Below are 144,179 nucleotides of genomic sequence, written 5' to 3'. Positions count from 1 at the left end.
TGATATCCTGTTGTTCTAGAAGGGGCTCAGTTTTGGGCAATTCTGATTTGGTAACTTCATGAACCCTGACGGGGTGGGAGTGGTCCTGAGTTCTTGTCCTTGTCACTCCCCGTTATGCATGGCGATGTGCATGCTGGAACCCCTGCCCCGCATTCTGTGGGGACGACATGGGAGATGACACAGATGGGACAGAACCTTCTTCTCTTCAGAATCCATTGCCAGACACCACCATCTGTCATCATCATGGTGGCTGTCTCAAATACAGAAGCCCATTTTCCTTTGGAAACCAGGCTCAGTATCCCGATCCTCACATTTCTGAGCTCTTGTCGGTGGGGGAGGGGGTGGGGGGGTGGTAGTGCAGGGAGAGGAACTGAGTGAAGCACCGGGGCCACTCCGTGCTGATCTGGCTCTGGATGCATGCCTTGCTCTCCCCCTGCAGACGGTGGTCCTTCAGGGCTCCAAATGAGCAAGTTATGCTGAGTTTGGCCAATGGGGTCGCCAGCAGGAGACTGGATGGTGGGAGGGAGGAAAGGACAAGCCTTGGTATTTCATCGTCTCTTTATCTCCTCTGGCAGCTCTGCGGTGGCCATGTCTCCTCTGTGGCTCAGATCCCGTGGGACAGGCCCAGCTTTTGCTCTGGGCTCCAGTAACCCCCGTTGTCCCTTTGTCCCTTGTCCTAGGTGTTGTAGTAGATTCTTGCTGTCTACTCCTCTCTGGCAGGAGACCAGGGCTAGGATGAAACCAGTGAGGCTGAGTTACATATATGTGGGGCCGGATCCTGTCTTTATTTTAAAAACTGATTTTTTTCATCACGTATTTTTTTTTTTTCTGCATCAATCTAGGCCTTTCAAGGTATTACATTAAGGTAGGATTGCCTCAATGTCTCGTTTGGCATCTTGGTCCTTTGCTGTCTGTAGAGCCAATTCCCTGCAATGAAATCCTGCTGTTTGAAGTACTCACAGTGTTTGTCTTCCTGCTTCGGTACTGACAGCGAGCGCCTCCCACAGGTTCTGCTTTACATATCTCTGTGAGGTAGGGATTACTATCCCGTTCATTTTATATATGAGGAAAGATGCCCAGAAACCTTCACTAACTGACCAGTGTCCTTGAGCTCTGATGGGACAGAAATAGATCTTGAACCCAGGTCTTTGGGACTACAGAGTCTTCACTCTTTTTTTTTTTTTTTTAAAGATTTTATTTATTTGACAGAGAGAGAGAGAAGGAACACAAGCAGGGGGAGTGGGAGGAGAAGCAGGCTTCCTGCGGAGCAGGGAGCCCGATGCAGGGCTTGATCCCAGGACCCTGGGATCATGACCTGAGCCGAAGGCAGACGCTTAACGACTGAGCCACCTAGGCGCCCCCAGAGTCTTCACTCTTAACCATTAAGCTCTGAGGTTTTATTATATATAATTTCAAAGGACTCATCTAAGAACAGAAATCCCTTTTGATACGGAGGAAACCTTTTGATTATGGAGACGTCTCTTAAGAAAGGAGTCTATCTGGGCTCTTTCAAACTTGAAATTTATATGCGGAGAATGTAAGCATGTGAGGATGGCTGATATTGGGATGAAGCTGGGCAGGTTTATATTCTTCTCTGAGCTGATTTGTCTCTGGAAATCCCCAGAAATGATCACTTGTCTCATTTTCCTTCAATCCTTTTGTCTGAGTTTGAGCTGAGAAGGTTTTTTTTTTTTTTTTTCCTTTGTAAATTCTCTTGATTTTGGTTATATAACAGGGCCAGGCAATTGCCTTTGCTGAACAAAAGTCTCAAATGAATAGATATCAACGGTAATACCAGTAATTAACAGTTTCTCTCGGCACTGCATGTCTGAAACTACTTTTATTGATTTATTTTGACTCTGTTCCATATAGGACAATTTTTCAGCTCACACAAACATATGCTTATCTCCTTCTGGTTTTGCGCATTCTGGGCCCTGTTTCCAGAGACTCTTAATTCCTCAGGACAGCTTCGACCAGGGAGCAAATAAAACAGGGCTAAGGCACCTCAGTTGTAACCCTGAAGGGGTATCAGTGAGAGCAAAGGATGGAGGACCTCTTAGCTTTGGGGTTTGACTTTCTGTATTTCCCTTCTGATCTGATTTCATTGGAACTTGGAATTTGTGGAATTGTGTGTGGGGAGAGGAAAGGAGAATGGGAGGGGCATCATCCAGGCAAAAAAGATAAGAGAGAAAGAAAAGTGGAAGAGGGACAACTTGTCACCAAGTTTTCCCTGACTCCGTAGCTCTGCTTCCCTGCGATCAGTCCCACTGATGGAATTTTCTTTTCCTCAATGAAGGGAAAAAATGCAGAGTATTAAAAGGGCAAGTTGTTTGGAAAGTCGAAGGGATTTCCACCCGAGGATTGAGCCCTTTTATTCTTTTTTTTTTTTTTAAAGATTTTATTTATTTATTTGAGAGAGAGAGAATGAGAGACAGAGAGCATGAGAGGGAGGAGGGTCAGAGGGAGAAGCAGACTCCCCGCCGAGCAGGGAGCCCGACGCGGGACTCGATCCCGGGACTCCAGGATCATGACCTGAGCCGAGGGCAGTCGCTTAACCAGCTGAGCCACCCAGGCGCCCCCTTTTATTCTTTGATAAAGAAACCTCAGATGAGGGGCACCTGGGTGGCGCAGTTGGTTAAGGTCCCACTCTTGATTTTGGCTCAGGTTGTGACCTCAGGGTCGTGAGATCGAGCCCCACTTCTATTAGCACAGAGTCTGCTTGGGACTCTCTCCCTCTCCCTCTGCCCTTCCCCACCACTCCCCTCAAATAAATAAATAAATCTTAAAAAACAAAAAGAAACCTCAGATGATACACACAGAAGCAAAGAAGGAAGAGGAAGTTGGGGAGGAAACTCATTTTATGTATTTCCAAACATTCTGGTGCTGTGTGCAGACACATCCCCACCCCCTCTGTTTTGCACATACACATATGTGCGGGCATGCACACGCATACACACACACACACACTATAGTTGAGATCCCATGGAACCTACCTACTAAACATATTATTCTGTGTCTTGTTTTTCAGATTAGTGTTGTATCGTGAACCCATTTGCATGTCAATAATTATACCTATGTACCACCATTTTTCATGGCCAAATAATATTCCACTGGATGGCTGTATACAATGTATTTAGCCAGTCACCTAGTGTTGGATATTTAATTTGTTTCTTTTCTTTGCTGGTCTGTTTGACTTTGCAGATCTCCTTCTCTCCCTCCCCCTTTTTTCCTTCCTCCCTCTCTCCATCCTTCCTGTATAACCATTATGAAATAAATGCCCTTGATCTTTTTGTGTTAATCTGAAGCATTTGCTTAGGACAGATTCTTAGTGGTTGATCATTGGGTCAGAGGATGACCCTCTTTTTAGGCTTCTGATATGTTCACTACTCTGTCCTCTGAGAAGATGGTACTGGTGCATACAAGAAAGATTGCAGTCTGAGCCCCAGGACTGTACCATCCAGTAAGGCCTTTTTGTAGTGTTTGCACTAAGAACTCTAGGGTGGATATAAGTTAATAAGGCAAGGGTGAGGGATGGTGGTAATGGTGGTAGACATTGCTGGCTGTGGAACCCACCTGAGCAAAGAGCACTTGGCGAAAGAGAGTAAGAGACCTTCAAAGAAGCCAAGTGAGTACAAAGAATGAGAAGGGGTATATTATTCAAGGTTCTCCAGAGAAACAGAACCACGAGTCTATCTATGTCTACCTGTATCTATATGAATCTGTCTAGAGAGACTGATTATAAGGAATTGGCTCATGCAGTTATAGAGACTTGCCAGTCCCAAGATGGCAGTCAATAAGCTGGAGACCCAGGAGAGCCAGTTTCAGTCCAGGTTCAGAGGTAGGAAACTAAACTTATGTCCTAGCCCGAGTAAGCCAGGCAGGAGGAGTTCCTCCTTACTCAGGGGCAGGTCAGCCTTTTTATTCTATTCAGGTCTTCAAGTGATTAGATGAGGCCCGCCCACAGTAGGGAGAGCGATTTGCGGGACTCAGTCTACAAATTCATATATTAATCTCATTCAAAAAACACTCTCACAGACACACCCAGAATACTATTTGACCAAATATCTGGGCATATTGTGGCCCACTCAAGTTGACCCATAAAATCGACCCTCTCAGGGGGAGAGGAGGTTTGAGAAGTGAGCAGTGGGGGAGGACACGTGGGTGGAAGGAGAAAGGGACCATATGAGGCCTTGTGGACCACATACAGGGTTTTGGTTTTAATCTTAAGAGGGTCTTCCCCCCCCCCCCCCCCGAGAGGGTTTACTGAGACCACTTCCCAGATAAAGAACTTACACTTAACTCCTGTCTTGGAATCTGCTTGGCGGTGGCGAAGGTGGGGGGTGGGGGGGCACCCAGCCTAAGGCAGGGGTGCTCCTGGCTCCTTCCATCAGATTCCTGCACAGTTTTACTGCTGCTTTTGGAGCTTAGCAGCCACTGAGGCTCTGCCGTTGGAGGTTTTTGTGATGAACTTGGGGCTAAGGCTCTCACCATCCATTTCCTGCTCCCACTCACAACCACAGAGCCGGGGTCCGGGCAGGGCCTCCGTGGGCAGGGTGCATAAGCCTCGCCTGTGATGTATTTCTGCTCGAGGCAGGATTTGATGGTGGTACTCACCAGCATGCCGGCCACAGTGCCCATACCACGCGTGGGGCTGAAGGTTTAATCGCTAGCCCCTGCCTGCCATCTCCTCGCCTCCGTCACCTCTGCTACCCTGTGGATCCCCATGGCAGCATCAATAATTCATATGATAACCAACAGCACCAGGATTCTGGCGTGCTTTCCAACAATCAGCCGGATTCTGGCTTCCTTCCTGCCTTCTGGGTCAGGGATGGTGTTCTGTTTTCCTGAACCGCAGGTGGCGTCAGGTGAAGAATTACCCTCCGGCTGGACACTTGCTGTCGTTTCCCAAGGACGTAGTGCTGGGGATGTGAATTAAATGCTCATAATTAGAAGGCGCCTTTCTGCCAGGTTTCTTTAGAGAAAATTTCCTCCTCGCTCTCTCTGATATTCCCATGGTGACGAGGAGGGGGAAATTCATATCTGGCAGCAGGCAGTGGTATCAGAAATAATGGCTTGAGGCACCAGGAAAATGTAATCAATATTTACCTGCTGAGAGGTCCCATGATGGGAAAGAAATTATCTCTCGTCCCCACTGCATACGTCCCATTTTGGTGTCCTGCTTTCTTTGTGTATTTGGCAGAAGGGAATATCTTGGTTTTTCAGGGAGAGAGAGAGAAAAACAAAACAAAACAAAACAAACCCATGAAGCCATTACATCATCAGCCTATATAAGATAATCCATTACTGAGGGACAGGGAACTTCAAATACCCAAGCAGGTCTGCTGGTTATCTGCCTGGCTTCTAGCATTTGTGTGCAAACAGTTCTGTATGGATTTACTTTTTCTTCCTCCCTTCGACCCCTTCCTTGCCCACAACAAATAACAATTGATGACAATTTTTTCATTATCTGTGTCACCTCCCTGGAGGTGTCCTGGAGGAAAAAGAAAACATAGGTGGATTGATAATGTTTCCCTGGACTGTTTTATCATAGATCTGGAGGTGTGAGCATCGAGCTCTCCCGACAACCCCAGTGAGTAGCATCTACGTGATTTTATTTTTCCTGGGGCAGAAGTGCACTGGTCTGAGTTTCTGGTTGCAAATAAAACAAGAGAATGGATGCTAGTGAAATTAAGTAGAAATGGATCTGTGTTTTGAAAGATAAATTGGAAGCAAGGAAACAAGGCTTGGCCTCAGGACCAGCCAGCCTGGGGTGTCCCCGCTGATGTGGTTGCCCCTGGTTACGTCATTCTGTAACAGCACTACAAAACCGGCCTCAGCTACATGAGTGTCTCTGAAGATCGATGGCTTTGCACCCTCTGGTCAGAGTCATGTTCCGGAGGGGGCACCTACCAGCTGAGCTTCATCATGCCGGCTACCCAGCTGGGTAGTGTATCAGGAACAAGTACACCATCCCTTTCACCTCTGTAGGGGAGTCTCTGAAAGGACAACCTTTTCTGTTACTCACCTCTTCTCCTTCCTCCCAGCACTCCCTCCCCTTCTCCCCCTTAATTTTCTTCCATAGCTTTTGTACCATCCAACATACAATTTACTTATAGAGTGTTTATTGTCTGCTAGAATCTGAGCTCCTACTAGAATCTAGGGCTAGAGTCCGAGCTCCTCGAGAGCAGGGATTTCGGTCTCCTTTGTTCATTGCTAAATCTACAGTTCCTGGAATAGTGCCTGACATACGATAGCCACTTAATAAATGTAAGATGAATGAATGAATGAATGAATGAATGAAATGGGAGGGATGGTTTGAATGCTGGACTGCTCCAGAGGATAAACATCCGTCACAAGAAATATTTTGCATTCACAATAAGAGAAATGATCCCTTTCCAGAAAGTAGCTCTTTGTTTTTAGCAAGATGAGGTAGTGTACAACTCATGCACTGTGGAGAAAAGTGTGCATTTTTCCCCTTTAGATTTTCTGCTATGCAAAGTTGAGATTTTTAGCCAGGGTCCATTGACCTCTGTTTGTCTCTAAAGTGAGTCGTAGAAGCCTCAGCAAGGATCCTGGAGCAGGGCAGAGTTACAGACAGGCTTTCTTCTTACCCTGGGCAGAGAGTAAATGGGGAGTCTAGTCCCTCCGCTAAAATCTTTGGAGAGATGGCACCACTTGGCATGGGGCCTTCAAGATGGCAGCATCATGGGAGAGGAAGTGCAGGCCCAGCTGTCCAAGCTTCCCAGCCCTGATGACCTGCTTACAGAAGGACATTTATTGAGCACCTCCTGGGTACTGGCCACTCGTCTAAGCACCATGCATGTTCTGACCCCTGAATCCCCCATACCATTAGCCCCATATAGCGGCTGGGAGACTGGAGCACATTTGAGATGCATGTGAGCTGTGCCGCATCGCAGGGACCTCCTCCCCTCCCACTTTCAGAGTCCTGGAGAGGAACCCGGCTGCAACACTGCACCAGGCTAACCTCTCCTGAGGACAAGGAAGGAAATGTCTGTCTGAGAAGGCCCCTTTTCCCTGCACTCATCTGCCCTGAGGAGGTTGTGCTGACAGGGATTTGGCCCAATGGACTATCTGCGTTTGATGGTGTGGGGCATGCAATCATAAGATGTACAGAAGAGAGCAAGTTGTGTTAGAAGGTTCTAGAACTGTCTATGACCACCCTATAGAGATAATTTTTCCCTGCATTTACACAGGGGCTATTGAAGTTCATACCCTGCTTCTGCCCCTTGTTTGCTGCCACAAAGGAAGCACCTCAAACATTGGCTACTGTTGTCTTTAACACATGGGATTTTAGGGAAGACGACATTTTTTTCTTGACATGACATGGTGCTAATGAAGCCACAATTGATTTTCTCTACAGTGGCGTAGTCACTGCAATCAAATGAACACAAACTCAAAATGTGCCTTTATTCTGGGACCAAGGAATTAATTAGGTGTGACCTGGAGAAGGATGAAGATATGGGAAGCCAGATAAGGTTCAAGATGCCCAGTTAAATTTGAATTGTAGATAAACAATCAATGAATAATTTTTAAAATATAAGTCTGTCTCATGTACTATTTGGAACATACTTATACTAAGAATTACTCATTGTTTATCTGAAATTAAAATTTTACTGGGTGTCCTGTGCTTTCATTTGCCAATTCTTGCAATCCTAAGAAGGACACGAGTATTTCTTTGTCTCTGGCTCTTCCTGGCTTTAGATTAGCCTCTTTCTCCCTGCGTCCTGCTTAAATGTGAAATCAGAAGTCGTAAGAGCCTCAACAAAATGACAAGAATTTTAAGGGCCTAATGCATTAATTCATCCTTGACAGGAGATCTACTAAATCTACATAGGTTCACTGATTGGAAACAGCAGTATTTTCCTATTTTCTACCCTCACTCCATTCCCCACCAAGAACCAGGATGGACCAGGAAACAATTCTTCCCATTCTTGGGGTGTTTGAGGGAAAATGTCTTCTTTGTGTGAAGGGCGGGGATGTAAGGCCTGAAGGTAGGTGTACAGTGGTTAATTCCAGTCTCCCTGTACTCAGTGCTGATTTCTCATGAACAGACAGGGGTGCCTAGGTGGCGCAGTAGGTTAAACGTGGGACTCTTGATTTCAGCTCAGGTGGTGATCTCAGGGTTGTGAGATCGAGCCCCATGTTCAGCTCCACACTCAGGGGGGAGTGTGCTTGAGATTCTCTCTTTCCCTCTGCCCCTCCCCTGCCACGTGCTCACGCGCTCTCTCTCTCAAAATAAATAAATCTTCAAAAAAAAAAACCAAAACAGTCATGAGCAGACAGGTGCAGCTAACAACATTGAGGAGAGACACGCCCCCAATCTAGGCGATTAAGACACTCTTTCTCATTTCCATGATCTAATTTGAGATGTTCTTGATTTTAATTTCTGCTAATCATCAACTAGCAGCGGTACCAAACATTTTAATGCTTAAAACCTTTGCCCCCACCTCGCAGACTCTCTCAAGGCAGTTTATGGTGTCTCCATATGCCCTTGATCATTGGAAGGGAAATCTCTGTTACAAGAGATCTGCAGTGAATCCTCACACACAAATGGAAATTCCTTTTGTAATGCAAATTGCTCTTCTCCATTTTATCAATTGTGTAAATTTTGCAGCTTTTGTACATGGATTTTTTAATTTTTTATTTATTTTTATTATTATTTTTTAAAGATTTTCTTTATTTGAGAGAGAGTGAGCAAGCGAGTGAGTGTGAAGGGGGGAAAGGGCAGAGAGAGAGAGAGAGGGAGAGAGAGAATCCCAAGCAGACTCTGTGCTGAGCACAGAGCCTGTCGTGGGGCTCCATCTCGTGACCTTGAGATCACATCCCCAGCGGAAATCAAGAGTCAGAGGCTTAATTAACTGAGCCACCCAGGTGCCCCTGTACGTTGATTTTTTTTTTTTTTTTAAAGGGGGATGTTCTTGTACATCACTGTTGTCTTGACCTTGTTTCCTCTTCCTTTCTTCTCTCCTGTCATCGTCCATCTCACCCTTTTTCTCATTTCTGTGTTAGACCCAGTATCAAACATTGTAGCTCAGAGCAGTGGTCTTCAACTCTGGCAACACTTTAGAATTGCAGGGGTGATTAAAAAACATACTGATGCCTGGGGCACCCCTACTGCCCCCCGCTTCCCTGCCAAGAATCTGACTTCAATCGTCTGAGGTAGGGTACTGTCATCGATATTCTTTACAGGCTCTACCAGTCATTCTCATTGCAGCCAGGATTGAGGACCACCAGCCTAGAGGTAACAGAGAACCTGAATTGAGGGGGTCTGGACTCTCATCCTAGTTTTGTCACCTGTGATACAACGTCCTTTGGCAAGTTACCGCTTCTTTGAGGCTCAGCTTCCTCATCCATAAAATGGGATAATAATACCTAATAATAATACCAATTATTAGGTGGTTGTGAGGATTAAATGAGGTAATACATGTCAAGTTCTTAGACCTTAGTGACCCTTTACTAATGTTGGCTGTTATCTGGGCCGAGCGGTCAGCAAAACTATGGCCCACAGACTGAAGTGGCCCACTGCTTATTCTTGTCGATAAAGATTTATTGGACCACTGCCATTCCCATGTATTTACATATTAAATATGTCTCACAGTGACGGCTTCTGTGTGATAGCAGCAGAGTTCAGTAGTGTGATAAGAGACTGTGTGGCCCACAAAGTCTACAATATGTGCTCTGAACCTTTATAGACAAAGATGGTTGTAACTTAGCAGCGTAACATAAACCTATAACATAAACCTTGTTTATGCCCTCGTGGAGTTCAGTGGAATTTATAGTTGCGTGGGTGGAGACACCTTAACCACCTCCCGAAAATTCTAATAGAGAGGCAGTTTGGTATCATGGAAAGACTCTGGGATTAGTTTCTTTTCCCAGATCCTCCCCAAACCAAACATTTGACCATACGTGAACTGCTGCTTTTTTGCTTAGAGCCTCCATTTCCTCATGTCTAAGGTGGAAGGGTGGGGCTACATGAGCTCTAAGGGTTCTTTCAGCTCTGGCATTTTCTGATTCGATCCCTGGTGTTCTGTGGAGCTCTCAAAGCACGGATCTATCTATTCTATGGGAATTGGGCCAACAGAGCTTTCAAATTGGGCGTGATGAAATATCAGGTTTTTCTCCCCTGCACAGGACAGTTGTTTTATAGCAAATCAATACAATTCTGAATTATAGCTAGTCTTCCTTCCCCAGAGGTTCAGAGAAAAGTTCCTAAATCCCTCTGTGGGAGGATGAATAATGGCCCCCAGAGATATCCAGGTCCTCATCCCTGGAACTTGAGACTGTTACCTTATATGGCAGAAGAGATTTTGCAGAAGTGATTAAGAATCTGGAAATAGGAAGCATCCTGAATTACCTACTTGTGCTCTCGAGGCAATCACAAGTGTCTTTACAAGAGGAGGCAGCAGGGAGGAAGATTTTACTACAGAGAAGGTGATACGACAGCCTCAGCTGAGAGATTTGAAGATGCCAAGCTGCTGGCTTTGAAGGTGAAAGAAGGGGCCACGAACCAAGGAATGCAGCTCTAGAAGCTGGAAAGAGCAAGTCAACGGATTCTTCACTTCATAAAGCCTCTGGAGGGAGCACGGCCTTGTCCATACTTTGATTTCATTCCAGTGAAACTGCACTAGGGCTCCTGAACTTCAAACTGTCAGAGGATAAGTGTGGGTTATTTGAAGCTCCCCAATTTGTGGTAGTTTTTGGGGAAGGCAGCCATAGGGAATGAATGCACCCCTCTTACATAGAAAAGTAACCTATGGATCCCAAGGAGAACTAGCACATGCCCTTTAAAATAAGTCTCAAAGCAGACAGAAAATTAGTAGAGTTATTACACTGGAGTAGAGTAGAGAAGGGGAGGAAAATGGAAGGAGAGCTGGATGGGGTAAGAGAGAAAATATGGAAGGCTTGAGTTCTTCCCTTCCTCTTCATTTCCATTCTTTGCCGCATGAGGCAGATGTCTGAGACGGCTCCCATGGCCTCTATCCCCTGGTGTTACACCTCGGTGCAGTCCTGTCCCCTTGAGACCACTTGGGGCCTGTCATTTGCTTCCAACCAATGGAATATGGCAGAAGCGATGGCATGTCACTCACATGATTATATTTCATTACCTAATTCTCCATTTTAACAGACTAGAGAGAGAGAGACTCTCCTCTTGTTCCTGAAGAAGCAAACAGCCATGTCTAGGAGAGGGCCATGGTGTAGGGAACTGTGACAGGTTCTAGGATCTGAGGGCGGCCCCCAGCTTCTGGCCAGTAAGACACCAGGGCTCTTTGTCATACAGCCACGAGGAAAGGAATTCTGCCAACAACCAAAACGAGCTTGGAAATGAATCCTTCTCCAGTGAGCCTTCAAGGTGAGATGGCAGCCCCCCGCCGACACAGCGATTGCCACCTGTAAGACCTGCCGCAGAAGAGCCGCTGAAGCTGTGCTTGAATGACTGACCTGCAGAAACTGAGAGATAATAAATGTGTCTTTTAGCTGCTACATTTGTGGTAATTTATTACCCAGCCATAGAAAATGAATATAATCATTGCCAATAAAACTCGTCTTGGAAGTAGGTGGAGTAGATGACTATCTGTGTGGTTTTGGGCTACCTAAAGTCTTTTATTTTCACAAACATGACCCCCTCTGTGGATACCCACCATGCCCATCCTAGTGACTCTTTATAAGCGAAGATGTCCAAGATCTATTTAAGATGGAAATATTACCAAGGGGTGCAGAACATGGAATAGTCATTCTATTTTTAAATTTAGATTAGTTCAACTATTTGCTAAATTCAGTAGTCAGTAGTATAGAGAACAGTACACAGGATAGTTAATTCTTTTTTTTTTTTTAATAAAGATTTTATTTATTTATTTGAGACAGAGAGAATGAGAAAGAGAGAGCACATGAGAGGGGGGAGGGTCAGAGGCAGAAGCAGGCTCCCTGCCGAGCAGGGAGCCCGATGCGGGACTCGATCCAGGGACTCCAGGATCATGACCTGAGCCGAAGGCAGTCGCTTAACCAACTGAGCCACCCAGGCGCCCAAGATTTTATTTATTTATTTGAGAGAGAGAATGAGAGAGAGAGAGAGCATGAGGGGGGGAGGGTCAGAGGGAGAAGCAGACTCCCTGCCGAGCAGGGAGCCCGATGTGGGACTCGATCCCGGGACTCCAGGATCATGACCTGAGCCGAAGGCAGTCGCTTAACCAACTGAGCCACCCAGGCGCCCCAGGATAGTTAATTCTGATTGGGGCAAAAGGGAAGGCTAGGAGCAATCCTGCTTAAGAATAGCATTTAATATTTATGGAACATTCGCTGTGTGTCAGATGTTATACAGACTACTTTACATATATATCTTATTTAATCATCACATCAACTCTGTGGGGTAGGTACTTTGACTATATCCAGTTTACAGATAAGGAGACAGTGGCACAGAGAGTTTGTGTAATTTGTTCTAAGTCACACAGCAGTAAATGGTGATGTCTGGGAGGGACCATACGTTGGGATCCTTGAGGAGGCAGGGGATTGAAGAATGACCATGGGTATGCAAGAAATGGGAAGGGATCTTGAGGAAGGAGGAAGGTTCTCTGAAGTGGAATGGAATCCAAGGCAGCTCTACCAGAAAGCAAACTGAGAGGCTACTTATGAAAAAGATGGCACCTGGTTTTATTAGTGAGGGATGTCTGAAGGACTTCCTTGGGGATGACTCTGAGACCATGTCCAGGTTCAATGGGAAGGAGTGATTGATGTCTACCTTGGGCTTACAAAGGAGGGAATGAAGACTCATGTGCTGTTGATATTTCATCTTTGACTTAGGCCTTACATAGGAAAGAGCGTCTCCAGATCATTCTTAAGTGATAACATAAAAACACCCTCCCAGGCTAACAGAAAAATTTGGACCACTCCATAGTTGTAAGAGAAGACGTTTCTGCTTCATTCATATAAGTTTGCATAAAGAAACAATAAAAAATTGCATGAATTTAAATATGTACATTTTGGACCTTTTAATGAGGATAGAATAGACAAATATTGGAGTATCTTCTTGGCTCATAACGATTCCCTTTTGTAGTTATATTTGGGCTTGATCCTTGATGGAAGGAGTGCCAACTGCTGACCTCAGAGTGAGTGATGTCCCAAACTAGGCCAGTCATATCTCTCTTTTGCCCAGGCCCCAGTGATTGGTCTGTGGGAAGAGCACATGACAGGAGCTGACCACTCAGAATTATTCTTTTGATTTTTTCAAATTGGAGCTTGGACAGACAAGACTCTTTCTTTTTTGATAACTGAGCTCCTAAGAGGTTATTCCAGAGCAAATCTCCCACATGTACTGTAAGCCAGAGTGAGGCCACCACTTAGGGACACCCAGGCATGAGATGAGCGTTGAGGAACATAAAGTATCATGTTGGTTTTAGAATCTTGGGATTTTTTAAGACTGATTTTATCTGCTCTTTGACTTAGAGCATATGTTTCTGTGATTCAATACCCATGCCTCCCACCTGTGTTTTTGCCCTTGCTTTAATGAACATCTAATAACCTGTACATATTTAAAGGGTACTATTTGATGAATGAGTGTATAATATATAGTGACATCTGTTTATTTTTATTTTATTTTATTTTTTTTAAAGACTTTATTTATTTATTTGAGAGAATGAGACAGAGAGAGCACAAGATGGGGGAGGGTCAGAGGGAGAAGCAGGCTCCCCGCCGAGCAGGGAGCCCGATGTGGGACTCGATCCCGGGACTCCAGGATCATGACCTGAGCCGAAGGCAGTTGCCTAACCAACTGAGCCACCCAGGCACCCAGTGACATCTATTTAAAATAAAAATATTACCAAAGTGGTGTAGAACATGGCATGACTACTAATTTTAAACTTAGATTAGTTCAAGTATTTGATAAATTCAATAGTCAGTATTATAGAGAATGGTACATCTAATACACCTAATAACCTGTATATCTAATATGTACTTTCCTAGGATACACACACACACACACACACACACACCCATTAAGCCATCACCACAATCAAATAATGAATGTATCCACCACACCCCAAAGTTTCCTCAAGATTCTTTGTAATCCTTCCCTCTACCTCCACAACCCCAGGCAGCCACCAATTTGCTGTCATTATAGATTAGTTCTTCTTTTCTAGAATTTTATGTAAATGAAATCATACAATATGTACTCTGTTTTTTGGTCTGGCTTCTTTCACTCAGCATAGTTATTTTGAGATTCTTTCACATTGTGTGGATCAATAAATAGTTCATTCTTTTTTTTCCTTGCTGAGTAGATATTCTATTCTTTATCCATTTAACTACTGATAGGCATTTTTTCTTCCAGTTTTTGATCATTATGAATGATCATGCTATGAATATTTGGGTGCAAGGCTTTGTATGGACATATGATTTCATTTCTCTTGGGTGGATACATACCTAGACATGGAAAGACTGGCTTGTCTGGTAAGTGTATGTTTAACTTTGTAAGAGAACGTAAACCACTTTCCTGACATTTAACAGAGGTTCCAGTTGTTCCACATTTTCACCAACATTTGGTATGGTCAGTCTTCCCTCCTCTGCTTTTGGCCTAGTTAGTTCTAGTTGAGTTTATGTCACTTGGAACCAAAGAATCATGATTAATATGGGGGAGGAGCTCTATTTTGGAGAACTTTATCTATAGGACTTATAAATTTGGATACTGAAACATATTTACTGAGAACAAATAACACCAGTAGAATCTGTCTAAAAGCTTAAAACATGAGTAGCATGACTTAACTGCATGAGCTGAAGACCAGGCATGGCTGAATGATACTGATCCATCAGACCGGGAGAAATTCTAGCCAATAAGTAGTAGTATTTATTGTCCCGATCACATGACTTATTATTTCAGCCATCAAAAGGAACTCAGAGACTAAAAAAGGAGAAATGGTTGATGTGGTTAATTCAAGCAATGCAGTTTAAAAAAAATTCCATAATGAGTTAATAAGAATTTAATAATAGACTTATAATTGTTGCCAGCACACCTGTGATAGGGAGAAATGTTCTGACAATGGCAGAACATTTGAGTCAAGTGTGAAAAGACAGAAGTGGCAGCTTGCCAGTGATTCCCTGGACCTTGCCAAATCTAGAGCCACCTCTGGCTGGACACCGGATGAGGGCACAAGAGCAGAGTCAGTGAATGTGGTGGCTTTTGAATCAGATAGTCTTCTTGCCTCCTGATGCAGCCACACACCGGCTGGGGGCTGGGTAACCTGGGGCAAGTTACTGTACTTAACTCTGCCTTCGTTTCCTCCTCTACAAAATGGAGACTAGAAAGTACCTACAGGGGCACCTGAGTGGCTCAGTTGGTTGAGTGTCCGACTCTTGGTTTTGGCTCAGGTGGTGATCTCATGGGTCATGGGATCAAGCCCTGCATCAAACTCTGCACTCAGTGCAGAGTCTGCTTGAAGATTCTCTCCCTCTGCCCTCCCCCAATGCATGCTCTCTCACTCTCTCTCTAAAATAAATAGATAAATCTTAAAAAAAGAGAAAGTATCTACCCTGTAGGGTTGTGTTATCCCATGTGAAGTGCTCAGAGCAGTAACATTGAGTACACACTCCGTAGATGCTATTAATTATCAGTACTGCTATGTTGATGACAGACAGCTTTTTTTTTTCTTTTCTCTCTCTCCTTTTTTTTTTTGCCACATTCCTGGCAAAGCCAACTGATTTTTCATGTAATTATATCTAGATTTTCCAGGCACTCTGCTTTATAGCAATGCTTTCAGTTCCTCCAATAATTGATCATTATTCCTTCTTTACATGGGAAGTTCCTGGAGCTCAGCCAGATTAAGAAGCTGTCGTTGGTGAAGCCAGCATTCCAACCAGAATGCTGAGATCCTAGCACAGAGACTCAGTCCATAATTTGAGGCTGCTCTCATGAGAAGAGATCATCAGCCCTAGGGTAAGAGATTGGTGCCACCTCAGGGAGAGGAGAGAACGTTGCTTTCTACCCCAGCACATTCTGGCCTCCCAGGAACAGAGCTTTCCTCTTAGTTGTGGGAGGGAAAGTGCCTTCCTTCTTTTCTCTTACTTCTGTGAGGCCCTAGCTCTATATTCCTCATGCCTCCAGCCATAGGCCTCCTAGCATGCTCTATAGGAGGCTGACCAGGTAGAAGGATTGAGAGCTTTTGGTGAAGGAGATCTTGGGTGCTTCTCCTTTCTCTCTTGGAAGCACATTTCCCACTGGGCTTGGGGGCAGGTGATCCCACTATGGACAAAGAGACTGTTTCTTGGGAGAGGGGACAAAAATCCCAAGTAAAACAAGAAGAAAAATTGTGCCTTTCTAAAAAGATAGGAAGTCAATGACATGTATGAGGAACAAGACAGCCATGAAGGGAGAGAGACCAGGAGTGGGGAAGGCTATGAGTACTGCTGTGTGTTTGCTGGAGGAAGATGTATAATGGCCAGGAAGGTGGCCAAATGGGAAATATGATGAACTCTTAAATGCAAGTAAGAGAGATTCAAGTAATGAGAAGCTCAGATAAGACAAACACGAGAAACCCATTTGAAAGCAAGGGTGATGGGCCAAACAGAATGGACAGCCAATGGGGGCATGGTGGGGGAATGTGAAGCATGAAGGAGACAAATTCAAAGAGAAAGAGACGGTCTCAGCTGATATGGCTGTCAAATGGCTTTAACAAGGGAGGCAGAGAGGGACAATGAGGGACTGATGCTGACGGACAAATCCCTCAGCCCTGAGTCACATTGCATTAGAAGGATTTGCTTTGTGGTCCGTGACCGTGGCCGCTCTGGGAGACACATGGGGGCACATTCAGAACCGATGATGCTGGTTCCTTTTCTGTTTGGGATTAACTCTGAGGTGGAAAATTCTAGAAAGCAGCCATAAACTCTCAGAAGTTAATATTCTATTTCCAAACTCAGTCCCCAAAGGGATGGCTCTCTGTTCTAATGTCAAAGCCTATGGCATTTCTCCTCTTAGGGCTGCCCCTTTGGTTTTAAGTCATAGTTCTTTGGTTTTGTCGCAAGACCTCACTGAATACACTGTGGTGTACTGATTATCCCTAGACTGGTTTCAAGTCTGAGCTCTGCCACTTCACTGGCCTCAGCTTTCTCACTTTGGGTGGAGATGATCATAGTCTGGCTGTGGGGCCAAATGAGATGAGGAAAGTTCTCAGCATTGTGGCCAGACTGTGCTAGATGCTGGGATCTAGAGAAACACATAGTTCAGCTCCTTGCAGCCTGATGCCATGAAGTGAGGCAGGCATGCTAACATATGCCTTCATAAAGTATGAGAAATGCAGCCATGGAACCCCCAAGATGGCCTTCAGGAGGGCTATCCTAACTCTCTTGGGGGTGTGGTTGACGCCATGGAGAAACTTTTAATTTGCAGCCTAGAGTTAAGTAGTAGGAGGATATTTCAGGCTCAGGGAACATGGTAAAAAAAGGCATTGAATGGTGACACAGTATGGCAGGTTTGGGAACCTGGCTTTTGGTTTTGTTGCTAAAAGTGCTTTTCACAGAAGGTTAATAGGTATAAAGCAAAGAGAAGGTGCTGTGTTTAAATGAAATTTAAAAATTTCAGGCTAAACAAACTGGTTTCTTTATCAGAAGACTTGTAAGAGTCTTAAATCTCCTTATCAACACAATGCATCTCCAAGAGGGACATATGGGACACAGTGTCTTCCAAACTTATTTGAGCACAGAAACTTTTTTGAAGAGGATCTTGCAAATCTAATATTGTACTCCTCTTCCCCTGATGCATAATAAGATGTAAATTGTGAAAAGAACATTGTATGAAATGCTGACCTCCAGAGTGATGAACATGACTATGAGTGGATTATTTGCTTGCTAGAAAACCAATGTTACAATAACAATAGAAATCGAAGACAAAAAAGTGTCACTACCTTTAGATGACATTAAGCATATTAAGTTGCCTCTATCCAATGAAGGTAGGTAAGCAGCCCTGTACTCCATTGCATCGTGAGATGGATGTTGGCAGGGCACAAAATGGAAGTCACCAGCAAGTCTTCCTTGGCTTCTGTTAATAAATGTCTTACCCTCAGGGAACATAGAGGTGCTATGGAGGAGGCACACAGCAAAGAGAAGGAGATTCATAGATGTAGAGAAGGTGTCTTAGCTATGAAAGAGAGAGTGAGTCTCCCCATGCACAGACTAGAGAATTCCTTGGATGTTGGTAGGAAGAAAAGTCAGTTCTACTTCCTTCCAATGCATGTGGATGGCAGCAAGATGTAGACACGTATGCGTGGCTGACATCTCAATAGACATCTCAATAGAGAGGACGTATTAGTTATCTAGTGCTATGTAACAAACTACCCCAAACATAGTGGTTCAAAACAGCAAACATCTAGCCTGATGTGCAAGTATAAGAGGAAAGAGCTTAGATCAGAGAAAAAAAGGACATCAGAGCAAATGTACACATCTGAGAGAGATACAGTGGTTATTGTGCTTTGTATTTTTATGGGTCCAATAAACCTGTTTGAATGAACGAATGGATAAATGATGGATAGATGATCAGAGGAATATTGCATTGGTGTCAAAGCAGAATGCAAATAAAGAGTTTGGGAAAGAATTTTTAAAAACCAGCAAAACATTTATGACATAACCATTTCTATAGGTCAGGAATCTGGGTGTGCTTGGCAGAATCCTTTGGTTCTGCGTCTCTGAGAAGGCTGTAGGTGTCAGCCGGGGCTGTGGTTATCTTGGGGCTCAACTGCCAGAAGATCTACTTCTGAAATCACTCATGCACTCACGTGGTTGTTGGCAGGATTGAGTTCCTTGTATGCTCTTGGACTGAAGTCCTCAGTTCTTTGCTGGCTATTTGCCAGAAACCACCCTCAGTTCCTTGCTAGATGAGTCTTTCCATAGGGAAGCTTGTAACATGCCACTTGGCCTTAACAGAGTGCATGAAAAGAGCCAGACAGTGCTGGCAAGATAGAAGTCAGTCTTTTGTTACTGGACCTTGGAAGTGACATCCCATCACCTTTGCCGTATTCTGTTTGCTAAAACAAGTCACTAGATCTGGTCTACACTCAAATGAGAGTAGGAAGTGTGACTGTCTAGCCTAGGGGCTGGTAAACCTTTTCTGCATAGGACCAAATAATAAATATTAATATTTTAAATATATATTATCATCAAATAATTAAGTATTAATATATATTATCGATAAAAATATTCTTATGATTAGTTTTATGAATCTCAAAGACAACTCTACCTTATTTAATTAGCTGATTTGAAGAGCGCTGAGGGGATTGCAGGAGGGCATGAATATTAGGAGGTGGGATCTCAGAGGTAGGGACCATTGGAGCCATGTCAGGAGGTGCCCACCACAAAGCACTGCTGTCATTCTTAACAAGAGTTCTATATAAGCCTGGCTTGGAGGAAGTGAAGTTGACTGGGGGTAAGAATAAGGGGGTATCACTGGTAGTCTGTGTGGGTAGTTGACCCATCCCAGAGGAAGCCTACCCTCTCTCTTTACATCAGATCCTAGAATGATGATCCAGCTACAAGGGAGTTATGGGGAAAGTCCAAGAATGGCTAGGTTGAAAGGGAGGCATATTTACACTTTCACAGAATGGCTAGGTTGAAAGAGAGGCATATTTACACTTTTACAGAATGGCTAGGTTGAAAGGGAGGCATATTTACACTTTTAGTAGATACTGGTCAATTGCCATCCAAAAAGGATGTACCAGTTTTCATAGGCAGAATTCACAACCTTTTCTTATTTTCTCTCTTTTCACTGGAAATGTGTTATGCAGCTCTTACTGCTGAGTACAGAGGAGTGGAAGTGATCAGAGTAAAATGTTCATGTTCGGTCCAAGTCAATGAAAGATGAATCATAGACATTACTGAACAGCCAAAGAATAGTTCTGAGATTAGATTTAGTGAAGCTCAAGAGGGAGAGTGACTTGTCAAACAGTAATGAAAGTCAGGTTGGGAAATGTTAGAGAGAAAGGAAGGAAATTGACTAGAGGAAGGATTTGGAATCCAATATGGAGAAAAATTCCAACTCTGAAGCCCAAGCTTATCCAAACATTGGCCTAAACTGTCTATGGGGTCATCTGTTCATAATTTGTCCATTCATCGAATGAATATTTGGTTCACTTGCTACATGATAAGTGTGTTAGGCACTGAGGCTATAATAATGGGCTAAATTAGGGGTCAGAAAACTATGGCCAATGGGCCAACTGTGTCCCACTGATCATGTAAATAAGCTTTATTAGAATGTAGCCACACTCATTAATTTATGAATTGTGTGTGACTCCTTTCACACCACGACAGTGGAGTTGAGTAGTTATAACAAAGACTCCATGACTTGCAATGCCTAAAAGACTTACTCTTTGGTCCTATTCAGAAAAAGTTGGCCAACCCCGAGGCTAGATAGCCATGGTTCCTACCCTTAGGGGGCTAACCATCTACCAGGAAAGATGGACATTAATCACTTTCTTAAATGGATCATTACCAACTTTGAGTAGAGTCCTGGAGAAGTACGTGATGCTGTGATAGAACATGGCATGGGACACTTCTGATAGGGTGGTCAGGGGCTATTTCCCAAGGACCTGGATTTTTTTTTAAGGAAGTTGATGGATAAGAAGGAGCCAGCCTGCAAGTAAGTGGGGAAGAGATTTCCAAACAGAGGGAAGGAAATATGTCAGGAATCTGTGTAGGGAAGAAAGCTCATCCTTCCGAGGAACAGGGTCTAGCATGACTGGAACATGGAGAGCGAGATGAGACTCAGTGGAGATCAGATTGTCAAGGCCTCCCAGGCCAAGGCCAGAGACCTGAATTTTGTTTAAAGTACAATGTGAAGACACTGAAGGTTCTTATGATCGGTTTCATGAGTCTCATGGACCACTGTGTCTTATTCAGTTAGCTGATTTGAAGACAGCTGAGATGGGGAAATGTTCAGTACCCAGACCTCTCTCTTCTCTGTCTTGATGGAACAGTTCAGAATGTGTGGACAGAGAAAGAATGGTTTATTTGCTGATGGTGAAGCATGTCAGTTTAGCCACAAAGACAACAAGCCACGGAAGCTGCCAGAGATGTGGAGCAGAGCAGTCTGGCTCTGGTGGCAATTTTGATAAGTGTATCCTCTAGTGGAGAAGTCGCATAGCCCGTGGAGAGGTCTGACTCACAGGACTGTCCGAGGACATTCTCATCTTAGGACTTTTGCTGTAAAGAAAGCAGCTGATGATTTTTAAAACTACTGAGGCTGTAATTTTTTTTTTAACTTGTAAATGAACGAAGAGTCAAAGACGACTCATAATCTTCATGATAAACCCTCTTTGTCTAACTTTGAAATATCATTTTCATTGGGTGACCTCTCACAGGTGCTGAAGATACCCTTCGTTTGGCCTTGCAGTTGTTGCTGAAATTGTTCAGGCCTGAAAAGAAACAACTAAACAGAAAAACTCCAGGAGCCCCACCTTGACATTGAGCAAGGAATTAATTCATTTTTTGTGGAATTTACCTTATCTTTATGCCTTTTTAATCTTTTAGAAGAAGCATAACAATTTAGTCCTGAGCTTGAAAACTCTTCCCAACACCTTCCCTCAGTAGATGTGTAATCGAATAAGCTTTCAAGGTGTCTCCTAGTTTTCTTTAAAAGCTGGTGTTACAACTATTTAAAATGTTGTTGCTTTTTTTTTTTCATCATCCTGCTGAACAATGAGAAAGCCAAAAAGGCAAGCTGCTTAAGACAAAGTGTTTATTGGTGAACAATACAATTGCTGATGACTTCAAGGTGTGAAATTATCAAAATAAAGCCCTGTATACCCAGATGTAAACATTTCCACCCCCCAGGGTATCATGTTTGATAAAGAAAAATGTAATAGTATAAAAGAGCTGGGATTACCAGGACCTGGGAGCTCAGAGCTGATGTTGGGAATATTCACAGAAACCAGAGATTGGACCAACCCCTGCTGTGGAACCCCTGATACTGATAGAAATAAACCAGAGAGAAGCCCTCTTATCCCTTCCTCCTCTAATATCTCCTATTAGCAGAACCTAAAAGGAAGCCAGCTGTCAAAGGAATCTGTGAAGTTTGGTTTGCAGAGTCCCACTTAGATCACAGACAGAGAACAGAAGGGTGAATGTAGAGCTAAGAGGAAATAAACTGGCACAATAATATTCTTTTGTGTAAATAAAGCATCTTGGATTGGTAGGAGCCCCTTTGGGCTGGGCTAGCATCTGGATCCTCTTGACTTGAATCCATTAAATTATGATAGCTTCCTTTCTTTCTGGCATAAAATATTCCAGGCTCATCTTATACATTTTATGCCACAGACCTCAAGTCAGCTATTTCTGCAAAAAGCCTAGGTTCCTTTTATTTTTTTATTTTTATTTTTATTTTTTTTTTTAAAGATTTTATTTATTTATTTGACAGAGAGAGACACAGTGAGAGAGGGAACACAAGTAGGGGGAGTGGGAGAGGGAGAAGCAGGCTTCCCGCGGAGCAGGGAGCCCGATGTGGGGCTCGATCCCAGGACCTTGGGATCATGACCTGAGCCGAAGGCAGACGCTTAACCGACTGAGCCACCCAGGCGCCCCAAGCCTAGGTTCCTTTTAACAAGAAATGGTATTTAGAGACCAAAATCTGGGCATCATCAGTGTTCCATCTAAAACCCTCATGTTTTAAAAAAGATTTTATTTATTTTTTTGAGGTAGAGAGAGAGAGAGTGCTCTTGAGTGGGGGTAGGGGCAGAGGAAGAGGCAGTTTCCCTGCTGGGCAAGAGACCCTGGGATCATGACTGAGCAGAAGGCAGACGTTTAACCTAGCTCTTCCTTTTCATCCCTTCATGGATGAAAGCAGATCTCTAACCCACAGATGAATGAAAAACCCACTAATGGTGTGGCTGTTTTAAATGTCTTTGCTTTCTCTGATGATAAAGGTATTGCCTTATAGGCTGTTAATTATATTAACTGTTAATTTAGCTCATTCTTGATTATAAAATAACTGTAAGGAATTTTTCTATAACATTTGTTTTTATACTATTATATTTTTTTTTATCAAGGGCCCCTAAACCCTCATTTTAAGTAGCATTTGGCTCAATTTGTATTATATAAGATCTTAATTGTGACCTACCACAGTTCAGGAATGTTGATTGGGAGGGCTATCCTTGTTTTTGCTCTCAATCTCTTTTGGAAAGAAAGGATTCTGAGCTATATTTAAGATTTTCTTCATAGTTGTGCTTATTTTCACTGGTTTCATGCTTAGTCATCAAGCTTCTGGTTTTTTAAAATCTTAAGGCATATTCCAAGTTGACAATATAATTTATAATTTACTATTCTGTGAAAAGGTTTGTGAAGATTGGGGCGCCTGGGCGGCTCAGTCAGTTAAGCATCTGATTCTCGGTTTCAGCTCGGGTCATGATCTCACGGTTGAGGGATCAAGCCCTGAGTTGGGCTCTGTGTTCAGTGCTGAGTCTGCTTCAGATTCTTTCTCTGTCTCTCTCTCCCTCTGCCCCCTCCCACTCCCATTCTCCTTCTCTCTCTTTCTCAAATAATTAAGTAAATAAATAAAAGCTTTTAGAAACGGTACATGAAGATTGACCCTAAAATCAATCAGGCAAAAAAATAAGTTGTGATGTATATGTGTTATCAGGAGCTCACTATTGTGGGAAATGGATGTAAGTTGAGGAAATAAAACATTAAGCAAATCTGTGGCAGGAATCTGAATTGTGAGAGAGCTGTGGATTTTCTGTCTAATTAAATAGTGGAAAAATGGGTATATATAATAAAAACTTCATTGCAAATCTGAGTGTGTAGAGGTACACAGAATCACCCAGGGAAATCCTTGTTTACATTCATCAGAACCTTTGGATCACCATCAGTCATGCTGAAACCCATTTATATTATCCTAAGCTCTGCTCCCCCGTAGACCCTGATCACTTCGATGCATCTTTGGATTATACTCTCATAATTGAAAGACTTAATTATCTGATTGCTTCCCTGCACATAAAAGTTCTATGCTTCATAATTTCAAATATGAAAAACTCCACGAAATTGGTCAACCTGGAAAAATGCTTGGGTATGCCTATGACAAAACCTTTCGAGCTCAAAAATTTGAAAATGCACTTCCCAAATCTTTGAGTACAGCGAGTGTTTTAGGAAGATATGTGATATTTATCTGTGGCTTTAAGAAGCCCTCAAGGGGCGCCTGGGTGGCTCAGTCGGTTGGGCAACTGGCACTTGGCCAAGGGTCCTGCGATCAAGCCCCACTTCAGGCTTTGCACTCAGTGGGGAGTCTGCTCGAGCATTCTCTCTCTCTCTCTCTCCCCCCCTGCCCCTCCCCCTGCTTGCTCTCTCTCTCTCTGAAATAAATAAAGCTTAAAAAAAGAGAAACTCTCAAACCTCACTAAGGTCTCTATTTTGAGGCATATCAGAGGACAGGGATTCTGAATACTGCTCCTGATACTGTCCTGGTTGTAATGAGAGGAGAACAGGTACATGGAGCTGGATGGAAAAATGAGCTATCATACTTATTACTAAAGCCAATCAAGTCCAAAAGCATGGGTAAAGTATGGTAAAACCAGACCAGAGAACACAGCTTGGATTGGTGTCTTCCGTTACCTTCCCCAACATTAGGTCTTAAACCAACATCCACGGATAGCACTTCTGTGTGGCAAAGCAGCTTCTGAATATTCTCATCCAGGTGCTCTGTGGATGATTTCTCTCTGCTTTAACAGCTCAAGGTCTTCATAGGAGGGGGCCAGAGAGAACCAGGGGGGCCTGATCTGGGGATCCTGACTGCAAGGAAACAGAAAGGAATCTGAGAGATCTATGGGTCATTGAAAGGGAGTGGGTGAAGCCCCTTTCCTTGCTTTTGAGGCAAACTGAGCCTTCCCCCGGAAGGCAAATCCTCAAGAATCTCACCAATAAAATTTGTTACTCTCACGGTCAAGGGAGGAGCAAGGAGAAGATGGGGTCAGAGGTTGACACTATCTCATTGGGACCCTCCCCAAGAGGGTGGGCATCTTGGTAGACGTTCTTTCTTCTTTGGAAATATTAGGACAGAGGATTAAGGAATATTCCCCTTTGAGAAGCAGGGACCACAAAATCCAATATAGGAAGGTATTATGAATAAATGAAGGGGGCCAGGTGGGAAACGAGAGAACCAAAGACACATTCGCCCAAAACCCAATAGTGTCTATTCAGGTCCAGTGGATGCTGGTGTATGAGAATATGGGTTCAGAGTTGCCGGACTTTCTAATTTTTCAAGAGAAGCCAGGAATTTGTTTTTTCTTATAAAATTTTTCAATTTAGAAATTTTGGCAAGTAATTCCAGTTAAAAAAGTACCATGCAGGCCAAACAGAACGTTTCTATGGCCCATGGGTCACCAGTCTGTGGCTGGTTTACAGCATTATAAACTGAGACAATGGAACATCATTTTTTTTTTTAAACCTCTAGTTAGGTGTATGAAATGAGCCAGCCCACCAAGGATAAGAATAAGAGAAAGGAGTCTCTTAAACATATTGTGTATTGGTATTTATATTTCCTGGACTGTCTTCCATTTCTCTGCCCTACCTCTCATTCAAGAGAGACCGCTTTGGCCTTTCTTTTTTTTTTTTTTTTAAGATTTTATTTATTTATTTGAGAGAGAGAGCGAGCACAAGCAGCGAGAGTGGCAGGCACTGAGCAGGGAGCCTGACTTGGGGCTCGATCTCAGGACCCTGAGATCATGACCTGAGTCGAAAGCAGACGCTTAACCAACTGAGCCACCCAGGCGCCCCTCTTGGCCTCTTTCTGTTGCTTTGGTATGTCCCTTGGCGGCTTCTTCATTTTAGGTCATGTGGTCCTGGCACCACAGCATCAACACACCAACTCTGGCTGAAGTTTGCTGTCAGTCTGATTAGCACATGGAGGAACTTGGAGCTGCTGTCCTTGACGGCTGAGACATGGAGCCCCATTTTCAGACCAGAAAGGCCAAGCTTTCATCCTGTGTCAGTACAAATGTCATTCTGCATCCTGCAGGGACTGGAGCCAAGTGCATGAGACAGCTTTGGACAGAGCCCATCTTCAGCATGTCAGTGCCTCTTGCAGCTGGTGATGGCCTTGAAATGTTACATGAATTAGAGGGCTCCTCCCTAAGTCCACCTGACAGTTTGCATGTGGCTCATTGCTTTCTGGAGAGCAGACTTCAGAGATTCATTCATCATTCAAGAAACATTTATGAAGTTCCTGCTATTAGTTGGGGAACCTTAAAGGCATTGCATAGTCAGCATTAAATGAGATAAACTTGGTCCCTACCTTCATGGAGTTTACATTGTAGTCATGGGAGACAGGTGAGCAGACACACAAATATAAGATGATTTGTGAAGTTAGTGACTGAGGGCAGGGTCTCCTTTCATTGGTGTGTCTGAGGGGTCTTCTCTAGGCAGATGACATTTGAGCTGATAACTGAATCATGTATACTTTTTAAGTGCTCAGGTATGTTTATTTACTTATTTATTTTTACTAGATCCTTAGTCCAGAGTTAATGAAGAAATAAGATTTCTAAAGATTTATTTAATTATTTTAGAGAGAGAGAGAGAGAAAGAGAGAATGAGCAGGGAGAGGGGCAGAGGGAGAGAGAGAATGTCAAGGAGAATGACTCCCCTGCTGAGTGCAGAGCCAGATGCAGGGCTCGATCTCACAGCCCCGAGATAAGGACCTGAGCCAAAATCAAGAGTCGGATGCTCAACTGACTGAGCCACCCACACTCCCCAAGAAATAGATTCTTAAAGTTAAATATGATGAAGGTCTAGAAATGGCACACACCAAAGTATTAAAAATGGTTATCTCTTAGTAGTGGGATTCACATACTCATTTAACTTAAGAAGCATTTACTGAGTGCCTAATATGAACTTGGTATGGCACTGACTGCTGGAAATGCAGTTGTGAGCAAAACAGATGATTTTATATATGGTAAAAATGTGAAGAGTATTCTGAGGGAAACAGTGTACTGTGGTAAAGAATAAAAAAGAGAAGCACCTAATTTATAATGGTGGGTCAGGGCAACTTGAACTGAGACTGAGCAATGAGAAGGGTTCAGTTGTGTGAAGAATAGTGAGGGTGGGGATTGGGAGGAGTATCCCAGGTGATGAGAGAAGCATGTGCAAAGGCCCTGGGGCTGGCAAGAATTTGTTGTATTTGGAGAACTTCAAGAAAATTTGTTAGGATGGAGCAAAGGGGTCAAGAGATAAAACTGGAGCAATTTTGAGGATCCAGATCAGGCAAACCCTGGAGTCATGAAGAGCAGTTTGAATTTTATGGAAGAGCAATGAGAAACTATTGAGGGGCTGGGGTTTTCAGTTGGAGAGTGTTGTGACTTCATGTACATTTTTGTGAAGATCATTCATGGTTGTTGGTTGGAGAGTGGATTTTTAGGGGCAGAGTAGAAGCAGAGAGGCCTGTTAGGAAGTTGTTGGCATTCATTCTGGTGAGAGATCATGGTAGCTTGGACTAGGGAATCAGAACTGGCCTTTATGGTCCTGTAAGCTGATCATTGCACAACTCCAGGGGTTACTGTTCCTTAGACGACAACATAAACAGTGCTTCCTGGGTAGTCGTAGCAGGAATGGGTGGGGAAGAGGGAGAGCTAGAGAAAGAGGGAGAGAGAAAGAGATGGGGAGGGAAAGAGGGAGAGATGGTTGGATTCAGGATGTGCTACTAGATTAGACTGGCAGGTGTAAAAGGAGGAGAGGAGACTTGTGAATGGCTCCTAGGTTTCTGAGTTGGATAACTTCAGGGATGTTGGTGGCATTTTCTTAAATGGGGAAAGACTGCATATGGAACAGTTTGCAGAAGAAAAAGCAAGAGATTTTTCTTAAATTTGTTAAGTGTAAGATGTTGGGAGCCATCCAAGGGAAGATGTCAAGTAGACAGTTGGATATACAAATCTGGAATTCAGAGTGGAAGTCTAGGCCAGATACAAAACTTTGAAGTCATGAGGATAAAGGTTGCATTTAAAGCTATTGAGTTGGAGAGAGAAGAGATGAGGTCCTGAGTCTATGACTTGAAGAACTTGATAGGTGGGGCAAGATGAAGAGGAAGAATTGATTAAGAAAGTAGAGGAGGTGGGGCACCTGGGTGGCTTAGTCAGTTAAGCGTCGGATTCGTGATTTCAGCTCAGGTCATGGTCTTGGGGTTGTGGGATCGAGCCCCGAGTCAGGCTCCATGCTCAGTGTGGAGACTGCCTGGGATTCTTTCTCTCCCTCTGCCTCTGCCCCTCCCCCTGCACATGCTCTCTCTCTCAATAAATAAATCTTAAAAAAAAAAGAGAGAGAAAAAGAAAGTGGAGGAGGAGACGCTGTGAACTAGGAGCAAATTAGAAGAGCACAGCATCAGAGAAGGACCATGGATGGTTTTTGTCCTTAAGAGTTGTTTTTAATTTAAATAATGAATACAAACATGCATTTTTGTCTCTTCTCTGGTGATGTACATTATTTTTCTGTGCATGATGGGGATTGAGCTGATTTCGTCCCCACAAGGTGACCAGTTGCCCCTGTGATGGGTGGTGAGTATGAATGAGATGTGATTCAGGGGCGTGTGGGACCTGACACTGTCACATTGCTCCCAAGATGTACAATCAGGACAGCTGAAATCTGCTTGTTGTAAGGCAGTGGTCTTACAGGGCAAATAACCCCGGGGGATATTTGACAATGTCTGGAAACATTTTCATTTGTTACAACTGGATTGTAGTGGTGTGTGTGGGGGGGAGGGGTTGCTCCTGGCACCCGGTGGGTGGAAGGAAGCAAGGGATGCTGCTAAACATGCAGCAGAGCACAGGACAGCCCTCGAGAAAAACAACTGTCTGGCCCCAAATACCAGTAGGGCTGAGGTTGAGGAATCCTATTGTAAGTTACTTGTTGAAATTTTGTTGTTCCTTCCTGAGAGTCTTCTGTGGGGGAAGAGAGAAACCTGCCAGAGCAAAGGGTGAGCTGTCCTTATATCCCAGGAGCATCTATGCCCAGGCACGGGGAGTTGATTGAAATGATTTTTTTTGGCGGATGCTTCACACATTGTCATCTCCAGGCTGTCGGAGGGGTAATTTGTAGAATAATATCTGTGGCTCAGAAATGCAGGGTTTCTGTTGGTGGTGGTGTTGGTGTTGGTGTTGGGGTGTGTGTGTGTGTGTGTGTGTGTCCTTCTGGAGAGAGACAGAGATGGAATCTTTTGATTTGGGAGAGAATTAGAAAGACAAAACACCAATGCTGCATTTTGTTTCCATTATTCAAGATTCCTAAAACTTATCCTTTCTCACTCTCAAAAATGGTATTTAGCTTCTATTCTTTTGGGAATCGATTGAATTCTACCTTTTTTTTTTTTTTTTAAGATTTTATTTATTTATTCATGAGAGAGAGAGAGAGAGGCAGAGGGAGAAGCAGTCTCCCAAGGAGCTTGGAGCCCAATGCGGGGCTCGATCCCAGGACCCTGAGATCATGACCTGAGCCGAAGGCAGATGCTTAACCGTCTGAGCCGCCCAGGCGCCCTGAATTCTACCTTTACTGATGTAAAACAAAACAAAACAAAACAAAAAAACACTTGGTGCCTGAAGGAAAATAAAATGACCAAACTAATCTGGTCTCCCGTATGGATTCAAAGGCAATGTGGCATTTCTATATTGCCCAAGATTTTTTCATAATGGAAAGTGTGTCTGTGGGCAGAAGGTAGAAGGTGATGGGAGAGAGAATTATGTAGAACTCAGAATTTTAGGTCCTTAAGGAACTTTACAGATCATTTCATCTGACCTCTTTACAACCAGATACCTTAGGTTTTAAGAGAATCACAACTAGCCTCATTTGCTTCTTCCCCAACTTTGGAAGAGTTCAAAAGATGGCCTGAAAACCTTGAACAATGATACAAAACTGGCCTGGTTTTCGAGGTCTGGAGGAGATCAGCTAATAGGTACTGACTACGGAGGGAAGAGGGGGGAACAGAGTGTGAATTAAGAAGGGCTTGGGTGCAGGTATTAGAGACCATGTTAGCAGTTAGATTCACCCAGGAATTGAGATATATGGGCACGCTGGGGAATTTTGTTCATCACTGCAGACTTAATCCTTTGACAACACCCACAAGTAGTAGTAGGCTCTTGGTAAGTATCTGTTGAATGCATGACTCAAGGAAGTTGGTGCAAAGGGGAATTTGATTGGTGGGGGTTGGGAAGGATAGCACGGTCATTGGGGAAGACATCACCTTTCCTATTCTTTGCCTAATAAGATAATTCAGAGAAATAGATGGTTAAGAGGGATAGTAATAGTAAATATTTGTAGGTATTATAGATAATAGATAGTATTAATAAATGTAAATATTAAAATGTTAAAATACATGCTATGTATAAAAAATTACTATTAATATATATTTATATTAATATTAAAATAGAAAATATGCATGAGTAGATAATATTTGTATTTAGCTTTATGAAAGAGAATACCTAAAAAAACAGTGGCTTACGCAAGGAAAAAGCATATATCCCTCATGTGGTGGAAAGTTTGGAGATATTGAGGAAGTCCAGAGCTGGTGTGGTGACCCAGAGATGCACCTGTGGACCTGGGCTCCTTCTGTCTTTGTTCTTCACCAACCACTTTTGGCATGTGTCCTTGTCCAAATGGACACAATATGGCTGTTCTATGTCCATGTGTTGCGTCCTCCTTCCAACAGGGAAGGGCAAGAGTTGTTGAGTCTACTTCACTTTGATTTATCAGGAAAACAATGGTTTGTCCAGAAGCCCCACCCAGTAGACTTCTACTTACATCTCATTGGCCAAGACTAGGTCACATGCTCATTCCTAACTGCAAGGGAGTCTGAGAAGGATGTTCGTAAGCAATCCTGGACAAAATAGGTGTTTTGTTAGTGAAGGAGAGGTTCTTTTAGGACAGAAGAGCTTGGCACACATCCCTAATCCCACAACTGAAGGGAGCAAGGCTCACATTGGGGAATAGACTTGCCTGGTACATTCCAGTGAATTCGATCAGCATGGAAGCCTCATTCCAGGCTATGGCTTGGCTTCAAATCAGCATGCAGAGCAGCATGGAGCTTCAGTAAAACACAACATCTGTTTGCCACCACCTGGGAACTGGGCTTTGGTCTCTGCGAAAGGTTACATGCTGGGGGCTGGTAAAGTCCTCAGGAGTCTGGGAGATATGAGTGCCAAGCGAGACAAAATTGATACAGTAGTGGGTAGGCTGCCTTTTGTCATCGTGAACCCAGTACTTACTGCAGACATTGCATTCGGCTCAAGGAGAATAAAGCTGGGCATCATGCAGAGCCCAGTGGAGCAATCCCAGACATGACTGGCTTTTTCTAAGTTCTAGAATGCGGCTGACCAAGTGAGAGAAATGGTTTGCACACACCAAGCACTCAGTACATGGTAACTGTGGTTATTCTCACTTGATGGGTAATATCGACCAACAGAGAAATCTGATGCAGTGTAGGATGGAATTACACTAGAGTAACTATGAAGGATGTAAAATCTGCGTGGTTAGGTTGGCTGACATTTATAATTTTCCATGCACGTGGGGAGAATGGAAGGAAGGAGTCAAGGATTTAGGATTCTTTTTCTAAGTGGGGAGGGGAACCACTGGGGTGAGGCCGGGAGGATGTCCAGCAGGGGCAGGATGTGAGCAGATGGATGTTTTGGAAAGATCTCCCTGTCTACTGAGAATGGAGGGTAGGAGTGAGCGTGAAAGCAGGGAGACCGAGGCTGTGTCAGGAGTGTAGGTGAGATATGATGGTGGCTTGGAGCATGATGCTTATGGTGGAAGCAGTGAAGAGTGGTCAGATTTAGGGTATATAATTTGAAGGTAGAACACACAGGACTAACTGATGTATTTCATGTGGGACTCAAGAGAAAAAGAGGAGGCAAACATTACTTTTGAGCAAGTGGCACGGTGGGGTTGCCATTTACTGATGGGGGCGGCTGCAGGAGGAGCAGGTTTGGGGGTAAGCAATGGAATCGATTGTTTTGGCCATGTTCCATTTCATATGCCTCTTAGACACCCAAGTAGAGACTTAACTAGGTAATCGGAAATTTGAATCTGAAGTTCAGAACTGAAGTTAGAGCAGGAGAATTACTTTTTAAAGTCCTTATTATACTGATGGGATTTAAAGCCACTGTGCTGGATGAGGGACTTGAGAGATTAAATGTAAATAGAGGGGAGAAAAGAGTCAAAGTCTCTATCCTGGGATGGTGAGAAGGAACACCAGTGAGGAAGGGGGAAACCAGGTATGATATTTAGGATCAGAGTGGAGGACAAGCCCAGAAAAAGAGGATGCTCCGTGTGTTGGAAGAACCCCGAAAGTTTGAGTGCAGTAGGAGCGGAGGTGATCATTGTGTTGTCATCTTGGAGTCACTGGGGACGATCATAAGAGCAGTTCTCTTGGTGTGCAGGGTGTGCTGGCCTGATTGAAGGGTAGAGCTCCAGTGACTTCTCCAAGGTTCTCTGGGAAGATTCATGACAAGATTTGTTTGCTGTGTAGAGGAGTTTGAGCTTCATCATGAGGCAATACTGTTTTAGCAAGAAGAGTGACACAGCCAGATTTGTATTATATTAATGTCACCCTGGCTGTGGTATGGTCACAGGGAGGTCAGTTGTGGGATGATGGTGGCCAGAGCCAGGCTAGAGGCAGCAGAGGTGAGAGAAGAACTTGATTTAAAAGAGATTAAGGAGGGGCGCCTGGGTGGCTCAGTTGGTTAAGCGGTTAAGCATCTGCCTTTGGCTCAGGCCATGCTCCCAGGGTCCTGGGATCGAGCCCTGCATCAGGCTCCCTTCTCGGCCGGGAGCCTTCTTCTCCCTCTCCCTCTGCCCCCCTCCCCCACCCCACTTGTGATCTCTCTCTCTCTCTTTCTCTCCCCCTCTCTCTCTCTGTGTCAAATAAAATCTTAAAAAAAAAAGAGAGAGATTAAGGAGATGGAACCCATAGAACTTGAGGATGTGTTGGAGGTGGAAGACAAGGAGGTAGGTTCAAACCCTGGCTCTGCCACTTAGTAACTCTGTGACCTTGAGCCAGTCTCTTATTGTCTATGTGTCTCAGTTTAGTCGTCTGTAAAATGAAGCTAATAACAGTATCTGCTGTGTAAGGCTGTTCTTGGATCACACGAGATTAATGTAGGTGAAATATTTGGCACAGGGTCCGGTATGTGGCAGCTCTTGAGAACCATAAGCAGAACCTTTGAACTTTTTAGATGTGCTTAGGCTCTTGCTAAGCATTCTCTTCTTGGAGATTGCTACTTACTTTTTCAGCAGAAAGAGCTGGCTTATCCCCTGTGCAGAAAGACACTATTAACCATTTGTAAGAATTCACGCTAAGGCATCTCTCAAATTTGCTAGGAAGCTGACATGATTCATATTTAATACTAGGTGTCATAGAAACTATACATTATTATTTTATGTCATTAGTGAGACTCAAATATCAAGAATCACTTGGCTAAAAGGATTCACTCAGAAAGAAGAGGATATGATTGGCTATCCCTGTGATTGACATCCAGTGGCAGTAGGGTTTAATGGGACAAAAATTTTACAAGCAGGGTGATTTGCATATATCATGCCTTCAATTTGCCCGCACAGATCGGGCACTTAGGTACACAATTACCCAGTTCGTGGGTGTCATTTTCTAATTGTGGGGGCAAACATGATAATTGAGCCCTGAAATGGCTACATGCTCATAATTTTCTTCCTTTTAGGAAAGGTGGCACATTTGAGTTTTATGGTAGAGTTAAAAGCATCTGATAGCTAAGGATTCTTTTCTTAACTGGATGATAGTGTTCTTCCTGCACAGGCTGAGTGTGGTAGTTAAGAAACTCAGGGAGCCATTAGATCTAGAGTTTTCACATGGCGATTGCTGATGTCTTACTAGACACCATGTTGGAATTCCTTGTTCTGGGATGCACCATTGGACCACCACTGGAATTTTGTCAGTAGGTGCCGAAGTGTCTTCCTCCTTTGGGAATCACCTTTGTCCTGGTGGGGCAGTAACACCTTCCCACTGGCTTGTACTTCTCTACTGAGTGGGATGCCCTTGCCTCAAAAGCAGGGGTCTTCTCTTTATCTATCTGGCATCCCCTTGTGTATCACTCCACTATTTCTTAGTTTTGGATAGATCCAGGGAGGTTTTTGTCTCTTCCAGGCATAAAAGGAGCTCCTTGGTGGGACCAGGATGTAATATTAAACTTGGAAGTTTGAATCTGGTGCCAGGTACAGTTTGGTGGGGAAGCCACTGGAGCTTTTTTGGAGTGGCTTGATGGAAGAACCAATCTTCCTTTCTCTTTTCCTCCCCGCCACCTCCCTCCCTTCCTCCCTCCCTTCCTCCCTCTCTTCCTCCCTTCTTTCCTTCCTTCCTTCCTTCCTTCCTTCCTTCCTTCCTTCCTTCCTTCCTTCCTTCCTTCCTTTCTTTTTGTTTATTAAAAGAAGCCCAATAAAGTTGAGCATAAGACTTAATAGATACTACACAAAGGAAGATACACAAATGGCCATTAAGCATAGGAAAATTCTGAGCATCATTAACCATCAGGTAAATTCAAATAAAAATCATAATGAGGTACCACCATACCCTCTAGAAAGATCAACATCCTCAAATGTTGGTGAGAATATGAGGCAGCTGGAATTCTTCTACATTGCTGGTGTGAGCATCCTAAGGTATATCCACCTTGGAAGATGGTTTGGCAGTGTCTTAAATAATTAAACATACACCTAGCCTATGACCTGGCAATTCCATTTGTAGGTTTTACTCAAGAGAAATGAAAACATATGTCCACAAAAAGGTACATACAAGAATGTTCATGGAAGGGGATGAAGCTGAAAGTTCATGAGTATAAGAAGGTGATGGGGTTGGGCGCCTGGGTGGCTCAGATGGTTAAGCATCTGCCTTCAGCTCAGGTCATGATCCCAGGGTCCTGGGATCGAGTCCCACATCGGGCTCCCTGCTAGGTGGGGAGCCTGCTTCTCCCTCTGCCTCTGACTCTCTCTCTCTCTCTCTCTGACTCTCATGAATAAATAAATAAAACATAAAAAAAAAAAAAAGAAGGCGATGGGGTTGAAAGTACATGAGCAAGGGAGCTTTATGGGGCTGATAGCAATATTCCGTATCTTGCTAGAGATATGGATTGCATGGGTGCGTGTGTTGTTAAAACTGGTTAAAATGTTGAGATATTTGCGTATCACTGTATGCAAATTATACCTCAGTAAAAACAAATATACACCAAAGGGAGTTTTATTGAGCCTATAAAAATAATATGTATGAGTTATTTAAAAGCAAATGTTTTTGAAAAAGGAGATTAAAAAATATTTCTATGGAAACTCATACACAGGGAGGTCTTGATTCAGAAAGATTTGGGCTCAAATTTCAGTTCCACTTCTTGTAAGCTGTATATCCTTAGGTATTGTATTTCACTGCTCAGAATCTCGGTTTTGTTGTATCAAAAATGAGGATAGTAATACCTACTTTACAGGGTTTGAAGGGGGGATTAAATGCAATATAGGAAACATTCAATAATTTTTTAATATGATTTATCTATTTATTAGTATTTATTGAGTGCTAAATATATGTCAAGCACTGGTGATAAAATGATGAGACATCCTGCCTTCATTTAGAGTCTCGTGGGGAAGACAGAAATTAATCAAATAATCACACAAATAAAAATAAAATTATTTTTTGTGTTAAGTGCTAACTAGGAAGAAAACCTAGTGAAAGTTTATCATGATGGGACCTGACTTTATCTGGGTAGTCAGGGAAGGGTCCCCAGAAGATGTGATGTTGAGCTGAGATCCAGAGGATAATTAAGATAATAGTATGGGTGAAGGGTCATGCAGTTAAGCTGGGATTTTGAAGGCACTGATAAAGATGGCAGAAGACCAAGTGAAGAGGACATGGTTAACTACACATGGAATATATTAGACATGATGGAGCAGCATCCTGAGGACAGGAGGGTAAAGAAGAGGGTGATTTGAAAAGTGTGAAAAGCATACAGATTTGTCCTGAATTACCATGGCCAAGCCAGGATCATCATCATGTCTTCAAGTGTTGTCCTCTTTTCTACCAAAGTGTTTTGCTTTTTGTACTAATCAAGATAATATTAACTGTGGTAACTGATATTTCCTGGAATCCCAGTGGCTTCACTCACTAGAAATTTACTTCTTGCTCATAGAAAGACCTTTGTAAATGGACAGCATTCCATGAAGTCACTCAGGGACCCCAGGCTCTTTCCATTTTATAGCTCTGCCCTCTTCTTGGGCGTCAGAGTCCTCTCTAATCTGTTGCTGATGGTGATAATGCGGGTGGAGAAGGCACACCTGCTTCTTATTCACTTTATATTGGAGGAGGTGCACATCACTTCTACTCACACTCAATTGGTGAGAGCAAGTCACATGACCCTGCCTAGCTACAAAGCATGCTGGGACATGTAGTCTTTAGATGGCCAGCTACTTCCCAGCAATAATTCTGCACTCTGCCAGGGAAGAATCTGTCTTCGGTGGCAACTAGCTGTTTCTGTCACAACTCACACCTTTCGGTGAGGAGCACCCTCTCTGCCCCATTTCCCATCCAATTGGACCTCATTTTCAGTATGCTTTATCCGGAGGCTTGCATGCCCAGAAAAAGTTTTGCCAACTGAAACAGAAGTGCTGAGTTCTCCAGCCAGACAAGTTCACCATGGGAAATCTGAGGCTCATAAATTACAATGTAGATGCAGTTCATCATCTGAAAAATGAGGAGGAAGGGCTGCCAGAGCCTACCTCATAAAACAGATGTTCTTTCTGTGGAGAAGAGCAATGGAAGCAAGACTACGAAAATTGAAAACCCAGGAAACTGGTCATCCTATCTTAAATAAAAAAGTAATTCACTTTCTACCTTTTAGTACACCTGCCCGCTGGGGAAAAAAAGTCATTCCCCCCCCCCCCCCCCCGTTTAATTATGTTCCATTTTAACCTGGGGCGGTAGCTGTTTTTCCTGTGTTTGCAAACCCAGAAAGTATGGGCATTAATTGTTGCCAGCGCATGACAAATGCAATGATACCACAGTAACAACCGCAGGTATGATAGGCTTCGTGATACACGCTGTTCCACCAACCATATCATTAAATCCCACTCAGGATAAATAAGCCTCATTTCAGCTGGAGACATTTGTTCTTGTTAGGGTGCCGCCAGCATGGCATGAAATATTAAATGACAAGGGTTAATTCTGTTCTCAGTGAAGAGCTCCTGTCCAATTTCCCATGAGATTGCACATAGGTCACTGTGTCAGGCTTGAAGTAACAACCTATGCTGGCCTTCCCTGGAAGGTTTTGCACCACAGCTGTGTTGATGATTCTGAATTTTGCAGTAGGAAAACAAAGCTGATTCCTGCTGCCCCCAGGAAGGAACGGGAAGCAGGTTGCTCCCAGGCTGTGCTGCCATGGCTTTGAGAATTTGTCTCTAGTGATTGGTGCTTCATCATTTTCTGTGGGCTCCCTTGTGACTAATGGGGATGTCTGGGGTCTCCATCCTTTGGACCCGGGTCTCTCATGCTTGCTTCTTCCTGCTTCTTATTCCGAGATTGTTTGTGTAAAATGAAAGGGTTGTTGCTTGAAATTACACTGATGCTTTATTAATATGTTAAATGATCATACTCAAACTATATTCACTTATTACAGTGCATTATGCAATGTATTAGTAATGAATGGGAGCACTTTACTTAAAGATCTGGCTATAAATCAGTTGAACATGGGGAAAAAGAGTCATTGTTTATTTATGAGGTCTAGGAAAGAAATTATAGAGAGCAAACCTTACATATCCTCCTATCCTAAAAACATTATGAAACATTGATTATATGTTTGCCATTAAGTTTATGCTCCTGTTGCCTTTATGTTCCTGATATATTATTAATCTTCCTTAAGAATCAAACCTCTGAAATCTGCTGTAGATATGAGTGGAAAGCTTCGGAGCTAGGCAGTACAGTTTGCTTGGGCAGAAATTAGGTGTGCTTTCTCCCACCGCGGTGAACATATACAGGAAGAGTCTTCAAGACGTGCTTTCCTGGTGGGAGTGTTTTACCACTGCCCAGGGGCCACTAAAGTTCTGCTTCCCAGTAAATGCAAATTAATAGACATTCCATGGGTGTCTAGTCTTAGAACCAATGATGGGATCAAGGTGCTATTAGAACATATAAAATAAAAGGTATTACAGCCAGGCATTCTGGGACATTCTTCCCTACCCCATAACAGTCCCTCTTCACAAGATTTCAGGAGTGAAATGCTCACATAAAATAATAGCAAACAGGAAACAAGTCACCGTTTCATCATCTGATGAAGGTCCTACTGAAAGCTACTATTTTAAAATTTGTTGGTAAAAGGGATTGAAATATGTGGTCTTGGATAAGAACCTATTGGGACCTCTATTAACTTCTAAACCCCCAAATATTAGTATAGCAATGAGATGAAGTGATGATCATGTCCTAGGATGTGTACAAAGATAAAAGAAAAGGGCTCAAGATGACCAGACTTGCTTCTCCATAGGATCTGGCTACTTGGATGGACCAAGTAGAGGGAGAATGACTTTGTCCACTGGTAACCAGGGCCCCGTCATTGTCCTGGAACCTGGACTACTCTAGGGTTAGTAGTCTCTTCTCTTGAGGATGAGGAAGAGGGGATCAAACAAGAGCTGATCTGAACCCTCTACTCTTCCTGCACCTACTCTGCTGAGTTTGATACTAAGATGATGGACGTACAGAGGTGAATATTAATCAGTCACCATATGTTAAATGCTCACAGTCTTGCAGTAGAAGTGAACTTGTAAACAGTTAAGTTATAACACTTAAGAAGAAGAAAGAGAATAAGAATACCCATAACCTATGGAGTGCTTATAATGCACTGGTACTAAGCTAAGTACTTTATGAGTGTATATGAGTGATAGAAGTAGCTTAGAGAAGGGAATGATTGGCTTTGGCAGGACAGGACTTTGGGAGGAGGTGACATAAGTTGCAATGTAAGAAGAAATAGGAGCTCTCCAAGTGGAAAGGAGGTAAAGGTCATCCTAGACAAGCGAAACAGTGTGTGCATGGAATGACACAGGCCTGAGGCATCCCCTGTACAGGAGAGATCTGTAAGTGTCTTGGGATCTCCAAACATTGGGAGGACAGAGCTGGTGTGAGGTGCATTTGAAAACAGGAAACAGATGCACAGTGAAATTGTACTTTTTATGCAGGGACAAGAAACTTGGATTTTATCCTGCAGCTGGTAGTCAGTTAAGGGCTGTATAAATAAAGGACAGAAAGGACTGAGTGGGGTCTTTGTAGAGATCATTCTGGCTCCTGTTGAGAAGATGGCTAGAGGAAGCGAGGCAAGAGGTAGGAGGCAGACAAGAGTCAATGAGGGTCTGGATGACATAGATGTGATTACTGAGGGTGGAGAATGCTTTGAAAAATATGGGAGAAGTAGAATTGATGACGGGGCCAATTGGATGTGAGGATGGAGGGAGGGCAAGGAGTCACGATGATTTCATGTTTTATTTATTAGGTGGTGGACTGAGCACTATAGGCTGGAGTCAGAAGCAGTAGGCTGTAAGCTGGCCACCAGTTTCTACAAGAGTTCTTTGGTTGGAATCAAATTGAATTGTTCTTCTGAATTATTTTTTTTACATGATAAAATACATAATCACATAAAATGTAGTATCTTCACCATTTTAAGTGTACAGTTAAGTGGACTGTGTACATTTTAAGTGTACTGAGTGGTATTAAGTACATTCATAGTGTTGTGCAACTGTCAGCATTACCCATCTCTAGAGTTCTTTTCCTCTTGTTCAGACTGAATCTCTGTCCCCATTACACACAAACTCTCCATTCACCCAGTCCCTAGTCCCTGGCAACCACCGGTCTACTTCCTGTCTCTACCAGTTTGATGACTCTAAGTACCTCATCTAAGTGGAATCGTACAATATATAGTGTTTGTCTTTTTGTGACCAGCTCCTTTCACTGAGCGTAATGTCCTCAAGATACCCACATTGTAGCAGGTGTTAGAATTTCCTTCCGCTTTAAGACTGAACGATATCCCATTGCCCATACATACCATATTTTGCTTATTCTATTCATTTGTCGACGGACACTTGGATTGCTTCCATTTTGTGACTCTTATGAGTAATGCTGCTCTGAACATGGTTGTATAAATATCTCTCTGAGATCCTGCTTTCAATTCTTTGGGTATATATGCAGGATTGAAATTACTGGATTATACGGTAACTCCATCTTTAATTTTGGCAGAACTGCCATATTGTTTTCCATAGTATCACCAATAGCTTACAGCAGTGCCCAATGAGAATAGCAGGTTTGCAAGGTCTGGAGTCTGGAGTTCACTTTCTCGGTTCCAATCCTGGCCCAGCTGTTTACTAGCTATGTAACTTTGAGCAAATCAGATTACCTGAACTCTCTCATGCAGAATGTGGATTAAAAGTACCCACTGCTGAATTGTTCTGAGAATTAGAGGAACATCTGGCCTGTAGTAAAGGTTCAATTAGTAGTCATTTTTATCTTCTTAAGTTAAACAAATAACATTCCCAGTGGTGGGCCCTCAGAAAGGGAGGTGGGCGAAGATGATTGTGATTTTAAGACCTGACCACCCACTCTGAGATTTTATATTCTGCCATGGTCCCTAACTCAGCTCATGTGATGGTGTCTTAGTTCAGGTTGCTATAACAAAAATACCATACACTGGGTGGCTTAAACAACAAAGATTTATTTCTCACAGTTCGGAGGCTGGAAGTCCAAGATCAAGGTGCCAGCAGATCCATTGTCTGGTGAGGGCCCACTTCCTGACTCCTAGACAACTGTCTCATTGGGTCCTTTAAGGCGGAGAGGGCTCTACACTGTTCATCCCCTTATAAGGCCACAAATCCCATCATGGGGCCTCCATCCCCATGACCTCATCTCAACCTCATTCCTTCCCAAAGGCCTCACCTCCAAATACCATCACCTTGGACATTAGGCTTCAACACATGAAATGAGGGTCGGGGGGGACATAAGCATTCAGACCACAGCAGATGGCTTCTTTGCTCTGTGCTTTGTCTTCCCTTTCACTGAACCATCAACTAAGAACAAGTGCAAATTCTGATCTTGCATGCAAGGAACACATTTGACATTTTGAACACATTTTTACTTCACCTATTAGGCAGGAGCTTTCATACAGGATAGTTGTTAGTCAGTTGCAAGATGGAGAGATTAGGTTGCAGCCACAGAGGCCATGATAAGAGCAGAATCACCCTGGCTCAGGTGGCCAGAAGCACTTGGCAAAAGAGAAAAATCAGCATTGTGTTAACCTGTGTGCTCTGAGTGATTATCCTTGTGAAACACTTGCAGGGTGCGTAATGAAATGAGTGTTGCAGATACTGTCGAATTCCCCAGGAAGAGGAGAGGGAAAATATTTCTAGCACAGAGATTTTCATTTATTTCCATGTAAAGGGAGATGATATAGGTTCACTTTGTGGGTTGTTTTTTTTTTTTTTCTGACCTCATATAGGACAGTGCTCAGAATACAAATCAGGAAATCTGAACAATTCCTATTCTTTATGTAATTCCACGGGAAGATATTACAGTGATCTGCCATAAATGCTCTGAAAATTGAGTGATGAACTACAAAGATGTTATAAGCATGGTCCTCCTTTGGATGTCCAATGGATTTTGAGAAGCTTAGCTTTTGAAATTGGCACAGTAAGTCCGTGAGATGGCTCCCTTTAGTTGTGTTCTCTGACAATAACACTTATTATAATACTAACTCACCTAGGAATTAAGATTATCTTTTATATTTAGTGGTGAATAGAAGATCATGTTTTGGTTTCTAGTAGGCTTTCCATCTATTTCTATGTAATAGAATCTCTTTGATTCCTACAGTAACCTGAGGGATTTCAGTCTTTCCAAATTTATTTGGGCTTTGGAGTCAGGCAAACTGCATTCGTATCTTGGCTCCATAGTTTATTGGCCAATGTTAACTTTGTCAATAAACTTACCTGGGCCCCAGTTTTCCTACCTATAAAATGGGGATACTATCTATCTCATAAAGATTACATAGGTTAATGTAAATTGCTTGGTACAGTATGTGGCACGTGGTACAGTAATTTGACTCTGATGCTATGCTCTTTAAAAAGGTAAATAGACATATCTGTTGGATGTAGTGGTTAAAGAAGATGTAGTCAAAGAAGGATGCAGTGACACCTACCTTTCCTCTTCACCTCAGTGTTCACCCTTGGTCCTGGGTCAGGGTACTACAGTAGTCTAAGTATTCTTCCTTTAGATGGATGGGGACTATATTGGACCATGGCTTTGACTACTACAAGGCTTGCGTCTTTGGGTGACTTCCCAGAATGGGAGAACCAGGACATCAAGAACCAACTTGAATTTCAATGGACTGTCTGAACAAGTAATAGAGGAGCACCCTTGTGGGCCCATCCAAGACCTTGGCTTAATAAAAAGCATTTCTCCCAGGCTCCTCCCCTCAGAATCCATTCTTCCCACATGCCAATGTCCCCCAAGGTCATTATTGAAGAACTAGGGCTTATATTGTACAAGCTTAATCACTCTAAGACCACTCACTACAGGCTCAATGTCTAATTTTTTGTTGGCTCAGTGGTTTTTTCTTGTTTAGGGACAAAGCTCATTGGCATTTGGAACTAAAGCTGGATTGGCAGTGGCCAGTATGGCATTGTTACTTTTCCATTAACTTTATTGACATAGGGCTTGTAATTAATAATAAAACTTGACTTTTGTTCTTCTATCTTCATCTTCCTTGGTATAATACTTACAAACAGAACTTTTAGAAGTTGCTTCTTTGGGAGATGTTCACACAAAGCTAGAGGACTGTTTTGGAGACCCCAGACTTGTCCTTTTATTTTTTATTTTTTATTTCTTTAAAAGATTTTATTTATTTATTTGAGAGAGAGAGTGAGAGAGAGAGCACAAGAGGGGGGAGCAGGAGAGGGAGAAGCAGACTCCCTGCCGAGCAGGTAGCCCGATGCGGGCTCGATCCCGGGACTCCAGGATCATGACCTGAGCCGAAGGCAGTCGCTTAACCAACTGAGCCACCCAGGCGCCCCAGACTTGTCCTTTTAAAGGCTCCTCCCCTTTTCTTCCAACTATGATGGCCTAATTGGGAGGCTGTGGGATAGGAGGCGGAGTTTGAAAATGAGAAGAAGACATACAAATGGCTAACAGACACATGAAAAAATGTTCATCATCATTAGCCATCAGGGAAATTCAAATCAAAACCACATTGAGATACCATCTTACACCACTTAGAATGGCAAAAATGGACAGGGAAAGAAACAACAAATGTTGGAGAGATTGTGGAGAAAGGGGAACCCTCTTACACTGTTGGTGGGAATGCAAGTTGGTACAGCCACTTTGGAAAACAGTGTGGAGGTTCCTCAAAAAATTAAAAATAGAGCTACCTTATGACCCAGCAATTGCACTCCTGGGTATTTACCCCAAAGACACAGATGTAGTGAAAAGAAGGGCCATATGCACCCCAGTGTTCATAGCAGCAATGTCTGCAATAGCCAAACTGTGGAAAGAGCTGAGATGCCCTTCAACAGATGAATGGATAAAGAAGATGTGGTCTATATATACAATGGAATATTACTCAGCCATCAGAAAGGATGAATACCCAACTTTTACATCAACATGGATGGGACTGGAGGAAATTATGCTAAGTGAAATAAGTCAAGCAGAGAAAATCAATTATCATATGGTTTCACTTATTTGTGGAACATAAGGAATAGCATGGAGGACATTAGGAGAAGGAAGGGAAAAATGAAGGGGGGGGGAATCAGAGGGAGAGATGAACCATGAGAGACTATGGACTCTGAGAAACAAACAGGGTTTTAGAGGGGAGGAGGGAGGGGGGATTGGTTAGCCTGGTGATGGGTATTAAGGAGGGCACGTACTGGGGCGCCTGAGTGGCTCAGTCATTAAGTGTCTGCCTTCAGCTCAGGTCATGATTCTGGGGTCCTGGGATCGAGCCCCGCATCAGGCTCCCTGTTCAGCGGGAAGCCTGCTTCTCCCTCTCCCACTCCCCTTGCTTGTGTTCCTGCTCTCGCTGCTCTCTAGGGCTTGGTAGGCTCTCAATAGCTCCTGGTTGAACAAGCAAATAAGGCAAGGAGGAAGAGATGGTTTCACTTTTCAGGGTTTGAGAACAGGGCATGAGCTGGTATAACCAGGCCCACACAAAGAAGGCTCTGGCCACTGTTTAGATCTGTTAGCAGCTTGTCTGCTCTGCCCCTTGGTTGGCAGATACTCTGCAACAGGTCCCGCGAGTGCCCCTGCCTTGATTGATTATCTTCCTTGTGATAAACAGGAAGGAATACATTTTGGCACAGGCCTTGTCATTCCACATGCTCTGCCTGTGATGGATGTTCTCCACGTATGAAGTCGTCGGTGGAAACCCAGAGGAAATGACTCTTCTCTAGACCTAACCTGGAGCCAGTTCATCATCAGACAGCTCGCCTAATTTCCACTGCTCGACAGTCATCTTTTTCTCGCAGGGCTGAGGAAGAACAGGGTTTTGACTTAAAGACAGAGACAGCTGCCACCGAATTGCACTTTTTCTCATCTGTACATTGTCGAGAAGACATAGACTACAGGGATCACCATCAAAAGAACAGGCACTTGGAGGTTCAAGAACTTTTAAACGCTTTAGGTGGGAGCATTTGGCATGATTCAGCAAAGTTGGTAATATACATGTTCAAAACCCCCAGCAACTGGAGGCCTAAGTATGTGCCCTGGAGAGCTGAGTGCACTTGTTCATAGGGATACATGTATAGGATCTGCTGTGTTGAGAAAAGACGATTGAGGGGCAGGGTAGAATCAAGGAGACCAGTTAGGAAAGTACAACAACCAATTCCACTGGGAAATGACGGTGGCCTGGCCCAGTATAGGAGCAGTGTGTGTGTGTGTGGGGGTGATTCAGGCCTGCTGTGTACAGTTGAGCAAGTTGGGCATTGTGCACATAGGGGACTCATTCCCATAGCTGTGATGGGAATGACGCCCTTTAGGGTTTTGCAGTGCACAGCTGTATGCAGCAGTCCCATAAGAAGGAGGTGGATTCCACACTGGTAGGGATTTTATTTTGCTCCACTCCATCCCTGGGCCTTAGACAGTGTCTGGCACAGAGTAGGTGCCCAATAAAAATATGTCGCGTGAATGATACGTTTGCTTCCATCTCCCGCATTCTTGGAAACGCGGCTGCAGGTGAAGCGGTGCCAGTTGATGGTGTGTTTTGGCAGATCTTGTCTCCATTTTACTTTGATGGCCACTTGGAGTGCCCTGGGAGGCAAGCCCCTTTGTGCTCCAAAACCCCATCACTTTATGTCATCGGGTGCAAACTGGCTTTTAATGGCATTACTGGACGAAAAGAAGGGAAAAAAAAAACCAACAAACTTTATTATACTTTGTCATCCCCCCCGTGATTCTTCAGGAGGGACCCCCCCCCCCCCCGAAGAATCACATCTGAGTCACCTCTCACTTGCTGATCTGTTCTGGATGCAATTAAAGTTAAATCGCCTTTGGGACCAGAGCAGCCTCATCTTTATTTACAGCACCTGCAGAGGAAGCAGCTCCCTTCTAATTTTAACGGCTCCTCCAGTGGCAAAGATCTCGCTTCCAAAGGAGCAGGTGGAGAAGCGATAAAGAATGGTTACTGAATATTTTCCTCGGGGGACAGAGTGGAGACCGGGCTAGGAGAGGGAGTCAGTGTGTGCTGTGGCAGTGGATCCTGCACACTCTAGGCTCGAGTGCAGGTGCTGCCTTTTCTCTGCCAAATGACCTTGAACGGGTCAGGGAAACTGGCCGAACCTGTCACCTTCTCAATCAATAAGGTGCACAGGGAGAACGATGCCTGGCCGGCCAATCCAAAAGACTGTAAGATCCCAAGGAGATCATGTAGAAGAAAGGTGTTGTATTTTCAGTAGCAGTGAGAAGAAGTGAAGGGTGGGGAAGCCATTTTTTTAAATTTTCAGGCGTCCTGCATTTTGTTTGAGACCCTTCTCATTATGTATCATTGTGCTAAAATGCCTTACTTCCCCATCTGCCTCCTTGTGCCTTCCCCTGCTCCTTTGCCATCAAATTCACCCAGCAAGTCATTGTTAAATGTCTACTATGTGCCAGGCACTGAGTTTCTAGCAGAAACAGGACAGATGTGGTTTCTGCCTGTAGAGCAGCTTACAAGCTAATGGAAGAGAGCCTGGAAAAAGGAGGATCACCTGCATGATTATGTGATTAGCCTTGTGCGGCATCCCCGGAAGGGAAAGCATGGGGAGTTGTGAGAACATGTCAGAGAGGCTAAATCAGACTGAAGAGTGGGGGAAGCCTCCCTGCAGAAGTAGTCCTTATGTGGATACATGAAGGATGGCTGGGAGATAGCCATATGAGAGGAGGGCATAGTCTTCCAGGTAGGTGGGACAGCATGTGCAAAGATCTGGAGGCTGGTGGGCCAGAATAAAGCAAGTGAAGGGAAAGATGAGTCAGGAGGGTGGAAGACTAGGCAGGGGTGAGATCAGGTAGGCAAATTAATGGGTGAGAGTGGCAGCATATTGACAAAGATCTTCCACAGGCGGACACAGTGTCCCGGCAGTGAAGACACAGAACTAAACCCAACCCAAAGAAAACAAGCAAGCAGACCAAACAACGATAAACAACTCCAGTTCTGCTTGACCTGGAGCGTTTGCCATGTTTTCCCTAGAAGGTGCGGACTTGGTGCATTTCTCCAGTCAAATCACCAACCCAGAACTTGGTGTCTGTCCCGGCAGCTCCTTCCGGGCGGCTGGAGATGAAATTATCCTTTGCCCTTCTGGCCCCAGAAGGAAGGTCCAGGGAAGAGGGGAAAGCCAAGACAATTTCTAGGTCAGGGTTGTGTTCAGCTCTTCGTGTGGGGAAACAGAACTCCCAGACACGGAAGCCTGGTGCTATGGTTCAGCCATTTAATGAGGATCTTTGGATGACAGTCCTTTGGAAGTTCCTATCAACCAACCTGTGACAATGTTCTAATAAACACTCTCCCTTCCCCAGCTGGACTCCAGCAGATAGACAGCTTTGCCCCCAGGGGACGGGTGGCCTCCCCGCGTTGCCTCTAAAAGCTCATTATGGAGACCAGGCAATCACAATTACATTGCTAATGGAAGAAGAAAGCCACAGTCAGCACAGAGTGAGAATTATTGGACAATATCAAGGAAAAACTTCCTGAGTGCCCCCTGGGGGTGTTAGTGTCAGCAGCCACCACAGGCCGGCCCCTGTGCCAGATGCTAATAAAAGAGGGGCTTAAAATGGGCACTGCGGAAAATCAGCAGTCTCCAGAGATTCTCAGTGATGGCCTGTGATGTGGAATTTTGAGATATTTCAATGCAGTGGGACTTAATTGAAGTGGAGTGGGGTGGCAAATGGGAGGGCTTTCGTAGGACCAACAAGGATATCTGGCCTGGACTATTTCTGTCATTATTCAAACAGTGGGTCTGGCTCGGGAAAATACCTCTCTTCCCCCTTAGCAGGTTCTGCACCTTCAGTGTGACCATCATTTGACTGGTGACCTGGGAGGGTCGAAATGCTCACATATGTGTCATGAAGGATAACAGAGCAAGGGAACAACAGGTCCTCCCCCGTCCATGAAAGGCACCCTAAAAGGGAAAACCACCTCTCTTTCCCAAAACAACAAACTCTGAGTCTCATATTGGATGTAGGGGATGCAGGTGTTTTTTTATGAGTTCTCCTTGCATTCAGTGAACAGCCTGGTGCAAAGGCTTCAGTGTGGGAGGGTTTGAAAAGTATTAGTTGGTTGCATCGAAGGAGTATGGCCAAACAGGATGAATCCTGCTGTTGAACTTCAGGGGGGAGGATAGAGTTAGCTCAGATAGGACTGCCAGAGAAAGAACTCAGAGTGTGCCTGTAGTCTTCCAGCTCCATTTTAACTTGAGCAATCCCTTTTCATTCTTTTTAAAAAGCTTTTAGTTACAGAAAGTTTCAAACAGAAGCAAAAATATCAAGGAAGTATAACGAAAGCAAGTGATGTCTGCAAGATGGTGGAATAGGAGCTTTCTATAGGAGCCCCCTCCACAGAACATTGACTTTGACAATCACCCACTGAAGAGAGTAGCTTTGTAGGAATCTGGGAGTCCATTGGAGAAGTCCCAGCATATGGCTGATGCAAAAAAAACCCAAGAATAGACACAATGAAGAGGATAAGAACAGTTTCACTCTATCCTCTGCTCCATGGTGCACAGCTCAGTCCCAAGGGAGACCCCTTCAGTACATGAGTTCTCCATTGGGGGAAAGTGAGAGCCTGTGAGTGTGAACCTGGTTTCCCAGCCATGTACGACATTGCCCAAGAGGACTTCTCTCTCCTCCATCCAGAATACTGAGGTGAGCTGTGTGACCAAGGACCAGGGAGAGGCTGGGAATACAGAAACCAGGGCTCAGAATGCACTGAAGACATGCAGATCCTGCTAGCTTCTTTGTGGACTCCATCAGAAAGCCCTTCATGAGCTTCTGGGAATGCCTTGTCTGTGGATCCCCCAAACTGGCCCATGGGCACCCCCAGTGCTTTCCCAAACCCATCTTCCTCCTCTTGTGTCTGGGTTCCTGACAGTGTTCTCATGGATGGAGAGTGTGAGCCTTTGCAGACAGCTAGCGAGCAGGTGCAGAAAGCCTGCCCAACTCTGCAGGATGGGGAAAAAGCACACAATTTCAAGGCACCCACCCAGGGAAAACAGATGGGACACTCTCAGCACTAGACCTGTTTTCCGGGGCTCAAGAGAGGCGTAAGATCTTAAGAATTCTCCTTTCTGCAATTTCCCTAATGCTTTCTGGCTCCCATGGCTCCTTCTTCCCTTCTTGCTCTTTTGATTAGAAATCCGGAGCTTTATTTTCCCCTCCACCGTGCACTTCTCATGACTGCGCCTTACTCTGAGGCCAAGATGTGGGAGGAGAGAGGTAGTAAAAAAACCAGTAGGGATGGAGACGTTTCAGGTCCTTGCTTGGCTGTGGCCACCATGACTGTAGCTACTGCTGTCACAGGATTCGTGGGGGGCTAGGGTGCTGGAAAATGGAAAAAGCATAAAATGAGAAATTGCGCCCCTTCCCAGACCTTTAGGGGCATCCTTCCTCATTAGACTAGAATGAGGGTTCTCTGGGAGTTCTTACTGTCTGCATCCACTGTCTAGTTCTGGGTTTTGGCATGCCTTTGGGTCTAGGCTGGGGATACGAGTGGAGGAAAAAAAATCCCAGATTTTCACTGCTGGATTGGTCCTGCTTTGAGTTCTGTTTGTCCTCCCCCCTCCAGCCCTCCCCAGTCAGCCTGCTACCATTTCCTTTTCAGAGACCTCAGATGCTGTCTCAAGTATTCTTTGCAAGGCTTTTAAGTGCATGGGAGAGACAGGGCAGGCTGTGCTTCCTCCATGGCCCCCATAACTAGAACCCAAATGATTTATATTTTAAACATTTTTTTAAAGATTTTATTTATTTATTTATTTTAGAGAGAGAGAGAGAGAGTGTGAGCCAGGGAAGGGGCAGAGGGAGAGGGAGAGAATCTCAAGCAGACTCCCTGCTGACCATGGAGCCCGATGTGGGGCTTGATTTCACAACCCTGAGATCTTAACCTGAGCCAAAACCAAGAGTCGGACGCTTAAGTGACTGAGCCACCCAGGTGCCCCCCAATGATTCATATTTTAAAACCCTATTATATTTATTGGGCTTTAGTTACGCATCTTAAAAAGTTAGTTTTATTGGAGTATAATTGACATACAACAAAATATACACATATTAAGTATACATTCAATGGATTTTGACAAATCCGTATACCCATATAAACATCACCCTGGTGGAGATGGAGAAGATTCTCATCACCTTAGAAAATCCCCTCATATCCCTGATGCCTAAAAAAAAGTTTGTGAACTTCTGGAACTGAACATACCGTTCGCTCTTGAGTTTTGGAGAGTAAAATCTCCCATTTCCCAGTTGCTCAACTCTACTTTAGTGGACTCCCAAATGGGGCAGCACGTAGGGTAGTTGTGCACAAAGGGCAGAGAAGGTGAGAAGCCAAAAGAACAGCCCATTGTATAAGGAAATGTGCTTCTCTTGGCTTGGGCAGGCAGGCCTCCCGCAGAACCCTGCTGGCCAGTCATCCAGACGGCAACTCCCCAGGAGCCTTGGCATTCTGTGAGCCTGCCAACAAAACAAACACAGTCAGAGACAGCAAGCATATTTCTCAAAAGTCAACTTGATCTACCTCCTGGAGGGGGAGGCTGCGCATCCATGTGCCAGTCACATTAGAGTAGTCAATTTCCTGCCAGCAGTCAGGGGAGGATGAAACCCACGTGGTCTGTGGGGGCACCCGACCTGCATGTTGCCCTGCCTAAAATGCATAGCCCAAATCTTCCTGGAAAACAACCCCGCTCTTACTTACCGAGGACAGATGTGAATTTAGAAGAACATGCTCTTGGCTTAATTCACTTTTATACGGATGGGACTTCTCCAGGGGCAATCAGGTTAGGAACACATGTGTGTGGGCTGGCAGATCTTTGAGATGCATAGGTGGTCTCGTGTGTCTTGGCCGGTTTACAAGCAAATTGTTGCCCCTGGAAACAGCTATCAGGTTAAAAATAGTTAAGTTATGAGTGTCCTCAGTCCTTCTTCATGTTTGAGTTCATGGAAACTGTTACCTTTAATATTGGTAGATAATTCATGGCTGCTCGTACTGAAGGGTGTTAATAAAATCCTATAACTAAACTCTTAAGAGTGGAATGGGGAATCAGGGACAGCCCATTATTAAAGAATTTTAGTATTTACCGGTTACACACATATTATCCAGAAGAAGTTTAAAAAAATATATGCCTTTTTCTGGTCCAGCCCTATATCAAACCATACAGAGGCCATTATCAACTGGTGTGGGTGGGAAGTGGCTCATCCTTTCTACTCTATTTTGTTACCAGCGTCTCAACAGGGATGAATCCATATGTATTGGTTGGAAAAAAAAAAAAAATGCTTTCCCTTCATGGTTACTGTAGACCTTAACTCCCTTCTGCTCCTCTTATAATATCCTGCCTCATCTACTCAATATTTAAAAATAGGATGTCACTCACTCAGCTACATCTGGTTCCACTGAGGATGAGTGCAAGGATGGGGGTCTGGTAGATGGTAACTTTGAACCCTGTGAGGAGAGCATTGACAATCCTGGACCGTTAAAACTACCCCAATGGCCCTCCTCCTGGCTCTGAGTCCTTGGCATTACTATGTTAAAAGAATTTTTATCCCCTCCCCTGCCTGGAATTACATAATCAAATGTGACCTGCCCCCATTTGTTAAATTATCTTTGGAATGTCCAGGCCCCAGGAAAGAGGGTAAGGAAAGAAAAACCATACCCGTGCAAGCTATATTAACATTAGCCAAAAAATAGGAAATAGACTTTTTGGGAAGTGTATCCTTTTTAAAATAACAAAAGCATAAGGACATTGAAATGCAATAATTTCTTGAATAACTCAGAGTCTTTAAAAAAAATATGGATTTAAAGGTGCCTGGCTGGCTCAGTCGGAAGAGAATGTGACTCTTGATCTTGGGGTCCTGAGTTCAAGCCCCACGTTGGGTATAGAGATTACTTAGATAAATAAGCCAAATGATTCCTAAAGGATTCAGGAACCACAGTTTTAGAGAGCTCATCTACTCCCCACATGGGAAAGAAAAGAACAAACAGCTCCATCCAAGGAATGTGTGACTAAGAGGGCATGTGCCTCTTGAGCAACGGATAAGAATAATAATGTCCTCCAAAGACTTGGTGGGAAGTGAGAAGCTGATTGCAATGAGTAAAGTGAAGAATGTGCTGTTAGTGACAACATGTGGATAATTAATTAGTTATTTAAGGAAATTGGATTGTTGAATATTGGATTAAGAATTTTTAGAAAAAAAAAAAAAAGTCCTATTGATTTACAAAATGAAAAGCTAGGGAAACAATATCCATAGCAATGAAGATTCCCCAAGGGAGCAAAAATAAAGAGAAAGATCTACCAAGCTGAAGCATGACATAATATATGTTGTTTTTAGTACCAGGGACACATTTCTGTTGATTTGGAACCTTAATTCTTTCAAACTTTAGGCTCTGTGCAGACTGAAATCTTGGTGATTCTTGCAAGATAAACAGAGATTTCTGATACTCTAGAGCACCAGAGAAGGAAAACCTCTTCCATTGTTCAATCAGTCATCTCTTCCATTGTTCATTGATCATCCAATCAATCAGTCATTCATTTATTCCACAAATACTTACTGAATGCTTACCACATGTTAAGTTTAATGCTATACCTTAGTGACAGACTGATGGACAATCCTAATTATCTGGTGTCTGTGTTTGAAGACTGGCCCCCTGTATTAGTTATCTGCTTCTATGTAACAAATTATCCCCAAACTTAGCTTCAAACCCTGAACATTTATTATCTCACAGTTTCAGTTGGTCAGGAATTCAGGAGCATCGTAGCTGGGTGGGTCAGACTCCGGGTCTTACATGAGATTAAAGTCAAGATGCTGGCTGAGGATATGGTCATCTGAAGGCTTGTCTGGGGTTAGGGGATCCACTTTCAAGATGACTCGCTCACATGGCTGTTAGCAGGATACCTCCCCAGTTCCTTGCCACATGGGCCACTCCATAGCGCAGCTTGAGTGTCCTTACCACGTGGCAGCTGGCTTTCCCCAGACTCAGAGATCCAAGAGATAGCAAGAGGAGGTTTGTTTTTTTCTGACCGAATTTTGGAAATTATATCCTGTGACTTCTGCCGCATTCTGTTCCTTACAAATGAGTGACTAAATATCCATACCCCCCTATCCTTTTAATGGAGGAGAATCAAAGAAGTTGTGGACATCTTTATCATACCTCGCTTTATCTAAAGGACTTTGTTACTTGTGTTATGGCTAGGTTTGAATGCATACTTAAAGGTAGTGTATAAGCAAGCTGACCTAACCATTAAACCACTTTCAGGTACTAACTCTGCAGGGATTGTTGACAGTGGCCATACATTAGAATAACTGGGGAGGATAGCTTTTCAAAAATATCAATACCTGGATTTCACCTCCAGAAATTCTGATCCAAATGACCTGAAATGTGGTCAAGTATTGGCAATTTTTAAAAGCTCCCAGGTGATAAACCACTGCCCCAATAAGCTGAAAAATTGATTGATAAACCTTTAAGCAACTAGCTGGCGAATGCCACCTTAGTGTTTATTTAATTGCTTGATTTGATGAGCTTTCTAAGTGTTTTGACACATAACCTTTGTCACCATGTTCTCCATTCTTATTCGTTTTCTACACATTCTGGTTTGGTTTTCTTATTTATATTGGATTCATTTTCTCAACTATATTAGAGTTTGACATAATGATATTTTCTTACAGCTTCATCATGCATTCACACATCTAAAGGAAAAATCTTAACTCCAGCAAAATTGGCTTGAAGCATGTGTGTGCTATGTAAAAATGTCAGGAATGCTATAATTATATTTTATCAGGTGAAGCTTAACATTTTAATAGGCTGTGTCTAAGTCTGATTTGACAGGGTGTTTTTGGATGGTGAAATGGATGCTCAAAATAAGAAAACACCACTCAGGAACTAAATGAATCACTTCTGCCAGACAAGTAGATCAGTTTATTCTGAAGGGTCTGGATAATTTTTCTGAAGTGCTGTCCTCTTTTAATGTATGTTTATTGAATCTGATTTGGAAGGGTGGGAAAATAACCCTTCTGTGACTTGTTAATCATTAAAGAAGAGTGAACATTGGCAACGTTCCAGGAGAAGCCCTTAGCGGGATATTTATTTCATCTCACCACGGGTATAATTCACCAAAATACCAAGAGTTTAAGCAACTTCATTAGCTACACAGTTCCATCCATTTCTTTGTGTGTCAAGACATAATATCATCAAATTGGAAGAATTGGCCTATTATGGCCACACGATGATTATCATTCTCACATGGGAGTGCATTTAATGTACTTGGGTTATTCTGCTGATGAGTGTGTTGCCTTGGTTTGTTTATAAACAAGACAGTCATGAGTCCCTTGCATTGAGTTAGGTCCTTTATTGGGAGTATAATTTTGCACATTAGCTGGAAAATAGATAAGCTACATATTTTACATAGGAGTGAGGCTTTGCCAGCTCCTCTGTGAAATGTTGGTTTTTATCTCTAAGAAAGATTGTTTTTTTCCCTGGAGTCTAAAAAGATCCCCCTTTGGATAGGTGGGTGATCAGGCTGCAACATCTGTCATCCCAGGACTGCCAGGTTTGACTCAGACAATCTGACTGCCACCTTCCTTCCTTCTTTAGAAGGCATTCTGTGCAGAGTATAGGTTAAGGTATGGGATTGGAAGTTAGACCTGGCTTTGAGTCACATCTTGACAGCTCACGGTATGACCTTGGGCAAACTATTTCTCTACCTTCCACAGAAAGATGTCATGAGGATTCAATCATTGCATAGATTATTCTTATTTCTGTTTGCCTTGCATTATTTCTTCTCTCTCTCTCTTCTACTGGTTATAGTTCCTGTTTCCTTTGGGAAACTTATTCCATAGTGCCCAACCTTATGCAGGACTGGGCATTTGGTCAAAGAAAGCCCAAGCAGAATTTTAGCTATAGAAATTTTTTAGTACTTTAAAGATGTCATTCCATTGTCTTCTGGCTTCCATTGTTACTGCTGAGAAGTCATCTATAATTCTTTGAAGGTAAAGCTGCTTTTTCCTCTGGTTGCTTTTTAAAATTTTCTGATTGCCATTGGATTTTGGAAGTTTTACTATGATGTATCTAGGTTTAGATTACATATATATTTATAGTTATGATGCCTACTTGGGGGTGATAGAGTTTTTTGAAATTGTGGTTTGATGTCTTAAATCATTTTTGGAAAATTCTTTTCAAACTTGCTTCTCCTGCCGTCCACCAGTCTTTCTCTCTTCCCTTACTGGACATCCAATTACATGAATATTAGAGCTTTTCCAGAAGTCTCATAGTCCTCTGATGCTCTGTGTTCCATTCTTGATATGTTCTGTTGATATATCTTCAGATAGACTAATTCTCTGTCATTTTGTGTTTAATCTAATGTTAACTTATCTACTGAATTCTTAATTTTTATTTTTGTATTTTTATTTATTTATTTATTTTTATTAGGTTCAGTTAGCCAGCATGTAGTACATCATAAGTTTTTGTTGTTCAACAATTCATTAGTTGCGTATAATGCCCAGTGCTCATCCCAACATGTGCCCTCCTTAATACCCATCACCCGGTCTAGAAACTCTCTGATTCTTTGATGTAGATTGTAATTCTCTGGTAATTCTCTCCAACTTGCCATTTATTTTCTTGAATATATTAAGGTTATTTTAATTGCTCTATTTGATAATCTAATATCCCATTTTTTCCTCCTCTATATCTCATCACTTCATATTAATGGTATCATTTTATTAAATGCCAGATAAGCAGGGGTGCCTGGGTGGCTCAGTCGTTAAGCATCTGCCTTTGGCTCAAGTCATGATCCCGGGGTCCTGGGATCGAGCCCCGCATCGGGCTCCCTGCTTGGTGGGAGGCCTGCTTTTCCCTCTCCCACTCCCCCTGCTGTGTTCCCTCTCTTGTTGTCTCTCTCTGTCAAATAAATAAATAAAATCTTAAAAAAAATAAAATAAAATAAATGCCAGATAAATGTATGAAACACTGTAGAAACTCTGGATGATGTTATCGGCCTCTAGAAAGGGCACAGTTTTGATTTTGGATAGCAGCTAAAGTAGAGGCAGATGACCTTTATCTAGGATAAGACTGATCTGACACTAAGCTGGGTTTGCCTTTGTATGGGGTGATCTACATTCAGTTTGCCCTTAATTTGAGGGTAGAGGGCTTCAGGGCTCCCAGTGAAAAGCCTTAGGGTGTTTGGTGAAACTTCCTGTGTTTGGCTAATCCTGAACTCCTGTTTTTGTCTCATCACTATTGTGAGACCACTATAAATTCTGCTTAGCCTCCCAGGATTTTAGTTTGTGTTTTCTCTTTGCTTCTCAGCCCCTCAGCCACTGGTTACAAATTTATAAAGGCCTCAACCGGGAATGCAAAAGCCAAATGTCAAGCTTACTTTTATCCTCTCCATGACCTTGGCCCCTCAAGTTATGGCTACTTCAGTCACCATGAATATTACTTTTACTCAGCCCCCCTAAGACTTCCAAAAGAGTTGTTCTTCTTTTTAACCCTCTAGTTATTACTTTCTAACTAGCTTCTCACCTTTAAGCTGCTTCCACATTGGCAAACCTGTTCAGTGGGAAGCTTGGTACAGAATATTGAGCTTTTCTTTACATCCTGGCCACCTTGGTAGCTTTCCAATGACTTCAAACATATTTTAAAAAATTTCCAGGTTTCTAGTCATTCTTGTTGGAACTATTGGTCTGATATAAATGAGACCCTGATAGTTGTAAGCAGCACTCTCTCCTGGAAATTTTAATTTTGGTCTGAGTCAGAAGAAGTGGAAAGGCCAGTGGTAATTTCCAGGGAATCAATTCTCATACTTCTACTGATATGGTCTCTTGTGATGCCCTAGCTATGGCATTTCCCTGAGACTGATTGTTCATCCCTCCCCTCGAATATATTACCCATCTACCATATTTCCAGTAAAAACCCTCTTTTTCTTAACCTAGTGTGAGTTTCTGTATATTCAAATAAACCATAAACATAAAACACATCTGTCAGTTGGCTACTTAGAATAAGAAGACTCATTTGTATTCATGCAAGAGCATAGTTGTGTAATGTTTTTTTTTTTTTGGAGGGGTGGCAAGTAGCCTTGTTTCATTAGGTTTTATATGGTTTCACTTATTTGTGGAACATAAGGAATAGCATGGAGAACATTAGGAGAAGGAAGGGAAAGATGAAGGGGGCGGAGATCGGAGGGGGAGACGAACCATGAGAAACTATGGACTCCGAGAAACAAACTGAGGCTTTTAGAGGGGAGGGGGGTGGGGGGATAGGTTAGCCTGGTGATGGGTATTAAGGAGGGCATGTAATGCATGGAGCACTGGGTGTTATATGAAAACAATGAATCATGGAACACTGCATCAACAACAAATGACATACCGCGTATGGTGACTAACATGACATAATAAAATAAATTAAATTAAAAAAAAAGACAACTCCGTGGGGCGCCTGGGTGGCTCAGTTGATTAAGCGTCTGCTTTTGGCTCAGGTCATGATCCCAGGACTCTGGGCTCTGGCCCTGTATTGGGCTCCCTGCTCAGTGGGGAGTCTGCTTCTCCCTCTCTCTCTGCCCAACCCCCCCCACCCCCGGCCCTGCTCGAGCTCTCTCGCACTCTCTCTCTCTCTCAAATAAAGAAATAAAGTCTTTGAAAAAAAAAAACAAAACAACTCTGTCACTAGACTGCTTGGTGATCTTGGAGAAGTCATCCCCTTGGGTCTCACTTTTCTTATCTGTAAAATTTTGTTTGGACAAGACTACCTCTGAAATTCCTTCAAGCTGAAAATCGTATTTTAATTTGTGACTAATTGGCCCACGTAGGAATTGAATCCACAAACTTGTCCTTTTAAACCCTTGGTCTTATCAATTGATCAGGCTAATATTCTACATACAAGGTTCCTTGTTAAAAAAAAAAAAAAGTCCCCCCCCCCCAAAAAAGGCCAAAAATGCTAGCTATAAAACTTTCTGCTCATGTGAAGTGAGGTACACCTGAATAGGAATAATCTTTGGATAACATTGTGCAAGGGATAGACTTAGTTGGAAAGGTCACTTTGATAGTGAATGGCAATGATTGGTTCTACCTGACTTAGATGTCACTATAACGACAGCTCAAGGTATTCTTTTAACCCGAGCACTTTACAAAGAAAGGTACTAAAAAAATTAATTGGGGAGATCAGTCCTCCCATTTTGGAATAGCTTTATATAGTTACTTCTAATTAACTTAAGCATATATATCCATAACTTTATAGTTATATAAATACATGCAACATATACAGCAGAATCTTTGTCTTTTCTAATGGGATGTGAATTATTAACTGTGCTTCCAGCTCATCGAGAACCTATGCTTGTCACTGTTAGCTCTGTGGATGTCATCATCTCAGTTTTTGAGAAATAGTTTAAATTTGAATCCTAGGCCTCCTTGGAAGCTTAAGTATGAGGCACATTTGTGAGGTATTACCATTCTAGTTTACAGGTCCTCAAAAACTTATGATTTTGTTGAAACCAATTTATTAAAGAGCTGTGTACCTGGCATACTTTCTTTGCCCTTTGGGGAGAATTGCTTTGGCCCTATGATATCCAACTACATCGGATGTGCTCCCTTTCATCCATACTCCCATCATCACCATAAGCTAAAATGCCATCCCTTATCATCTGGATTATTTCAACACCTAACCTGAACTCCCTACCCATTGGTTTTCCCATATTCTCTGTGGGTCCCCTACAATCTGTTCTCCCTTAGATGCCAAGTGATCTTTTTGAAATAAAAGTCTGATTGTGTCATCCACTTGCTAAAAACCCTTTGATAGCTTTCCATTGGTCTCAGGACACATTGCTTCGTTGTCTGTCTCTTGTTTACCTGCTCAACCTCTTACTTTACCAGACTCCAGACCCTCATCTCAGGCATAGTGGCTCAAACTTACCATGACAACCTTCCTCCGTGAGGCAGTTTCATGTGTTATACCTTCTGTTTGGAACAAACACTCTTCTTTCCTCTCTGTGTCCAGGAAAAGCCTACTCAGCCTTCAGATCTGCAGTCATTCCATCTCCTGGTGGAGACTAAATCATCAATCATAATCTTTTATGACTGCATGCATTTCTGCTCAATTGCACTTACACATATTCCTGTATTTTGTTGACTTTTGTCTGAATATCTCTTTGGAAGCTAAGTTCCATGAGAACAGGAATTTTATATCTTTCTATTTACCATTTTTTCCATTTCCCAGAGTACAACAGAGTACCCAGAATATAGTAGATGCTTAATAAATATGTTCAGAATAAATGAGGGAAACAACTAGCTCGCATTCATCATTTCATTTATTGGGAGGATAATTTTAAGGGTGTTTCCATTAAAATCTCCTCTCAGTGAGCACACAGTGTTGAACATTTTCTCTGGTTTCACCACCAGAGATGAGCTACCTCATTAGTAATTGATTATTTTATTTTTTTTCTATTGGGAATTAAGTAACTGGTTGTTTTCCTATTTTGTCTGGGGTTTAAGCAGGTCAGAGTGAAATTTAGCATTGACTTTCAGCTGGTTATGTTCATTAACCATGATCTATTTACTCAGCAAACCTTTACTGAGCACTTGCAGCCTGGAAAACACTGTCCCTGGTGCTAGAGATTATAGGAGTGAGCAAAACCAGCTGAGATCTTCTTTTAAGGGGGCTTGTATTGATTCAGGTAGTGTTAATTAAAGAGTAATACAAATAAGTCTCACAATTGCAATTTTGAGATGTGCTGTAGAAAATAAGCCTATGGGACTATGAGAACTTGGAACAAGAGGTCTTGTTCTGGTCAAAGTAATGTTTGAGGAGATATTGAAGGAGTAGATGTTAATCAGGCAAAGAATGGAAGGAAGAACATTCCAGGGAAAAGCATGAACAAATGTCCTCCAGCAGAAAGAAGGATGGTAAGTGGAAGAGATTGCAATTAGGCCAATGTGTTTGGAATGGAAAGAGTAAGGAGGAATGTGTGCAGGTGAGGTTGGAGGGATATGCAGAAGCCAGATTGGAAAAGTATCTTGTAAAACTTACTAAATACATCTGTCTTTATCTGGAGAACGGTGGAAAATTGTGGAAGGTTTTTAAGGGTGGGAGCATTTTTACTTTCAAAGGAAATAAAATTATTGTTGACTCTAATGTAATGACAGCATATACATGATCTTATAGTCTTAATATTTGGTACAACCTAACTTTTTCTTCTATAATAATTTCTTTGGCCAGACTCCCTAGAAATAGAGCCAAATCAGAAATTCTTGTGCAAGTGGCTTGTTGAAAGAGTGTTCTCTGGAGGAGAGTCAAGGGTAGGGTAAAGAGGTCATCAAGGATGAGTTCCTGATGGAGATGAGCACCAGCCTGATCCCAAGGGGTGCTCTTGGAGCATGTATGGCATCTCAGAGTTGATCCCACCTTGAGGCAAAGGAACCAGCAGGGGTCAACTGTGAATCCAACACTTCAAGCTGCTGAAAGGAGATCTGAGTGGGGCACCAAAAGTGTCTACCAAAGTTTACTTTTCCTTGGTTTGGAAGAAAATTAATTCTTAAAAATGTCATTTCATTAGTAATAAATGCATATGATTTTTTAAAAAGCTAAGGAGATGTATAAAATATCTCTAGTTTTCTTCCCCAGAGGCAACCACTCTTAAGAATTTCTTATATATCCTTTCAAAAGTAGTTTCTACGTATTCCTCTCTCTCATTTTGTAAACCAAATTATAGCATAGCACTCCTCTTTTGCACATTGTTCTCTTCACTTAACAATGAAACTTATAGAGCATTCTGTATCAAAACATAGACGGTTCCATCATCATTTTTAATGGCTGTAGAGCACTGTATTGTATGTATGTACCATAATATATTCACCTTGATTTTTTCCACTTAATATTCCTTATATGGATGTACTATGCATATGTCTATAACTCACCTCAAATATTTGGAATAGATTAGAATGTAAATAACTAAAAATAACATATGGGATCTCATATCTTATGAGATTCACTTGGAAGACCAATTGTAGGACCTGGAAATACTACATTCAGAGAAGGAAACATTTTTTTCTTATATGACCCTATGGTGTCCAATCAGTGATGGATAGTCAATGTATTATGGCTGGAGGACCATGGCTGAAACTCTTGTTATTTCATCTAAACAAGGCAGAAGTCCCAAGCCAGTTTCAGAGCCTATTTAATTGGATTTCAAGGGATCCATTATGACTACCTCCAAAGCTCTCCAAACTTTGGTCCAGACTTTCTTTATTGATTTAATGTAAAGCCTAATAAAATTCTGTGGCTTAAAAATAAAACAGCATGAACTTGATTCAGGCTCAAAGGCAACAGTGATGGTGCCTTTTTCTATATCTTTATCTTTGGGAATTTAATTATCTTACTGAGTCATGGTTTAATGGAGCCCAAGGACTGAAACTGTTCCTGCCTGGTTGTGTTACAAAGTGAACAGCTGACGTTCTTGCAAGATGAAGAGCTGCTTTGAAAGCTAAAGACAGAATCTTGGCTTCTCCCCTGAGATAGCCTGAGTAGCCATGATTCACACTGCAGGTAAAAACATGGAACTGGGCTGGGGTAGGGATGCTGGTGTTTCCTCAAGCAGAGCCTCCCTGGATTCCTTTTTCCATCCTTTCCTAAGGACAGATGCTCCATGGCCAGATGCCATGAGTAAAACGTTTGGCTCCAAATGTAATGCAGCTCTGTGATTCCTGTTTGATTCTGTATGAAGCCATGTGGCTAGAGCTTAGATGTGGGTTTTTTTTTTTTTCCTCAGATGAACATATTTTACCAAGACAACTAATACCTAGAATTACATTTAAAGGGTAGCAATCAGACATAGTATTTTATACTGTCCAGTGTCCAGCTTAAAATGAAGGCACTACGTAAGTCTTGAAATAAGCCCTTTGTTGTCTGAGGATCAATGGATTGAGGTCAGGTGATTGGTACCTTGTATGATATTCACAATGACTTAGATTTGTTTCCTTTCACCTTCTCTTTGGAAGAGAGAGAATTGATGAGCATATGTCAACTACGTTATCCAACACTGCTCAGTGAAGGTGTTGAATAAGATATTCATTATTAGGAAAACTGAATTTTTAAGTTGATACAGTGTCATATTGACGTATTATATATGGAGACGGTCATTTCTCCTTTGGAGTTTATATTATTGATAGCCTACTGGGTCCTGGAATCTATCAAAGACGCAGTGCTTCATAATACTCCGCTAAGCCTCAGATTTCTCATATATAAAACAGTCACAAGATTGTTGTAAGGACTCTGTAAGATAGTTCATGTAAAGCCCTTGGCACAAAGCTGGTGACAAAGTAATCACTCATCCAGTGTATTTTCAATAAACATCTAATGAACGCCTTGCATGAGTCAGGCGCTGTTCAAGCTACCAGAGACCTATATACAGACCAGGACCGTGATGCTTACATTCTAATTTGGTAATATGAATAAGCAAATAATCAAGATATGTCTAGAGAGTAATGAGTGCTATGAAGATAGCTAAACAATATCATGTGATCGAAATCGAGCAATTGAGGAGAGATGGTAAGATGAAATAGGGTAGTGCACCGGTCTTGGGCTCTTTGCTCTCTGATCCATCTTTTACACTTCCCTGTTGTGATCATTATGGTTGTGGTGGTGGTGGTGGGGGGGCTGTAGCATGTGTTTCCCAAGCTCCTAGGTCATCTGGCTTCCAGATGGGTTCAGTCAATGGAAGACACTGGTGGGAAACCAGAGGGCAGGAATGGAAGAAGCCAGGGTATTTCTCCCCCTCTCTCTGTGCTTACCGGGTCCCTAGCAGTGGTTGTGTTTCTTCTGTGGCTCTAACTTCTGCTGGGCCGGTCTAAAACTTCTTCCAGCTTCCACTTGGTGATCCTGGCTTGTGGGATGTAATAATACCACTTCTCTCTCTTGGCCTTCCAGTCTTGGGTGCATTTAGTTTTCCTGCTGTTGCAAATCTTTGGGTAGTCATTTGTTGTGTGGCTCCAAAGCTTACCCATCATGGGTATGACCCATTGCCTATGTTAAATTCTCTCTGTTTAATATACTTAGACGTTTTTCTGCCCTCCTGGTTGGATCCCGACTCCCACAAAGAATTAGAGAAAGTCTTTCTGTTATGCCGTTTGAGGTAAAACCTAAAAGACAGGGAGCTAATCCTGTGTTTTTGAGGAAGAATGTTCCAGGCAGAGGGAACAGCAAGGACAAAGGCATTGAGATTAGGGTGAACTTAGAGCATTTGAGGACGAAAGAAAAAAATAAGCATGATTTCAGCATGGTGAGAGGTATAGAGAAGTATAGAGAATAAGGTGAGACTGGTTGATGGAAGATCTTAGAGGCCACAGTAAAGATTCTGGATTTTATTGTAAGGGGATTGGAAGCCATTGGAATGTTTTATGGTGAAAGAAGGGGCCCATAAGTAATATGATTTGTATTTGAAAGAAATTGCTCTGTCCACTCTGTAAAGAATATTATAGGTTTATAGGAGTCGGACAAAGACCAGTTAAGTGCTTATTGCTTATGATCCAAGCAAGAAATGATGTCAGCTTGGGCTAGTGTGGAAGGACATAAAGGAAATGGGAAAATTCCCGACATGTGTGGAGGAATAGCCCACAGAGTTGACTGATGAGAGCAGTGAGGAGAAAAGAGGAATCAAGAGTGACTCCTAGACTTTTGATCTTGAGATTTTTGTTGATGATATAATTTACCCAGATGAAGACTAAGGGAGTCACAGATTTTTAGGGGAAAGAAAATATTTGATTTTGAATATGTTAGAGATGCTTGTTTGAAGTCTAGATAGAATTATCACGTAGGGAGCTGTAGAACATGTCTGGCGCTCAAGGGAGAAGTCAAGGTTCGAAGTATAGATATGGAAGTCAACAGCACCAGTCCATGGGCATGGATAAATTGCCAAGGCAAAGAATATAGACCTATATCAACCATTATAATTACTGTTTTTGTGGCTACTCTTATTATCTTATCACAAGGTTTCATCCTTCCTCAAAGTTAAAACTTTGACCAGAGCTTGAGACATGCTGAATTGATAGAAGAACATGATGGAGATGTGTATAGTGAGCAGCGAAATGACCAATTTGCCTAGAGTTTGTTAGAATATTCTTATCCTTTTCTCTGCAGACCAGATGGCTAGCTGGGTAAGTAGTAAGTGTGATGGATGGTCTGGGGCTGTGAGATTACCTCCATGTGCAAGTTTTCTGGAGAGAGGCCCAGTCTAGTTCATTATAGAGTAGTGAATAAATCTGCTTCATATTCATATTTGGTATGAATAATTGAATCATCCATACCAAATTCCCTTATATATATGAATGTTTCGTCAAGTATAAGACAAATTGTGATGAGTACATTTGGGTGTATAAAGATTTAGTTTTTTGGGGTTTTAAAAAAGAAATTTGAAACAGTTTGTTTTTAAGGCTAAACCAGCTTTATCCAGAAAATTCTCCAGAATAAGACCAAGGAAATACTTATTTACTTCAAAGCAAGAGTTTAGCAAGGCACAGTGAGTTCATAATAAGACGTCCTTATTCTTAGGTCATTGCTTAGTGAGCCTCCAGGAACCTACCTGACCTGCTGTTGTTGTTCTTCAGTGCCTCTTGGGCATATGTGTGGGGAAACCTTGATAAGAGAAAATGTTTTGAATATTCACAGAAGGTGGAATTAAGAGTGACCTTGGTGTTACCATATGGAAGTCAGATACACCCAAGAATAACACCAACAGCAGAGTCTACAAGATGCTGTTTGTTCACTCTTTATCCAAGCCTTATTTTAATGCAACACAAATGCATAATTAAAAAACTAACTTTTTTGGTTTTCCATTTCCTAAACTGATAGACCATGGTTGGCTCTGTTAATTATAGGCAGGGACACATAGTATGGCCTGATAAATAACAACAAGGAGATAACCCACGGTGATATTTCATCTTCTCCAGTGCCAAATTCAGAGCATGCCAGCCTTGAGGGTGGTTTGGCAATCACCATAATATTGGTGATAAACTAACTTTCCCACATTCCTAAATTAGGCCAATCAAATCTGTCAGAATTCTGAATATCAAGATGTTAATGCTATCAGGAAGTCCTTCTTGCCTTGGACAGTGTCAGATAGAAGCCCAAATAGTAACTTAATTGTTTTTACCCATGAATGCTATTTATCTATGGCTCTCTCGTTTTCTCTCCTGTTTTCATCCCAGTGGACCAATAATACATGATACCATGAATCCATAATAATCGCACATTCATATAGCAGAGGTAAGGATGATGGTAAAGACTACAAATCAACAAATATAAGGCAAACTGCATCTAACAATGGGGCACAAATATCCACCAGTTTTGGTTTTTTGTTTGTTTTGTTTTCTGTTTGTTTTTTGGATACTGGAGATCCTAAAGTAATTTCTCCAGGCAGTTCTCAGCATGGTACTTCTTTTCAGTTTTTAGTGCCGCTCTCATATCTCAAGACTTGTTATAGATCTATAGGAATTAACTCAGTGTGGTCCTGGCATAGGTATAGACAAAGAAACCAATGGAACAGAATAGAGAGCCCATTTATTTATTTATTTTTAAAGATTTTATTTATTCATTTGAGACACAGAGACACACAGAGAGAGAGCATGAGCAGTGGGAGAGGCAGAGGGAGAGGGAGAAGCAGGCTCCTCGCCGAGCCAGGAGCCCGATGCGGGGCTCGATCCCAGGACCCTGGGATCATGACCTGAGCCCAAGGCAGACGCTTAACCATCTGAGCCACCCAGGCGCCCCTAGAGAGCCCATTTAATAGAGGTGGTATTACATATCAGTGGATAAGGCAGATGTTTTAATTAGTGGTGCTGAGATATTTGGTATCTATATGGAAAAACATCGAATTGGACCCGTACTTCACACACTGTGCACAAAAATGAACTCTGAATTAAACACCTAAATGTACGAAGGGAGACAGTAAAGCTTTTTATAAGAAAATAGAGGTGGATGTTTTCATCACCTTCAGATATGGAAGGATTTCTTGAAGATGCAAAAAATGCATAAAGAAGATGATCAGTAAATTTAACCGTGTGAAAACTAAGCATATGCATTCATCAAAAGACATCATATAATGAGTGAAAATTAAAAAGTTGGGCTCCAGTCAGTTAAGCGTCTGCCTTAAGTTCAGGTCATGATCTTGGGGTCCTGGGATCGAGCTCTGCGTCAGGCTCCCTGCTCAGCAGGGAGTTTGCCTCCCCATCCCCTTCTGTGTGCATGCTCGTTCGCGCTCTCTCTCTGTCAAATAAAAAAAAAAAAGTTGGGGCTATCTTCCTTTGATTCTGTTTGGGAAAGTTAGTATATCAAGACAACCCCAAGCTTTAAGAATGTTGAAAGATGTCAAGGCTACTCACGTGACAACTTATGCTGACCTCATCTCTGTTATCCATGATCCTGTCCCTCCTATCAAAGTAATAGAAAGGATAAATTTAGCATAATTGCTGTTTCTTGCTTGTTCTGCAGAGTGTCAAAGTACTTTTGAACTACTTGAGTTAGAAATATGCTCTGTGGCTTCTCTCACTGTTGCTAAAATACACAATTTCTTCATAGAGCTGGAGTTTATAACTCGAAATCATTTGTGTGAGTGTGTGTTTGTGTGTGTGCATGCACGTGTGTTTGAGAAGCTCAAGAGACACCAAAAATGAGTTTCTCCCCCAGAATTCAAATGTAATACATGCTCATTATAGAAAAAAAATTTTAATACAGAAACAAAAGAAAACTTAAATCACTCAATTTTCCTGCCATCCAGAGTCAAATATTATTAACATCTTGGAGTCTATTTTGTTATATGTGTACCACATTGTAGGCACAGTATTGAATTCTGGTCAGTTCACTTAATAATGCAAACTTCCTCTGGGTTGTTACAAACTCAGTAGAAACATTATTTTTAGTGGCAGCCTATGGAAAGTTGCATACCATAAACTCCAGGGCCATACTGCCTAGGTATCAATCCTATATTCACTGCTTATTAGCTGTGTGGTCATGGGCAAGCTACTAAGTGCCTTTTGCCTCAGTTTCCCCATCTGTAAAATGGGCCAATGACCGTATGTACCTCATAGGAAAGGCTGTTGTGAAGATAGAATTTGATACTTATAAAATGTTTAAAACTGTGCTCAGCAGGTAGTAAATGGTAGTTGTTGTAGTTATTGTATGTTTAAAGGACCCTACAGGCCTGCTCAAGTATTTATGCTGGAGATTTCTTGGTATCTTTTCATTACTCTCTTCACATAGAGGACCCTACAGTCTAGCTTAAGGGGCTCATGAGTATCCTAAAATGTATCAGTCCAAATGGGGTAGTTTGGAGGTCTTCAGAGGCTCAGGGCACAGGTGATCTTCCGTTTGCTAGGAAGAAACCATTGGAGACCTGCAGAGAGCCATGGCCAGAAGGCCCCCATTGACATCAGTGAGAACTGCTCGCTGGGGCTCACAACACCTGCCCTGAGATGGGCTTCCTCCAATGGTGAGGTTTGGCTTGTCTCTTGATTCTGACTTTTCTTCATGTGGTCCCCATAGGTCTATTCTCTATTCCCTTAGTCTTAGGTGGCACCCATGCCCCAAGATCATGCCCTATCTCTCCTCCCAATCAGGAAGAGAGATGGGGGGCATGATCACCTACATTTTCCTTTCCAGCTAATTATTGTTGCATAAACTCCATCAGCCAGTTTTCCCCCAAAAGTGATTCCTTGTGACCAGCAAGGCTTATTTTGGAAGTTGTGAAGACTTGGATACATTTCTTTCTTTCCATTCTCACCCTAATAATCCCAATTTCCTTCGAATGCCTCTGGTTAACTAGGAGAAGGGTCATGTATAATGGAGTACAGAGCAACAAAAAAAAGCATAAAGATTAATATTGTAAGATGTTAGGTCATCATAAATGAATGTATCATAATTTGCTTCGTCACGCTCCTATTGCTGGACATTTAGATTATTTCCAATTTTTAGCTATTAAAACGACACTGTGATTAACATTGCTAAAAACCCTTTCATATTTTGGATGACTTAGGATGAATTACCAGAAGTGGTGAATCTGGGTCAAATAATACCCAAATATAATAAATGCTTTAAGAATTTCCTTTCTTGTGTTAGGAGTAGATTACATTGCTTTATCAGGCCGTAGAAAATTAAGCATAGGAACAGATTTTTTTTTTAAATATTGCCATTTAACTGTCTGGATGCCTGTAATATCCATTCTATTAACTAAAAGAACCCACAGCAGCTTGTTGATGTCTGTGTTTCTTTGGCTAATGGCTTTGTTCTCGCTCTATTAGTAGCCTTGGTAATAGTAAAAGTTTAAAACTTTGCACTAAAAGAAAGACTACACTTTACTGGATCTTTAGCCGAGAATCAATCAATTAGTGGAGGTGGCATGGCCAATGGGACAAGGAAGAAGACAGTGCCACCGAGTGTGGTATTGGAGTGGGTTCCTGGAGGTACCAATAACCAAATTATAATCTGCCAGTCTTTAAAGGGAGATGAATAGGAGGGTAAACTGCACGGGGCATTAAGATCACTACTGTGTCCCATTTCCATTATAATATTTTCAAACAGAAACTAGCAGATCACCAAATCAACACCAAGAACAAAAATATCCCCTAATGTTGCTTTTGTAGTGTCCAGTCTCATGGATGGACTAAGCTTTGTCCAGTAAAGGATTCTGCAAGGGGTGTTATCAACCTGACCCTACCATAGACATCAGGATCTTGAATGAGATAGGGTTTGATCTATCTGTAACATAAAACTCTTTAAGGCAAAAGAGTATTCATTGAAAATAAAGGATATTATGGAATATTATAGGCAATGTCATTGTACTTGTGACACAAGCATAATTATAACAAACTAAAAATGTTGTCCAATAGGCTTGTAATTAACATCCTGTTGATCCTCACTAGGAACTGCTGAAAGATTTAGCCAGTGATTTGATTCTCATTTGATCTGGATTTTTCTTTCTTTTATAAACGCTGTAAGATCTGTGAATTATTTTCTGCATATCTCATGCTCTTCTTGCCTTATGTGGACCTCTGCTGGAATGCTTGCTTCCCTGAGTTAGAGAACTTATTACCAAAAAGTACAGGAAATCTTCAGCCTCTGAAAGCGTAAAGGCTCAACATTTAGTTTAAATATGGAGCCATCATCAACTGTGTTGCTATGGAGATCCTTCCTCCCATGTGCTCTGAAACATGTCTGCTGCCAATTATCCAGAAATAACTTCTCTATTTCTATGGAATTTTCTGTGTCTTACCTACTGCTGCTTCTGTATTCTCTGTTTGAGCTCTGGTGGAAGGGAGGGCTTTTCATTTCCATTCCTTGCAGGCAGGAAAGATAATTTTCAATGTGTCCAAGCTGAAAAGGATCCCCAACTGTGTCATTTCCTGTGTAACACTATTAAACATCCCTATTAGCTGCAGTGGATGAAGATTATTTATTTATTTTTATCCATTTCATACATTAAAATAGACTACCATCTTTGTAGCAGTGGTGGGAAAGGTGATCATGGGTCAATTATACATTATCAGTCAATCTTATGCGATAGACTCTCAGGTCTGTTTGTTGCCACCCCCCCCCCCCGCCACCGCCCCAGGGGTTTGATGAGTCACACTATTTTTCCATATGAGCTGCCACTCAGACACTCCAGTGAACAGTTAGGAGTTAAGGATTGGATTTGTCTACTTCTCTGTCTTGATTTGGAACATCCGTGCTTGCTTGGGAACTAAAGAGTCTTCAGTGTCACTTGGGTAGATTTGAAAGCACTCAGTCTATAACCACTGAGCCAGACCCAATTGGTGACTTTACACAGCAGCAGGATTTCAGTTGTGCAAATCCCTATCTTGACTCTCTTTGTAGGTCAGGAGCCTCTGCTGATGCTAAAGGAGCCTTCTTTATCTGCTGCTTCATGCTGAATGCTGGTGGCATCTTTGTGGTTGATCCATTCCTTTCCGTAGGCTTAACCAAGCGGTAATCCAAGAACACCCCAGCTTCACAGAAGACCTCCATTTTATTTTATAGACTTGCTTTCAGAGAGTTATTAAATTAACACAGACCTGTTCTGAAGTCCTAAGTTTCCTGCATTCATAGCAGGGATGGAGAAACTGGGATAGTTCTTTGAACACTTCACCCATCGGAGGCCTATATAAAAAAGGAGATGAAAGGTTTATTTGCCCCCACCCTTTTCCCCATTCTTACCACAAGTCTTGGAGAATATTATGGAACAGATTCAAAAGTGTCACTGGCAGGGTCTGAGATAGAGGTGATAGATAGCAGGGGAGGGGCAGTGGGAGATTGTCCAGTCTCATACTACTTATAGGTCAGTCTACAACTTTCAGGCCGGCAGATTACAAATCTTTCAAACCATTGACACTTTCCTCAGCCAGAATTGCCAGAGAAGCTGCATTTAAGGGGCTGAAGATACAGTCATTGAGCTTCGGTAGATACAATGACTGCCCACACTCAATGGTCGTTTAACATGATAGAAATCACGCCTCTGCAATATATGTTAAGAAAAAAAAAGAAGAAGAAGGTAGCGGGAGGGGAAGAATGAAGCGGGGGAAATTGGAGGGGTAGACGAACCATTGAGAGACGATGGACTCTGAAAAACAAACTGAGGTTTCTAGAGGGGAGGGGGGTGGGAGGATGGGTTAGCCTGGTGGTGGGTATTGAGGAGGGCATGTTCTGCATGGAGCACTGGGTGTTGTGCACAAACAATGAATCATGGAACGCTTCATCTAAAACTAATGATGTAATGTATGGGGATTAACATAAGAATAAAAAAAAAATCACCACGCCTCTTGATAGCATCACCCAAAGAATTTTCTTCTTCCTTTCCAAAACTCTGTACCAAAAGCTGTTATAGAAGAATAGGGGTTGAGGAAGGGAAAACTAGGCAGTGCTGAGGAGATGACAATCTGTTAAAGAGTTGGCTACAATGCACATATGGGCATAGAAAAATTTCCGGACATAGCTACAGACAGTCAGTTTAGAGGGAAGAGATTTTTACTCTCTACTCTGTATGTTACATAAATGCTTCTAGTACTTATAAAGTATTTTTAAAATGCCCTGAAAAATCAACTTTCCATATTTGTTTATTAGTTTGCTTGATTTTACCATCCAAATCATGGGTAAGGGTCAGGTCTACAGCACACTCCGAAGGATGCCCTCAGGGCATGCATAGTTACTAGTTCTCAAGTTAAAGCTCCAATCTCCCGTCCCGTTCGAGAGAGAGTACCCAAAATGACTTGAATCATGGTAATACGATTATGGGGGTAAACTTATACTGCTTTAATTTCCCTTTAAAAGTAAAGGCATCCATAAACTTGATATATGTATGAAAAACAAATCACATGAGACACAATGTGTTGAAACAACACATTTGAGAACTACGTACTGATGGGCAGTTACTGCATTTGGGTGAGATGTGTTAAGGATTACTGTGTGATACCAAGAAGATCAAAGTGCCATCCTTAACCTTAAAGCTGCTTGAAATAGGGAGGCGAAGTCTGTATCACAAGACAGCTCATGATGAGTTCCTGCCCTAATTTGAGTGTCTAGATATTCTGAGGACAACTTCCCCTGGGAGACTGGGGGATGTCTTCATGAAGGAAGTGTCTCCACAACGAGGTATGGTTTAAAGATTTGGAGGTGTGTATAGGTGGGCTGAGGTTGAGGAGGGGTGTAGTAGGCAAAGGTTGTCTTTAGAGGACATTGTGACCCCTATGAAGACAAGGGATTTGTTTCATTTGCCACTCTGTACCTCATGTCTACAGCCAGCCATAGAAAGGGTGCTCAGTACTATTCACTGTGTAAATAACAAGTCAAAGTTATCATCAGTGGTATAAATTGAGCTAGTCTGGGAAACAGCCTATGACTCTCAGTGCCATGTTGGTAAAGTGATAGCTGTTCTACATTTTCCTGATGTGCTGGGTTCTTGGGAGTGCTAACAGATTAAGTCCTTCAACAACAGCCTTGGAAGATTGATTTATTTCTTGGGTCCAGAGCCCCTTACCAGTTGTTGAGCAGAAGACAAAGAAAGAAGACAAGATCTCTGCCAGGAAAACAGCTTACTGATTCCTCTCTGTGACCTGCTTTTAATCAGTTGCCCATTTACATAGCTCCAGACACTTATCTCTGTATTCATGTGACCCTCACCCTTATTCCTGAGTGATGATGGATAGCCTAAATTATTATTCCCCCTTTACAACCACTTTGGGATCCTGAAGTGGAAGGGCTTGTCATTGGTCTCCCTGCTCAGGACTGCAGAACTGGAGAGAAAAATCAATGTCTCTTCACCTTGCTGCGGTTCTTTCTACTTGCACAGGCTGGGACCCTACGAGGCCTCTGTGAGCTGCTTGGTGAGTCTTAGGAGGCACTGTATACTGCTGTAATTAAGATGTAGATAATAGATTTCCACTCCTCCGGGAAAGCGGAACAAAACAAAACAAAGCAAACAAACCAACAAAAAACCTTTGAGGTTTTTCCTCTGCTTGGTGCATTGACTTGAAGGTTTCAAGGTACATGAGGCTTACAGGAGTTAAGGTCCGTGCTTTGTTTGAGTTTCTGGCAATCTGGGAATGAAATTTGCTTTTTTTCCACCCCTGATTGAAATTCTTACCAGATTTCTTCTGTTTAGTTCATCTGCATACAACCCCCTTTAATTTACAGTGAGTAAAACCCATCCTTCCTGTCTATTTCCCCAATATTTCCTTCTCTAAATGGTCCAAGACCTTTGGGCAAATTAGTCATGAGATACATATGCTGAGCTGTACCGGTAGGGCTCACCCTTGGGATAATCATGAAGCATTTGTCCATATTTGGTTTCTTCCTTTCCTTTTTCATGCTCCCCTTCATACCCTCATGTTTTCCCTTTTTTTCACTCCAGGAAAACGTTTTAAAACAATCGGATATTACATTCATCCAACAGTATTGACCACAGGCCTGCTATGTGCCAGGCACCTTGCTATCTGTGTCCGCTTTCTATTGTTGCAAACACATTTGTTAGCTTACACTTTCTGGGTTCAGGAACCCAGGCATGGCCTAGACTTAGATCAGGCTGAAACCTTGGTGTCAGCTGGGGCTGCAGTCTTCAGTGGATGCTTGGTGTGCTCGCCAAGCTCAGGTTGGTAGTAGAATTCATTTCTTGGTGGTGGTATGATGGAGGTCCCCTTTGTTTTTAGCCATTCGCAGAAGACCACTCTCAGCTCCCAGAGGCTATCCTCAGGTCCCTGCTATGTGGCCTTCTTTCATAACATTGGAACTAACTTCTCCAAGACACCAGGCAAGCACCTTGCTTATCTCTCTGACTTCATTTAAAAGACTCACCTGATTAGATCAGCCCACCCGGGAGAATCTCCCTTTTGATTAACTTAAAGCCTATTGATTAGGGACCTTAATTACATCTGGGGAATATCTTCATCTTTCCTGTATAATGTAACCTTGTCATGGGATTGATGTCCGACTGTACTCTTGAGTCTTGCTTACACTCGTCGGGAGGGGACTGATTACACAGAGTGTGTATCTAGGGGGCAGAAATCTTGGGGGCTGCCTTAGAATTTTGTCTACTTAAAGCTATTCAGGGAAGAAACAGCTGTGAGTAAAACAGGCCTCGGTTACACATACATTTCACGGGAGAGCCAGAAAATAATAAATCGGTATTTTTAATTTGTGATATATTCTATGAAAGAAACAGATTGATAAGAAAAATACTATGCATAGGCAGCATTTAGATGGGATAACATTTACACAAAGCCATATGGAATGAAAAGGACCAGTCACATAGAGATCTGGGGAGAGAGCATTCCACGCAGACCCACCAGCGAGTTTGAAAGCAAAGAGGTCAGGAAAACCTGTTCTGTTTTTGAAGAACAGAAAGGAGGCTGGCATGGTGGGAGCAAAGTGAAGGAGGAAATGAGGTCTGATAGGTATGGGCATGGGCCAAGTTAAGCAGGGACTCATAAGCCATGGTAAGATGTTTTGGAGATGGGAAGCTAAAGGTAATTTTAGCCAGGGCACAAGTATGATCCGATTTAAGATCTGTGGTATTGTGATTTATAATAAAAATGTATTTGGTTTTCATTCCATATTTTGGCACAGAGCTTCTAATGCCCTTGTAATTAGCTAAGTGCTGAGAAAGATAAAGCTGTCCATTGTTATGTTAGTAAGGTGACTTTTGATCTTACCTAAGGATGGGGGCTGGTTGCCAGTGGAGCCAATTATTAGAGGGTTGGAACGTTCAGTCCCAGCCTCACTCCCCTCAGCTTCAGGGAGAGGAGAGGGGCTAGAGATTGAGTTCAATTCCAATAGCCAATGATTTAACCAATCATGCCTATGTAATGAAGCCAACACAAAAGCCCCAAAATATGGGATTCAGAGACCTCTGGTGTTGGTGAACATGTGGAGATTTGGAAACAGTGGCGTGTCTGGGGAGGGCATGGAAGCTCTGTGCTCCTTCCCACATACCTTGCCCCACGCATCTCTTCCATCTGGCTGTTCCTAAGTTATATCCATTTATAATAAATCTATGATGTTAGTATGTAAAATGTTTTCCTGAGCTCTGTGAGCCACTCCAGCAAATTAATTCAACCCAGAGAGGGGGTCCGGGGAACCTCCAATCTATACCCAATTGGTCAGAAGCCCAGGCACCTGGGCTTTTAATTGGCTTCTGTGTGTGCGTGTGCGTGTGTGTGTTTGGAGGGCAACCTGTGAAATCTGACATTATGTTCAGGTAGATAGTGTCAGAATTGAGTTGAATTGTAGGACACCCAGCTGGGACTGGAGATTTGCTTGGTGGTGTGGGAGAACCTCCCACATGTTGGAATTGGGTGTGGAATTACAAGATCACTTTATGTGGAAACTGAATCATAGAAGTCCAAGAGAGGAAGCAGGGAAACCAGACTGGAGAGAGTTTTGAGAGTCCAATCAAGAGATGATGGAGGCTGCATTTGAGTGTTGGCCGTGGAGACAGAAAGAAGGAAATGGAGTCAAAACGTATTTTAGAGACATTCAGAAGGACAGGAGTTGCTGATGGATGGGATGTGGCACCCAGCAGGGGCATTTCAATTTTAAAAGGTTAATCACTTTGCTTGAGGTCACACAGTTATTAAGCATCTGCAGTGGATGCAGGTAGTCTAGCTCCAAATCCACTGTCCTCTCTCCATCCCTCTAATTCCTTAGCAGAGCCACACGTGAACCAGGCAGTAGATATCATTAATTGAGATTGCTGAAAATATGCTGCAGATCCACTTTTTCCCCACCTTAAAAAATGTAGGTAGAAATAGTGGGGCATTGCTCAATAAACTCAGCACATCCTCATCTTTACTGCAAACCAGAGCCATGGTCTACAGAGTGGAAGACCCTCTCTGGAATTTCTCCAAAGGAACCTGTCATAGGGTCTTGGACGCTGGTTGGTTACCATTGTGTTGTGAAAACACTTTTGTACAATGAGCAAGGGAAGAAGGCAAAGAGGGAGTAATTGCGCTAGATTTGGTTTATGATTTTGGCTTTTTTATTTGTGAGTCAGGTTTGAAGGCTGAGATGACTTACAGAGGCCCTCAGATGATCATAAAAACAAGCTCTCTCTCACTGCCTGCCCTCCTGACCACCCCGTCCAGAGGTCCAGAGGAAGACAAAAGCATTTGCATAAGCACCAGACTGAATGATTTGGTGTCTATTAATCTACATACTAGAGATAATAGATTTGTTCTTAAAATGGCCATAAATTGTACTAACACAGGGCCAGTGAGAAATGGAGGGTTCTATAATGTTGGATAAGCTAACTTAAATGAGTATTTGTTTTTATCTCAGGATGTCCAAAAGGCTCTTCGTTTCTAATGGAAAACCATGAGATATACCTGTAAGGATGAGATACAGAGGGGGAAGGGGGAAGTATTCCCCTATTCTGAGCAATAGCTGGGCAGGTGCTGTGCAATATGAGTGTCACTGAGAGTGGATGTCAAAGTCCTCCAGGTTCTTAAAGGGCCCAAGAAACAGCCAGGTCTACGAAAGTCAGCAACAGCGCCAGTGTTTTAGAGGTTATTTTATGAATCTGTCAAATTAACACTTGTTGTTAAATCGAGCACAGGGTGCCAGATGATGAGCCAAGTTTCAGAAACAGACCACAAGAGGAATGGAAATAGAGAAGTTTATTACTTCAGGTCCTGGAGGAAGTCCTTGGCATGCCTCGAGGGGCCACATGGGGAGGTCAAGGCAGAGTAAGGGCAGAGAGATGGAACCTGGGACACATGCCTTTGTTAGGGTCTGTGGATGAAGTGCTTTGGGGTTCCTGGGCAAAAGCTGGATTGGTAAATTGAAATCAAAAGAGCAGGATTTTGGTAAGCCCCATAGACGTCTTGTCTAAGAGGTACACAGGGAGAGACTGTTGATCGCAAGGGCAGCTGGGAAGGTCATATCAGGAACTCAATTTGCTCGTGACTCTGCAGGTTGTTGTCTGGGACATGTGCTTATATGAGGGGCTATTATTAATTTAAGGTCTCTGTAGACCCCTTGGCCAAACAAAACAGATGCCAAGGCAGCACCAGCATGGAGCAGCTTAGCTAAACTTTCAACAGCTTATTACTACCTCTATTCATACAATTCAAAACAATAATATATGAGAGCAAACAGTTGTGGAAGACTAATCGTGGTCTAGACTTTATGTTAATTGTTTTACATGACTTATCCCATTTAATTCTTATAATAATCTTGTCTTGCAGATAATAGTATTATCTCGCTTAAAGGGAAGGGAGGCTTAAAGAGATTGAGAAACTTTTCTCAATCTCAGAGCTAGTATTAGAATCTGAAAGTATTACACTCTGGGCTTGTTTTATTTATTTTATTGTATTTTATTTTTATTTTATTTTAGAGAGAGAGTGCAAGCGTGGTGGGGGGAAGGGGCAGAGGAAGAGGGAGAGAGAGAATTTCAAGCAGGCTCCATACCAAGCGGGGAGCCCAGTGCAGGGCTTGATCTCACGACCCTGAGATCATGACTGAGCCAAAATCAAGATCAGACGTTTAACTGACTGAGCCACCCAGGCACCCCTGGGTTTAGTGCTTTTAAATATACAGTACAAAAATAAAATGAGTGCCTTAGATATTGGACCTCCAGAAACTGCCATGACGATTCAGTCCTGCTTCTGTCCCTTCTTCCCATCATTTTATGGGTAAAGATTTACCTGAGGTCACTTACTCATGTGAATGTTTAATGAGCTGGAATTCCAGGGGAGATTTAGTTGGTTAGAAAAAGTTCTGAACATCACTGGCATTCTATTGGTATTATCCATGGGATATTAAAGAATAAAGGGTTTTTGGACACCTGCAAAAGAAAAAGATGTGGAAGGGCTGTAGCTATGTTTGTTTGTGAGGTGACTAGTCTTGATGTGCAGAAAAATCTGCCTCAGTGGAGGAAAACATCCTATTAAATCTAAGGGAAAAAATAAGATTAAACAAAACGGTGAATTAAAATCAATAGCAAATGATTTTTTTAATTGCCTAGTTACACATAGGAGTTTCTCATTTTATAACATTTGAAAATACAATTACAGTAGAGTCTGTTTTTTCTTTTTCAGGAAATATCTCCTGAGACGTTAATTTATAAATGACCCAGATTTGCAAATTCCAACATATCAATTCCCCCCTCCCCCATGATAAAACTTCTAAGTTTTGGCTAAATGTTATCATTCCCTTAGTGTTCTAAGCTTTGTTTGTTGCAGACCAGCATTAGCAATTGGATTTCATGGGAGAAGACTTTTTTTTCTTCAAAGTAACATTTTTTTCTTCAAAGTAACATTTTTCCATAACTCACAGGAATTACTGCATCTTTGATGACTAGTAGACTGCAGTATTTGGTGGTCAACTAGGTCCATTCACTAATTACAACTCACAGAGGCATAATGAGCTTATAGTTGCTCCTTCAAATCATGAATGGATCATTTCAAATGATGGATATCAGGACCAGTTATAAATTGTAAAAATCAAGAAAGATAAATGGCAACATTTCACTGTTTTAGCAAAATTAACTGATATTTCTGCTTTAATTAAGCACACATTGTAAAATTGAGACCATTTGAAAAGATAAACATTCTTTTTAGCTAAGGTACTTAGGGGCATGGGAAGCTTCTCTTTCCAGAGCATGTAGCTATAGTCCTGTCTCCATCCTTCTTCAGCTTGTCAGGAATTTTTAGGTGCAGACCAAGCTCAATGAAAGAAACTGCTTAGAGGTGTCTCGCCTTGCAAATCCATGCATACTGTTTCCCTAACTTCCATGATGATGGGGGTACTTGTTAAGAATAGAGATTTTTTTCTCTTTAGAAATTCTCATCCGGTAGGACTGAGTTGGAGCATAAGAGTCTGCGCTTTTAATAAATACCCCAAGCCATTCTTATCACTGAGGAATTTTAAGAAATACTGTGATGTGAGAGAAATGCCACTTTTTGCCCAGAGTGTGATGATTTCAACAGGGGAAAGGTCCCAGCAGAAATCTAAAAGACCCTCAAGCGAGTTCATCATTGGAGATGGGGAGAATCCTTCTTCCCCTCTGGGCACCTGGTTGGCTTTTAAAATTGTCTGCATTGGCTTAGTCCTCTTATAGATAACACAGTATCTCCTCCCGCCCCCATGTTTATTAGACATAGGGAAGATATATTTAAAGAAAAAAAAATTGAGCTTCTGGAAGTGAATAATGTAATATCTAAGATGAAAAACACAGTGGATGGTATTAACAGCAGATTAGATGTTGCAGAAGAAAAGATGAGTGAACTTGATGATGTAGTAATAGAAACTACCTAAAATGAAATGTATGTAGAAAAACACTGGGGAAAAAAACCAGCATGAGTGAGTTGTGGAAAACTTTAAGGGGTTCAATATATTTGCAATGGCAGAGTAGAAGAAAGGATGGGCAGAAAAAATATTTGAGGAAATAATGGCTGAAAATATTTTAAATTTGATGGAAAGTATAAACCTAGGTCTAAGCAGCTCAGCAAACTGAAAACACAATAAAGAAAATTTATTTTGAGGCATTTATTTTGAGGCATATCATACTGTTTCTATCCTTTGGATAAATACCTAGTAGTGCAATTGCTGGGTGGTAGGGTAGCTCTATTTTTAACTTTCTGAGGAAACTCCATACTATTCCTCAGAGTGGCTGCACCAGTTTGCATTCCCACCAACAGTGCACGAGGGTTCCCCTCTGTCCACATCCTCACCGACACCTATTGTTTCCTGATTCATTGATTTTAGCCATTCTTAAAAATTATGGAAATCCTGCTATTTTCAACAATGTGGATGGAACTTGAAGATACTATACTAAGTGAAATAAGCCACACACAGAAAGATGAATACTGAATGATTGCACTTATATGTGGAATCTTAAAATCAACAAACTCTGAGGCGCCTGGGTGGCTGAGTCTGTTAAGTGCCTAACTCTTGATTTTAGCTCAGGTCGTGATCTTGGGGTTGTGAGATCGAGCCCCTCGTCAGGCTCCATGCTCAGTGAGGAGTCTGCTTCTCTCCATCTCCCTCTTTCCCTCCTCCTGCGTGCACTCTCTCTTTCTCTAAAATAAATAAATAAATCTTTGAAAATAAAATAAAATAATACAATACAATAAAATAAAACAGGCAAACTCTTAAAAACAGAGTGGAAGGGTTATTGCCAGGGGCTGGGGAGAGTGGGAAATGAGGGGGTTAAGGGGCTCACATTTTAATTATGCAAGATACTTAGGTTGTGGAGATCTATATGGCATGGTGCCTATAGCTGACAGTAGTGTACTGTGTATTTAAAATTTGCTAAGAGAGTAGATCTTACATTAAGTGTACTTACTACTACTACTATTACTACTACTAATAGGGTGAGAGAAAACTTTGGGAGGTGATGGATATGTTTATGGTCTTTATGATAGTGATGGTTTCATGAGGATAGGACATACCTATCCCCAAATGCATCAAGTTGTATACATTAAATATGTACAGCTTTTTATATGTCAATTATTCCTCAATTTTTAAAAAAGGACATATATGGAATTTAGGAAACTGAGGGTCTGATTTAGGAAAGCGGCAAAGGGAATTTTCAAGTTAATGGAAGGGATTTTCAGGGTCCTCAAGACCTGTGTAGCCAGTCTTGACAACTCCAGATTATAACTGGAGAAAGAAGGACTCCTAAAGGGTTGTCTTCAATAAAAATAATACAAGGAAATATCTCTTTAAACATTTCTGATTGACACTCGTGCCTGCCCTCTCCCCTCCACCACTGGAAGTGACTAAATTAGTGTAGTTTAGGAATTCTGAAACTGGCTGACATATTTCTACCCATATTATAGATTAGGAAAGCCAGGAAAAAATGTTATTGTTATTTCAAGCTTCTGGTTCCTTGGACTCCAGGTCAACTGCCCACTCCTGAGATCTATAATTAAGACATGATATTAAAATAACTCTTCACTGCTAAACACACAGGAATTAGAAACATCCCATATTCATTTAAAGGTATTATAGAAGATCAAGAAGTCATACTCTTGCGAATAAAATGAGTAGATTTTGGATTATCCTGGATTTAAATCTGAAGGTATAACTCTAACAGAATCGTTTAAAAAAGTAAATCTAATAAATACCACTTAAGATTGAGGACTGGAAGAGAAGAAAACTGAAATATATTGGTCTCCTACTATGTGCCAAGTCTTGCTCAGCACGTAAACGTGACACAGCATTATGATGTTTTGTAGAAGTGATAAAGATTTAGAACGCCTCCCCAGATCCTTGTGTTATTTGGTTCATTTTCCTAGCTGGAGGGATACTAATTCACTCCTTGTTAGGAATTCTGAAACCATGGTAAGTAAGAGCCAAGTCAGAGAGATGGCCAGCTGGAGAGATCATGATTTTCCCTGGAAAGTTGTGGGACGTGGACCTTTTCCTTCGCCTATGATGTTTCTGTGTTTACTCATGAGTTGTTTTCTTCTTCCTCCCACTTTCCTTCCTCCTCCCCCTCCCTCTCCCCTTTCTCCCCCCTCTTCTTCTCCTCCTCCTCCTCCTCTACCTGCTCCTCCTTATCCTTCTTCCTATAGCTGAGAAAACACATCTAGGAGAGTTCACTCACTTACCCAAGTTCATACATGTAGTAAGCTTTAGAACCTACGTTTGATCTTGTCTAAAGGGCCCATACTTTACTCACTGTCATTTGTAATTATATAAAACTTACAACTTCTAAAGGCATTGACCTCTCCATAGTTTCATACTTACTGGCTCTGTTTTCTTGTGAAGCAGAAGCACCATATCAGCCTTGAACTATCAGCCTCTCGACTTTTATATGAGGGAGAAATAGTTATGACTTATTTTAAACTACTGATATTTTGAATTTCTGTTACAGTCAAACCTACTTAAATCAAAAGCAATTTAAGTCCTTTTATTCACAGAATATCCTATTATTTTATTCTTTTAATAAATATTGAGAACCTACCAGATTCTGGTTTCTGGGGATAGAATGATGAGCAATAAGAAACACAAATTTAGTGGAACACCCATTAGGAAATATCAAAGAAAGAAAATTTGCTATTCAAGGTAGTTAGGTCATTATTTTGTTAACTAATATATAAATGTAGATTTAAAAAAATTGTAAAAGCAAAATGAAAGAGCCACTGTGGGAGTGAGATGTAGGGCAGGGAAGAGATTTCAGTGTTGGAGAGCCCTAGACATTTGGGGGGTCAATAACGCCTGGAGCTATAAAGCAAGGTGGAATAGGGTAGTTGATAAGACAAATTGCTTCCTTTCTCATTTTGCCTCATTCTCTGGGTCCACTGACATGGGCTTCCAATGCCAAGTGTGAACTGAGCTTTTGCATTCCACCTGGGTACCATTACCTTTTTCTTTGAGCTTGTCTGAGACATTTTGGGAAGGAAGAGAAGGTTCATTACCTAGGGATCCTTGAACAGCCAGCCTATTACATGGTTCTGGGAGTGCCCATAGAGCTCATCTTTGATTGCTAAATAGATGAGATATCACAGGTTTAAAATAACTTCATACCACCAAGAGTCACTTCAGAAGATGTTCTCAGCTGAGAGTTGCCATTCATCCTATGGTGGAAAAAAATCCACAAAGCTATTAGTAGCACAGGAATAAAGGCAGATGGAGAGAAAGAGCTCAATACCCAGCATCTCTATCTAAAAATATCTACTGTCACGGTGTTGTTCAGATGGCTATCACCTCAGGGAGGGAGGGAAATGGAGTCAGGAGGAAGGTAGGAGGAAAGAACAGGTAACAACACCACGTTCCTCATGTTCTTGTGGAAGCTGATTGATTCTGCAGATATTCATTACCTATTATGTGCTACACACTAGGGAAAAAATGATGAAGAAGACAGACATGGTCCCTGCTCCTATGGATCTCACAAATAAGCAGAATGTGAAATAGACCAGAGCGAGCCTGGGAGAGGGCAGAGAAAGGTAAAGATGAAGGGCATTTTTCAAGTGCTCATGCTCTTCTTAGTTAATCCCCACAAACACTATGAAAGACATTATTATTATCACTGTGTCCATTGTAGAGAAGGAGACCAGGGCTCAGAAAGTTTAGGTAATCGCCCAAAATTGTCTGCTGAGTAGTAAGAAACAAAAACAGAATTTTCACCTGGATCAGTCTGACTCCATTATTTAAGTAATTGGTGCTTAGATGAATGTTGCTTGGTTTATCACCAGCAAGGGTCTGTCTTGGGCTGGCTTTCCTCTGAAGCTCAGCACAAACATTAGCTACACAAGTATTCTGGGAGAATCCATACTAGTTTTATTATTAACTACTATGAATATTATTTTATTATTATTATTTTTAATTTATTTTAGAGAAAGAGAGAGAGTGCAAATGGGGGGAGGAGCAGAGGGAGAGGGAGAGAGAGAATCACAAGCAGACTGGGCTCCATCCCACGACCCTGAGATCCTGACCTGAGCTGAAATCAAGTTGGATGCTCAACCACTGAGCCACCCAAGCACCCTTACAGTGAATATTATTAGGAGGATGAATCTACCACAATATATTAAAAAATGTTAAAAATCAAAGTCAGATAGAAATGGCATTAGAAATGTTTGGGTCATGCTTTTGGTAATTTAATTGGTTGCATTTTATGGCTATTGCGCTGGAGTTGGCAAATGGCTACTAAGAATTTTTACTACTCAGTGTCCATGGTTTGGACCTTTGGATATTTTTTTTCCTAATGGCAAAGTAATGGAACAGATTTTAATAATTCAATCAAATAGACATATCCATGCTATTGGAATATATGGGCATATGAAGTTTTAGCCACTTTCCTAAGGCTTTACATTTATCACCTCATGTAATGCTCTCAACCTCTGAAATAGATCTTACTAGCGGTCATTCCCATCTTACAAATGAAGAGATTCTGCCTCAGCGAGGTTAAGTAATTTCCTCCAGACCACACAGCTGGCAAATGACAGAGCCAGGATTTGAACTTAAGACTTTTTTACACCAGAACTTAGTGTATATTTTTCTCTCTCTCTTTTTTTTCCTACCTTCCTCCAATGGAAAAAGAAAGTCCTCTGCCTTTGATCTAATTATGCTAATCAGGTATTAAACAGTAATTGCAGAATACTATTCTGGGAAGTAGATTTAAAAAAGATTAGGGCATCTAGGTGGCTCAGTCAGTTAAGCGTTTGACTCTTGATCTCGGCTCAGGTTGTGAGATCAAGCCCCGCATGGGGCTCTGAGCTGGGTGTGGAGCCTGCTTAAAGATTTTCTCTCTCTCCATCTGCCCCTCCTCTGGCTCTCTAAAAAAATAAAAGATCAATTTCTCTCTGGTCCTGTTATTCACATCTTCACATTTGAGCATCTCAGTGGGAATTGAGATCACCATCTGGTCGGACTTGGGAATCCATTAGTCCAGGTGACCACAGGACTCCCTGTGGGGTGCCAGGTGATTAGATATTGGCCTTCAGGGTCAGCAGAACTGTGGCTCCCAGAAGGGGACATCTTGGTCGCATCCTATGTCATTGACTACCATCTAGTGCATGGATGGGAACCCAGCTAGCTAACTGCTCCTCAGCCAGGCTGGTAGAATCCATTGTTTTTTCTGTTCCTCTTTCTAATCTATTTTCCCTATATGCCCTGAACAGGTTAAAGCAAAGCTAAGGCATTTCACTTCAACTTGAGCTTCCCCCCAACATGCTTCCCTTGTTGGTTCCCAGGTAACCCCTGAGGAGGTCTGTTGGACAGACGAGGAGCAGGGTTTCATAAACCTCACACACTGGCTATGTGTTAAGTGGTTCAGATTTGCTCCAAATTGGGCAAACTGGGATGTTTTCTGGAGGAAGATTAAGAAAATGAATCTGGACTACGTGGAGAATGAGAGGAGCCACTGCTGGGAAGGGGAAGCTTTTATTCTGAACGGAGGTGTCACTGACAGAAAGAAAAATCTGACCCTTTTCAGACGTTGAATAAGAAATGTGAGCTTTCTGCAGACAAAAAAAAAAAAAAAAAGATGCCTTTGTAGTTTGCTGGGAATATATCTAAAAGATGTGCAGAGGGTACAGAGGGAACAAAGAGAAAGAGAAATATGTGAGATTGAAGTAGAAGAGGGGGGAAGAGGAAGAGAGAGACTATAAATATAAACATGAATGAATATGATAAAACCAGGTCTTACAGAACATACCAGGAGCAATTATTTTATTTCCCCTTTTTCTGCCTCTCCTGTTTTCCCCTGGGCTGCTCAGGGCCATTCACACAAGCATTCCAGCCAGACTTAACCTACTTGGACACCTCCCAGTGTTCCTTATTGCTTTTACCTGTAGTTCCCTCTCTCCGACCATACTAGTAGGTTCTGAATATATTAGAACAAAGGAAAGTGCCTTGGGGGTCAGGGAATGTTGGTGCAAATTTCAATCTGCCGTACCTAGGTTATGTGACCTTGGGCAAGTCACTTCTCTTTACTGGGACTCAGTGTCTCCGTAAATAAAATGAAGGAATGGGATTAAATAAAATCTATCACCCTTTCTTGCTGTGAGATTCTATGGAGCTATTTGGAGGGCCACATAATTCCTTTAGGTCTCTTCTCCCTGGTGGCACCAGTGAACATGCTAGTCTCCCTGGCTTCCTCAAGCATCAGAATCACCTGAAATGTTTGTAAAAGATTAAAACAAAACAAAACAAAACCCAACCCCCGTCCCAATCCACTGCTTCAGAATCTCCAGGGCTGGGTCCTGGGAAGTGGGGAGAGACAAGTGTCCCAAGTGAGTTTTGTTTTCAAGGAAGTTTGGAAAATAAGACGCTAAGCTAATTGGATGTCATGGCTGATACGGTTTGATGTGCTGTTTGTCCTAGTTAAAATATTTCCATTTTAAAAGAGGCCTCAACAGTCTCAACCCAAAGGTTATTAGTGTTAGTGAGAATAACATAGGGTAAGGGGAAAGTGTTTATTGAAAGCCTCCCTAATGCCTGGAAACAGCTAAATGTCTCGTGCTGTCACTAGCTATGTGAACTTGGTCACGCAAATAACTTCACTTCTCTATGACTTGGTTTCCTTATCTGAAATCTGGGTAAAAATAGTACCTACTTGCACTAGAAGAGTGTGTTGGTTGTTGTGATCGTTATATGAGTTCAGCACAGTGACTGGCACATAGTAAGCACTCAACATATATTCTTTCCAGTGGACCCTAGGAGAAATATATTGTTATCACCATTTTACAGATCTGGAAAGTAAACTGATGTGGGTCAAATTCGTCACCAAAATGGAGTTTACGGGCATTTTGTCAGTGATGCAAGTGGATTTGAACCCAGGTCTATGCTGACCCTAAAATTTCTGTTCTTTGGTCTATACCATTCAATCACCTACTATAGCTGAGTGGTGAGCCAGTCCTGGCTGAGTCAGATCACTGGTCAGTTCAGGATTCTATTTGATCAAAGTGGTTGTTGAAGCTAAGGGGATGATCCATTTCTGTTGGTAGAAGAGCACTTTCTTTAGGCTTTCAGGTGGCGAAGGTTCTTCCTTCATTGTCATGGTTTTGCTCAAGAGAGTTGTGCTGACTTGTCTTTTCCCTTGCAGGATTCATAATTCACCATATTCCCCCCTGACCAGCCCAGCTGCATCAGGTTTGATATGCACTTCTAGTTTGATCTCTTATTTATAAGAGGCAGTTTCCACAGACAAGTCAAGAGGCAGAGTTTTCCATCCCAGATGTGCATGTTTGATTTACTTTTTGGGCCTGAAACAGGGGTGGTGGTTTGGCTTCTCTATATCCATGATCCATGGTCACATCCAGATGCAGAATTTGTACATTCTGTGAACATCACACTGGTTCCAGTATCTCACATTGGTGGCAGTGGGTTGGCATACTTGCTGGGCTCAGCTGTGACAATTCACATTTATAAAGTGCTATAGACTGAATGTTTGTGTCCCCCCCCCCAGTTCATATGTTCAAGTCTTAATTCCCAAGATGCTGGTATTTGGAGATGGGGCCACTAGGGAAGTAATTAAGGTTAAAGGAGGTTGTAAGGGTGGAACCCTGACCCCTTATAAGGAGTAGTGTCTTTATAAGAAGGGGAAGAGAATACATATTGCCCAAGAAATGTATATTTCCAAGCGTTAAGTTGGCCATTCCATATCATGTGAAGAACAGCACAGAACTTGCTGTGTTCCGTGCTCTAGAACTCAGGTCTCTAGAACTCTTTTTAGTTGGGGGATCAGAAAAAAGCTTTTGAAAGAGGTACATTTGGTAGCAGCATAGAGCAGAGCAGAAGTCTCAGACTGGGAATTAGGGGGCTGAAATTGTCCACAAAGATGTGTGCTTTGTTTGGCCTGCATGTTGTTCTTTAATTTTTTTGATTGACTAAAAACAAACCCCAAATACTGTTTGACCTTGGGCAATTCACTTCTCTGAGTGTCAGTTTTCTTTCTTTTTTTTTTTTTTAAAGATTTTATTTATTTATTTGAGAGAGAGAGAATGAGAGAGAGCAAGCACATGAGAGGGGGGAGGGTCAGAGGGAGGAGCAGACTCCCCGCCGAGCAGGGAGCCCGATGCGGGACTCGATCCCGGGACTCCAGGATCATGACCTGAGCCGAAGGCAGTCGCTTAACCAACTGAGCCACCCAGGCGCCCTGAGTGTCAGTTTTCTTATGTGTTAAAATACTTGCAAATTTGTTTGAGCACTAAATGAGATCATGTATACAAAGCACACAGCACAAAGCAGGGCACATTCCAGGTGTTTAGGAAAAGGTAGCTTCTATTCATGAACATAGTAAGTACACTAATCCATATGAGATTTCCACCATGGAAAGTGTCAGAGCTTTTTACTTGGCTGATTTATAGGATTTATAGCGAATCATTTTCCAATTTAATCAGTTGAAAAGTGTTGCTGATGGATTATCCAATCCACATAATGGTCAAGTACCAGCCCAGTATGCCCACCCACTAGCTGTCATGAAGGCTTGATATTCTCCAAACATCATTTGGAGAAGCTGTTCCTTCTTTGAGTGGCACCCCGAAAGCTATGATGGCTTGCCCTCAGGAATGTTGGCTTGCCTATTACTCACTGCCTTGGTCCATACTTGGTGTCCAAGACTTGCGTACCTTTGGATTTTAGACAGTATTTCCAAGAATGGTAGGTGTCTCATGGCTGAAATTCTTTGAGAGTGGGAAGGACAATTGGAAGTGGGATCGTGAAAGGAATGAACAGCTTGCCAGAGTCCTCTGTGTGGGAATCATCACTGGCATGCACCTGTTCTTCACTCCTTGAACTTCTGTCCTCCAATGTAAGGTCCTTCAGGTTAGAATCCATGAACTACTCACCTTTGTATCTCTAATTCTAACGCAGGACCTGGCACAGGGGCAGGGCCCAGTAAGAGTACTTGAATGTGCTTATGAATAATGGTTTTTTAATTTATTTTTATTTTTTATTATTTATTTATTTATTTTTAAAAGATTTTATTTATTTATTTGACACAGAGAGAGAGAGACAGCGAGAGAGGGAACACAAGCAGGGGGAGTGGGAGAAGGAGAAGCAGGCTCCCCACCGAGCAGGGAGCCCGATGCAGGGCTTGATCCCAGGACCCCGGGATCATGACCTGAGCTGAAGGCAGATGCTTAATGACTGAGCCACGCAGGTGCCCCTGATTTTTTAATTTTTAAAATCTTTTTATGAAAAATTTCAAACATACACAAAAATAGAGCCACAGTATAATGAACCTCCAGGTACGCATCACCCAGCTACAACAATACTCTGGGTTCAGCTATTCTCCCCAGTTTTATTTTTTTTTTTCTGGAATAGTTTAAAGCAAGCAAGATAATAGCATTTTACCTGTAAATGCTTTAGTATGCATCAGTAACAGATGAAAAACATGACTATAATGTTATCACAGCCAAATTTAATAATTTCTTATGTATTACCTATGATCTGGTTTACATTTAAAATTCTCCATTTGTCTTAAAAATTTTTTCTTTCTTTTTCTTTACTTTTCTTGCCTTTTTCTTTCTTTTTCTTTCTCTCTCTTTCTCCTCCTCCTCCTCCCCCTCCCCCTCCCCCCCTCCCCCCCTCCCCCTCCTCCTCCCCCTCCTCCTCCCCCTCCTCCTCCCCCTCCTCCTCCTCCTCTCCATCCCCCCTTTGTCTTCCTTCTTCTTGGTCATGTTTTGAATGCCTGTTCAGCTTCATCTTAGAATATTCTGCTTATTGACTCATTCATTGGCTCTCAGAGATAGTTTATGACTTAGGCATATGTTGGCTTTGTTCTGTACAATCTGATTTGGGATATTTTAGGACCTCAAAGTTAAGAATCTCATCATAGTACACATTGTATATATATATATATAATGACATGCCTATCGCTCAAGAAATTTCAAGGGTTTGTGCCAGGAGCTGGGGACAAAGACCAGAGACATTTTTTTCCTTTTTTTTTTTTTTTTATTATAGTACCCAGTTTATTCTTGATTGAATGTTATTTTTCCTGGTGAATATTTCTGTTACAATATTGTCTTAATACAGTTGCCTAGTGTAATAGTTTGCCATAAAACATGCTGTATTATTTATCTGTGCTCAGATGAGTCTCAACCTCTTTGGGTCTAAAGAATAAAATGATGCCCATGTTCTTTGTATGTGGGTTTTATACATGTGGGTCTTTCCTCCCACCTTGGTTCTTTTCAGGATTAGGCCAACTCCATTTCTGCTCATATATAAAATACCAGTGTTGCTGTGGTTGGATTTGATAAATGAGTGTTGAGTCAAATTGAAAAGTTTAGGAAAACTCTGAGGATATAAAGGTATGAGGTATTAGGAAAATACTCTAATTTTTTCATTTATTAGTAATTTTAATATGTAGTTTCCCAGAAAAAAAATTTCATTTTTCTTCACATCTGCTATTTTGTTTCTGTCAGTAATTTTCAAGGCTAGTGACATCTTTCAGTCACCTGGGAAGCTCTCAAGAAATTGCCTGGATCCAGGCAAGACACTTTCCCACACTTGCCTGGATTCAAATTTAATTGATTCTAATTGAGTTGATCTGGATTGGGCTTTGGGCATTGATATTTTTAGAAATATGTCCAGGTATTAGTGTGAACTCCTATTTAACTTAATGTAGATGCAGATGGTTACCTTTGGAAATATCTATAGATAAATGTATATATATGATATATATACAATTAGTATATAGTCATATGTTTCCTTCTCTGTTAGGTGACAGGACCTAGAGGCATGACACCCCGGTAGTGATGAGCAATTTTAAAGCTTATATCTTAGCTTCTCATACCATTCTCTAGTAAATACTGTTATCCAATAAAACATATCAGTGTTCCTTGGGGAAATGGTTGATTCTAAGACTGGGGAAGAAACACACAAGATAAGCCCAGAGCAGCTTGGGGTGCCAGAAAGTAAGAAAGGGCTCAGAAAAAAAATCTCACATGATAAGGATATGTCAAGGGCACACAGGAATCAAATGAAAGAGCTCCCCATGACTGAAGCTGGAATGATTTGAGCAACAAAATAATAAAGGAATATGGATTATTACCTGAAGTAAAAAATGAATATTCATCCAGCTGTCCATGCTGAGCTACATAAATAGTTAAATAAATGGGGAGAACAGACATATCTGTCATGCAGAATTCCAAATACTTATGTAGATGTTCCCTCTTCAAGAAGGGTTAGTCTCAGACCCCATTATTTAAGTGGGGGTTTCACATAGTGACTTCCTTCCAAAAAAGACAGTAAGAGAAGGGAGAATACAGTGGCTTTACAGTGGAGAAACCTGGAAAACACTCCTCAGCCAGGTGACCAAGGTTCACATCAAGAGTATCCTTAGGGTGCCTGGGTAGCTCAGTCAGTTAAGCGCCGGACTCTTGGTTTTGGGTCAGGTCATGATCATAGGGTCTTGAGATCAAGCCCCACATCGGACTCCTCACTGAGCATGGAGTCTGCTTAAAATTCTCTCTCCCTCTGTCCCCCCCACCGTTTCCCTCTCTAAAAAAAAGAAAAAAAATAGTATTCTTTAAAGCATGTACCCTTGATATCATGGCACATTACCTCTGTGTTCTTCCTTCTATAAACCCTCATCCCCAGTCTAATGATGAGAAAAAAACATCAGATAAATCCCAATAGAGGGACATTCTACAAAATACTTGACCAGTATTCACACTGTCAAGGTCATCACAAACAAGGTATGTCTGAGAAACTGTCACAGCCAGGAGGAAGTTAAGGAGAAAATGCTAACCAAGTGTCATATGGTATCCTGGAACAGAAGAAAGGACATTGGGTAAAAACCAAAGAAATATGAAGAAACAATGGGCTCTAATTAATAAAAATGCATCAGAATGGGTTCACTAGTTGTGACAAAGGCACCGTATTAATGTAAGATGTTATTAAGGAGGTCCTGGTTGTGGGGATATAGGGACTCTGTACTATATTCACATTTTTTTGGATAAATCCAAAACTATGCTAAAATAAAAAGCTTATTAAAGAAAACCTACCCAATTATTTTCCTTATTCTTCTCCTTTGCAATTCCCCAGACTAAAGGAAAAGAAGAAAATGATCCATTCTACCTATTCAGTAAATCCATTACTAGGCAGGGTGCTGCTCAGGTATAAATTGGATTATCTAACTGTTAAAACTAAGGTGTGACTTTCTAATAAGCTTAACAGTTTCAGGTGGTATTTACATTTTAAAAGAGGCTCTTATTTACTCAAATCTCAAAATATAATACCCAGGAGGGCGCCTAGGTGGCTCAGTCATTAAGCGTCTGCCTTCGGCTCAGGTCATGATCCCAGGGTCCTGGGATCGAGTCCCACATCGGGCTCCCTGCTCGGCAAAGGCTGCTTCTCCCTCTCCCATTCCCCCTGCTTGTGTTCCTGCTCTCGCTGTCTCTCTCTCTGTCAAATAAATAAATAAAATCTTAAAAAAAAAAAAATAATACCCAGGAGATATTTCTGAGCTGAGCCTTTTTGATGCTCTGTATCTATGACTTCCATAAGCCATCCATACAAAGAAGAACAACACAAAACTATATTCCCAGACTTCCCAACAGACTTCTGAAGTCTGCATAGACAAAGTTGATGGCCTTTGATGCCACTACTCAAAATTTCAAAAGGCTAAACCGATAGAGACAAAGCATGGTGCAATGGAAAGATCTTGACCACCCAGAGGGAGCTGCGTTCTGATTCTAATGCCAGTACCTATAACTCTGTGACCTTGTTCATGCTACTTAATTACTCTGAATGCCAATTTCCGTACTTAAATAGAGATAAATAAAGATTGATAGTGGTGCCTAAGTGACATAATACATGTAAAACACCAAGTATGGTGCCTAGCGCATAGGAGATTAAAAAAAAAAAGATTATTATTGTGTGTTGTTATCATCAATCATCATCAACGGTTCCTTTCTTTTCAAGATGAGTAACCTGGAACAAATTAGCCGACATCCATCAGCTTCAGTTCACTTGCATAAAATGGTGGTAAAAACCACATATTCCATATAAAGTTGCTATGAAGATTTAAATGAGGTTAATGCTTTTACTGTGTTTTCGCTTGAGCTACAGCACAGCTGTGTCTGTTTGTATCTGTCTGCCCATCCATCCATCCATCCATCATCCATCCATCCATCCATCCAGTCATCCATCCATCCACTCATCCATCCATCCATCCATCCATCATCCATCCATCCATCCATCCAGTCATCCATCCATCCATCCATCCTCATATCTATCTATTAATCATCTATCTAGCTATCCATCCGTCCATGCATCCATCCGTCTTCATAATTTTTTTTTAAAGATTTTATTTATTTGGGAGAGAGAGAGAGAATGAGAGACAGAGAGCATGGGAGGGAAGAGGGTCAGAGGGAGAAGCTGAGCAGGGAGCCCGATGCGGGACTCAATCCCGGGACTCCAGGATCATGACCTGAGCTGAAGGCAGTCGCTTAACCAACTGAGCCACCCAGGCGCCCCATCCATCTTCATAATTATCCATCTATCTATCGATCGATCTATCTATCATCTACCCATCATCTATCTTTAATGTTTAAATGAACAGACTCCAGATTCACCTAAACATGGTTAACAAAACAAAACGAGAAAATTTCCCGCACAGGAATTTGTAATTGTTTTTAACAGTGGAGAGGAATGAGTTTTGGAAAGGCTCAAAGGCCTTCTTTCGTGTGTTCCAGATAAAATTCTCAAATAATGCATATAAATGAATGAAGCTTTAACCTGCAATAATTAAAGAAAAAAACTATTGGTTTTAAATATATTGAAACTGTGGGTTTATTACATTTCCAGTGCCTTGAGTTTAGAGTATGAAATAAAGCCAAGGCCAGGGAGGCTGCCTCTTTTTAAAGGTTACTCCTAATTAATAATTTGTTGAATTAAAAAATTGTTGGTGCTTTCTTGCTAGTGGCACTGAGGCCAGCTCAAAAATCATTAATAATTCTGGATGCTTTGAAGTCTGAAGCCAGGAATACTTCTCTTATTTTTCAAAGCAGCTGCTCAGATAGCAGCACCCTTGCAAGCAGTCTGTCAGTAAGTATTCAGACTTTATGCTTACACTGTGATAAGAAACACAGTGGTTAAATATCCTTTGTCATCCTGGTCATCCCACTTTCCATTGGCGAAGACTTAAGACCACACACTGTGTCCTCCCTCAGGCAGCACAGAGACCCAGCTTCCTCTCATGGTCAAATTGCCTGGTTGAGTCTGACTCTGAGATCTTTTGGATTAACTGGAAATCCAGCATGGAACATGAAGGGATGGGAAAGAAGAGGAAGGGGGCCCAGTATTGAATCCTGAGCAACGCTGATATTTGGAGTCAAGGAGAGGAAGAAGAGCAAGAGATAGCTTAAAAAGCATGATCAGGAAGAGAGGAGGATAACCGAATGTTCTAGGAACCAACAGAGCCCCAGCGCTTCAAGCCGGTCTCGTCAAGTGCCACTGAGGGACTGAGTAAAATAAAGACCAAAATATGGGCATTGGGTTTGACAACATGATGGGGGTCATCAATAACACTGGCAAAAGAAGTTTCTTTCTTTTTTTTTTTTTTTTTTTAAGATTTTATTTATTTATTTGAGAGAGAGAGAATGAGAGAGAGCATGAGAGGGAGGAGGGTCAGAGGGAGAAGCAGACTCCCTGCTGAGCAGGGATCCTGATGTGGGACTCAATCCCGGGACTCCAGGATCATGACCTGAGCCGAAGGCAGTCGCTTAACCAACTGAGCCACCCAGGCTCCCGCAAAAGAAGTTTCTATGGGGGAGGAGAAGGGGAAGAATCAAAGTTGGAGAAATGAATGGGATGTGAGAATGTGGGGGAACCCCATGCCTTTATTTGTGTTTGAAAAATTTCATAATTAAGAGAAAAGCATTTCTTTTTTTTTCTTTTTTTTATTCTTATGTTAATCCCCATACATTACATCATTAGTTTTAGATGAAGTGTTCCATGATTCATTGTTTGTGCATAACACCCCGTGCTCCATGCAGAATGTGCCCTCCTCAATACCCACCACCAGGCTAACCCATCCTCCCACCCCCTCCCCTCTAGAACCCTCCGTTTGTTTTTCAGAGTCCATCGTCTCTCATGGTTCGTCTCTCCCTCCGATTTCCCCCGCTTCATTCTTCCCCTCCCGCTACCTTCTTCTTCTTCTTCTTTTTTTTCCTTAACATATATTGCATTATTTGTTTCAGAGGTACAGATCTGAGATTCAACAGTCTTGCACAATTCACAGCACTTACCAGAGCACATACCCTCCCCAGTGTCTATCACCCAGTCACCCCATCCCTCCCACCCCACCCCCCACTCCAGCAACCCTCAGTTTGTTTCCTGTGATTAAGAATTCATCATATCAGTGAGATCATATGATGCATGTCTTTCTCTGTTTGACTTATTTCACTCAACATAATACCCTCCAGTTCCATCCACGTCGTTGCAAATGGCAAGATCTCATTCCTTTTGATGGCTGCATAATATTCCATTGTATATACATACCACATCTTCTTTATCCATTCATCTGTCGATGGACATCTTGACTCTTTCCACAGTTTGGCTATTGTGGACATTGCTGCTATAAACATCGGGGTGCATGTACCCTTTCAGATCCCTACTTTTGTATCGAGAAAAGCATTTCTAAAGCTACTCTCAAAAGCTGTACACACACACACACCCTCACATTTCATTTAATGGATGACATAAGATATGAACTCAGATCCATAGGATCTCAATGCTGTCCCACCCTGTCCCACCAACAGAAGGAGAGTAGCAAAGGAACCTGATCACTAAGGCATCTGAAAGGAAAAGTTGTACAGGGGTTACTTTAGGCAGAGCTGTAGCATAGTGCCATGGAAAGGTGGTTTTCGAACTCTTCCTATTTTTCTTAAAGATTTATTTATGTATTTGAGAGAGAGAGAGAGAGAGAGCACAGGGAGGGGCAGAGAGACTCCCAAGCAGATTCCATGCTGAGCCTGGAGCTGACATGAGGCTCGACCTCACAACCCTGAGATCATGACCTGGTCTGAAACCAAGAATTGGATGCTTAACCCATTGAGCCACTCAGGTGTCCCTGGTTTTCAAACTCTTCCATGTAGGAATGAAATCATATGGTATTTATCTTTCTCTGACTAACTTATTTCACTTAGCATTATGCTCTGTAGATGTGCCCATGATGTTGCAAATGGCAAGATCTCGTTCTTTTTTATGGCTGAGTAATATTCCATTGTGTGTGTGTGTGTGTGTGTGTGTGTACCTACACTTCTTCTTTATCCATTTGTCTATCAGTGGACACTTGGTCTGCTTCCCTAATTTGACTATTGTAAATAATGCTGCGATAAACATAGGGTTGTGTATATCTTTTCAAATTAGTGTTTTTGTATTCTTTGGGTAAACACCCAGGAATTACTGGATTATATGGTAATCCTATTTTTAATTTTTTGATTTTGCACAGTGGCCGTACCAGTTTGCATGCCCATCAACAATGCACGAGTGTTCCTTTCTCTCCATGTCCTCACCAACACTTGTTGTGTCTTGTGTTGTTGATTTTAGCCATTCTGAGGTGATATCTCATTGTGGTTTTGATTTGCATTTCCCTGATGATGAGTGATGTTGAGCATCTTTTCATGTGTCTGTTGGCCATCTGGATGTCTTCTTTGGAGAAATGCATGTCTTCTGCCAATTTTTAATTGGATTATTTGGGTATTTTTGGTGTTGAGTTGTGTAAGTTCTTTATATATTTTGGATACTAACTCTTTATCAGATATGTCATTTGCAAATATCTTCTCCCATTCAGTAGGTTGCCTTTTATTTGTTGTTTGTTTCCTTTGCTGTGAAGAAGCTTTTTATTTTGATGTAGTCCCAATAGTTTATTTTTGCTTTTGTTTTCCTTGCCTCCGGAGAGGCAACATCTAGAAAAATGTTGCTACAGCTGATGTCAGAGAAGTTACTGCCTGCACTCTCTTTTAGGATTTTTATGGTTTCAGGTCTCACATTTAGGTCCTTAATCCATTTTGAGTTTATTTTTGTGTGTAGTATAAAGAAGTGGTCCAGTTTCATTCTTTTGCATGTTGCTGTCCAGTTTTCCTAGCACTGTTTGTTGAAGAGACTGTCTTTTTCCCCACTGCGTATTCTTGCCTCCTTTGTCAAAGATTAACTGACCGTATAATTGTGAGTTTATTTTTGGGCTCTCTGCTCTGTTCTACTGACCTATGTTATCTATTTTTTGTGCCAGTTCCATACTGTTTTGATTACTACAGCTTTGTAGTATATCTTGTAATCTGGAATTGTGGTACTTCTGGCTTTATTTTTCTTTTTCAAGTTTGCTTCAGCTATTCTGGGTCTTTTGTGGTTCCATACAAATTTTAGGATTTTTGTTCTAGTTCTGTAAACAATGCTGTTGGTATTTTGATAGGGATTGCATTAAATTTGTACACTGCTTTGGGTAGTATGGACATATTAACAATATTCATTCCTCTAATCCAAGAGAATGGAATATATTTCCATTTCTTTGTATCCGCTTTGATTTCTTTCATTAAGTGTTGTATCGTTTTCAGAGTACAGGTCTTTCATCTCCTTGGTTAAGTTCATTCCCAGGTATTTTATTATTTTTGGTGCAATTGTAAATGAGATCATTTTCTTAATTTCTCTTTCTGCTATTTTGTTATTAGTGTATAGAAATGCAACAGATTTCTGTGTAATGATCCCACGTGACCTCTTGATTCCTTTATTTTTTGCTATTAAGCTATACGCAAACTTAAGAAAACATGCCATATAATATCCAAGTCCTGCTATAACAAATATGCAATTGTCTTTCATAAGTATAATGTTTCCCTCTTTCTCTGCTTTGTCTCTGCCATCTGTTTGTCCATCTTTCTCTGTCTTGTCTGTCTCTCTCTCTCTTATTCTATGCCTCTCTCATACACAAACAAAAATAATACACATGGTGTGTCTGTGTTTACGTGTGTGTGTGTGTCTGTGTTTACGTGTGTGTGTGTCTCTGTGTCTGAGTGTGTGACTGTGTGGCTGTGTGTATGTATCTGCCTGTGTGTGTGTCTGTATATGTGTATGTGTATCTGCACCTGCGTGTGTGTGTCTACATGTCTGTGTTTGGGTGTGTGTCTATTTCTGTGTGCATGTGTGCATTTGTGTCTGCCTGTGTGTGTCTATGTCTGTGTGTGTCTGCATGTGTGTGTCTGTGTGTATTTATGCCTGTGTGTCTGTGTGTGTGCATCTTTGTGTGTCTGCATGTGTGTCTGCATCTTTGTGTGTCTGTGTCTGCATGTCTGTCTGTGTGTGTGCGTTTTTGGGTGTCTGTGTCTACATGTGTTTGTCTGCACGTGTCTGTGTGCATGCACATGTGTGCACACATAAGTATTTTCCCAGACATGACTCTGCTTCTTCCTCTTTCATCTTACAGCATCCCCTCTCTCCCTTCATCACGAGGGGTGCAACTCCTTAGGACATGCCTGCCCACCATCTTCCAGCTGGGCCAGGTGGAGCATGAGGGCCTCTCCAAAAGGCTCCTGTTCTCTAACTCTGCACGGTGAACCTGCCAGTGTTTATTTGGCCACATGGTCCATTTGGGAGGATTTTCCTTGAAGTCCTGCTGAAAATCACCCATTTGTGTTTCAGTCTCTGTCTCTTTCTGCCTCAACCCCACCTGAGGTCAGACACCTTTCTTCTCTGCTTCTCAATGACCTCTGGCGCTTTAATTCCCATCCACAACTTCAGCTGCTACCTAGCAATTTGAATCAGGTTGTTTAGCCTCTGATTTTGGGGAGAAGCACGCCCCTGATAATAAATGTTGGTTCATAGGCCCCATCTTCTGTCTGTGTAGTTTCATGGCAGGAAGAATGAAGGAACAACAGCTAGTCAAATCCAACTACTTTTTTCAGGGAATTCTGTTAATTTTGCCCTGAGCAAAAAACCTGTGGTCTTCCTTTGAAGCAAGGACATTTGAAGCCAGCATTTTTGTCACCTTTGTCCAGGGTCAATGAGAAGTTAATTTTCAAGACATCACAATGATATATAGAAGAACCTGTCACGGTGGGGTTTGTGTTTGGGGTTAAGAAAACAACCCAACAACTTGTTGACCTATGAAATCTGTCTTCAGGAAGTGGTTTCCACATGTGTGACATATTTAGACTGCCTTGGAAAAACACAATTTTTATTTGACAGTTTTAATATTTTGAACACTGCACGTTGACGTTTTTATCAGATGGGTTGTTTTTGTTGGCAGTGGGAGTTTGCAAACTAATGAAGAAAATAAGAAAGGAAATTAGCTTGAAGCTGCTGAGTATTTGCGACCAGAGGGTAAACGAAGGAGGTACCAGTGTCTGGAAATAATTGCCATCACTGCCACAGTCCTCCATTAGCGCTGGCAAAAGACCCAGGGTCTGACAGTTAAATTAAAGCTTGCAACCCAGTGAAAATTTAGCAGCAGAAAGCTTGAATTCTGGTAACATCGCACTGCATGCCATTTACTGTACGGCTTGACAACTTTGCTCCATTCATAATATTCATTGGGGGGTAAGACGGCTTGGGAGCCATAGAAAACAAATTCATCTGTAGCAGGGAGTGTTTACAAAGCAGTAATGCAACCAGTTTGCCATTAAAGTAGAAGCTTGCTCAGAGAAACTCTTCTTCTATTATGTGACACTGGGCAATGATGGGAGTCTGAGCTTTGAGGTCGAACAGACTTGAGTATAAAGCCCAGTTGCAACACTTACTGGCTGTGTGCCCTTGGGCTAGTGACTTAACCTTTCTGATCCTTAGTTTTCTTACCTTCAAAGTGTAGATAAAAAGATGACCTACCTAGGGACACCTGCCTGGGTGCCTCAGTCAGTTGGGCACCCAACTCTTGGTTTCAGCTCAGGTCATGGTCTTGAGGTCCTGGGATTGAGCCCCGTGTTAGGCCCTGTGCTCTGCATGGAGTCTGTTTGAGGATTTTCTCTCTCTCTCTCTCTCTCTCTCTCTTCCCCTGCACCCCCCTCCCTGCCGGCTTAAGTGCGCTCTCTCTCTCCCTCTCTCAAATAAATAGATAAATCTTAAAAAAAAAAAAGACCTACCTAATAAGATTACTGAGAAGTGAATAAGATAATGCATATAAAGTGCATAGCATGATGTCTGGCATATCATAAACAATGGAGTTGTTGTTCTGTTGTTCAAGCAAGTAGTAGAGGAGGAGATTAATTACAATGGAGATATCTGGAGGCTTCATGGAAAAGGGGCAAGTTGAACTTTGTCTTGAACTAGAGGAGGGTTTGACATGGGCATATGGGTTGGGAGAAGAAGGGCAGCCTAAGAAGGGAGAAACCTCAGCAAAACTCTGCAGACACAAGAGCTGATGCCTTATTCAGAGCATAAGAGATGGGCAGGGAGCAGGGAATGACCTTGACCTAATAGTTTCAGGACCACTTTCTCTGTCACTCCTCATGCATAGGAAGTGACCTTTCTGAATAGCCAGGTAACTTGCTTCAAATTAGATTCCCTTGCTCAGTTCTTAAGTACCCAAGACCTAAGGAAGTTCCACCACATAGGTAGTTCATCCTTTCTCCCAAGACCCTTGATGCATTATCCCTTTCCCCCTCACCCTGCTGAGCACCTGTCAATCTGATGGATGAAAAATGGTCTCTCTGGTTGGCTCCTCATTTAGGAAATGGGTATGAAGCTTCAAAACAAATATAATGGAAGTCAATCCAGTGGTATCTGTTAAAATTAGATATATAAATACCTCTTCACCCATGAATCCAATTTTGAGGAATCTATCCTATAGACATAAATGTACCAGTGCATAAAGATAAATGTACTAGCGTGTTTATTGCAATATTATTGAAAATGGCTAGAAAGGGCAGATGCAAATTCAATGTTATCCACTGATGTATAGATGTTCGAATTAATGGGGAAGTTTACTTGCTCTAGGGAATATGATACAGCTTTTATAGGAATTAATTACGTCTCTGTATCAACATCTCTACAAGCAAGCTGCATCCTATAATGAGAATAGTGTGATCCAATTGTTTTAAAAAGTAGGAAAAAAATTTTATGAGCACGGTATATATGTTGACATATAGTTGTATGAACATAGGGACAAGTGTAGAAACTCACACACCAAACAGCCTTGCTGGAAGGGTGGCAGGAATTGAGCAAAGAGGGAGAAACTGTTGCCTTTTTCTTTGTAAACCAGATTTTGACTTGTTGCCACAAGCATGCATTTTGTAGCTTGAAAGGAAAATCCAATAAAATACATAAAGAGGGCACTTACCTGCTGAATGGGGGGTATGGTAAAGGAAAAGCCGAGTGCAAGGGAAGGAAAATTGTGGGAGCCAAGAGTATAGAAAAGGAGAATGACAGCAGCTTTTGTTGATGTATGTGCTGGGTTGGCTTAAAGTCTGCTTGAGGTGGAATTTTCTCCCTTCTCATATAGTAAAGAGGAAAACTACAAAGTCAATGCAGTGTCTCAGCTTGGCATGGAAACTTCCTCCCAAGAGGCAGTCCCTGCTCACCTGTCCAGCACCATCTCCCACCTGATCCTTATGCATTAGTAACGCTGAGCCGCTTGCCTGGCAACCCACACGCCATCATAAACACACACTTGTGCACACACGCATGCACAGACGTGCACAAACATTCATGCGTGTGCGTTACATGGCTTCTCACCTCTGTGTTGTTTCTTCAGCCCAGAGCACTCCTCACATTTCTTATCACCTGACCAACTCCCATTATCTAGATTCCACTTGGGAAAGAGCCCCCCACCCAGGACTGGGCTGAGCACCCCGATACGTGTTCTCTCAGTACCCAGAGTCACCTCCCGATTGTGCGAGTTGCGCTACCTCCCCCTCAAAATCAATTTTCTTTCTCTCTCTCTCTCTTGCTTAAACCATTTTAATTTGGTGTGTGTCCCCTACCAAGCAAGAGTTGTCCTAGGATTTCCAAAAGCACTGTGAATTAGGTGAATCTTTATTTGGCTTGTATTTCAGCTGAGGAAATGAGGCTCAGAGCGGTTGAGTGACCCCTTCAAGGTCCCACAGTGAAGTGCTGATAGAATCAAATTTTAAACCCAAATCTGCAGACTCCTACCTTGGGACTTTTCCACTTTACCTGTATTGTAAATTGCAGGAATATACACACTCTGATGGAATGAACTGGTGACTCTATGACTATTATTCAGGTGTGCTTTGTACTCTACATTGCCTCAGAAACTCCCTCTGGTTCATCCTGTTGACTGGCTCTTAGCCAGACCATAATACCCTAATGAGGTAGGAAGCTTTCACCTGCAAGTAACAGGTAAATCTGACTTAAAAGAGCTTAAACAAATTAAGGAGATATATGAGCTCATGTAAAGAAAAGTTTGTGTCAAGACATGAGCTAGAACTGTAGGCTTCCCATTTTTTCTCTCCGCCAAACTCCACTTGTGATGTTTATCTTCAGGAGCCTTGCCTCATGGTTACAGGGTGGTTGCTGCAGTTCCAGGCCTTGCGTCTACACACAAAAACAGTCAAATGTGAGGAGAATGAGGATCCCTGTCTTGTATCTCTTTAAGACAGGAGACAAAAACTCCCATCAAGTCCTCCTCTGTAAGTCTGTGCAGTAAGGGATTAAACTTGCCCAGGTGTTTGTCCTTTGGGTCCTGCTCCTGGGAGGTAACCTTTAGAGGCCCTTGGAATGTCCTACCAGATAAGAATGGCTTTATTTACCTGATGTCCTTGGGCTATGCCAGAGAGTCTAAGGTAACCATGTGATTTATGGTGGGAGGCCTTGGACCTTGCTGTGTGGCTCAACCTCTGGAGGGGCTGCAGACTAAGGTCAGCCATGGGGCTGGTCAATCATGTCTACATGACTGAACCCCCAGTAAAATCTCTTGGATACCAAGATTCAGGGGAGCAGCCTTGGGTGGCAACCCTCCATGCATCTCCTCACACGTGATTGCTGGGAGAAGTGAGCACCACCTGCATGACTCCACTGGAGGAGGACAACTGGAAGCTCCATGCTTGGTATCTCTTGAACCTCTTCCCTTGGCTGATTTTTTTTTTAAAGATTTTATTTATTCACTTGACAGAGAGAGATAGCGAGAGAGGGAACACAAGCAGGGGGAGTGGGAGAGGGAGAAGCAAGCTTCCTGCGGAGCAGGGAGCCTGATGCAGGGCTCTATCCCAGGACCCTGGGACCATAACCTGAGCCGAAGGCAGGCGCTTAACGACTGAGCCACCCAGGCGCCCCGTTGGCTGATTTCAATCTGTGTTCTTTCACTGTAATAAACCATAAAATGATCAGTAAAATTATAGTGAATTATTGAAACTGAGGGTGGTCTTCGAGACCACCAAGCTTGTAGTTGGTGTCGGAAGTGAGGAGGGTCTCTTTGGTCTTATTGACCAGAGCTGTGTCATATGTTTGCTTCTCTGTTAACCACAGGCAAGTGCAACTGCCTTGGGCAGCTTGAATTGAAAAAGATTTAACCCCTAGGCTGGTGAAGAGCCTCCCCTGCAAAACATGGCCTTTGATTCTTGAGACTTCTCCAAGGAACCAGGAAGGGGACTAGTCATAGCTGTTGGGAAGCAGCTGACAGTGTCTACAAAAAATTGGTTTTTTTTGTTTGTTTGTTTGTTTGTTTTTACCACTTTTTTCCTCCTGGATGCTTCTCAGTCAGGGTCTAGAGCTACTTAGCTACATTGCTGTGTCGTGAGGTCATATCAGTGGGATGCCACTGAAGGGTTTTGAGTACAAGATGACTTGCTCATTTTGAAGAGGTCATTTGGGTAAGAGTAGAGTGTTCCAAACTGCCCTGAGTAGTCTCGCCCAGCCTACCACTGGAGAACTATATTGGATGCATCCTTGCTTCAGCCAAAGAAACATTCCTTTGATCTGTTGTATGTCTTGAATTCCATGTCGTATTTTGTTTGAGTGGAACACTTCACGGTCCTTAGAAAAGAAAATTAGAAATCCATTAATCTAGATGAGGGTGGAAAAACTATGGCCCGTGGACCAAATCTGGGAAGTTGCCTGTTTTTACAAGTAAAGTTATATTGGAACACAGCCATATCCATTCATGGACATATTGCATATGTTTGCTTCTGTTGTAAATGGCAAAGCCTAAAATATTTACCATCTGCTCCTTTCCAGAAAGCATTTGTGGACTTCTGGTCTAGATCAGGGTTTCTCAACTTGGTCACTTGACATTTTGGATCAGATCATTTCTTTTTGTGGGATTCTGATTTGTGTGTTGTAGGGTGTTGAGCAGCATCCCTGGCCTCCACCCACTAGACGCCAGAAGCACTGCCCACAGTTGCCAAGCAGCACCTCCAGTTCCAAACCCTGATCTAGATGATACTATGTTCTTTTCAGATCTGATATTCTCGACATTTATGGCTTCTTATACTCACTGTAAAGAAAGTGGTCAATAGATTGTGACTGCCATTTTTATAGAATTTATTCATGAATTTTTAGGGAGAACCTTACTCTGTGCCATGGTGACTTTATTCTGGGTAGATCTTTTGGGTTATTCAAACAACTCCAAATGGATCATTTCATCAATATATCTTAAAAATAACTCTTCTGCAGAGCGTGCTTTTGGCCTCATTTAAGGTGACAGATGGTGGCCTGGGGCATGGGAAGGAGGAGGAGGCTTGGTGTTAAGGTTCCAACTTAGCCACTTTCACAGAGAGGCATTGATTGGACAGGTTGGTTAAATTTCTCTGAACTTCAGTTTTCTTATCTCTAAATACCTTAGTGAGTGGTTGTGAGAATCATAAGAGATGATGTCATGGAAACAATGACAGTTGGAAACACAACATGGAGATTATTGTATATGTATCTCCAAAGCATATGGCAACACAGAGCCAAAACATAATCCTGGTACACATTGGATTTCTTGCAAGAATAGAAGAGATACTTCTCCAAACCACTAAAGTTTTGAGAAAGTTTATAAAACAATGATTACATTTTCTCAAGTCTCTTTGACTGATAAAGAAATATCACTAGATAACTAATACCTACAGGAGTATGGAGTGAAAGCAAGTTGAAAGTAGGCTACATTTTATGACTTGGTGATTATAAACTCTCAGGAGCTGGAATATCACTGGAGGGCTAGACAAGAAAATGGTGCTTGATTATAGTATTTCCAAGACCCTAGTGTCAGGACCATAATTTAAAAAAAAAAATCAAGTGTGGGGCTCTAATGCTTTTCATTTTCACAGTTCCTCCTGCTTTTGTGAATTCTAAGAATTCAGAGATCCTCTGTACCTGTGTCAAGTATTGAAATCATTGTCTCAAAATCTATTTCATTGTACTAATAGCTATAGAGTTGTCTACAGTTTAGACATTTCCCTGCGGCCAAAAGATTGCACAATGGTGTAATCAGGGAGGCATGTAAGCTAATTATCTGTGGCTGAATTTTGAGTCAGGTTCAGCTTTTCTAATAAGAGATTTTATAATTAGGTTTTTTTTTTTTTTTTTTTTTTTTTAATTTTTTTATTCTTATGTTAATCCCCTTACATTACAACATTAGTTTTAGATGAAGTGTTCCATGATTCATTGTTTGTGCACAACACCCAGTGCTCCATGCAGAATGTGCCCTCCTAAATACCCACCACCAGGCTAACCCATCCTCCCACCCCCCTCCCCTCTAGAACCCTGTTTGTTTTTCAGAGTCCATCGTCTCTCATGGTTCGTCTACCCCTCCGATTTCCCCCGCTTCATTCTTCCCCTCCTGCTACCTTCTTCTTCTTCTTCTTCTTTTTTTTTTCTTAACATATATTGCATTATTTGTTTCAGAGGTACAGATCTGAGATTCAACAGTCTTGCACAATTCACAGCGCTTACCAGAGCACATACACTCCCCAGTGTCTATCACCCAGTCACCCCATCCCTCCCACCCCACCCCCCACTCCAACAACACTCAGTTTGTTTCCTGCGATTAAGAATTCCTCATATCAGTGAGATCATATGATACATGTCTTTCTCTGTTTGACTTATTTCACTCAACATAATACCCTCCAGTTCCATCCACGTTGTTGCAAATGGCAATATCTCATTCCTTTTGATGGCTGCATAATATTCCATTGTATATATATACCACATCTTCTTTATCCATTCATCTGTCGATGGACATCTTGGCTCTTTCCACAGTTTGGCTATTGTGGACATTGCTGCTATAAACATCGGGGTGCACGTACCCCTTCGGATCCCTACTTTTGTATCTTTGGGGTAAATACCCAGTAGTGCAATTGCTGGATCATATGGTAGCTCTATTTTCAACTTTTTGAGGAACCTCCATACAGTTTTCCAGAGTGGCTGCACCAGTTTGCATTCCCACCAACAGTGTAGGAGGGTTCCCCTTTCTCCGCATCCCCGCCAACATCTGTCGTTTCCTGACTTGTTAATTTTAGCCATTCTGACTGGTGTGAGGTGATACCTCATTGAGGTTTTGATTTGGATTTCCCTGATGCCGAGCGATATTGAGCACTTTTTCATGTGTCTGTTGGCCATTTGGATGTCTTCTTTGGAAAAATGTCTGTTCATGTCTTCTGCCCATTTCTTAATTGGATTCTTTGTTCTTTGGGTGTTGAGTTTGATGAGTTCTTTATAGATTTTGGATACTAGCCCTTTATCTGATATGTCATTTGCAAATATCTTCTCCCATTCTGTCGGTTGTCTTTTGGTTTTCTTAACTGTTTCCTTTGCTTTGCAAAAGCTTTTTATCTTGATGAAGTCCCAATAGTTCATTTTTGCCCTTGCTTCCCTTGCCTTTGGCGATGTTTCTAGGAAGAAGTTGCTTCGGCTGAGGTCAAAGAGGTTGTTGCCTGTGTTCTCCTTTAGGATTTTGATGGACTCCTGTCTCACATTGAGGTCTTTCAGCCATTTGGAGTCTATTTTTGTGTGTGGTGTAAGGAAGTGGTCCAGTTTCATTCTTCTGCATGTGTCTATCCAATTTTCCCAACACCATTTGTTGAAGAGACTGTCTTTGTTCCATTGGACATTCTTTCCTGCTTTGTCGAAGATTAGTTGACCATAGAGTTGAGGGTCCATTTCTGGGCTCTCTATTCTGTTCCATTGATCTATGTGTCTGTTTTTGTGCCAGTACCATGCTGTCTTGATGATGACAGCTTTGTAATAGAGCTTGAAGTCCGGAATTGTGATGCCACCGGCTTTGCTTTTCTTTTTCAATATTCCTCTGGCTATGCGGGGTCTTTTCTGGTTCCATACAAATTTTAGGATTATTTGTTCCATTTCTTTGAAAAAAGTGGATGGTATTTTGATGGGGATTGCATTGAATGTGTAGATTGCTCTAGGTAGCATTGACATCTTCACAATATTTGTTCTTCCAATCCATGAGCATGGAACGTTTTTCCATTTCTTTGTGTCTTCCTCAATTTCTTTCATGAGTATTTTATAGTTTTCTGAGTAAAGATCCTTTGTCTCTTTGGTTAGATTTATTCCTAGGTATCTTATGGTTTTGGGTGCAATTGTAAATGGGATCGACTCCTTAATTTCTCTTTCTTCTGTCTTGTTGTTGGTGTATAGGAATGCCACTGACTTCTGTGCATTGATTTTATATCCTGCCACTTTACTGAATTCCTGTATGAGTTCTAGCAGTTTTGGGGTGGAGTCTTTTGGGTTTTCCACATAAAGTATCATATCATCTGCAAAGAGTGAGAGTTTGACTTCTTCTTTGCCAATTTGGATGCCTTTGATTTCTTTTTGTTGTCTGATTGCTGTGGCTAGGACTTCCAATACTATGTTGAATAGCAGTGGTGATAGTGGACATCCCTGCCGCGTTCCTGACCTTAGGGGGAAAGCTCTCAGTTTTTCCCCATTGAGAATAATATTTGCTGTAGGTTTTTCATAGATGGCTTTTATGATATTGAGGTATGTACCCTCTATCCCTATACTCTGAAGAGTTTTGATCAAGAAAGGATGCTGTACTTTGTCAAAAGCTTTTTCTGGATCTATTGAGAGGATCATATGATTCTTGTTCTTTCCTTTGTTAATGTACTGTATCACATTGATTGATTTGCGGATGTTGAACCAACCTTGCAGCCCAGGGATAAATCCCACTTGGTCATGGTGAATAATCCTTTTAATGTACTGTTGGATCCTATTGGCTAGTATTTTGGTGAGAATTTTTGCATCCATGTTCATCAGGGATATTGGTCTGTAATTCTCCTTTTTGATGGGGTCTTTGTCTGGTTTGGGGATCAAGGTAATGCTGGCCTCATAAAATGAGTTTGGAAGTTTTCCTTCCGTTTCGATTTTTTGGAACAGTTTCAGAAGAATAGGTATTAATTCTTCTTGAAATGTTTGGTAGAATTCCCCTGGGAAGCCATCTGGCCCTGGGCTTTTGTTTTTTGGGAGATTTTTGATGACTGCTTCAATTTCCTTAGTGGTTATAGGTCTGTTCAGGTTTTCTATTTCATCCTGGTTCAGTTTTGGTAGTTGATACATCTCTAGGAATGCATCCATCTCTTCCAGGTTATCTAATTTGCTGGCATAGAGTTGCTCATAATATGTTCTTATAATTGTTTGTATTTCTTTGGTGTTGGTTGTGATCTCTCCTCTTTCATTCATGATTTTGTTGATTTGGGTCATTTCTCTTCTCTTTTTGATAAGTCTGGCCAGGGGTTTATCAATCTTGTTAATTCTTTCAAAGAACCAGCTCCTAGTTTCGTTGATCTGTTCTACTGTTCTTTTAGTTTCTATTTCATTGATTTCTGCTCTGATCTTTATGATTTCTCTTCTCCTGCTGGGTTTAGGCTTTATTTGCTGTTCTTTCTCCAGCTCCTTTAGGTGTAGGGTTAGGTTGTGTACTTGCGACCTTTCTTGTTTCTTGAGAAAGGCTTCTATTGCTATATACTTTCCTCTTAGGACTGCCTTTGCTGCATCCCAAAGATTTTGAACAGTTGTGTTTTCATTTTCATTGGTTTCCATGTATTTTTTTAATTCTTCTTTAATTTCCTGGTTGACCCATTCATTCTTCAGTAGGATGCTCTTTAGCCTCCATGTATTTGAGTTCTTTCCGACTTTCCTCTTGGGATTGAGTTCTAGTTTCAAAGCATTGTGGTCTGAAAATAGGCAGGGAATGATCCCAATCTTTTGGTACCGGTTGAGACCTGATTTATGACCTAGGATGTGATCGATTCTGGAGAATGTTCCATGGGCACTAGAGAAGAATGTGTATTCCGTTGCTTTGGGGTGGAATGTTCTGAATATGTCTGTGAAGTCCATTTGGTCTAGTGTGTCATTTAAAGTCTTTATTTCCTTGTTGATCTTTTGCTTAGATGATCTGTCCATTTCAGTGAGGGGGATGTTAAAGTCCCCCACTATTATTGTATTGTTGTTGATGTGTTTCTTTGCTTTTGTTATTAATTGCCTTATATAATTGGCTGCTCCCATGTTAGGGGCATAGATATTTACAATTGTTAGATCTTCTTGTTGGATAGATCCTTTAAGTATGATATAGTGTCCTTCCTCATCTCTTATTACAGTCTTTGGTTTAAAATCTAATTTGTCTGATATAAGGATTGCCACCCCAGCTTTCTTTTGGTGTCCATTAGCATGGTAAATGGTTTTCCACCCCCTCACTTTCAATCTGGGGGTGTCTTTGGGTCTAAAATGAGTCTCTTGCAGACAGCATATCGATGGATCTTGTTTTTTAATCCAGTCTGTTAGCCTGTGTCTTTTGATTGGGGCATTTAGCCCATTTACATTCAAGGTAACTATTGAAAGATAGGAATTTAGTGCCATTGTATTGCCTGTAAGGTGACTGTTACCGTATATTGTCTGTGTTCCTTTCTGGTCTATGTTGCTTTTAGGGTCTCTCTTTGCTTAGAGGACCCCTTTCAAGATTTCCTGTAGGGCTGGTTTTGTGTTTGCAAATTCCTTTAGTTTTTGTTTGTCCTGGAAGCTTTTTATCTCTCCTTCAATTTTCAATGACAGCCTAGCTGGATAGAGTATTCTTGGCTGCATATTTTTCTCATTTAGTGCTCTGAATATATCCTGCCAGTCCTTTCTGGCCTGCCAGGTCTCTGTGGATAGGTCTGTTGCCAATCTAATGTTTCTACCATTGTAGGTTACATATCTCTTCTCCCGAGCTGCTTTCAGGATTTTCTCTTTGTCTCTGAGACTCGTAAGTTTTACTATTAGATGTCGGGGAGTTGACCTATTTTTATTGATTTTGAGAGGGGTTCTCTGTGCTTCCTGGATTTTCATGCCTGTTTCTTTCCCCAAATTAGGGAAGTTCTCTGCTATAATTTGCTCCATTATACCTTCTGCCCCTCTCTCTCTTTCTTCTTCTTCTGGGATCCCAATTATTCTAATGTTGTTTCGTCTTATGGTATCGCTTATCTCTCGAATTCTGCCCTCATGATCCAGTAGTTGTTTATCTCTCTTTTTCTCAGCTTCTTTATTTTCCAGCATTTCATCTTCTATATTACTGATTCTCTCTTCTGCCTCATTTATTCTAGCAGTTAGCGCCCCCAATTTTGATTGCACCTCATTAATAGCCTTTTTGATTTCTACTTGGTTGGATTTTAGCTCTTTTACTTCTCCAGAAAGAGTTTCTCTAATAACTTCCATATTTTTTTCAAGCCCAGCTAGTATCTTTAAAGTGATGATTCTGAACTCTAGATCTGACATCGTACTAATGTCCGTATTGAGTAGGTCCCTGGCAGTCGGTACTGCCTCTTGTTCTTTTTGTTGAGGTGATTTTTTCCGTCTCGTCATTTTGTGCAGAGGAGAATAGATTAATGAGAGAACAAAATGCTAGCAGAGTAACCACGTCCCCAGAAAATATACTCTAAACAAATCAGAAAAGACCTGAAGCAGTGGGATAAGAAGGGGAAAGAGAGAAAAAAGAAAAAGAAAAAAAAAAGAAAAAGATAAAGATAAAAACAAAAACAAACAAAACAAAACAACAACAACAAAAGAAAAACCAGAATGTGATCAAATATGATCTATATGGTATATAGATCAGTGCCACACACTAGATTTGGGGTGTGTTTTGGTCTTTTAGAAGAAAGTGTCTCCCAAAATTTTAAAGAAAGAAAAAGATATATGTACAAAAATAAGGGTTGATATGATGAAGGGATAGAAAATGACTGTAAAAATGGAAATTATAAAAAATTTTATAAAAGGAATTGATAAGAAGTTGTTTGAAAAAGAAAGAAGAAGATTTAAAAAAGAAAAAAGAAAAAAAAAAGGGAGAGGATGTGATCAGGCAGGGGAATAGAAAACACCATATACTAGAGATTTAGGGTATATTTTAATCTGTTAGAAGAAACTATCTCAAAATTTTAAAGAGAGAACAACTTATATATATAAGCCAAAAATATGGGTAACTACTATGAAGGGATAGAATATGACTCTAAAAATGAAAAATAAAAATGTTTTTTTTTTTTAAAAAAAGGGATTGATAAGATGTTGTTTGAAAAAGGGAAAAAGAAAAATTCAAAAAGAAATAAAAAGACAAAAAGACAGTTAAAAAAAAAATTAACTTTAAAAGACTAAGGAATCATGGTAAAAAAGCCGTGAATTCTATGTGCAGTATTCCCCTAGCGCTGGAGTTCTGCCGTTCTCATTGATCGGTAAACTTGGTCTTGGCCGGCTGTTCTCGCTGATCTTCTGGGGAGGGGCCTGTTGCCGTGGTTTCCAAATGTCTCTGCCGGAGGCGGAATTGCCCCGCCCTTGCCCCCTCCCGGCTAAGTCATCTGCTCAGGTTTGCTCTCCGGGGCTTTTGTTCCCTGCGAGCTTTCCGTACAGCTTTGGAGGCGGAGAGTGAAAATGGTGGCCTCCCAATCCGCCCCGGAGGAGCCGAGAACTCGGGCCCGCTCCTCAGTGAGCCCCCAGAGAAAAGCCGTCAGTCACTCCCGTCTCCCCGGTCTCCGGCTGCACTCCATGCTCAACCGGCCTGTGACCGCGCGTTTCTATCTCTGGCACCCGACCCGGTCTGGAGTCTCCAAACCCAGCAGATCCCTGCGGTGCCCTCCCGCGCGGCTCCTCCCGGGGGAGGAAGGTGAGTCTCCCCGGATCTGCCACTTGTTGGGTCCCTGCTGGAGGAGCAGTGGCCCGGCTGTGCCGCGGATCACGGTTTATGGCGACCCCGAGCTGAGAGCCCACGCCTGGGCTCCGCCTCTGCAGCCGGCTTCCCTGCTCCGATACCTGGGAGCTCTGCCGCCCTCAGGCACCCCCGGTCCTTCTGTGACCCCGAGGGTCCTGAGACCACACTGTCCCGGAGGGTTCCACCCCCCGCTTAGCCACCAGAGTGATGTCCCTCGGCGGAACAGACTTTTAAAAGTTCCGATTTTGTGCTCCGCGGCTCTATCACTTGCCAGAAGCGGCCAATGGAGGCCCCTCCCCCGCCGTCTATCCTCCCGAATATCGCCTCGGATTCACTTCTCCGCACGTCCTACCTTTCAGAAAGTGGTCGCTTTTCTGTTCAGAAAGTTGTTGCTCTTCTTTTCTTTGATCTCCTGTTGGGTTTGTAGGTGTTCAGAATGGTTTGATCCCTATCCAGCTGAATTCCTGAGAGGAGACGAAATCCAGGTCTCCTACTCCTCCGCCATCTTGCTCCCTCTCCTCTATAATTAGGTTTTATGCCACTATGTGGGTGGAACTTTTTCTCATATATATATATGTACCAGCGTGCGGATGTGGAAACGCTTAAGATGTGACATGTGGAAAGTTATCCAGGGAAAATGAACAGTCTGACAGACTCCATTCAAATGTCGAACTAATGAGAACCTTTCCAATCAGCATATGGATTCTGGGCTGGTAGTCAAAAAATCTGGGTTGCATCCTGCTCTTTGCCAATTCTCTGCTCTGTGTCCTTGAGAGAGTAACCCCACTCTGGGTCTCAACTTTCCCATCTGTAAAATGAGCCCTTTAGATAGAAGGAAGCTTTTGCTGTTCCTACTTCTCCTCTCCATCAGCCCTTCCTTGTCCTCTGAACTCAAGCCCCACTTCTAGGCCAATTTAACATATTCACCTCCAAACACTTTCTCTTTTATCTCCCCCATTTCAATCCGTTCCTTCCTGCTGAATTGACTATTATAGGATAATTTTCCAAAAGAGGCAAAATCATGACTCCCTTAGTGATACAAAATAAACTTGTGTATATTCACTGGATTGAGTAGTGTCCCCTCAAGTTCATGGGTACCCAGAATCAGTGAATATGATCTTATTTGAGGGTAGGGTCTTTGCAGATGTAACTAAATTGAGACAAGGTCCTGCTGGATTAGGGTGAGCCTTAAATCCAATGCCTGGTGCCCTATGAGAAGAAGGAAATTTGGAGACAAATAGACAGGGAGAATGCCATGTGCAGATGGCAGCAGAGAGCTAGAGTGATGTATCTACAAACCAAGGATTGCCAGCAAGCATGAGAAACTAGGGAGAAGCAAAGAAGGATTCTGCCCCAGAGCTTCAGAGGGAGCATGACCCTGCATACACCTTGATTTCAGACTTCTATCCTCCAGAATTCTGAGAGAATAAGTTTCTGTGGTTTTCAGCCACTAGTTTTGAAGTAATTTATTATGGCAGCTGGAAGCTAATACATGGGAAGAGGGTAGTGGAAAGTAATTCAATTTGATTTGACAAACTTTTGCTGAGGGCCTGCTGTGTGGCTTCCAGCCTTGTGCCGGATGTGGGGAACTTGGAAACTGCTGACCAGGAGCTCCAGTCACCATTGATAACACATGTCAGTGGCCACACAATAGGGGCTGATTTGCCTTCCTTTTTTGGTCTTCCAAATGGATCCTTCTTTCCATTACAATGTTTGGATTTTGTCATTGGATTGGATCCTTCTTGTGGACCACTGCAAACCCTGTCAGCCCCATCTCTTACTCCAAATGCTGCTGTGGTAACCAGTTGAGAACAGATGTCAATGGTCTTCATCTGGCCGGCCTTCATCCTGGACTGTCAGGATGTACCACTAGCTTCTTGCCTCAGGGCTTCTCTGATGATGTGGTGGTAACTCGGGTGGCCTGCAGGACCTTATGGCATTCACGTGTGGCCCAGGAGAGAGAGAGAGAGAGAGAGAGAGAGAGACTGTGTGTGTATGATCGAGTGCACATGTGTGGTTAATGCCCATGGGACTACCCATGAACAGTGCATTCCGTTAACATCTGCAGACTGAGCACCCTCAACAGGACATGCTTGCATTGCTTTCCCTTTCCTCCTTTCCTCTTCCCTGGACCCTCACTCCAGCTCCCTATAACCACTACCCAAATAAGCCACCTGCCCACTGGCCATTGTCACTGGTAGTGCTCCTAGGAGACTCAGGCTGAGACAACATTCCCCTCACCCCGCAGTGCCTTCCTCTGTCAGCTCCTCCTTCCATGCAACCTCAGGCTCCAGTCATCTTGTGCAAGTCCTTCTCTTTGCTTTGGGGCTGTTCACCCTCTGCACCATTTTGATCACAATGGGATGAAAATGTGAACAGAAGGGGAGTGGAGCCTGTTGAAGGGTTCTCCCAGGTGTTGCTGTCACATGAACGTGTTCTTACTTGCTGGGGGTTGCTCTGGACAGTAGAATGAGTCTTTGTTGTCTGCAGCTCAGGTCCCCCAGGTGCCTCTGGGGGCCTGTGGCAGGAAGGCGGGGGGGCCATTCCTACATCTTTATTGTTTCTTTCATGCAGGAACTTAGAGCCCTAATGGCTCCAAGTGTGGTTTTGTATTAGTTTCCTATTGCAGCTGCAACAGAGGGTCACAAACTAATGGCTTGAAACAATACAAATCTGTTGTCTTATAGTTCCGTAGGTCAGAAGTCCTAAAATCAAGGTGTGGCCAGGGCTATACTCCTCTTGGAGATTGTAGAAGAGTATCTGTTTCCTTGTGTTTTCCAGCTTCTGGAGGCCACGTACAGTCCTTGGCTCATGGCCCCTTCTTCCTTCACCTCCAATTCCTTTTCTTTCTTTCTTTCTTTTATTAAGATTTTATTTATTTGTCAGAGAGAGAGAGAGAGAGAGCATGCACAAGCATGAGGAGGGGCAGAGGGAGAAGCAGGCTCCCCGCTGAGCGAGGAGCCTGATGCGGGACTTGATCCCAGGACCCCGGGATCATGACTTGAGCCAAAGGCAGATGCCTAACCGACTGAGCCACCCAGGTGCCCATCTCCACTTCCAATTCCATTATCACATCTCCTCTGACTGATCTCCTGCCTTGATCTTAAAAGGACCACTCTGGTTACACTGCGCTCAGCAGGTCATCCAGGAGAATCTCCCTATCACTATATCCTTAATTTAAACATATCTGCAAATTCCCTTTTGCCAGGTGTTACCTTTATCATATTCACAGGTTCTAGGGATTATGGCATGGAAATCTTTGGAGGGGGGTTATTCTGCCTACCTCAGGGTTTTTTTTTTTTTTAATCTTGTTTGTGACCTTGGTGAAAATACCCTTTCTTTCTTTCTTTCTTTCTTTCTTTCTTTCTTTCTTTCTTTCTTTCTTTCTTTCTTTCTTTCTTTCTTTCTTTCTTTCTATCTATCTATCTATCTATCTATCTATCTATCTATCTATCATCTCTCTCCCTCTATCCATCCATCCATATCATCTATCATCTATCTATCATCTATCTGCCTATCTATCTATCTATCTATCATCTAACTATCCATCCATCCATCCATCCATCCATATATATGATCTATCATACTTACCTATTTTACTCACCATGATTCTTAAGTAATGAGGACTTTTATACCTGGCATAATTATCAAACAAAATGAAACTGTGAACAAAGAACCTTCAAACAATGAAATCACTACAAAGGAACAAGATAATTTTAGAAATGACACATGGACTTTGAAGCACCTTGTTCAAAAGTAATGTTCTTTTCAGGAGCAAATATTATTAAGTAGAAGCTCAGCTTATCTCAAGACTTCACTAAATCACTGCTCATCAAACTTCCAAAATGAAGTTCCTGCTCAAGAATACCAAACTCCTGCTCAGCTGTTAATTGATACAGTTAGGTTGAGATCTTAATATTCGGCCCATTTCTTCTCTTTCAGTCCTTGTGGGTAGACAGTTTCCTTGTTTGGGTTTCCCCAAAAGCACAAAGTAACAGTTCCAACCACCAGTGACTTAAACAAGAGGAGATTTACTATTTCTTACCAGAGAACACTTGTAATAACAGAGGACTGTGCATGTCTGCTACAGTTTGAGTAAATCTCTGCACACTATCAGATTCCCATCTTAAGGTTCCTTTTTTTCCTGTTGAAGTTGTCCTGATTATATACAAGATAATGACCTCAGAAGCCTGTGTTCTGTTGGCTCTGTGATGGAGAGACCTGAGAATTTCTTCCAATGCTTCTGTGTCATGGTTTCTAGAGAAGGTGTACGTTTTCTATTCGAAATGGCCTCTGGCTCTCTGGCCATGTATTTGTTGATTCGCCCGAGTATGTAATGTAATTAACCCTTCAGTTGATAACCAGAAGGGAGTGTGTGGTGAAGACAGACAGGACTACACTTCTCCAAGCCAGGAAAGGTAGAGTTGACACCTTCAATGGTAACTTTCATTGTGTCCCATGTTGGTGAGGGAGGCAGGGAGTTAAGACTATAATGAGGGGCTAGAGAGTTCAGGAGGGAATTTATTCTTGTTCTCTGGCACTTGCTGAGACAGCATCTTTATGGGCTCAGTATGTTTCCCTCCTACTAAGGCCAGTTTATGGGAGGAAGGATACTGGGGATGCATGATCCTGAACTTAGAGCAGGTGCTAAGGGTTTGTGTCTTTGTATGGACATGCCAAGTAAACACTTGAAAAAGGCGATGATTTTGGACAGAAGTTTTGACCTCAGAGCAGTTGCCCTTGGCAACTACAAGCTCCTTCACCCTGGGTGGTCCTTCACTTGTTCTGCCCTTCTTTGTGTCTAATCCTCTCCACCCTGGTTACTCTACAAATAATGGACTTCCCTCCTTTAGACTTCTTCCACCTCCACTCTAGATGGACCTACTTTTTCATGTTATCCCTTTGATCAGAAACATTAAATAGCTTCCCATTTCATAGCTTCTTATCGAATAGGGCCCAGCCTTCTTGATCAGATCGAAGGTTACATCCTTGTCTTATCTCCTACTCTTGCCCAGAAAGTTCCAGCTATAGAAGATACCTTGTCTTTTCCTATGTCCATGACTTTGCTCAACACTTATCTTCACTTAGAACTTGCTCTTCCATCGTTGCCTACCAATTTCTATCTATTCTGCAATGGACAGTTCAAGTGCTTTCTGCTTCCAACAGTGTCCTGGGATTTTCTCAACCAGAGGCAACCTTGTTCTCCTTCAAGTTTTTCTCCTTAGATAGTGTTTCTGTAAACTTTTTTCCTTAGGTATTGTTTCTGAGAAATGTCGGGTTCCTAACTATGATTTTTTTTAAGTTGTTAGTTCATATGTCATAATTCCCTTAGAAGATTGACTTACTATAAATAACTTTAATATAGAATCACATAGAATGATTCAGTTAGCTAGAATGATGTATTTTTTAAGAAACAAACAAACAGGGCGCCTGGGTGGCTCAGTCGGTTAGGCGACTGCCTTCGGCTCAGGTCATGATCCTGGAGTCCCGGGATCGAGCCCCGCATCAGGCTCCCTGCTCGGCAGGGAGCCTGCCTCTCCGTCTCCCTCTGCCTGCCTCTCTGCCTACCTGTTCTCTCTCTATCTCTCTGTCAAATAAATAAATAAAATCTTAAAAAAAAAAAAAAAAAAAAGAAACAAACAAACAAAACCTCCCAAACTGTAGCAGTTTCTAAGCATTATTTAGTTAGTTTTGTAGAACTTATTTAAACCAGGAGCTCTTGCTCCCCAAAAGATTAACAAGACAAAATCCAGAGAATTTTGCATAATATTCCAGAATGTTCTTGACCCTCTGAAGCCCATCCATGAACTACCAACCTCATTAGCCCAAGATTAAGAACTTGTGTTTCAATAGATTCTCTAGCATCTTATGTGAGCTGAAATTGTCAATAGACAATCTCCAACAGGATTAGTATAAACTTGATTCAATAAATGTCCTATTTATGGATTTACTTCAGAAGGAGAAGGGACTATCTGTGGGTCTCAGAGAGGTCAGGACATTATAAATACTATTCTGCTCAGTTGTAAGTGAAAGATACATTTTGGCTCTGTATTGATCAGAAATGCTGAAATCCAAGTCGCTTAGGGCTTAAACTACCCCCTTTTTTATGGCATAAAAGTAACTTCCCCAGATCAGTAGTGAACCATTTACTGCCTCAGATTCAATGCGCTGATAAAATAATAAGACCCTCTGGTCTCAATCTGGCTATTTCTTATTAAGCAAGAGTGAAGCTCTAGCTATTCAGTATCAAATCAACTGCTTGGGGTTTCTTTGCAGTTGTTTTATAAAGCAGTTAAAACAGCTGTGGGCCAAGTAATTAATTAATTGACAAAACTAACTGACCTAATTTTGTCATTATTATGCTAGAGGAAGTGGTCCACATGCCAAGAGTAGAGTATTGGATGGCAACTCTTCTCAGAGTATTGGTGTCACTGTGTGTGAGCATAAAATGGAACTCATGCTCTCTCTCTCTCTTTCTCTCTCTCCCTCCCTCTCTGTCTGTCTGTCTCTCAACTCTGGGTTCTCTCTTGGAGAGCTACGTCACCATTTTTCTGTCTCTCTACTTTGGTTTGTTGACTCCTACTGTGTACTTTTCCTTGTCATTCCCGTCCCTGACAACGCTAACTATTGCCTCACACCCAGACAGCTGCAGTGCTTTCCATTTAAGCTGTCGGCTTCTATTCTCTCCTCCATACAAACAAATTTCTTTAAAAAAGTATTACTTTTTATTTACAAAAATAATGTGGGGCTCTTCTCCGTATTGAAAGACGTGGAGGATGTGGGTGAGATGTCTTTGACCACCTTCTTATCCCCTCAATTGTGTTCCTCTTTCCAGAATCTTTGTGTGTATCAATTTGAGATGTGAGCCTCTAAACATCATTCTTTGTACTTGCAAACATATGGGCCGATAGAAAGTATGTAGAAACACGGGCTTGTGTTGGTAGTATTGTAATTCATTATTGCTGGGCAACATGCGTTTGTTCACTCAACGATATGACTTATAGATTTTCCTGAAGTCTTGCATACAGATTGACTTCATTCTTTTTAACTGTTGTGTAGTATTCCCTGGTTAAAATATACCAAAGCTTATGACGCCATTTTCCTGTTGATATTTGCATGTTTTTGTTATGAAAAGTGGTACTAAATTTATTTCTTCATTTTCTAAAACACCCTTTGATGAGCACCGTCTATAAAACGATCAGGTGCCCACACTGTCAGATTCAAATGGCATTTGAGGAGTCTTGTCCTCATCCTGTTTTATGCTGATACTTCTCACTGCTCCTTTACCACATGCCCACCATCCAACTGGTGTTCCCATCCCTTAAACACTCCTTGTGCTTTGGCTCATTTAGAATGAACCTCAATCTCTTTATCATGGTCATGATCATCACCATCACTTAGCCATATATAGTGCTTATTATATTCTGGTAGTTTACTAATACTTTATGTATTTGTAATATTTCCAACCACTCTATGATGTAGGTACTGGAAGTGTCCCCCTTTTACAGCTAAAACAACTAAGACCCAGCAAGATTCAGTAATTTGCCTGAAATCCCCTGGCTGTAAGTGGTGTGGCCAGGATTCAAATGCAGGCAACCTGGCTCCAGAATCCATGCTCTTAATCACTCATCTGTCCATTTTCTCTGTGACAAATTGTATGCCACTGCCTCCTTCAAACCCTCCTTGACCACCACCCCAGACTTATTTGCCTGTTTAACAAATGTTTTTGAGCTCCCGACTATGTACATGTTCTACGCCAAATTCTGGGGATGTATTACACAAAATGGCACAGGCTATGACCTGAACTTGTCAGACTAATAATCCCCACCTTTGTTTGCAACACTACCCACATCACTCAAAAGGACTTGTTGCGTGCTGCTATGTATCTTCTGTGGATGTGTTTTGGCTCCTCTGTGCTCCTTTAGGGGAGCACTCATGTTTTTGCTATTGGGCATCTCTTCACACTCAGCTCATCCTAGTTGCTCAGTTAGCATTTAATGGTGACAATGCTATAATACACACTGGTCCCTACCGATCAAGACTTACCTATAAGAGCATTTGAGATTCAGTCCCAGGTAAACCCAGGGAATTGCTAATAAGTCTAACTCCCACCTCTATGTCCAGAGAACCACTTGACATACTGCCAAAGCCCATTTGGTGAGGACTTTGATGTCCCTGCTGAGGAAGAAGGACTTCAGTACCTCAAGATCATCTGAAGGACCTCATCTGAGCCCTTGGGTCCTTTCGACGCAGATGAATGAATCCTGGGGGCTGCACTGGTGTGCCTTCCTGGCTCTTGGACCCTGAGCATCGCACACTAAGACAGAGAAAGATTATAAAAGTTCTGTTCGTCAGAGTGGTCATATCTGTCCACTTGGCCTTCTGTAAGACTGTTGAACTCACGCCTCCAGCCAGTAGACACAGCAACAGCAACAAACACAACTAAAAAAGGGGGAAAGAATGGAATTAGAGGTACAGAGCTATCTGTTCCAGGACATTAATGCCAGCAAAAGGCAAGAAAAAAAGACACTGGACCAACTTTGCTAAAATTGTGTCTTGTTTACACACCAGACAGTACCTCTTGGAAGGGATTCTTTGCTTATTGATTCTCTTCCAACACTGGGAATTAAACTCAGTCCATTTACGTGTTCCGAGCTTTTTCAGCAAAATACCCTTCTTTTCGTGGGTTTGTCCTCCATTCTTGCTCAGAAAAGGAGAAAGTTTTCTCTCATCCCAACACTTTGTGTTAGTTCAGTGCTCTATGGGGATAAGCACAGCCTTGGAAGGACGATTCATTGTCTCTGCCTCACAAACGAAGGAAAGCTGATGGCTTGAGTTAGTGACAGAGTGAATGTTAGATTATGTGTCTCCAAATCCTTGTCCAATCACCAGGGCTATACCATGATGCTTTCCTTCTTTGTACCAGGTGTATCTTATAACATGAATCCCAACATTAGCCTCAGAGATCTGCATACAATTCAAAATCATATCTCACTCCTTCTATGTAGGCTGAGCTCTATAATACCAGCCAGCTCTTTGTTCCCCCAAACATCCCTCAGCCCTTTTATGCTGCCTTGCTTCTGTGCATGTGGTTCCATCTTCCTTTCTCAGTTAGCCCCTTTTGTGTGATGAGACCCAGACTCAGTTCAAACGTCACTTACTCTGGGAAGCCCTCCATGCTGTCATTTGTGGCTCTAGCTTCTTGAGATAACACTTTCCTTTAGCATTTAGTTCAAATATATAGAATTTCAATCCAGGAGAAGGCAGGAAGTCTAGTATGTTTGTCCTGTATCTCCAAGTGTTCTTAGCAGAACCTGGAGTTGGGGGCTTACCATCTCCTGGTCATCTCTTGCTCTGAGTTTCTGACTATTAAATTTCTCACCTCCTGCAACTGCTCTCTTCTCTCCATTGCCCCCCCCACCCTGAGCTCAACCCACACTGACACAGACTTCAAAGATCTCCAAAGTGCCACTGATACAGGTTGTCCTATCTAGCAGATATTTACTTAATGGAAGAGGTTTTGCTCATAGCAGGAGATTACATCATGGGACAGAATGGACAATAACTTGAGATGAAATATTAGATGTCACGATCCCAAGAATTCATCAAAGCTTTCCTGGCACCGGGCACGTCTCACTGGCTATATCTTAGCTGAGGATTTCGCTTTCTACGGCTTCCTCCCCTGGCCTCCCTGAATACCCCCAACCCTATTCCTTTGCTGGCCTTAAACACTTAACATTCTTGTGACTTTTTTCCAATGCAGAGCATTCGAGCTCTTCTCTTCCCCCTTCCCCAAACTAATCGTACTTTAAAAACACAAAAATTTCATTAAGATGGCCCCATTGAATGAAGGACCCTCTTCCTTCAGCATTATAACTCATCTATGGATTTGTGGACATTGGTTTTTGTTTGTTTGTTTGTTAGTTAGTTTATTTGTCTTTTGTAGCGTCTCCAATGAGTGCGAAGATGCAATTGGTGCAAGGGAAGCAGACAAGGGCACTGATTTCTATTTTCCCATATTTTTTTTTATGGTTTGCATTTTAGTTTTACGGTGAGCATGTATTGGTTTGCTGTTGTATTTGTAATAAAATTGTTAATGCAGAAAAGTTTAAAATGTGCTTTGAAACCAAATTATAGCTTTTTTTTTTTTTCATTTCTTTGGATAATATTCCATTCTCGTACAGGAGTTTCTTTCACAGGGTCCCTATCAACAGAAGAGGAGCAACATAAAGATTTGCTTTCCTCTTGTCCAGAGCAAAGCAAGTCCTTTATTTATGTCATTCTTCCCAGATACTACATGAGAAGTCAGTGACTATATCTTAATCACCTTTGTGCTGCCATGGAAAATTATCCATTGTCTAGAGCCTGTTTCTCCGGGTTATCCAGTGCTAACCTTGCATTGTCTACTCTGTAAAGTGTAGATAATTGAGAGCAAGGCAAAATAATTCGTGCCTGCAGACATGCAAAAATTCAGTACGATGGAGGCTCACATCCATCAGTACACTGGAGGCTCCCAAGCTGTGCAAGAGGCCAGTTTTGCTTCCATTTTACATATTTATTTCAATATTTCTGACCTATCCGTGTGTCTAATCTCTCCATTTTCCTTTGAACTGATAGAAACATACTACCAGTTCACTCATTAGTGACTTAAATAAGCGAACGCATTTTCACTTTACATCTGTATGAGATGTAAATGTGGGGTAAAATGTGATGATTTTACTTTTTCTGAATTTGAACATGATCCCTCATCGGTTTCTCTACTGTCTGGGCCAAGGACTGATGGTTGGCCCACAATAAATGCTTGTTGAATGAATGCATGAATGAATAAACAGGGATGTATATCCCCGCTGCTATCAATATAACATTAGTTCAACTATGTGCATTATTATTAGGTTTGAATTTGCCTGTTACTTCTTAGCTAATGGCCATGTTGGTGATAATTTGGGTTCTCCCCAAGCCATATTCATTCCATTTTATTCTAATTAGAAATATATTTTTATTTTATTTTTTTAGAAAAATATTTTTTACAAAACTTGGGAAAGATAGAAAATATAAAGAATAAATTGTAACCACCCCACAGCCTTTCTTCCCCAAGTAATTTCTATTAATTCTATTCATTCCTTCTAGTCTTTTCTCTGTATCTGTTTATTGAACCAGAATTTACTACCTACCCTCTGTGTGCCAGGCACTGTAGCCGTGACGGCGAAGGAGGTACACAAGGCAGCATTCTCTTGGAGCTGACATGTTAAGTGGGTGGGAGGGGAGAAGAAATAGACAAACAAATGAATAAGAAAATCTCAATCAATAAAGAGCCCATGTATGCTTCTCAATGCATATTTTCTATCAGTTTGTGTGATTGGCAAGATTAATTTCAAGTCAGGTACCCTTCATTAACAGCCCATGTTCAAACACATCGGTATGGAATTTGGTGTTGAATTGGCATCTGACTCTCCCCTCTGAGCCACCTCTCCCTTCTACCCCCAGAACATGTTACAGTCAGGCGTATGGCATCGAAGGTGGTCACCTCGCAAAGGTCAGTGCTTCTGCTCTTCCTCACGGCCTCTTGGACTCAGAGTCAGGCTTTCGCTATAAACATCCTCCCCCTGGGAACACAGAGTAATTTTTTTTCTGTAGAGTTGCGAACAAGAAGGATCTGCCCAAAGTGCTGGGAACTCGAATTTCCCTTTGATTTGTCCTTGGGTGGGGGGCCAGGGGCTGCTGCCTCGTGGAAAGAGAGAGGGTGTGATAGTCGCAGTGGACAGAGGAGGCAGCCATGTTTGACCTTCTGTTCTTGGAAAGGAGGGGCTCCTGCAGGGGCGTCATGGACATTTGGGGAGATATCATAGTTTGCGGGCATCCAGACTTTGTAGTTTTTTTTAGATTTTATTTTATTATGTTATGTTAATCACCATACATTACATCATTAGTTTTTGATGTAGTGTTCCATGGTTCATTGTTTGCATATAACATCCAGTGCTCCATGCAGAACGTGCCCTCTTTAACACCCATCACCAGGTTAACCAATCCTCCCACCCCCCTCCCCTCTAGAGAACCCTCAGTTTGTTTCTCAGAGTCCATAGTCTCTCATGGTTCGTCTCCCCCTCCGATTCTCCCCCTTCATTTTTCCCTTCCTACTATCTTCTTTTTTTTTTTTTTACATATGACATATTATTTGTTTCAGAGATACAGGTCTGTGATTCATCAGTCTTACACAATTCACAGCGCTCACCATAGCACATACCCTCTCCAATGTCTATCCACCCAGCCACCCCATCCCTCCCACCCCCCACAACTCCAGCAGCCCTCAGTTTGTTTCCTCAGATTAGGAATTCCAGCAATTGCACTACTGGGTATTTACCCCAGAGATACAAATGTAGTGATCCGAAGGGGTATGTGCACCCCAGTGTTTATAGCAGCAATGTCCACAATAGCCAAACTATGGAAAGAGCCAAGATGTCCATCAACAGATGAATGGATGAAGAAGATGAGGTATATATATACAATGGAATATTATGCAGCCATGTATCATATGATTTCACTGTAATTTCTTTTAACATTAAAGGTTCTTTAAAGTTGAAAACTTATTTTAATATTTGAGGACCTTATCTGAGAGTACATATCTTGAGATTAAAGAATGTGTGTGTGTGTGTGTGTGTGTGTAAATTTGAGGCTAGCTCCCACAGAGGAATTTTGCTTTAAGGTTGGGAAGTGAGATTATTTGAAGGGCTTACATCTAATTGATTCCAAGTCATACCTTAATATTGATTTATAATGACTATATTCACGAGCTGCTTCTTTCTATGAATGGGGACATGAGACCCCTGGTATTGTGATATATTTTATTGGCCTTATCATATGGTTAGAGATAAGAGGGACGGCATCTGTTTAGCCTCACTGTCTGTGTCTCTCTGTCTCTGTCTGTCTCTGTCTCTTTCTCTCTGATTCTGATAGTTTAGAGTTTTTTGGCCTAGTTAGTGGCAAATAGAACAGTGTTCTCAAAGGAGGCATCAAAAAAACATGCAAGAGGGCTCTTCCATACACAGGTATTTGAGAGATGGGACAGTCGTTTTGGAGTACATCTTCACCTGCCCTTTCTCCATATACATGTGTCTCGGTTCCTCTCATCCAAGTGTTGATTACTGATCTTTAATATATTTTAGACTTTTTACCCACCATATTGGATACTGGATTAAGGCGGCCAAGATCCCTTCCCTGCCCCCATCTCATTCAGTTGCTATGGGCCCAGGGCCCTGGAGTAATATGCGTTGAAAAAGAGACCAACTGGCTGGCAAAATCTTAGGAGCTATGATTGGACTGGGCGTGGGTGGCTTTCACAAATACTCTCTCCTTCTACCAGTTCTCTTCCCAACACATTTCCTTAACCTCCCAAGTGAACATCATCGGGAGACACTGGGTAAATTCCTTTGCAGCCTTCATTCCATGACCCAAGAGGTTCCTGCCCATTAGCACATGGGGCAGAAGGAGAGGTTTCTAATTCAGCCTTGTTTGGTGGTTGTATTTGTTCAAATAAACTCTTGCCTTGACATCCTGATCCCAGACCCCTTGATTCCATATACCTGAAAGGAGAAACACCTGTCTTTCATCCTTCCCACCTTGTTCTTTGAAGGCTAATGACAGTACCTCAGATCTGCAGGGAGGTTATTAAACAGATGAATCTTAACATGATGATCTGGGGAAGGAAGAGAAAGATTATATACACACCATCTCTAACAACAGGAAAGGTGGGACATTTGAACTTTTCTGTTCAAATTAACTGACAATTTCATTTGATTGGTAGCCCTCTTATAAGACTAATATCCCCTCTGTGGGATTAAAAGTGTTCACTTTAACTAACTATAAACCCATTGTAGATGGGATTGTCTGTATGTCTTTGTCCAAGCCGCCATTGCTTCCCAATTAGATTATTGCAACAGGCTCTTGAATGGTTTCGCTATTTCTACACCTGCCCCTATAATATATTCTTCACACAACAGCCAGAGTGATTTTTTTAAAAAGCATAAATCACATTATATTACTGCCTTGCTTAGAACCATCCAGTGGCTTCTTGTGCCCCTTAGATGAAGTGGAAGCTCTTCACCACGGCTCACAGGGTCAGTCTCTGTCCATAACTATTTCTGTTTCCTCTTCCAGTCACTTAACTGTGTTTTCAAAATCTAACGTTTCCACCCCAGGCCCTTTGTACCACCTGTTCTCTTCCTGAAAGACTCTTGTGTAGTGGTTTCTTCCTGTCACTCAGATCTCAGATTAAACTTCATTTCCTTATGCAGTATCACATAGTTACTCTCTCATTCTCTAGTGCATGTAAATTTATTTTAAAAAGCATTCATCTCTGTATGATCTTTTTCTTTGTTTTTTTTCCCTTCTTTTGTTTCTTTGTCTTCTGTCCTTCCCCAGCCTATCCCCACCCACCCCCCTGCCCCAAATACATAAGCTCCTGGAGAACAGAGGTCTTACCTACCTTGTTCACTGCTATATCCTTGCTTAGCATCTATTAAATAGCTTGGCATGTAGTAAGTGGTTAATAAGTATTTATGGATTGAATAGATGAATTATATCATATCCCCTCTGGTCTAGATCAGAGGCCAGATTTTCTTTGGGAAGTAAAGGATGTTTTTGCACTGACTACATTTGTAAACCATCACAAATGGGTGTATGGGTGGGACCACTGACTTCTAGAAACATTGGTTCCTGAGGTTACCAGCATTCAGCCCATCATGCCTGAGTGATCTACTCCTTCCCTGTCTGTTTCAAGCTATTGATCTCCAAGTGTGGCCCAGAGGCAGCTGTAATTAACTGCCTGAGCTTTGAAAAGGTTTTCCGACTGGAGCAACTGACCCACCGTTTGTAAACAGTAGTTAGCTAGAAGAAAAGGTAAAATTGCATGTGTCATCTTGTTTTCTATCATATGCATTTTGAGGTTCAAAGGGATAATATTAAAACGAATATCCCCACATTTTCATTTGTACTTGCCTTCGAATGAGGCAAAGAAAAAGCTTTTAAGTAAAGTAGAGCGGTGGGTACCTCTTTTTATATACTTAAGGCCAGGAGTGTTTGAGGAGCAAAATAACCATGCCAGTGAGAACCATTTCTCACCTGTCAACTATGCCCAGTGAGACATTTTACAGAAACTAGTGTGATTACTCTCGTAATAATTTTTGAGTTTGGTATTGCCAGACCTATTTTATAGACAAGGCTGAAACTGAAGCCCAGAGGTAAGTAACACAGTTAAGTGATTCATTACCAAAAAAAAAAAAAAAAAAAAAGCATTCATTCATTCATTCATTTGAGAGAGAGAGATATTTATTAGGCATCTGTGTGTAGCAGGGGTTTTGCTAGATGCTGTACTCTCAACAAGGAGCAAAACAGAGGCAGTTCTTCCCTGTCCTCTTGGAGCTTAGAGTTCCCAGTAAGGAGGGAAACAAACTGTTCAGCAAACAGCTGTGCAGATGAATATTGAATTCTTGTAGTAGAGCAAAGGCCGTGAAGGGAAAACACAGGGCACTGTGTGGACATAAGGGGGAACCTTCTTCCAATGAGGGGCCAGGACAGCCTTTCGGAGGAAGTGACGTTCAGCTTAGACCTGAACAATGAGGAGGAGCTGAGGAAGAAGGGCTCCAGGCATGGGGGATGGTAGATGTGATAAACCTAGGCTGGGACAGAGCTTGGCAAGGTCTGAGTTGGACAGACCCACATGGCTGGATGGTGGCGAGCCCAGGAGAAAAGGCTGGTGGCCAGACTAGGACGGGTATATGGAAATTTGGATTTTATTCCATAAATAAGCAGAAGCCAAGAGAGGGGCTGTCTGAGACTGCTTCCCTAGAAAGGTAAAAAAGGATAGGGCCACAGACCTCTCAGAATGTTCCCTGACACAATTTCTTGGGGTCATCTTGGAGGGATATAATTAATAGCCCTCCTTGCTGAGCACAGCGCCCTCCAACTCCCGAGTCTGCCAGAGTAATTCTGTCAATGGTACCATCAGACCGTCCTCAACAACTAAGGATGTGACTCTTTCAAAGCTCAAAGGAGATTACTCATATGATGGAATAATAATAATAATAACATCCAACCGCTAAAATAATGGAGAAAGGAATTTAAAAGACAAGCGAAGGGCGCCTGGGTGGCTCAGTTCGTTAAGCGACTGCCTTCAGCTCAGGTCATGATCCTGGAGTCCCGGGATCGAGTCCCGCATCGGGCTCCCTGCTCGGCGGGGAGTCTGCTTCTCCCTCTGACCCTCCCCCCTCTCCTGCTCTCTCTCTCTCATTCTCTCTCTCAAATAAATAAATAAAATCTTAAAAAAAAAAAAAGACAAGCGAAAATGTGATTATACCTGATTACAATGTAGCATGTGTTGCATGATCCTATTTATTTTTTTATTTTTCATTTTTAAAGCTTTTATTTATTTATTTGAAGAGAGAGAGGGACAGATATAACAAGAGAGAGCAGGAGTGGGGAGGAGAGGGAGAAGCAGGCTCCCAACTGAGCAGGGAGCCCGATGTGAGGTACCAGGACCTGAGCCGAAGGCAGACACTTAACCCCGACTGAGCCACCCAGGTGCCCCAACATGATCCTGTTTTTTAAAATGCTGTTAAAAAAAAAAAATCCATGTGTTGGAAAAATGAAAATCCTGGTTGAGTATTTATCAAAGTGCTGCATCTGGGTGGTATCCCAGGTATGTTTAACTCCCATCGTTAATTGTAAGAGTAGATATTGCCAGCCCTAATTTCTAGATGAGGGGAAACTAAAAGGCAGAGGCAACACACGGTTAAGTCATTCATTCATTCAAGAAATATTTATTAGGTATTTACTATGTAGCAGGGGGCTGTTCTAGCCACTGAATTTTCAATGATGAACCTAACAGATGACTTTCAAAAATGTACTCTGAATTTTTTCAGACATATTAAAAAGATACCAAAGAAAAAGTATAACCAATACCCAATACTTAGCCAAAGAAATAAAACATTACCCATATGATTGATGGTCTCTTGTGTTACTCCTTTCCCATTATAATCCGCCCCTTGCCCTTAGGGATAAATACTGCTGTAACTTGGATGTTTATCATTCCCATGCATTTCTTGGATTACAGTTAATTTTTATCTCCTTTTTGCATGCTCACATTTTTGAAATTTTCTGCTGTAACACATACCCTTTCCAAAAAAAAAAAAAAACAACAACCAAAACCCAGTAAAATTTATTATTTTTAAAAACCCAAGGGAAAATCAGGCTTGAAAACAAAACAAAACATAAAGTCCCTTCTGGAGCTTGCAGTTGATGGCCTTCCTTCATCTTGGTGGGTCCTTTGACCCCTGCTGCCCTACCTTTCTTTCCCAGCCCCTCTCACGAGATCTAGAGAACCATTAGCCAGAAAGGACTCCTTCTCAAGTTCTCTTGCCTCCTAAAAATATTTTAAGGACAGTGTTTGTTGATGCCTGGAGCTGGGATTGTCAGGCTCTTGATGGGAATATGTCCTTGATCTCTTGCTACTCCATGGACACCCATGTTCTTCTGGACAACATGGACCAAGGGCAAAGAAGGTCAAATGTCCAACCCCAGCTGCAGGGAGGAAAGTCATCCAAATGCATTTCCAATACAAAAGCTGCAATTAGAATGAGACTTTACCTTGCATTTTTTATGATGTGTGTCTTAGTCAACATCTCTGTTTGCAAAGACAAAGGGAATTAATATTTAATATGTGCCCAGTGGAAGGAGAGGGGGAAGAATCCATTCTTTGCCATGTTTTTGAGTCTTCAATTTTAAAAAGCAGCCTTTAATCTCTTGATGATGAGATACACATTGTCCCGTCCTGTTTCTCGTTGATGTTGGGTGAGAAGTGTTTTATCCTTGGACTTAGATGAACCTGGGCTTTCCCTCCAGCTCGGTCCCTAATGTACGATGTGACCCTGGGCTTCAGTTTCCTCTTCTGAGAAATGGAATCATAATGGCTACCTCACAGGGGTGCAGCGAGGAGTCAGTGAGATAACCAGGTGCACTAGATGAAAATGGCATGAGGAACCCTATGGACCCAGTGGGGGATAGGGATGTGGTGGCTGTCCATGTCAGAGAAAGTAAAAGGAATCTCTCTGAGTTGGATAGATCAGTGTAGAAAAGGAAAGGAGGAGTCTGAAATTTTAAAGCTTCTACTCGATTTTATTTTGTGCTTAGAGGCTGTAAGTCTCAGAATATTTGACACTTAATTTTTATACAGATATTTTTGTGTTTATGAATCTGAAGATAGGTCTGAGGCTAAATTGCTCTGCAAAATATGGGAAGGCCTGAGGGTGAAGAACCAGAGGATATAGTTGTGTGGGGCATTGGGAGCTGTCAAAAAGGCAGTATGGAAGCCAGCCAGAGAGAGCTGGGCTGAACTGGCACTTAGACCCCAGTCCACTGGACCCCCGGGGCATCTGTCTTTTTCCGGGACAGCCTTACAGCTGTACTCATTTTTCACACACACACATACACACCCACCCACCCACCCACCCACCCACCCACACACACACACCCTGCCTTGCATGCTTTGTCCCATTGCTTGCAGTCCTCCTGAGAACAATTTGAATTTTGCGTGTTTTGTGCTTGCTGATCCCTCTGTCTGGGGAGGGCTCACTCCTCCCTCTTGGGTCTCCCTCTGTAAAAATGTCAATCATCCTCAAGCGCAACTCAATCCTCAGCTGCTGTTTAAAGCTCCCACTGGCTCCTGGGCTGAGTCTGTTCCTCCCTGGGCACCCCTTGCCTACACTCCTCTCACATGGACTCCCACCACTCAGTTTGACTTCTTTGTGTTTGAGTCCTTTCTTAAATAGCAGACTGTGTGCTTCCCAAGGGCGGGGGTGGGTCTCCTTCATTGTTGCGTGGTGAGTGTCTAGCTTAGGGCGGGACACATGGTTTGTTGAATGACCACACCCATCATCCAACAACTATTCACAGAGCCTCTGCTCTGTGCCAGGCACTGTGCGGGCTATTGCCAATGCTGTGGTGAGCAGAGACAAAGTCCTTGTCCTCACAGAGCTTACCTTCTAGTGGCCAGGTGACAGACGCACATTACACATGGGTTGGAATTATTTAGTATGTTAGAAGATAGTGATAGAAGAAAATTAATGGTTGTGAGTAAGGGAGATTGAGAGAGCCAGGGGTATGGGCTGCAATGCCTAATAGGGTAATCAAAGAAAGCCTCACTAAGAAGACATCATTTTGAATAAAGACTTGAAGGAGGTGAGGGAGGGAGCCATGTGGGGATATGTGGAGAAGCCCTGAGGCAGGAGTAGGCCTGGTTAATCGGTGTGGCTGGGACAGAGTGGACAGGATCCTGGGAAGAGACAGGAGCTGGAGGAAGGTTGCATTAAGTCCTTGTAGGTTATTGGATGGGTCTAGGCTTCTACCCTGAGTGAAATGGGGAGGTCCTGGGGACTTTTGAGGAGAGGCACTAAACGGTGTGACCGCTGTCCTCCCAGGATGGCTCAGGCTCCCATGTGGAGAATGGACCACCTGAAAAAAATAATGAAGACTCAAAAACAAGGCAAAGGGAAGGGATAATGACTGAATGAACAAAATAAGCAAGAATTGCTTGACATAAATAAGCAAGAATTTAAAAATAGCCTTGACTAGAGACCATCCAGGAAGTCTTTTCTGATGGTTATGCTGGCTTCTGAGAAACGTCCGGCTTTCTCTTGGCTTCAGTCAAACAGCTGCACCCCCATCTCCCCCAAAGCAACACGTACACACAATTCTACGTTCAAATCTAGGGGAGATGTGGGAGATTTTACTCTTTCATATTCTCTTTCTCTGTCACACATGGGCATCCACACACTGTGATGTAATGGAGCTATGAGAGCCTTCTCTTTGAAGACGGCTTCAATCCTAGCTTTGGCCCTTCCTAGCTTTGACCAAACCTCTCTAAATCCCAGCTTCCTCATTCACAAAATGGAGCTAATGATGTCTACCTCAGTTCACAGTGGGAGGAAGAATAGCTCGTTTGAGAATCTAATAGGTTACTAAAAGTATTCCAGAACTTTCCTGACCATAAAGATGTGTTTCAAAGAAGCTTGTTAAAAATACAGATTCTTGGCCCTCTTCCCAGGACTATTAGTTGGACATTGGCAGGAGAGTAGCCCAGGAATAGGGATTCCTAACAAGCTCCCCAGGTGATTCTGATAACCAAGTCAGTTTGAGCCATTACATATGGAAGAACTTTGTAAACTTGTTAAGTACTTTCAAATGCTCAGCTCATATTATTGCTGTTGTCTTCCCTTCCCATCCCTAACCCTCTGTACTTGGCAGGGTTGATTTCCAGAGCCTGTGGATATAAGTAGGGCCAGCCTCTTGAGTATGTGACTTGTGCACAAGGCCCCATGCTCAGAAGGGTGCCAATGCTCTGCTGTAACCAACTTCAAATTCTTAATAATTTTTTTTTAATAAGGAGCTCCACATTTCCATCCTACACTGGACACTGCAAATTAGGTAATTGTTCCAAGATACAATAAAGAAATATTTCAATGAGCCAGTTGAAAATTGAAATTGCTTATCCCCATGTACAGCACTTGATAGAATTACTAACCGTGACCCCATAGCTAAACTCACTAGCGTTTTACATCAGCCTTGTGAAATGGATAATTTAATACTCCATGTTCAGATGAAGAAATTAGACCTCAGAGCCCTTCAATGACACATGCAAGGAGCACAAAACCAGCTGGTGGGAAAGCTCAGAGTCTTTTCTGCTACAAGGAGTAATAGTTGGTTCAATGGCTTACAGATTCTTGGGTCCCTTGAATTATACTGCAAGAAAAGAGCCTTGGAATTAGCATTTTATTAGCTTTGGAAATAGCATTAACTTATTATTAGCATAATAAGTATTCCATGTATTTTTTAAAAAAATCACCAATTAAGTTTGAACATTTCTGATTTATGGTAATTACCAAATTTATTGGTTCCCAACATGACTGTGGAATTTGTTTATAAATTCAGATTCCTAGGTGCTGCTCCAGGATGCTGATTCAGGATCCCTACGGTGGGGGCTACTTTTAAATTCATAGCACAGGCCATTTACATGGTCTTCCAGGGTTCGAAAGTACTGACATCAGTGATTGATTTGGATGACACTTCTTCCATCACTCAGTGACACCCATCCATCTCTTTTCTTTCCAATCATAGAAGCTTACTCTCTGCCCCTGACTAGCGGGCCCCTGAAGGGCCTCTGGGTTACTGGATGCACTACTGGGTATTTACCCCAAAGATACAAATGTAGGGATACGAAAGGGTACGTGCACCCCAATGTTTATAGCAGCAATGTCCACAATAGCCAAACTGTGGAAAGAGCCAAGATGTCCATCGACAGATGAATGGATAAAGAAGATGTGGGATATATATACAATGGAATATTATGCAGCCATCAAAAGGAATGAGATCTTGCCATTTGCAACGATGTGGATGGAACTGGAGGGTATTATGTTGAGCGAAATAAGTCAAACAGAGAAAGACATGTATCATATGACCTCACTGATATGAGGAATTCTTAATTGCAGGAAACAAACTGAGGGTTGCTGGAGTGGTGGGGGGTGGGAGGGATGGGGTGGCTGGGTGATAGACATTGGGGAGTGTATGTGCTATGGTGAGCACTGTGAGTTGTGTAAGACTGTTGAATCACAGACCTGTACCTCTGAAACAAATAATACATTATATGTTAAAAAAAAAAGAAGAAGATAGTAGGAGGGGAAGAATGAAGGGGGGGAAATCGGAGGGGGAGACGAACCAGGAGAGACGATGGACTCTGAAAAACAAACTGAGGGTTCTAGAGGGGTGGGGGGTGGGAGGATGGGTTAGCCTGGTGATGGGTATTAAAGAGGGCACGTTCTGCATGGAGCACTGGGTGTTATACGCAAACAATGAATCATGGAACACTACATCAAAAACTAATGATGTAATGTATGGTGATTAACATAATAATTTAAAATATTTTTTGAAAAAAAAAACAAAACAAAGAATCAGTCTGCATGCTCATGGGGAAGTTTCCCTCTCTGAAGTTCAAGGAAAGGGAGTAGGAGAGGTGGTGACATTTCTTGATGTTCATCTTTCCAGAACCATGTATTCTTTACACTATCCCCTTCTGAAACTCTGGATTCAGGACAGGTATCTCACTTGGAAGATCCCAAGCTTTTTCTTTTACTTTTACAGACCAAGGGAGCATCTAGGTCCCCTTTACGGTCTTCTGTGACTCAGGGCAAAAGGAATCTGGGGAATTAATGGGGGTGTTCTAAAATAATTAGCATCACCAAAGGAGGAGTGGTAGGAAAGGCTGGGTGCCGTTGTGGGAAGGCAGCACCTCCTTAACTTTGATGTGCACCTGAATTACCTGGGGATTTGGGTAAAATGCAGGTTCAATTCAGCGGGCCTGGGGTAGGGCCTGGGATTCTGCATTCCAATCAACTCTCAGCTGGTGCTGATGCTGCACGTGCACAAATCACTCTTAGAGGAGTGAGATCTTAAGGCATTCTGTCCTCACCTACCTGACAAAACCCTAAGCAATGAATGGGGATGAAGCAGGCTGGAATATTCCTGTTGGCCCGATAATTCATTCCATTTAGTTTTAAAGATTAAAACATTATATAACCTTAATGTGTGCTAACTCATGCAGTTAGCATCTGTACATACAGCCCTCATCCATTGTACTAATGACAACCAGTGTTTATTTTCAAAATATTCTTAACTTGTGTGGGAACAAAGCAAGGCATCAAGGAAAATAGTGCAGGGATTCTGTGCTGATTCTGTGTGATTATTTAGGCTCAAGATCTGGGGTTTGGGGAATAAATACTTTGAAAATCAAAGGAAAGCCTACATATGTGCATGGAGGGAGATAGTGGAGAGTAAGGAAAAAAGCTCTAGGTAAAGGCTGTAGAGAAGTTTGTCCGCATGGTTTATTTATATCCAGGCTATCCAGTTAATTGGCTCTCAAATGGGCAAGCTTGGATCCGAGCCTGGAAAGAACTCAGACTTGCAGGTCCTGCCTCCCAGGGTGATTGTAAGGATTAGCTAGATAGAGCAAGTAAAGTGTCTTAACTCATTAATTCTTTGAACATTCAACCAATATTTATTGAGTGCCTATTTTGTCTTAAAGAGTAACACAGTAAATAGAGCAGGTGATATCTTTGCCCTCGTGGAGCCTAAAGTCTAGCAGGGCAGACACCTAAGTCAATTAAAATAATAGAGGGGCAAAATGTTGTAGATGGTGTTGGTATGCTGCTCTGAGCCTCTCGGTGGGTGCATCCATCCCCCAGCTGTTGCCAGCCTAACAGCTCACATCTACAACCTTGTGCAAAGGCTTGCCATTGGAAAATTGAGATTGTCTCAAAACTTAACATGCCCCACACTAGAGCCGCCCTCACTCACAGACACACTGAAGTGGGATACAGAAGACCAGCTCCTTTGCCTCAAGGTAGGATGAACTTCGTGGTGCGGTTCCTGCTCCAGAGCTCCCAGTGGGCTGAGGCTACTACGTGTCACCTGAACTACATCTTTGCTCAGGCTTTTCATGTCCTATCCTACTTCCTGCACCCCCCTTACAAGTTTCTCCCGATAACACTCCCTTAGTGAGCCAGTCAGTTGCACAAAAGTCCCTAGGCTTTGCTTCTGGGGAACACGATTTGAAATACAAGGTAATTCCTGGTAGTGATTAGAATATGAAGTAATAGAACAGGAGAGGTGGGGCAGAGGGTGACCAGGGAAGGTCTTATTTTATTTTTAAAAATTATTTATTTATTTATTTATTTGAGAGAGAGAATGAGATAGAGCATGAGAGGGGGGAGGGTCAGAGGGAGAAGCAGACTCCCTGCTGAGCAGGGAGCCCGATGCAGGACTCGATCCCGGGACTCCAGGATCATGACCTGAGCCGAAGGCAGTCACTTAACCAACTGAGCCACCCAGGCGCCCAGGGAAGGTCTTATTTTAGGTCAGGTATCAAGGAAGGGCCTTTGAGAGGAGGGGGCAGTTGAACTGAGATGGGAATGACAGGGGTGAGCTGCCGATGCACTGACCTGGATGGGAAGCATTCCAGGCAGAAGGAATAGCTAGTATAGAAACCCCAGCAGGAAATAAACCGGCATATTTAAAGGCCTGGAAGACTTTCAGGGGTCTTCCCCTTGACCCTTAAAAATGAAGTGGAATGTCATTGATGAGGGAGAGTGAAAGGAAATGGTGGAGTGTCCTGGTGCAGAGGTTGGAGGGTCATAGATGAGGGAGAGTGGAAGGAGATGTGGTCAGAGAGGCAACCATGGTGCCCTTCTTTGTAAGCTAGGGAATGAATGTGGATTGTATCCCAAATGTGATGGGAAGCTATCGGAGGGGAGTGAGACCTGATTCAGGTTTCACAAGGATCACTCCGCATGTTGTCTGGAGAATAGATCACAACTCAGTGTCTAGTAAGGATAGTTGCTAAATAAATAGTAGCTCAATGAGCAGCTCAATTACTAGCCTTCAGAGATGTCTTAGAAAAAATTTCTGCAGTAGGAGGGAAATTGACACAACCACCCTCCCAGGGCTATTTGAATAAATTATAACTCAGGAACCTCTTATGCAAGTACACTTGGGGCCACCTGACTCACCTGCTCAGACTTTTCATTAGTATGGTGTTTCATTTGTTGGAAAGACTGAAAAGACATAGTTTCAAGCACATAGTTATCAGATTCTTCTATTGACAGATTTTTTAATTGACCCCCCCCACCTTTTATTGATGTTTAAATATAGAAAGGTGAGATGTAACCTTCAGAAATTGAGCAAATACAGGTCTTAGGATGAGAGGCAGGGAACCAACCCAGCAGAGAATATATTTGAAAGTAGTGATACCCTAGCAGTGAGGTCTAATAGAAAGGGTCCTGGCATATGGGAACCAGAGGCTTGAGTTACAGATTCACTGTTGATGTGGGGGAAGCGAATTGTCTTTTGTGGGCTCTCATGAAAGTTTTGTGATCCTCATTTCTTCCATGGATACTTGTCACCACACCATTTCCAGAAATGGGCTTTTCATGTAAGTGGTCTATCTCACTTCCCATCCTTGGTAATATGATCCTTCTGTGATTTGTCTTCAACAGCAGAATTTACAAAGTACTAATATTTGACACAATCAGATTGTGATAACAGTACAACCTTACTTTTTTCCTCTTCAGGCATTTAATCTCCAGCCAACTGGCCCCTACTTGCCCTCCACTTACAGTCATTGTTTTAAATACATTCTATTATGTTTCCTAGCTACAAAAGGAATACACCCATATTATAGAAACAATTGTAATATCCAGGCAAGCTGAACAATTATTTAAAATAATGGCAGAGAGTAATTGAGCATTTGCTATGCATCAGACACTGAGTTATGCATATACTTGCATTATATCATTTTATTCTTCACCAAAACACTATGAGGTAGGGACTCTTATTATCCCCATTTTAGAGAAAGGAAAACAGGCTGAGTGGGTCAGTAGCTTGCTCAGCAAAGCAGCTAGTAGATAGCAAAAATAAGTTGGCCTAGGTTGCCTGATCCCCAAACTGAGCTCTTAACCACTCAGACACTGTCCCACCACTTGGATGAATCATCAATAATATTTGGGACATAGCTTGCCATATTTTGTTATATAAGCAATGTACATATGCAAAAATATGAATTTTTCCAATTTTATTATCCATCACATATACTCCTTTTCAACCAAAGGTAAAGCTATGTAAACATGTGTACATATTCACATAATATCACATAAATACATGCACAGTAAAATGTAAGCACCATGGGGTACCTGTCTCACTCACCCCCATATTGCTAGCATTTTGAATAGTGCCTGGAATGTAGCAGGCACTCAGTGAATATTTGTTGAATGAATGAGCTAACTAAACAGTCAGCAGCGTTTATCAATGAATACATAGATGTTTTATAATCTGATTTCTTCCCTTGAAGCAATAGGTCATAAACATCTATGACCTCTGGTGTTTTAGCCACACCTCATTTTTAATGGCCACACCTGGTTATGAATGGACATTTTCAGTCCTTGTTTTTCCTTATCTTTTTTTTTTTTTTAAAGATTTTTTATTTATTCATTTGAGAGAGAGAATGAGATAGAGAGAGCATGAGAGGGAGGAGGGTCAGAGGGAGAAGCAGACTCCCCGCCGAGCAGGGAGCCCGACGTGGGACTCGATCCCGGGACTCCAGGATCATGACCTGAGCCGAAGGCAGTCGCTTAACCAACTGAGCCACCCAGGCGCCCCAGTTTTTCCTTATCTTTTGTGAGCATCTTGAAACAATCTCTTTCCTTGGCTTCAAGAGTGCTGGTTTTTCTGTGCTCTATCTGGCTGTTCCAGTAGCCTTTGCCTCCTCTTCTCCCACCTTTCTTTTCAAGGAATGTTGACCTTCTCGGGGCTTGAACATGGGCCCCTGTTTCTTCTCTCTTTGTACTTACTGGGCAAGTCCATTCACATCCTATCTTTAGTTAGGACCCTACTCTTTTCCAGATGCATGCTAGGAGCTCCACATCTATTACCTTCTCTCATTTACTCTTCACAGTGGTAATTTGAGGTAGACACCATCGAACTTGGAAGCATAGTGAGGCTGCATAGTTTCATAGTATCCCACAGAAGGTCTAGGATTTTAAGTCAGATCTGTCTGAGGAAAACACCGGAGCTCTCTCTTCTATGTTCTCCAGAGCACTTAACATAGAACATTTTTTGCTCCTTAACAACTGCTTGTTGAAGCAGTAAATCCAATTTTTAAATCCCTAAGGACTACTTTTGTGAGTCATTTTTTTTTCTGGCTGGATGTATTCTCTCTTGTATTCTCCATTTCTGTTCCTCATCCACTTTTCTTCCCAAATCTTCCTCTCCCTTTTGTTTATGCTTATGAATCTTCAAGCCTGACACTTGCAGATTTCCACCCAAGTATAATTTGAGTTTCAGTGGAATTTCAGAGCCTCTCATGTAACTTGGGAACAGTTAATGTTCCCTAATTGAACTTTGGCTGCCTAGAAAGATCCTGAGCTTAAACCCGTCAAATCACTGCACTCCGATGGATCAAATAATTAAAATGGGGATGATCGGCTTCAAAGAAGCCACTTGTCACTGCTCACTCAGTCCCTGCTACATTTGGGGAATCAGGAGAGACATCAAGAGTCTTCATGGCAATAACACCACCACACAGCCTCCTTTCTTCTCCTTTCCCACATGGATGCAACATCCCTTCCATGGAGAGACAGATGACTGTGGAGGAAGAGGCCGGGCTTTGGGGATTCCAGGAACCACATAGAGGTTACACTGTGCTACCATCCCAAACCACTCAAAGTACTATCTGTACAGAAATGAGACTTGGTGGTCCTCATGGGATGCCATTAATGTCTTCCTTTGGTCCAAATGGATCTTGCTGGGTGATTCTGAACATTGGGAGAAGCAAATCATCCAAGTCCATCTTGGGATCAGTGTTGGCAAAGTCTCAAATGAGAACTCAAATCTCAGAAAACTTAGAATGTATTGAAATGGTCTGTTCCAGTCTGTCCGATAGAACTTTCTGTGGTGATGGAAATGCTGTAGATGTATTCAGTCCAAACCAGTTGCCACTAGCCCCATGTGGCTTTGAGTCCTTGAAATGTGAGTAGTGCAAATAAAGAACTGAGTTTTAAGTTTTTTAAAAAAATTTAATTAGTTTAAATAGCCATATGTGTGGTTGTTTCAAGGAAAGCAAAGTCATGAAAGGCATTTGGAAAGGGGGTAGAAGGTTGAAAAAGAGAGAGAGAATAGTGTTAGATGGTGGGTGATAGGCAAGAAGCAAGACACACAGGTCTTTGTCTTCATGACACTCATGGTGTAATGGAAAGGGTCATCATGATAGGTGTAGGAATGGGGTCTTGCCATGGGGGAGAGAGATTGGACTTAATACTGAATACAGCATGGGCAAGTGGGAATTTATAACCAAGGAACAAGGGGGGAGGTCAACAGATGGGAAATTATTAAGAAAAAACCTTGAGGGTAAGGAGGATTCTGCCTAAGCCAATCAAACAAGATTCTTGCTGAAGACAGGCCAAGGTAATCAGACATCACCTGGAGGATGGTAGAGGATGAGGAACATGGTTAAACACTGAAGGGTGATCAGGTATGGAGGATGGGAAATTCTGGCTAAACCAACTAGTAGAATTCTTGTTAATATTGGACAATGCAGAGACAAACATTGGAGTCCAAAAGTCAGGCCTAGTAGGGAAAGAGTTCAGGGGCGCCTGAGCAGAGTTTGGTCAATGAGAGAATCTCTGTCACTACTACATTGGCCTCTTTTACATCAACTTTTTCCTTTATTTCTATTCTACCTACTACTACTATTTCTGCTATGTCTACTATTTTCACTTCTACTATTTCTACTTCTTCTACTTCTATTTATAACTCTATGTACCACCATCATCATTTTTCCCCCAGTGCTTCCAAGTGTTGAAATTTTAGTCACTGACCATGGATGTAAACCTGACTTCTGCATAAAAGATCTAGATGAGGCATAAGGCATTCTCAAATTGATATACGTTAGCATAAACATAAGTAAGCTAAATAAAAGGCATTGTCTTAACATGTAATCTTGGATTTTCAATACCGAAGTGAGAAGGATGACTTTTTTTTTTGTTTTTTGTTTTTTGTTTTTTTAAAGATTTTATTTATTTATTTGACAGAGAGAGAGATAGCTAGAGCAGGAACACAAGCAGGGGGAGTGGGAGAGGGAGAGGCAGGCTTCCTGCTGAGCAGGGAGCCCGATGTGGGACTTGATCCCAGGACCCCAGGATCATGACCCGAGCCGAAGGCAGACGCTTAATGACTGAGCCACCCAGGTGCCCCTGTTTTGTTTTATTTTGTATGGTCTTGCCCATATTCTAAATACATTCTAAAAACAATATGGAAGCTCCTCAGAAAATTAAAAATAGAACTACCACATGATCCAGTAATCCCATTTCTGGGTATTTATCCAAAGGAAATAAACTCACTGTCTTAAAAGATATCTGCACACCCCTCCCATGTTCATTGCAGCATTATTCACAATAGCCAAGATGTGGAAACAACCTAAGTGTTTATCAACAGATAAATAAAGAAAATGTGGTGTATACGTACAATGGAATATTATTAACCTTAAAAAAAGAAATCCTGCCATTTGCAGCAACACTGGATGGACCCTGAGGGCATTATGCTAAGTGAAGTAAGTCAGACAAAGAAAGACAAATACTGTGTGATCTTGTGTTTAGAATCTAAAAAATAAACAAACTCATAGATACAGAGAACAGATTGGTGGTTGCCAGAGGTGGTGGTTGAGGGGGGTGGGCAAAATGGCTGAAGGTGGTCAAGAGGTACCAAAAAAAACTCAAAAAAACCCCCCAAAAACATATCCTAATTAGAAGCTGTTATTATGCAAAGCACGTTATTCCCAAGCCTAAAGAACAAGTTATTCCTGGACCTGAAGTTTTCCACCTGCATTACTCTTCATTTTTCCAGGTAGTTATAGGGCTTTTATGCCACATTTCAAAGTCAGGAATAAAAGCTTTCCATAATTTTTTCTTTCTCCAAAAGTCTGTACTGAGGACTGAGACCAAGGAGAGAGAAAATGCCATCACAATGTAATTATCTTTGTGGTCTGCAGGTCTGAAGGCACCATTGTCTGAATTGAATGATGTAAGAGAACTCTCATTCTGATTCATACATAGGTTAAGATGGCAAGAAGCAGCAAAATTCGCATTTGGGGTGGAGGAATGGGGGGCCTGTGATCTAACAGGCAATCTCCTACTGGTCCTACGATGTGTATCTTAAAATACTCAATGTATATTTTGGGGAAATGGTGTTTTATTAAAACACAATTTTTATTAAAAAAGTAAATACAAAAAAATGTTTAAATATATTTTTAAAGATTTTATTTATTATTTGAAAGAGAGAGGGAGAGAGAGAATGAGCAGGGGGAAGGGGCAGGGGGAGAGGGAGAAGCAGTCTCCCCACTGAGCATGGAGCCCAGTGCAGGGCTGGGTCCCAGCACCCTGAGATCATGACCTTAGCCAAAGGCAGGCACTTAACCGAAGGCAGGCACTTAACTGATTGAGCCACCCAACTGCCCCCCCAAAATGTTTAAGTATTTTGAAAATATATAAATGAAGTCAAAGTCTTCCTCCAACCTCTCATTACCCTTCCTAGGGAGAACCAGTGTTAATGGTTTCTTGTATATTTTTCGTAAATTTTCTATGCAGGTACAAGCGTATCCTTTTTTTTTTTTTCTTTAATACAAAAGGGATAAAATGAAGCACCCTGTTGTGCATCTTCCATTTTTCACTTCCTATTTCCATATAAATAATTCAGATCTACCTAACCATTCCCCCCCCCCCCAAATAGGTGTATACTGTCATCTATAAAATAGAGTCCTGACCTGCTTCATAATTTAACAACAATTACTTTTGGTGAATTAGGTTGTTTCCAGTCTTTCTCTTTTATGAGCAACACTGCTATGGACTTCTCTGTGCATATATCTTAGTGCATTTCTGCAAAGAAAAGTGCAGGATAAATTCTTGGTAGATCATAGGATTTGTGTCTTAACAGTTTGCATATTAGTGACTAAATTGCCTTCACAGAGGCTTCCCTGATCTGCACACTCACCATTTACTCAAGTTCTTGCTAACATTGTATATAATAAATATCTTTCTATTTTCCAGCCCGTTAGGCAAAACTTAATGTCTCACTGCTATTTCAATTTGCATTTCTTTAATTATGAGACAGGTATCTTTTCATATGCTAATGAGTCATTTGATTACTCCCCCTCCCCCAACTGTTATCTTGTGTCCTTTGCTGAGTTTTCCCCTGGGATATTGGTCATCTTTTATTTCTTTGAAGGAGCACTTATTCAACAAAAGAAATCAATCCTATCTCTGTCATTAGTGTTACAAAAATATTTTTCCCTCCGCTTAATTATTTTTCTTTTGAGTTCATTTATTATTTTGGCTTTTATTCTGATTTATTCTGATTTATTCAAATTTCCATGATAGTTCCTAAAGGACAGCCAATCCTTTGGATCTCGGTTATCTGACTCATACATTCAACAAATATTTATTGAGCATTTACTATGTGTTAGGTATTGTTTTAGGTTCTGAAAATAGAGAAGTGAAAAAAAAATAATCACAAATCTTTGTTCTCTAGGAGCTAGTGGGAGAAAAGTCAGATAGCCCCAAACCAGAAAAGTAAAATATATAGAATGTTAGATGATGGTAAAAGCTAAGGAGAAAATAAAGCCAGGGAAAGGAACAGGAGTGTCCTGGGGTCAGGGTGGGGTTTGCTGGGTGCTGGCGATGGTGATGGGTAGGGTGGCAATTGAAAATTTGGATTTTCAAAGCTATACTTACCATGAAGGTGACATTTGAGTGAAGATGTGAGAAGAGCAAAGGGAATGAACCACACAAATATCTGGAGGAAAGCATTTTGACTGATAAAGCAGCATGTGCAAAGAGTTGGTGATAATAGCGAGGTGGTCCTTAGGACTTGTGGTCAGAGGTGAAGGGGAGTCAGAGGTGAATGGCAAATTGTTGGACACTGTGGGGTTTAGAAGCCAAGTGACCAGTGTGGAGCCTGTGATTCTGATAAATGTGATAAATGATAAATGATGGTTGCTTGGACCAAGGTGATGCCAGGAGAGGGTTGAGAATTTGGATTCTGGAAGGCTCCAGTTTTGGTCTGGGATTGGGAAGGGACACATTTGTAATTACATAATCAAAAGTCCAGCTTTGGACGTATTGAGTTTTAAATGCCTACGAAGCATCAAGAATGGATGTCGAGAAGGTAGTCGAAGATATGGGTCTCATGTTCAGCAGAGAGTTTCAGAGTGGTAATAAAATTTGGGAGTCATTAGCTTGGAGATGATGTTTGAAGACATGAGGATGAATGAACAAGGAAATGAAGAGAGATAGACAAGTAGTCATCCAAGGACAGAGCCCTGGGACTCTTTCCATATAGTGGTGGGAAAACCAGGAGCGTGTGGTTGATCCATAGCCTATGACATCTGGGGTGAATCTGAAGAGCTAAGGGTAGGAAATGGGGTACCAGCAGAAGGACCAGTGTGTGAAAGGCCTGGAAGTGAAGAAAAGCATGGTCTAGGTCAGGGTTGTAAACTGAGGGCTGGTACATCTCGTTTGGCCCATGAATATATTTTGATGGGCCCATGCAGGTTTTTTGTTTGTTCATTTGTTTTGGTGGAATTGGTTGCTAACATTTGAAACTGGGGATTTCACATTTTTAAAAATTTGGATATCTGCCATCTCTTGGATCATCAGTCTATCTGGCAATACTGGGCTCACATTCCCACAGAGCAACCCTTGGCTGTTGTGAAATACCTGCTACCCACTTCGAAAGCACTGTGTAGTTTGCTGCAAGGCTCCCCTGGCCTGCTTCATTCATTGGTAGTACCCGTTGCAAAAATCCGTGCCCTCAAGTTTATAAATAGGAGCTTCTTTCATATGTGCACCTCTTCAGCCCACCCACAGGACAAGGTGTTGGAGCTAACCTCTGCTATGCCCACCTTCCAGGCTGGGTGACAGGAGACCTGGAGTTACGTTCTGGTTCTATGACTCACTGTGCAACCTGAGTCAGTCCTATAAATAAGGTGTCCAAATGTCCTGGTTGGCCCAGAACCATGGGGTTTCCCAGGATATGGGACTTTTTGTGCTAAAACCAGGAAGGGCCCAAGCAAACCAAGATGGGTTGATTGCCCATCTCTTCATTTGAACCCCCCCTGGTCCTCAGAGTGGAATGACGGACCTCAAAACTCTTTGTGTTTTTCCCTAGTATATTGACATACTCCTTAAAACGGGCTGAAGATGAAACTTGCAATAGAAAAAAAGACTAGGGTTTGAAGTCAAAATTTTTTTTTAAGTCAAATTTTTATAATAGAAATTACAGACAGGCCTTGATGACCACCATCATCATCATCAGGATTATTTCTGTAGTTATAATAATGGGGGAAAACACTTGCTCCATGTCAGACCCTGGACCAGGCATTTTGCAAGCATTGACTTACTTCATACTAGGAGTAGCCCCTTGAGGTAAGGACTTTTGTTATCCCCTAATAGAGACGAAGAAGTTGAGTCTACTTATGTAAGGCCACAGAGCTAGTAAGTGAGAGCCAGGATACAAACCCAGGTCTGCATGTCTCCAAAGTCTGCAGTATTTTGACCAGTGTCAAAAATCCAAAGAGAAACGACTCTTCTATGTGGCTGCCATTGCTTGGGTTGGTTGCTGGCCGAACAAAGCACTTTGCCCTACAGTCCTCCAGGTCAAAACTTCCTGACAAAGACCTTCCTGTGCCCAGCCAGCGCAGGAAGTCAGGGCCCAGCCAGGCTCGATGAAACGTTGTCTTCTATCTACCACATTCTAGTTATCTTGTTTTATGATGAGTGGCTTAATATCCTGGCAACACAAGCCCCACATTTTATTTCCCTCCTGGCTTCTGAAATTTGCAACCAAATGAGAAGTGGTTTGGGCTCATTATGGAAAAACCCTCA

Source organism: Mirounga angustirostris, unplaced genomic scaffold, assembly GCF_029215605.1.
Source record: "Mirounga angustirostris isolate CCGP_5_RB_7025 unplaced genomic scaffold, mMirAng1.0.hap1 SCAF_5, whole genome shotgun sequence".
Lineage (NCBI taxonomy): Eukaryota > Metazoa > Chordata > Mammalia > Carnivora > Phocidae > Mirounga > Mirounga angustirostris.
This window is presented reverse-complemented; position numbering follows the sequence as displayed.